General features: G+C 41.2%; 6 protein-coding genes across 6 annotated transcripts in view; 3 read left to right on the forward strand and 3 right to left on the reverse strand.

Annotated features, from left to right (window-relative positions):
* Positions 1-3,161, forward strand: part of ttll9 (tubulin tyrosine ligase-like family, member 9) — a 5,074-nt gene extending 1,913 nt beyond the window's left edge. Inside the window, exons 7-14 of the mRNA XM_080444477.1 lie at positions 362-452; positions 738-778; positions 883-970; positions 1,209-1,267; positions 1,358-1,554; positions 1,917-2,030; positions 2,636-2,760; positions 3,043-3,161. Of these exons, the coding sequence (XP_080300603.1) occupies positions 362-452; positions 738-778; positions 883-970; positions 1,209-1,267; positions 1,358-1,554; positions 1,917-2,030; positions 2,636-2,760; positions 3,043-3,113 (786 nt within the window). The 3' untranslated portion in view covers positions 3,114-3,161. The remainder of the gene's footprint in view (positions 1-361; positions 453-737; positions 779-882; positions 971-1,208; positions 1,268-1,357; positions 1,555-1,916; positions 2,031-2,635; positions 2,761-3,042) is intronic.
* Positions 3,162-3,280: 119 nt separating this feature from the next.
* On the reverse strand, positions 3,281-7,112 carry fam217ba (family with sequence similarity 217 member Ba). Its single transcript, XM_080444476.1, has 4 exons — positions 6,626-7,112; positions 6,430-6,532; positions 6,260-6,324; positions 3,281-6,156 (listed from the first exon to the last, which is right to left on the reverse strand). Exons 1-4 carry the CDS (start codon positions 6,730-6,732, stop codon positions 4,725-4,727), a joined length of 1,707 nt encoding a protein of 568 aa, XP_080300602.1. The 5' UTR covers positions 6,733-7,112; the 3' UTR covers positions 3,281-4,724.
* Positions 7,113-8,343: 1,231 nt separating this feature from the next.
* ppp1r3da (protein phosphatase 1, regulatory subunit 3Da) lies at positions 8,344-10,710 on the forward strand. The gene is made up of 2 exons (XM_080444868.1): positions 8,344-8,430; positions 9,220-10,710. The coding sequence occupies exon 2, from the start codon at positions 9,224-9,226 to the stop codon at positions 10,163-10,165; it is 942 nt and encodes a 313-aa protein (XP_080300994.1). The 5' UTR covers positions 8,344-8,430; positions 9,220-9,223; the 3' UTR covers positions 10,166-10,710.
* Positions 10,711-53,095: 42,385 nt separating this feature from the next.
* phactr3a (phosphatase and actin regulator 3a) lies at positions 53,096-100,140 on the reverse strand (the record flags this gene model as incomplete). Its single annotated transcript, XM_080444306.1, has 12 exons — positions 53,096-53,157; positions 53,641-53,717; positions 54,144-54,284; positions 54,557-54,618; positions 55,439-55,494; positions 65,169-65,322; positions 67,007-67,257; positions 69,207-69,435; positions 70,555-70,770; positions 73,518-73,685; positions 75,903-76,067; positions 100,032-100,140. The coding sequence occupies 12 exons, from the start codon at positions 100,138-100,140 to the stop codon at positions 53,142-53,144; spliced, it is 1,644 nt and encodes a 547-aa protein (XP_080300432.1). The 3' UTR covers positions 53,096-53,141.
* A 1,900-nt stretch (positions 100,141-102,040) lies between these two features.
* On the forward strand, positions 102,041-113,840 carry pigt (phosphatidylinositol glycan anchor biosynthesis, class T). The gene is made up of 11 exons (XM_080445456.1): positions 102,041-102,447; positions 103,442-103,619; positions 103,896-104,029; positions 104,398-104,498; positions 106,360-106,534; positions 106,702-106,799; positions 108,165-108,321; positions 108,908-109,108; positions 110,049-110,214; positions 111,000-111,083; positions 111,682-113,840. Exons 1-11 carry the CDS (start codon positions 102,051-102,053, stop codon positions 111,929-111,931), a joined length of 1,941 nt encoding a protein of 646 aa, XP_080301582.1. The 5' UTR covers positions 102,041-102,050; the 3' UTR covers positions 111,932-113,840.
* An 862-nt stretch (positions 113,841-114,702) lies between these two features.
* On the reverse strand, positions 114,703-116,893 carry wfdc2 (WAP four-disulfide core domain 2). The gene is made up of 4 exons (XM_080444558.1): positions 116,774-116,893; positions 116,323-116,466; positions 115,731-115,868; positions 114,703-115,160 (listed from the first exon to the last, which is right to left on the reverse strand). The coding sequence occupies exons 1-4, from the start codon at positions 116,874-116,876 to the stop codon at positions 115,027-115,029; spliced, it is 519 nt and encodes a 172-aa protein (XP_080300684.1). The 5' UTR covers positions 116,877-116,893; the 3' UTR covers positions 114,703-115,026.
* Between the last annotated feature and the right edge of the window lie 27,286 nt (positions 116,894-144,179).

Below are 144,179 nucleotides of genomic sequence, written 5' to 3' on the forward strand. Positions count from 1 at the left end.
ACATTTACATTTAAGGCCTTTAACGGATGCTCTTATTCAAATTGACAAAATTAAAGATAAATCCCTAGATCAACAGTACATAGCTACTACTGACAGAAAGGGGTGGACGGGTCTGAGAAATGAATTATTTGAGCTCACATGGATACTCACTCATACAAGTACAAGCAACACAATGTTGGTGTGACATGCCCTGCAGACTGTGCTAACAATAAGATATAATACTAGGTATAGAAATAAGAGAGAAAAAAAATCCAGAATGCCTTTTAATCCAACTCTTTCTCTCTTCCTCTTTCTGTCTTCCTTTTACTCCTTCATTTTCTTGTTTTCTTCTCTCACTCTCTCTCAAAATGTGTTGACACAGGATGGCACCCGCTCAGAGGAGCAGAAGGATGAGACCCAAGTGGAAAGCTATGTGGCACAACGCTATATAGAAAACCCCTACCTTATTAATGGTACAGCAATTAACAGCAATTAAAATGAAACTTGACTGGTGTAGCAGGATTCATAACAGAAGTACAAGTGCTTTACTGACAATAACGTTTATAATGTTTATAAATAAAAGCAACGATGTAAATGATAGAGGCAATAGACTAATTTCAAACATTGTTACAGTAGACAAAGACAATGCAGCAGCAAAGAAAATGTGGTATGCCACAATGTGTCTCCACAGATTAATGAAGTAGGCTGTCACCCATGCAGTGTTTTTAAAATGTGTTTATTTTTGTATCTACCCACAGGCAGAAAATTCGATTTGAGAGTCTATGTCCTCGTAACATCAGTAAGGGTGGAACTTTGTAATTTGTGATGACTCATATTCTTATGATACACCACCCCATGGCAAATCATAACCATTATGTGTGTCTGTGTCTTCCCTACTTACAGTATATTCCTTTGAAGGCCTGGTTATATCGGGATGGCTTTGCCCGCTTCTCCAGTACACGATTTTCCCTCAGCAGTATTGATGACCAGTGTATCCTACTTCTTCGTCTAACTCTAGCCCTTAGATAAGGCACCATTAATTTTGAACAGATGATTTATTATTACTTTACAATGTGCATTATTGAGAATTTCAAGTAGTCTTTCAACCAACAGTACCCGTAGCAACAGTTTTGCAGTTTGCAATAGTCCAGATTTCACAGGTGACAGAGTTCCCACCCTTAGTGAAAACTTAAATATGCTGACAAGTTATCCTTAATGCCTCTATTCAGATGTGCACCTGACCAATGTAGCTGTTCAAAAAACAGCACCCGACTATGATCCTGAAAAGGTGTAACACTCAAGAATCCATTTTATAATAACATCACAGCTGCTGTTATGCTTTTGACAGCTTCTCTAATTACTGTTTTTCTCTCCATAGGGATGTAAGTGGCAGATGCACCAGCTTCGTAGGTACCTAACTGCCAAACACGGCACAGAGACAGTGGAGGGTCTGTTCAAGGACATAGACAATATTTTTGTCTGCAGCCTGCAGAGTGTTCAGAAGGTCATTATAAATGACAAGCATTGCTTTGAGCTCTATGGCTATGATATCCTACTGGACCAGGACCTAAAACCGTAAGCACGCATACACACAATAGGCATACAACCTCTATTTCAAACACTTTACCTTTCATCAGGCAAAGCAGTAAATATGCTGGCATTGCACCTATAATTTACCAGTCCACACCCTGTCAATTGTTTATTGGAAAACCTGGCAAGTATACAATGATCATGTCATAAATAACAACAAACGTGTCATTTAATGGACATTTCAATGTCCCCTTGCAAATATCGACTCCCCTGCCACCATAATCTTTACTCAATTGACTACTATACTGCTATCATTGGTGGTGAAGTGTTTTAATGCTGGGAAAAAAATTAAGTAAATGTTGAATGAATCTCATTAATCTTATCTGCCATCATATTATCCTCCATAGGTGGTTAATTGAAGTGAACGCCTCTCCGTCACTCTCAGCCAGCAGTCAGGAGGACTATGAGATGAAGTATAATTTGCTGGAAGACACACTGCACATAGTGGATATGGAGGGAAGGTACTGTAAATAACAAGACAAAGGATGTCCTGTTTCAGTAGAGCCATTGTTTTGTGTCTTTGCCTGTATTCAGGTCATGCAAACTGAATGTGTGAACTCTCAGGCTGATAAGCCAAAGGCGTTCCATCTAATAGAAATCCCTGTGAGACATTACGCTTAATGTATTAACAATTGCCAATCTATTTGAAGTAACCAATGTGGGACATGTTGCTAGCTGCGGTTGTTGTAATTACAATGTCTCCTTCTGGAGACTAAACTCTGTCGCATTTTCTTTGCCCCTTTAATCCCTCTACTGTACTGTCTAAATAAAGCAAGACTGCCTTTAAAATAATCTTTAAAAAAAAAGTGACCAAACCTTTTACAACTGGGACACGGTATATCTGATGAGAAATTTCTCATGGACACGACAGACAGCAAGTTGTAATTATAAATTACACACTACAACCTCCGTCCCCTTTCTGTCACTCAGGACAGTTGGTGAGAGCAATGTAACAGGAAGCTTAGTTGATAGAATCCGAGAGAGAACGAGAGGAAGCAGCCATGAAGGAGAATTGGAACCATGCCTGCCTCTGTCCCTAATTACCTATGGTTCTTTGTCTAAATAGGCTGACTGGCAGAGAGAAGCGGGTGGGTGGGTTTGACCTCATGTGGAACGATGGGCCTGTTTACAGAGAGGATATCAACATGGAAGCACTGGGCTGTTCCAGTTTGACTGCCAACACTCACTTAGGTAACCTGACTGCTGCTAATGCTGAGTGAACAAAAAGAGCCCGTGGGACAACTTGGTAGAAAACCATAGCTATAAAAGATGTGAATTATCGGCTTTGAAATTTGCAGTGTTGCATTTACACCTCTATCCCCAGTGCACTACAGTATGTAATAAGGATGCAAAATATTTGTAAAAAGTATTAAACCAATATGGTGTTTTCCATCATTTGCCGACCATTTAGTGGTGATAAAATGCTATTGTGCTTCTACTACGACACATCTGAGTGGTTGATCTGTCTTCCAGGTTGTGTGAATGACAGGAAGAAGCAGCTCCGACAGTTTCTGAAACCGTTTCCTGGCCAGAAGAAGATGTGATTCTTACAGTTGCAATCAAATGATGCAATTGTTGATTACAATTGTAGCATCGTAATCAAGTCAGTTGTAAACTGTGATCTTTTATGTAAAATGTTTTTAACCATTAGTCAACAGCATTGTTTTCACCTGAGCTACTATTTTTGAATGATAAACTGTTCAATGCCAAATGAGTGCAAAACATATTTATTTCTATGGCCTTACAAATAATCGCATTCAACATTGAGAAAATACATACCACAATCTTTTTGCGTGCTTGTCAACATACTATATACACAATTATAGTAAGACCACAGCTCCTGCCCCGTTCTATGGCTTTGACGCTTTACGTGAATGTCTAGTGAGGAAATGCAGTCTGAATACACATCATTTAAATCAGTGTAGTGTTCCCATGAATCTTGTGCGCATGTTAAATTACAAGAAATTAAGATATTCCAACGTAAACACAATATTACAGAGACTATTCAAGTATGCAGTCAAATACTAAGGTAATATGTAAGATATTGTCCTTATTACAGCTTAACTGCTATGGTGTACTAAACGGTTTGAAATCATGATTGAACAATGATGCAGCACAATAGACATATAAAAAAATATACATTCAGCTATTTTGCTTAATATTTTTCCTCTTGCACATGGAAATGTAAACATAATTGACAATGATGAATTGAAGTTCAACACAAGAACACCCATCATAAATAGAAGTGGTTTACAAAATTTGGAAAAATATGCATTTACATTCGTAGCAAACATTACAACATTCTTTCTTGAACAAAGGAAAGAGCCCAGCTCTAGACAAAATATATTTGTCAAAGACTACAATTCAACTCCATCGAAACATGGAAAGCCCTTAAAAGCAAAAATCCAAAGCAAAGTACATCTACGAAAGAAAATGCATTACAATACAACGCCATTAATCGCACCTCTTTTTGTTCTGCAAGTGATAATCGAACACATCTTGAAACATGAAGCACCAAAGAAGAGGTCTCTTCAGAGGTCAAAGAAGAGAAAAGCTACTTCCAAAGGAAATACTAAGAACATTCAAGAACTAATAGATTCCAACATCAAAAACAACACAATCTTACTTAATGATAACAAATGTTATGATCAACTTCACTAAGGATTACTTAGATTCTTACTCATGAGTTGTATGTTGTCAAAAGATAAATGCTTATTTCATACCTATTTGAACATTAATAGCATACTGACAAAAGACTACACAGTGCAAAGTTCGGTTTACGCAGAAGCCATCCTATGAGTCCTATTATAGTTGTGTGTAAAGGATCACAATGAGTCTTCAAGAGTCGAAATTATGTTACAGTGCAGCATTACAACTCTAGAAGTACTTAACATTTTTACTTGTATATAATTCTGTTCTAAAGAGCCTTACAGTATGATTACTTATCATTTACAGTATGATATCCATTTTATCTCTACCATAATGGTTTATTACTTTATGTTGCCCATTTTAAGGCTGCAAACAACTGACTGATTTAGACTGCTGTGCAACAGTTATAACATGTTAGTAATACACTGATTACACATACTCAAGCATACATTTTAAGCTCCTCTATCAAGTAACTATTAAGTAAAGCACTGTAAGCAAACAGAAGTTCATTTTGCAAGAAAGTGAACATTCTTTGCTTTGCCATTCTGCTTGGTGCCCAGTGTTGCTTTGGAGAGAGAAGATGGCTCTTTAGCAGCTCTTTTTGTGCTGGTTTTAGAAGCCTGACCTCCTCCCTCTGCCCTTTGCCAGTCCTTTTCTGCTCTCTTGACGGTGTTGACCTCTCGCTTACTTCCAGAGCAAACACGTTTCTCCACGCTGGCGGCTTTGGCACCAGCAGACTCCTTTTTCACATCTGTCTCAGAGTTAGCTCTGACACGGCTTTTCCTCACCTGACTTTTGATGTTAGCAGTAGCACATGACTCCTGGGAGGGCTTGCGTACATTTCCCACCGCCTGCATGTGTTTAAGGTGACTTCTTCCTGCTGAAGGGCTAACAGGGGTTTGGGCTCCACTTCCTCCATTTCCTCCTGTGGCCCTGCCCTCTGAGGAGTTGGCCCGACTCTCGCTGCTGCTTCTCTTGGCCGGTGCCCCGGGCCTGTTTTTTTGCTCAAGCAGCGGGCTGAGCCGTGAGTGGCGCTGGTAGGCATAGGCCGAGCAACTCCCATTGCACAGTGGGTAGCGGATGTGACAGTGGGGACACACTGGGAAGCGGGAGTGCTGGGGCTGGGCAGAAGCAGGTGATGGGGGGTTGTTAGCAGCATGAGCAAAGGGAGAGGCTCGCTGGCTGCTGTGCCTGACACCTTTTGGAGAGTTGAGCCGAGTGGGTGGAGCTGTGTGAGGCCTGGGTGGATGGGGGGTTGTAGCAGAGGGGAAGCCCAGCGGCCTTGGGCGGCTACCAGGGGGGCGGCTACACTCTGCCTGTACCGTCTGAATCTGAAGCCACTCCAGCTGCAGCAACCTCTCCAAGTACTTTTCTAGTGGCCCCACAGGCTTGGGCCTAGGAGCACCCCGGCCCTCTGTGTGGAGGAACACGGCAAGCTGACGCAAGCTCCAGCTGTTAAACGGAGGCGGCAGGAAGTCAGGGTAGCTGTAGGAGGGCTTCTCGCTCTCGTCCCCATCGCCCACCGCCCCCTGGGGTCCAGGGAAGTCCGGTGGGAAGTCATTGCTGTCGATGACCTCGGCCCGGAGATTGAGGTGAGGGGGAGTGCAGGGGGTACAGGGGGAGGGAAGAATAGGCAACCTCTCAGAGTCTGATAGGTCACTGGCACTGTCAGTATCATCTTCCCTCTGGTTGTAGTGCTGGTGAAGTAGCTCTGCGGTGAGGACTGGCGACTGTGTTGGAGGTAATGGTGACACATGGCGCAGCCCAGCTATTGGAGAGAGTGGCAGGGAGAGGGCCCGGCGGTTACTTCCCATTCCCCCCCGGTAGGGGTCTAGCTCATTGCATGGTGAGATTTGGTGCGGTTCTCTTTTTTCCTCTTTCCTCTGTGTGGACAAGTGTTTACGGAGTTTAGGTTTCAAAGCTCCTTCTTCTTGAGGACTGAAGGAAGAGAGAGGTATAAACATCAGATTTGAAGATAGTCTTGGGGTTTTAATTACAGTAAATCATATTAGAATTCAAACCACTTTCAAGTAAAATATACCTGGATAATTTGCTTGTATTTCGCGTGGTGCCCGATTTTACTCTCCCCCCTTTGGCTTGGGTACCCTGTAAACAATAATTTGCAATAATATTCATCACTGATTCTTGAGAAGAATAGATATCACTCACAGTCAATGTCTGCAAACAGCAGTCAGCTATTAGGCTACTCACCCTCTGGACTGTTGACACTGTGTCCTTATCCTGACCTGGCCCAGCTGGGAGGCCATTTTTCAGCTGGGCTCCTGTTTTCTTCACCTTGCTACATTTCTTTACGCTAAAGGAAACAGCAATGTGGTTGTTATAGCTAACCTCTTGTCACTGAACCGAAGTAGTCAAAATACAGATGATGAACAAATGAGCACAATACCTGGTCACTGGTCCGGTATTTTCAGCGTTTTTAACGCGAATCTTCTCTCTGGAAACAACACGTTTTAGTGTGGTGGATGCTGTGCGCTCCTGTATGATGGGACCCATGTAGCTGCAGGGGGTGGCAGGACTGTTTGATCAGTCCAGTACAAATAAACACTGCTCTAGCTAAAGAACCCAGCCCACATCTCGAACGACAGACGCTATTCTTAGGATGTTAAATACGTCCATGTTCACCAAAGTGCTGCAGTGCATCATATGCGCAGATGTCGATTTCCTACTTCACGTATGATAAGCCCTGTTCGCTCTCTAGTGTTGTTGTCGTCGATCAATCGCAATGCAAATGTTTTCAATGAAATGGCGAATTCAATCGTGTCTTTTTTTCGAATGTCATCCTCCTCCTCGGCAGAAAAAAATGCAAGACGGTCGACCTGTGCCACACAGCATAGGGTGCTTTTGTTTGACACGATCCCTATCAAATAGGTTTGTTTACCTGCTGCTGACTGGCTCCCTGGCCAGCGTTGCCAGGTTTCTTAATACAAACAAGCAACCAGGTCTAGGAAAACAAGCCCAAAAGAAGCGACTAGGCCACATGAGCACTCAGCACTCTAAACCTATATACATTGGCTATTTTCAAAAACTCTTGCAATAAAATGTGGAATATTTTGAATATTTTTGAAACATTCTAACAACACAAATGCTCCCTGTGGCACAAAACATTTTCATGAAAATATTTGAGAACCACTGGTTTAAATAATAATAAAAACAATTGGAAGCAAGCCTAAATAAGCAAGTACGCTTAGAAACAAGCCCACATTTTTTACAAGCAACTTTGCAGAAACATAAGCCCAAAGTGGCTTATAATAACCAGACATGGCAACACTGCTCCCTGGCTGCTGCCAGCCAGCCTAGTTCAGAGCAGCAACAGAGGTGCATTATGGGGCTTGTAGTGCAGCTGACTGAGATGTATTTACACTCTAAATAGACTAAACACTTTATTTTCACGGTTCATCTGCAGACTGCAGACTGTATCGCTACCACGTGGGAAGAGTTCACTTCGTGTTTGAAAAAGCACAATTACCCAAATAAACTCAACTGTTATGGATTAAATTACTCAATTTCCCATCAACTCCATAGACATTCTGGGTCTGTTAGTAGGTTGGTGGTACCTGCGCGCACATTAAGCTGATCTCCAACAACAGTGTTTGACTGTGTTGAGTTCCCGTTAGCGTGAATATCTTTTTTATATCTGGTATCTGTGCGGAGAGCCTTGGTAGAGACCAGTGTTGCCATGTCCGCTTATTATAAGCGACTTTGGGCTTGTTATTCTGTGAAGTTGCTTGTAAATATTGGTACTTGCGGGTTGCGTTTTTTTTTTGCTTGTTTCTAAAGTGTAGTTGCTTATTTGGGCTTGTTTCCTAATGTTGTTTGAACCAGTGGCTCTCAAACATTTTCATGTCAAGGAAAGGGACCCCCAAATTAATATGTATTTGTGCCAGCAGGGAGTCAGGGACCCCATACAAGATGTGTTGTTGTAAAATGTTTCACATTTTCTTCAAGATTCTTTTTAAAACAGCAGATCTACAAGCTCACAACGCGTCGAGTTGTGGGCTTGTAGATCGGCTATTTTCAATTAGCTTAGAGTTGCTTATTTTGGGCTTGTTTTCATAGACCAGGTTTCTTATGTATCTTGCCAAACCTGGCAACACGGAAGGCAGCCCCAGTGAGTGAAACTTAATGGAGGATCGAGCTTCGGCTTCAGTTCAGCCTACAAAATATCTGACAATAACGACATATCCTTGGATGGTGAGGCGTTGCGATGTTAATTAATAGGCTACCGTACAACACGAATAAAGTCATTTATTTCACATATTAATATTGGTAGATAAAACATAAAGCTATATATGCATTTATGTAACGTGCAGTTAACCCCTGCGTACACGCCCCTCTCTGTTCCCTGTTTAAAGTGAGTGATGATGAGGTTCTTGTCAACTGAACAACCTAATTATAATATTGTGACCAAATGTGTTGCATAATTGTGAAATTACTATTAATTCCAGCTGTTTTTGGTAAGGAAGGATGTGGGGTAGGGTAAGTGATTTTCTTTGGTCAAAATAAGTGTTAAATAGCTCTATATTCTGATAGTACTCATTGCTATAAGTGTTTGTTCTGTAACAGGAGTCTCCATGTTTCTCCAGCTCTATTAAACAGAAAATGCATTTTCAGGTCAGGATTCCAATTTTATCCAATCAGGATAGAGAACTCAGTCAGGATACAGATTAAACAGGTGAAATTGGAAGTGGTGACACAAAGAAATGAGCTGAAAAATGTGGAACTGGAAGCTGATAAATGGGTTCTCTCTCCTTATTGGCTGAAATGTTGTCACCTACCTGAAAATGTATTTTCTGTTTATTAAAGAGCTGGAGAGACGGGGAAACCCCTGTGACTGAACAACACTCTATAGCAATGATTACTATCAGAATATAGTGCTTTTTAATACAAAATGTTTTGTTTTAACCAAAGAATATCACTTACCGTACCTTTAAGAAATCACTGTGAATTGTTACTGATTATGACGCTTAACTTTCTTTGTAGGTTAATGGTACCACTATCATCACTGAGAATGGATAGAGGGTGGTGTATTGGACAGGACCGGATTCCTTCAAGTAAATCTGGCCACCAGTTCTTTAGCCCCTACAATGTCTCAAGGCCCATAAATCTGACAGAAATAATTAAGAATAACAATCAGGATGCAGACAGGAAACCAGTTTTGATTCGTCCACCAACCCCCAGGCCCAGGGTCTCTCCTCAGAAGGAACTGCAGTCCCATAAAGGTCTCTCATGTGAACCCATGCCGAAACCCATCATTCGAAGGCGCTCACTCTCTCTTCCCTCCACCACAGAGAGGAAGAAGCTTTCCAGAGTCGGTGTGCGTTTCATAGACTCTCTGGGGCTTGATCTGGAAAACATCAGGGTCTTCAGAACTGGAGAGGACCCATCTGTGCCACAGCATGTCAGCTTTAGATTGCTGATGGGAGCAGAATTGGCAGATAAAAGGTGCTTGGAGATATCCTTGCCATACCTGAAGCCAGTCTTTGCCGAGCAGCCCGGTGACCAGGCAGAGTTTCTGAACCGTCTCCTCCAACAGAAAGTGTGTTTGGAGAGAGTGTTGTGCTGTGAACTGGGCATCATTGGTATTACTCAGGTCCTCAATCTGGGCTATGAGAAGGAGGTCATTGTTCGCTACTCCTTCACAGAGTGGAAGAGCTGTACTGAAACTAAGGCCTCCTGGTTAACCACCACCACCAAGCCCTGGGACGAAAGAGGAGGCCAGCTCAGCTGTGACAGTTTTCGCTTCCACCTTCCTGTCCCACCGTTCCTCCTGCAGCCGGGAGCAGTGTTGGAGTTTGCAATCCAATACCAAGTCCATGGAACTGACTACTGGGACAACAATGATGGGGAGAACTATAAATTACTCTGTCATAGCTACAAGTTGGCTGTGCCCAAAGAATGTGCGGATAGCATGGTGCATTTCATTTAGGATGATGATGAAAAATTAAAATTGTTTAAAAAAAGGGGGAAAAAGGCACCTTTTGACAAACATGTGTTCAATAACTGTTTTGTTAGTTAGCCTATACGGTGTAATTCACTGTTAACAGGCTTAATTGCACTGATATGGTATTATGGAGGACTCACATTCTAGATAATCCTAGATGGAGTTAGCCAAATCACTGCAATAGAAATAGTGCCAGTGCACTAATATTTGATTGTAACTTTAGTGACCTTTGTCACCAGAACACAAATTATATTTTTGAGCTCTATATTGTTTTGTTTTTTTTAGAAAACTGCACTTTTAATGAAATGTAATTGATTATAGTACATTGTGTGTAGCACTACTGTGCACTTTCTTTTTATTAATGTTATTTAGTCCTACTTTAACATGACCTTCCTAAGCGGATTGATGAAGTATACAGTTATTACAGTATAGTTCCAAGGGGAACTTTATAAAGCCAAACATCCAAACTATGCAATAAGTATATTTTTTCAAATGGCATAATAATTCAAAAATGAACCATGTTTCTTAGATTAAAGCACACTGATTGATAATATCTTATCAGTATATTGTGTATTGTTTTCTTGCTTGGTGAATTGTGCCTGACAAACAAACGTTAAGCTCTATGTTGCCAAGACAACACATTATTATAATGATGGGTGAGCTGAAGTTAGGCAGTATGAGATGAGACACTTCTTGATATAGGAATTCTCTAATATTGTGTGTTGGCAGACAAAATAGTATTAAATAAAGCTAAACAATTATAGCAGCTAGAACAAACAAACATCACCCAATCTGACATGAAACAAAATAAAGGATATAATATACCGTTTTAAAAAAAAAACATAACATAAATATAACACATGACTAGAGTAGCACATGGACACACGTGTGCGCCCCTATGCTGAAGTCCTCAGTCACATTGGCACACAGCTGGGAGTCATGCCACATTATTATTCATTAAAAGTAGGGTAAGTGGTAAAGGTTAAAGCTCTATATGCTGATAGTAATCACTACTATAGAGTGTTTGTTCAGTCTCCCTGTCTTTCCTTTCCAGTTCTTAATAAAAAAGAAAATACATATTCAGGTGGGTTGCCAATTTCAGCCATTCAGGAAAGTACCCATTTTCAGCTTACATTTTATAGTATTCCAGTTCCAACTTTGTTTAATCTGTATCCTGTGTGAGTTCTATTCTCCCTCCCTCCTGATTGGATAAAATTGGTATCTGAAGGTTTTATTTCTGTTTATTAAAGAGCTGGAGAGACAGGGAGACTCCTGTTACTGAACTAACATGATATAGCAATGATTAGGCCACTATCAGAATATAGAGCTATATAACACTTATTTGAACAAAAAATAACTACTTAATAAATCACTTACCCTATCTTTAAGCAGTGGTGTAAAGTAACTAAGTACATGTACTCAAGTACTGTACTGTACTTCAGTACAAATTTGAGGAATTATTACTTTACTGGAGTATTTCAATTTTCTATACTTTTACTCCTACTCCACTACATCTCAGAGGCAAATATTGTACTTTTACTCCACTATCAATTATTTGAAAACTTTAGTTACTAGTTACTTTGTAGATTTTGATTATTATTACAAAACACACATTTACCACTTCAGCCCTATTGAACTTTGGCTATTTGAAAATAGATCTACTTGGAAACTTATTGTCGTCTGGTTGAACATGATGTACAAGTTGCTGTGAAGAAGAAACGTGAATACAAAGTGTTTAATAATTTGTCCAAAGCTGAAAGAGAGTGTCTCACTCAATTAGGTAAGGACACCACCATTATTATCCGCCCTGCGGACAAGGGTGGGAGTGTGATTATTCAAAATACTGTTGATTACAACTGTGAAATTTTTAGACAGCTTAATGACATTGCTTTCTATAGAAAACTATCAATTCAGAGCAACTGTACATGAAAAACATGTTTTTTTTTTGGTTTAACAAGGAACTTGGTAAAGATGAACATCTTTTCATGAAAATTGATCATCCTGTCATTCCAGTTATTTACACTCTTCCCAAAGTGCATAAGTCACAAACTGTTGTTGGTAGACCAATAGTCAGTGGCATTGGGTCCTAGCCTGGTTCCAGACGAATCTGCCTTTGCAAAATTGCATCGCACTTTAGCCCTCGGCAGTGTGTCGTGTGATATTGTCTGGCCACGCGAGGCTTGGGTCCCTGACTAGCAATGTTTCTACTTTTATTGACCATTTACTTAAACCATGGGTTTTCTTATTACACTAGAGACTATCAATTTTATCAATAAGTTGAAATCTATCAGTATACCCCCTGCTTGTTTATTGGTCACGCTTGACGTGGCCAGCCTCTATACCAACATTCCACACAGTGGTGGTATAGAGGCATTTAATCATTTTTTGGGCCAAAGGGATCCCTCAGATAAACCCGGTACCACTTGTGTGAGTGAACTCACTGAACTAGTGCTCACTTCTAACTACTTCAAATGTATGAATGACTATTACCTTCAAACTAAGGGCACAGCCACTCACAACTATATCAATCTTTACATGGGTTTGTTTGAAATGTCCTTTGTGCTCAATGCTGAGACCAACCCTTTTTATTCTAACATTCTTTCTTATCAACGTTATATTGATGACATTTTTATTATTTGGAATGATACGGTTGAAAACCTGAATTTCACCATTATCTAAACTCCTGTAATGATCATCTTAAAGGTTCTATGACATTCATTTTCACTTTTTTAATTTTTTATGTTTTTTTGGGGGTTTTATGACCTCAATTAGACCCAAAAAATCTGAACTTTGAACATTCAGTGGATTTTCTGTGGTCTGGGGTTTTCTGAATAATTAGGCTGAAAAGTAATCTGAGCTTGGCCCTTCGGCAGTGAGGTCACAGCCGATTAATCCCGCCCACTCTCCTCCTCGCCCCTCCCCTCCCCTATCCTTTCCTTTGGGGGGGGGGGGGCGGAGCAGAGGCGATGATTGACAGGCAAAATCCCTCACCAGCGACACCCGCAGGCAAAAATTTCTTTTTTCATTGCAGTTGAAAAGGCTTTAGAAATTGGAGAGAAAAACACCTGCCATGGATCAATGGAGTGGAATTTTTTGTTTAAACTTTCTATACACGTTTGAAGGACCATGACAAAGACTTTTAATGTGTGGTAAAACTGAACGTCATGAAACCTTTAACTTCACACTTGAATTCAGTGATTCTCGTATCAGTTTTCTTGATGTTTTGGTACTTAAAGAAGGGGTTACTCTGCAGACGGATAAACCCACAGATAGGAACACTTTACTTCATGGGGACAGCTTCCACCCTAGACATCTTGTTAAGAGCCTTCCAATCAGTCAGTTCCATAGGACCAGAAGGGTGTGTAGCTCTGATGAGCACTATCAAAAACAAGCAGATGACCTCACCAACAGGTGAGGTCATCACCTGGTCGTATAGACCAGAGTGGATTGACACAGCTTCTCATCGTTTTAAGTCTGTTACACAGGAGGAGTGTCTGATTCCCACTACACGCACTCAACAAAAAAACAATTCTCCCTTTTGTATCACCAGATATTCCCCTATGGGATTTGATTTATGTAAAATTTTGCACAAACATTGGCATATCAATAACACGGATCCCAGATTAAAACATGTTTTCAAAGAGCCCCCCAGGCTGGTGTTCAGACGCCCTCCCAATCTAAGGGACCAACTTGTTCACTCTTATACACCTCCTACTAATTCTTCTTTCCTATCAGACATTCCTCCTGGTAACTACAAGTGTTCCACACAGTGGTAAAGAACTAAGTAACTATACAGGGAGCGATCACATGCTCCACCGCGTATGTCGTTTATCTCATCAAATGCCCATGTGGGCTTGCTTACATAAGCAGCAGAAGTTGAGTCGGGCCGGGCCCAGGCACGCCGGAAGGGGTTAAATAGTGGGGGGACAGCGACGACGTCATGACTCCCCCCTTCCCCCCGCCCCCCTCCCACTGCGTTACGGGCATGTACGCCCGCGAAGCGCGCGCGATTTTTTTTTGCTTAATTAATTCATGAAATGACCATAAAACAGTTAACAACACTCTACCCATCCCAGTGTGTCCCATCCTCAAATGTTTTACTTAAGTAAAAGTATCAAGGGTTAGAAAACTTTTTTTTCACATTTGAAAACTTGTGAAATGGGACCTTCTGCATAATGAGTAGCCTACTTTTACTTTTGGTACTTTAAATACATTTTGATACCAATACTTTTCTACTTTTACTCAAGTACATTTTGAATACCTTACTTTTACTTGTAACAGAGTATTTTTACTTCGCAGAATTTATACTTTTGTTTAAGTAAAACATTTGAGTACTTTTTCCACCACTGGTATTCAGTGCATGCAGTGAGTGACTGTTAGTGCACACAGGACGAGGGAGTTGAGGGACACAGCATAGCGACCCTTCATTTCAATAATGACAATAATGACACCCTCCCCAAAACCTGCAGAACATGTTTAGCACAGCCACAGTGATCAAGACTTGTTTATTAGAGGCAATTAGCATGTCTGGCTGGGGCCGCTTGACAATGCGAACGGTGGGGTGGGCGGAGGCTGCGGAGCTACTGCGCCGGTAGAGAAAAAAAAAGACAGTTTTTTTTTTTTTTTTTTTTTTAAGTTTTTTTTATATATAAAAAAAAGAAGTCGATAGCTGAAAAGTGGGGGGACACAGAGGACCGTGTGACCCCGCCTCCGGCGCCCTATGAGCAGAACCCTTCGCACTCGTATTAGTGAACATAGAAGTAATATCAGATGTGGTGATGAGCGCAACCCAGTTGCAGCACATTTTTAAAAATGTGGACACAGCATTACTTCTCTCCGTTATTGGGGGATAGAAAAAGTAGACAGACCCCCGTGGTGGTGACCAACTGCCTTGTGGGCTTAATGGAGTTTGATGTCAAGCTATTCCTGTGATTCTTCTGTATCATTTAATTCTTCATTTTTTATTATTTGTTCTGTCTCTATCTGACATTTTGCACTGGTTCTGTTTTGTCCTCTTTATTATTAACTTTTTGCATTGCTTCTGCTGCACCCATGCTTTGTTAGTGGTCGTTACTTTTAGGCCTTTTTATTATAGAGGTTCTTTTAATTTTCATGTGTCCATTTAACTGTGAATGGCAATGTACTACACATGAACTTGGCCCTTCAACCTGTCCACCGTGAATGCCCTTACTACCACAGCTGCTTTTGATTGTATAGTTCCTCTCCTCCTGTATTTAACATGCCCTAATGAATCTCTCAAGAACAGATTCTGCTCTGCGTTGGATAGTACAAACAGCAGAGGGCGCTGTTTTCCCTTCTCATTTGGTTCTGGGTTCCCAGATTGAACATGCCCTGACATGTAATGTATCAGACCTGATGAAGACCATATTTGCGGTCGAAACGTTGGTCAATATATGCCTCAGAGATGTAATGGAGTAGTATTGAACATTAGAAGTACTAAAAGTAAAGTAAAAATAACTCAAAACTGTACTGAAGTACTATTACTTGAGTAAATGTACTTAGTTCCTTTCCACCAGCAGGGGCAACCCACTTACTCAGCTGCTCTGCTCATCTAACAATAAATGCATGAAATCTGCATCATTCGTGACTTGCATCGTTCCCGAGTAGTCCCACAAATGCATGTTCCTTACCACCATTTAAAAGGAAAATAAACAGGCTTCCCAACAGTATAAAAGTTATTGCCAAGAATCAATGGCAATACAACAGAGAAATAATCTACCAAACAAATTCCTGAACTTTTTGTTTTGTTTATATGCATGAAAAAAAAAATATATATACAAAACTTTCATAAACAACTTAATATTAACTATTTACATGACATTATATTAACTATTTACATGACATTATATTAACTATTTACATGACATTGCTAAAAACTACAAGCATAATCTCTTTGGAATGGACACTCGTGCATGGTTGTGGGCTGGTTCCGACGCTTCACAGCGCGTGTCTGAGTGCGGCCCTGCACTGTGTTGGAACGTGCTGCTAACGTGCCAGGGTCCCACAGTGTGGCATCATCTGGCCTGGTGTGGATCTCGTTCCTCTGCAGTGCAAGGCATTGTCCAAGATCTCATTGTCCTCTATGAAGTCTAGAAAACACACACACACACATGCACGCACGCACGCACACACACACACACACACACACACACACACACACACACACACACACACACACACACACACACACACACACACACACACACACACACACACACACACAGTGTTTTAGCATCGGGAGGCGGGAGGAAATGCCATTATGACATCCTGTCATAAACTGCTGAGCTAATACAGAAGGCCCATTTGTCCAGAGAATAAATTGTGTTTCATGCAATACCACTTGTCAACCAGTAGTGGCCCTACCAGACAACAGGATATAATGTCTCAAGTCTCAATAGAAAAGCATCTATATTTTGCTGACCTGGGTCCCTCAGGGCTCTAGACTTACTACTCTATAAGCCTTCCTTCATTCACTCTACATCAAATCTCTTAGCCTAAAATAGCCGATTTACAAGCGCACAACGCATTGCATTACGGTGCGTTGTGTGAGCTTGTAAATCGCTGAGTGTTGGCCTCCAGAATAGGGCCGCTAGTGTCCATGTTGTTAAGGTTAAGTCTGCTTCTCACCAGAACTGAAGATGTCAATGCCAAGCTCCTGGCATCCCCAGATCTTGTTCCGTCTGATTTGAGGGTTGCTGCCAGTCCTGTCAAGAGAGAAACATGAGGAAGATTATGAGCTGTATGACACATGTTATGAATACAACTGTACAATTACTGCTGTTGAATTGTTGCTACTGTTAAATGTGTTTTGCCATCATGCAATTTGAGGACCACAATGGAAACAAACCTATGGCATTATTATATTTGCAAAGTCAGATAAAACTATAACAGACATTTGGCAAAACACAAATAAAAGAAAACGTTATCATTACTATTTCAAGGTGCTGTATGTCAGTTGGATAAAGATTTGCAGAGTTAAATTCCACAAACCCAATTCGAACTCCAGAAGTCTTGTGATTGTAGATGTCATTGTCCTCTAGGCTAAAGTGGTTAACCCATTAAGACCTGAAGCCGATTCTACAAATGTCTTCTAAATCCCAGCAGTATTCTGAATACTGTATTTGGCCGCCAACCCCCATCTCAAAATATTTTGTTCCAGGGACCCCCAGAAGTAAAGATTCGAGTTAAAAACAAAAATAGCAGATATACAAGCTCACAATGCCTCGCAGCGCGTGGCATTGTGAGCTTGTAGATCTGCTATTTTAAGCAATGAGGTTTAGATGGGGGGGAAAAAAGCAGACCAAGTAGAGAGTGAAAGGTCAAGTTTACTTAGTGTTTTCGGTTTAAGTGGTTAAATGTCATTTGAATACAATACAAAGTTGTCATGAAAGAGTTAAGAGAATATAAAATAATGACTAAAAAGTCAAAACAAAACAGAAAGAAAATGAGAGTCATAGAGAATGGCTGAGATCATAGGTGGAATATTAGATAATAGGCCCTTGGACATCATTTCAATAACCCCCAGTTTGGTATTTATTTAGTTTTTGCAACCACATTTTTAGTTTTAGTAGTTCTTTTTTACATCAGAGACACCATTTTGTTTGGCTTACAGCAGGGGTTTATTTTACTTTTACCTTTTGCTACTCTTGTTTCTTGTTTGTGAATAATTAACTTAAGTCGAATCTAACATTTCAAAACGTCAAGTGACCTCTTATGATGTAAGCATCCGGTAGCTGCTAATGACAAAAATACATTTGTCTCTCACATCACACATTTGTGTGTTTGACTGAAAGGGACTTATTTTGAGAGAGGACTTGGGCTGTCCTGCTTGGTCCAGGGAAAAAATAAATGGTGCATTTAAATTTGGCAGTATATCCAACAAAAATGTTGTGCTTCTTGCCAAATGATATCCCTGCTCTTTACAGATAATAAAATGCTTTGAAAACTATTTTATTTTGTGCAGCTCCCCCCTCCGACACACAAGTGGAAGCACGCATTGCTGCTTGTCTGGCTGACATCTCGGAGTGGATGTCGACACACCACCTGAAGCTCAACCTGGACAAGACAGAGTTGATGTTCCTCCCGGGGAAGGGCTGTCCGCACCGAGACATGGCCATCACCATTGATAATGCTGTGGTGACGTCAACTCGGACTTCGAGGAATCTGGGTGTGACCTTGGACGACCAACTGTTGTTCTCAGCAAACATCGCATCGGTGACACGGTTCTGCAGATTCCTCCTCATCAGGAGGATTCGCCCCTTCCTCACGGAGAAGGCAGCCCAGGTGCTCATCCAGGCTCTTGTCATCTCCCGCCTGGACTACTGCAACTCCCTCCTTGCTGGTGCCCCGGCGTTTGCCATCAGACCTCTGGAGCTTGTTCAGAAAGCTGCGGCTCGTCTGGTGTTCAACCGCCCCAAGTTCTCCCACACAACTATCCTTCTTCGAAGAAAACCCTGGTGCTAGCCTATAGGGCAGTGAAAGGAACAGCTCCTTCTTACCTCCGGGCTATGGTCGATGCTTACACCCCTACCCGACCACTTCGGTCTGCCGCCAAGGGCCGACTGGTTGCCTCGTCGCTCAGTGGTCCTTCTGGCCGATCTACACGGTCACAGCTTTTTTCTGTTCTGGCCCAGTGGTGGAATGAACTCCCCACTGATGTCAGGACAGCAGAGTCACTGCCCATCTTTCGCCGCAGGCTGAAAACCCACCTCTTCAGGAAACACTATCCTTCCTCTTCGCCTTGCCTACTTGTTGTTAACTAGTTGTACGAACTCTTGTTTTATTTGATTGGATCTTGTTTATTCGATACACTTATTTGTTTTAGCTCTTGCTCATTTGATTTTCCTATTTTGTCTGTTTATGAAAGTAACCAAGCTGATATATGCACTTTTACTTTAGCGTTTAGGTATACTCGTAGTTGCTTGTTTTAGAAGAGAATGCACTTAATACTTCTGGTGATTAGTAGTTTCGTTCCCTACCTATGTTGAATGCACTTATTGTAAGTCGCTTTGGATAAAAGCGTCTGCTAAATGACCGTAATGTAATGTAATGTAATGTAATGTAATGTAATGTAATGTAATGTAGCCTGTGATTAGTCAGTAACAAGTAAGATAAAAGAACCCCCCACCACTATTGTGTGGGATGGGTCTATGATGGACCCACCCCACACAAAGGGAGTGTGGAGGTTTCCACCTAGACACAAGCATTTTCTTTGCAGCAGTAACTCCAGCAAATAATACTTTTTTTAGTGAATGGTAAGGAGAGTGTGGAATCATCATCATTTAAAGGGAAAGACCACTTTGGTAGAGGTTTGGGTTGTGTAGTTACCTTGCCATGGTGTAACTCCAAAAAGTGGACAAGTAATACAAAATAATTGCTTGATTGATTGGAAATTGATCATTAAAAATATGCTCCTCATTGACTTGTATGGTAAAACAGTTCTCAAAGTCACTCTTTTAGCACGTAAACGAACACAAACAAAGCTGATTCAGACAATATAGAACATCACCAAATCCAGTACTGTTTATTTTTTCATAAAAATGTCAACTTCCTGCTGATTTTACTATTTGAAGATCCAGATCCGGGGATCCAGTCCCGGTTTTCTTCTTAATAAAAATAGCAAAATCAACAGGAAGTTAACATTTTTATTTAAAAAAAAAACGGTACTGGGTTTGGTGATGCTCTATATTGTCTGAATCAACTTAGTTCGCGTTTGTTTATGTTTCAGCGTACAATGTAAGTCAATGAGGAGCATATTTTGAATTATTAATTTCTAATCAATGGAGCAATTATTTTTGGTGTTACATCATGGCAAGGTAACTACACAACCCAAACCTATCAAAGTGGTCTTGCCCTTTGATAACAAAATCTGCAAAAAATAGCAAACATGGAACCTCAACCTCAAGCAAATCTGATGCACCTGAGACCAGAACATTTTGACCTGAGACATTCCCCGAACATGTGCATATATGTGCCCAAGGTTTTAAATGAACACAAAGTGCATAAGGGGTATTTGAAGTTGACAATATTTTCTTGGAGTTAAATAAAATCTGTGTATCAATTTATAGTGACCCATCTGATGATCGTAATTGTGGGAAGTTATGGCAATGTTGTTCCACACTCTCTTGTCTCTTCCAATCTTTATGTCCATGGTCTTTCAAATCTATATTCCATATTGTTGTAATCCCCATGTAAGTATTCAACACTTGTCGTAGCTCTCCATAAACATGAGAGACAAAACCATTGGTGATATTGGAAGTAACCATTTAGACTACTGGATGTTTAGCAAGGTTATCCTTCCAGGGCACTCCATATGCATAGGCCTATGCATTGCAGTGCATAACTGTAAATAAAAGAAAAATTACAAACCAGGCAAATTAAACTTGAGTTCTTGAAATGACATTTGTCCATTATTGCTCATAATGTCTGGAAGGATGTTAATGCCACATTTTTGCCATTGATGAAATGTAATGGGGTTATGAACTAAGTAAAAGATTATTTCTGAATATTGGTGTATTCTTGTGCCATGGGTTCTCCCATTTCAATATTTTTGGGCGGTGAAACCGCCCCTATAAGTGAGATTTGGAAAAATGTACATTTTCCTGCGCTGTGATCTGGGCCCAGGAAATTAGTAGAATTATCCTGCGCTGTGATTGGCCAATCACAATCTATTCAGGACTGTGATTGGCCAGTGTCACATGACACATGTGCATAGCCCTATATAAGCAACCATAACTTGAAAAAAACCAAATATTGGTTTTTTTCAAGTTATGGTTTCGTCCATCATAAAGAGTGTTTCAATAAATGTATTTATCTTTTGTACATGATTGGTTGACTCCATTCAGTATTGTGATTAGCTAGCAAGACACCGCCCACTTCACACAGGGTGTGATTTTTTCTGTATGTTTCCATATTCGGACAGCATGAGCAATAATAGGACCAAAACTGTCAATACAGTATTCTTCAGTCAGATTGCAAATCAAGGTATGATCACTCAGGTGAAACGGTGAGACTATTTTGTTCCATCTGAACCCAAGGTGCCCGGCCCTCATCTCAAACCATTGTTGTAAAGGACGGAGTATAAAAGATATATAATACAGTCCAAAATTGGTTACTTTTTGTTACAGCATAACAAGTACAACAAATATTGTACCTTTACTCCACTACAATTATTTGAAAACCTTAGTCACTACTTTACAGTTATATATTATTATATTATAAAACATACATTAACCACTTTAGACCTATTTTATACATAGGCTATTTGAAAACAGCCGATCTACAAGCTCACAACGCCTCGCATGGCGACGTGTTGTGAGCTTGTAGATCTGCTATTTTCAAACATTTTAGTACTTTTACTTTTGGTACTTTAAGTATATTTTGATGCCAATACTTTTGTACTTTTACTGAAGTAACATTTTGAACACAGGCCTTTTACTTAACAGAGTATTTCTACACTGTGGTATTTTACTTTTTACTCAAGTAACATTTTGAACACAGGCCTTTTACTTAACAGAGTATTTCTACACCGGTATTTTACTTAAGTAAATTAAATATCTGAGTACTTCTTCCACCATTGGAATTGGGTCTGAAGTAGTAGGCTAGCTATTGTAAGGGGATTATCTTTTTTGGAGGTTTGGGTAATAATGGGAATGTTTTGGGGATAAGGAGGAACATATATTTTGGTTCGGAAATATAGTGGGACCTTTTAGGAGGTGACACCGGTTATGACGTGTAGACTGAAATGGAGGGAATGCTTTATTGATACTTTTACTTAAGTAAACAACTTGAGTACTTTTTCCACCACTGCCTTTATAAGGTTGTTATTATTACTTCTACTATATTATTATTATTACTATTATAATATTTTTTTCCCCCTTTTTTTCAAATATGTATTTATAATCTCATGAAATACAATACGAACAAACTGTATCTATTAACATCGACGTCATCGTCAGGGTCAGTCAAAAAAGAACTCGCGCCCTTCCACATGCGCATGCGTCAAAACGGTCAAACGTTGAGTTAATTTGTGTGTTGACTAGTTTCTAACGAACCAATAATATGTAGGACTGAGTTACTCATTTGTCATTATTTGTCATAATTTCACTCCTAAACATCGTCATTTAACGTTAACCATCAAAGTTTGGAACTGACTTGATGTATTGAAGCCACAGAAGCTGTCTGCCTGACACACAGGTTTGTAAAGTAGCAGAACGTTACGGTTATGGCCGTTTCATCTGACGTCATACGACGGTGTCGCGCGGCGAAAATAGCAGATTTACATTAAGCTCAACGCCTGTCATCCGCAGCGCACTGTGAGCTTGTAGATCAGCTGTTTTAGGCCTAAGCCGCTACACTGTCATACGGCGAAGTATGAATCCGGCGTAAATTAACGACAACCATCAGACCAACTTTAAACCCAAGCAACAATGTGAGTTATTATTATGGATTTAACGCTATAACTCCTTAATAGTAGATGACTGGGGTTAGTGTTAAAACTTCAGTTGCTTTATTTTCGTCGACAAAAATGTTGAATTAGTGATAATGAAGCCATAATAACGTTACATTTCGATGAATGAAACATCAGCATCCAGATATTGAGGATAAGTTAAGCTAGCTGCTACACTGTGTTTCAACTATTAACGCTAACATAAACAATCTCTACTCGTCTTCTTCAGTGGTGGAAGAGTAAAATATCGATCTACAATGCAGAAATACTCTGTTACAAGATCATTCTCAAAGACAGACATGCCATCCAGTCCAGACCATGATCAGGTATGGAATTCAGTTAGTGGTGGAAAAAGTACAAAATGTTTTTACTTAAGTAAAAGTATCAATACTGCAATGTAGAAATACTCAGATCTCAGATATCTCAGATAGCAGATCGGCTATTTTCTACTGGCCGAAATGTATATAGGGCTGAAGAGGTTAATGTATGTTTTGTAATAATAATCAAAATCTACAAAGTAACTAGTAACTAAAGTTTTCAAATAATTGTAGTGGAGTAAAAGTACAATATTTGCCTCTGAAATGTAGTGGAGTAGAAGAAAAAGTACTGATAATTGGAAATACAGTAAAGTAAGAATACCTCAAAATTGTACAATGTACATTATTTGAGTAAATGTACTTAGATACTTTACACCACTGCAGGTATGGAATTTGGAAAACACATAATATTGCTCACAGAGCCCTCACATAACTTGGCAACGAACAAACTTTGCTAAATATCTAGCTAATGTTATTGTAAATGAATGTCAACAAGGTGCCTTACATCTTTTTCATGTGAAGTTGGAGAAGCTGATAAATCAAGCGCTGATGAGCAATGATTTCCAACCCTTGTATGACTTCTTGCAAGAGGACATTGATGAGGGAACCACGTTCAAATGCTCCAAACAGTTCTTCACCAAATTGGACACACTTGTCAATAAGGTTAGAGTTGCCTCCGCAAATTCATTGTTATGCCTTTGTGCCACATTAAAGAAAAATGTCTCCCCATTATTTATATATTTGTATAGGCTTTAGACCAGAAGGATACCAAGCATGCCAGTTTGGCCCTTAGTGTCCTATCCAAATATGGGAAAAACCTGTCCCCACCTGGAGGTCAAGGGCTGTCAGGCACGGTTGCTCAGAACCTGGTCCAAAAGATAAGTATTTACCACAAGCAACAGCTGTACACATGTTACCTTAATTTAAAGCCTACACAGTGCTTAAATATGTGTATGGAGTATGTACTTTGCAAGCTGTTGATAGAATTGTGTTTTTGTGTGCACATGGTGCAGTGGTTTAAAAAATGCAGGCTGCTCTGGATCCAGGGAGGCCCAAAGAGGGATGGGATGTTGTTGAACGTCGCTGAGGACTTCTTTGATTCATTAATGGTGAGCTAATCTGTATTGCACTAAAGTGCAATATTGTAGGATGAAACTACTTGAGATTGTGGAGAACATACTGTAATTGTAACATTGCACTCTGTTTTCAGTGAAGTAACAGTATGTTTTCCTCCTTTGCAGGTTGTTCACGAGGAAAGCAAAGAGGGTATGGTTGCATTCTTGTAGTATCAGATGTTTTAATTGTGTTTGTTCCTCTGATATTACATGATTGGTACAAATTAGTTAATTTAGTAATCAATTACATAAGCAGCTATAAAACACACAATCTGACATTATGCCTCTTTGTGATATAGTATATGTTTAGTGCATATCTTATTAGGTCTAGTCTGGCCTAATGGATATGAGAAACTCGTTAAGTGCTCTGATTGGTTCCAACCAACTCTAGGATAGCAAGTTGTTTCTTGAAATCCAAGCCAAAGAGCCTTGATACCAACAGAATTAATGTACTTATTTGTCAACTGCCGCAAGTTGACTCCAGTGTTTTTGCCGGACCCAGGGGGTCTGGCTTACATGAGGCTTTGTACCTGTTTCGTCCATACATGGGCATGGTCACTTTGTCCTCAGGCCCCAGCCATAAAAGTCTGTCCCCCTTTCGTCCATACATGGGCATGTTTTGTACCTGTTTTCTCCATAAATGGGCAAAAAACTGGTTTTGGTCACTTTGTCCTTAGGCCCCAGCCAAAAAAGTCTGTCCCCCTTTCGTCCATACATGGGCATAGACACAGGCTGACACGTCATGTGAAGTCTGGGTCTGGCAGAACCAGGTCTCCTGGTCTTGTTATTTTAAGCCAGCTACAGTTAGATTTAGTTGGTGAGCCCTGACAAGTTTGTGTATCATTGTGCACTGTTGAATGCACTCTTTACAGTATTATTTGATCTCATAAAGTGCACTGCAGGAAACAAATACAATATCAGACAAGATACATTACTTACAACTAGCTGAAAACTTGAATGTAAACTAAGATATGTTGATGTCAAAACTGTGCACAGCATTGAGTAAACATGTCTTTTGTCACAGGAACATATGAAATCACCAAGCGCCTTCTGTATCCCATTGGCCAGTTGGCTACAGACCCCAGAATCTACATCCTCATCCAGAAAGAGGTGCTGACCAACAATAACCTATATAATATTTTGCATGGTATAAGGTTACATTATGATTAAATTGCTAACATTGTCCACATAGGCTATTCGCAAGCTCAATATCATTCTGGGAAAAATTCCAGTGGAAGTGAGGAATGAAAAGAAGATCTTGTCATCTCAGGAGGCCTCAGACATCATGTATGTTATGGAGATGTGTTTTTAGACAGTTGTTGATAGATATTTGTGTACACATGATTTATTATTTGTCAGAATTATTTGTATGATCCCAATTCTTCTACTTCCTTATTCCCAATCATAACATCGACAGGGTCAAGCTGGCTGGACACATATTGGATTGTGGGGGTAAGTATAAAAAATGTCTTTATGGAGGGCCACATATTCCCTAATGGTAGTGTTTGTGTCATGCTCTTTTGATTTAGACTGTTCTTATAGTAAGTACTGTCTGTAGCCTGCAGTGAATGATTCTAAAGGTAGCTCTCCACCGCACCGACGTCGTCGGCTCCCAAAACTATGGAATGAACTCCCCATTGCAATTAGAATTGCAGACTCACTCCCAATCTTCTGCCGGAATCTGAAGACTCACCTCTTCATCTCAGCCTGTAGCACTTGCCCTAGCCGTGACGACCTTGCAGGATTATGCAAAGGCTAAAATGTAAATTAGTTTAGCATGTTATGTAGACAGATGCCAGGTCATTTTTGGCCTGGCATCCTATAGTGTGTATAGTGTCAATGTAGGCCGATGATAGGTTCTTGGTTTACGTATGTAATAGTTATTATTAGATTATTGGTATTAGTGGCTCTATTTCATGGAACAATGGATATACAGCCCTTTACATTACATTATAATGTAATGTAATGTAGCTATTTATTATATTATATGGATCATTAGCAAAATGATATCGTCAAGTGCGCATTGCGCTGCCGTTTGCTGTAGGCACGCAGTGTTTATTGTTTTAATTAACATTAAATACAAAATATATACACCAAAATAGTATACAGATAATAACCTTGTGCCCATGCCCTAAGTACCCTGCAGTGCAGCAGTTATGTTTATAATTTCTGAAATGATTTAAGCTGAGCATGTACGTGTTCATGTGTTTGTTGTTGCCATAGCCATAGGCTATTTTTAGCACCATAGTAGCCGTCTGTCGGTGTCGGCTCTCAGGTGCATTCAGAAACTTTTTCTTAACACCTTCCAACCAACTGATCTCCCGACTTCATTCGACTGCCAGTCTGTAGTAGTCTGAAGTAGTCTGTTTGGTGGAGAGCTACCGTAAGACTAAGAATTACCAACATGTTGAAATCAACACACCTGTCTGTGCCAGATTATGACTTGCAGATAGCACTGATAGAGTCACTGTGCAGAATGACCACTCCTGGTCAGAGGAGGGAGCTGGCTGGCCAATGGTTCATCAGCGAGTATGTGGCCAGTGCCTTCATCAATATAAAGGATTCAGAGTTTGAGACGGTAAATGGATGCAGTTCAGCCTAGTGGTAGTTTGTATTTTTTTAATTCTAAAACAATATCAGGAAAAAAAATCTAGTTACTTGGTTAGTTTATTTGTTTGTTTCTTTGTTTTTTCAAATTCAGGACTGCCGCAAGTTTCTGAACCTGGTGAATGGGATGCAGGGAGAAAAAGAAAGGTACATACATTGAGGGTATCCCAATGTACTTTGTAGTCATGTGTTAAATATTAATTGTTTTAAGTTGGATTGTCAGAGCACAACATGCTAAAGCAAATTCCTTGCATGTACATCATACTTTACAACAAAGTCTGTTTCTGATACATACATATATTTTCCTTTTTGCTTTACATTGTTGTCTTTCGGCCTTCAGAGTCTATTCTTATCCTTGTTTGGAGGCGTTTCTGGGCAATGATGAGGTAAGTATCAGCTGGGGTTGTTGTGACGATGTTAAAAGTCAGGGTATTTAAAAACTGTTATAGTCTAGGAAATGTGATTTCATTTGACTTGTCAAAGTGTTCAGCAGCCATCTGTATTTAGATGTATTTCATCATGGGTGTAGTTGAAAGGAGTGTGTTTGTTTTGTCAGCTGCTGATACCGTCTGATGAGAAGCTGGAGAAGTTCTGGATTGACTTCAACTTGGGCAGTCAGAGCATCTCCTTTTACTACTGTTTAGCTGACATGGAAGCAGAGGTACCTCGTTAGATAAACAGTCAATTGATGATAATTTACATCAATTAGAATCAAGTACCAGATACTGTTTGTTACTGTATATACTACTGTAGCTGTTATTTTCTGATGAATACTTGTGATTAATTTCTTTGCTTGTGTTCTTCCATCACATAAAAGGGTGAATGGGACACAATATGCATCACTGAAAATGAAGTTGAAAGCTACACCATTGCAGGTAAAATAAATAATTAAAATGTTACTTGTACTGTATAGCACCTTCCAGACCTCAATGACATTGACCAGAATTTAACCACTTAAACCCTAGATAGATACATCATTGTACATCATTGTACATCAAATAGCGAAAATAGCTCATCTACAAGCTCACAATACATTGCATTGTGATGCGTTTTGAGCTTGTAGATCTGCTATTTTCACAAAATGTTTGCGAAATGTTCACCTGTGACATGCCCAGAATAGTGACTCTTTGTACATCAGAAAGGCATAAATAAAGAGCTGTTCAATACAGTTCGGTCAGACAACTCTTGAATTTAAATAAATAAATATATTTATTGCGGATACATATTTATTGAGCATAATATCTATAAGCATAAGCACATATATTTTGGCGTCAAAAACTCTGTCTCAATTCATTCATTCTTTGTAAGGATGACCCCCCCCTATGGTAATCATAAAGAAACAGAGCCCACAGGTTGCAGGGGTGGTGATGGTGGGAGCACAACAAAAAGAGTTAAGCACGAGGCAGCAGCAGCACAGCAGAGTAGCAAGATGATAGAGCACCATCGCAGAGCAGCAACAAGCAGTATGAGCAGTAAGCAGGGAGGTTTAAATAGCCTGAGTCAAGCAGATGAGGTGTGCATGTGACTGATCACCTACTCAGGTGTTGCTGCTTTGAGTTGTCTGCCTGAACTAGCTCTGCAGGCATTGCATCATTAAACTTAGATATAAAGCAATACTTGTATAGACACTAATAACAGTTTTGAGTTGAGATAATCAATGTCTGGGCAACTTATCTCTTATGTCTCAGTCCTCTTAGATAGGTACAGATAGGCCTTGAACAGGCAATGCAATTATCTAGTCCATTTCAAGACATTGGGTTGCTCATAGTCAATCACAGGACTACTGCCTGGGCTCCTGATGTGCTCCCTTTGACCCTTTCACCCCTACATATCATCCATCTTGACGATTGTCTTCACGTCCCCAAAGATGATTTTGTTCTATTATTCTGTTAACAGGGCACTGGCTCTGATCTTTACTATTCATTCCTTATACTTTTGATGATATAGGAACTGAAGTTTTGAGTCTTTGCTTGCTAAATGCATAAATTGTAAATTGTCAAGAGGCACAGAATTCTAAAGACATTGCTTGGATAAACCTTGTTTTTTTCATCTCTCACAGAAGCAAGGATGATGAAAACAAAAAATCGAATAGCTCATCAACAATATAGCATGCCCTTTTTGGATGTGTGTGAATGTCCTTTGATTAAAAACTATACCAGACAATCTGAATGTTATAAGTTTTTTCTTGTGAGCATGTGTGTGCGAACATATGAGTGGTTGTGAATGTGTAACTGGACGTGGTAAAATAAAACAACTGACTTGTCAATTGTCAATTGTCAATTCTCAGATCAGGGCAGATCGTCTGTCTTGAAGCTTAAGCTTTTGGAGCCGGTGTGCACAAGGGTGTTGGAGGGGACCAGCCTCACCATTCGCTTCAATTCCTTCCTGGACATTTTGAAGGCCGCTTGCAGTGTCTATGGATCCCTCAAGAACAAGGTAGAATTCTGACTTACATGACATGCTATAATTGTCACTATTGCATGCAGTATATGGCAAATTTGTGTTTAGTTTCATTAGTTGTGCAGTTAGTGTTTTTATCTTCATTTGATAGTATGGACAAATAGTTAATGGTAAATGGTAAGTAATGGTAAAGAATGGTTTATTGTCTCACACTGATGCATCATGTGTAAGCTTTGCCGGCTGAAAAATGCAGCATCCTTGCTGCAGTTCCTATCACTCAAGAGCGTCTTCCTTTGTTTTTCATCTAGGTCAGGACATACTGTTTAGTGAGATTTTATTGATTTGCATTAACCTAATTCTTTCCTTGTTAGAGCGTTGTTGGCAAAAGAAACAGTGTTGGGAAGACCACAGTCAAAATTATAATGGATGATTCTTGCTCCCAGGTAAACATTTGCCTTGCTCAACCTTTTTGTATTTGCACTCAATACCCAGCCACCAGAAGTGAAAAGGGCACATTAGAGAAACATTTTAAAATAGTTCAAAGAGCCGATCTACAAGCTCACAACGTGTCGATGTAGATCGGCTAGTTGAACTATTTTAAAATGTTTTTCAAAATACCGTAGTAAAATGTGGCTAATAAGTTAAGTCATAAGGGGTAAGGCAAGATAGGGCTATTTATGTGTTTAAAATCTTTGCATACCACTCCACCTCCAAGCAACACACTGTTCCAGAGAGCCAGGCATCTGCTGGAGGTGATAAAGAAACTGAGAGAAACAGCGCCGCCTGCTGTTTACCACCTCCACCTCCATCCAAGGTAATAGATCACATAATTAACAAAAAAATAACATTTACCTGTACTGTTTAGTGTATCGCAACAGCTAATCCTGCCACACTGTCTGCGTGTCAAGGTCAATTGAAATTCTAACAATACTAAGTAGGCTGTACCTAGCCTTATAATAGTGATGCCACATTTATTAACTAGCAAGGGCAGAGCATATTAAACACTCTCTTAATGGTCAAAGACATCCCATTTCTCCTGCCAGAAGACGTCTGTCAATAAGAGGGTCTCAGAGTCCAGAACTTTCATCACCAGTAGCAGCAGAGGGAGTGTTTCCAGCGTCAGTCCATTTTCAGCCATTTTGCCAGGAAGTAGGTTCTAAAATGTGCCTGTAAAGTTGTTCTCTTCCTCAACTGAGGAACAATTAACATTTCACAAAAAAAAACAATACTGTTCATTCATTCATTAATTGTTTTAATTTTGTATTTATTTCTCATGTTTGTGTTTTATCACTTGTATTCATGCAAATAAAAATAAACCTAATACTTAACTGAACACTTTCCCTTTTTACCCCCACATTTCAGACATTCCAAGCAACTTGAAGGTAAAGGGTACTTTGGAAATGAAGCGTTCCAGTGAGAAGCAGGACCAGTTTAACCCAGGAGTGCTGGGAATGAGGGCTAAGACCTCACGCACGACTCCTAACAGCACAACCACTGAAAGTGTGAGACAGCAGGTAGGACACAGTACAAGACTGCACATCATACATACTAATGAAGCAAGTGATACCCAACCCTATTCGGTTCCTGGTGGTGACATTTATAAAAAACGTAATACATTAGGTGTCAACCAGATGTTTCCATCACTTGTTTATGTTATATTATTGTGCAGACCAGACTAGACTGCACTTTACTATAACGAAAAAACATCACATGGATGCACCTGGGACGTATCATCAGTGTTGTAGCCTGGGGTCATAGGATGTTTCGGGTCTCGCAACATACACCCTCGCCCAGGTGACCCAGCCAGGGTTGATCAAGCCCCGACTTACGTCCCAGGTAGCTGACCCACGGTCAGTCCTAAATAGGGAAAGACAGGGCCACTCAATACGCTTGTCCGAAACTACTCTGCCAGGAATGGGGGAGAGGAGAGGCTCTTACTAAATTAAACTAAACTAAACTAAAACCAAACCCATCAGTAGTACCTCTAACAGTCTCGATTTGACATTCTCTGTCTCAGACTGACACTTCTCTGCATAGCAAAGTCTCCAAACCGACACCGAGAAAAAAGGTAGAAAAATGCCAAAGGGTACACAGTATAGCCAACAAACCATTATTGTAATTACTTTTAAGTGAACCTCAGGGTCCCCACGGTCATGAAATTCCTGGAAATATTTTGAAATAAAAAAAAAAAAAATCCAGTACTGGAAAAGGTTTGAAATTGATCAAAGGTCCTGGAATTTATCAAGGGTCCTGGAAAAATATTTGGCTATGCATTGTTTTTGGCTATTGATTTTGTTAACACAAAACATTTTCATAAACATGTATAACATTACACGAAATATGTAACATAAGTAGTTTTTCGCCGAACGGGCTGTGTGATGGTAGCCTAATGTATGTCTCAATTGTTAGGTTGCACTGCATAGGGTGCCAGGTTGGTGTCACGTGATAAAAAGAACAGAGCTACAAGCTCACAACGTGCTGCAGCGTGATGAGTAGTTAGCTTGTAGAGCTGTTCGTTTGTCACGTGACACCAACCTGGCAACTTGTGCAGGTTGTGTGTTTGCTGTCCCAACAAACAATTGCGAGCAACATGTGAATAGTCCGTGAAGCGTAAACGAACGCAGTTAAAATATATCGTTTGAACTAGTAGTATGATCCACAATGCCAGGGAAATGTTTGTTTAAAGCTAACTCTCCACCAGACCGACTTTGGGCCAACTTGGCGTCGGGAAGCGTTCGATATAGTCGTCCAGTCGGTTAGGGGTCCGTCGGGACCTTTTCGGCCGACCCAGAGCCAACCGAACATGTTCAGTTCTCCGCTGTTCTTAAAATAAATGGCACTTTAAGTTTACCACTCTTGATTTGTTTTACATAATTATGTTCATCCCTCCTCGTGTCTGACAGTATCCTCTTGTTGAAAACTTAATAGGAAAACCTACAACAAAAGTGTAATTTAAAACATCCTTGCATCCTTCATTACTTTTAAATTCATAAATGGGGCAAATACAAGGCAATATTATTAAAAAAAAATAAGTCATACGGATGCCATAATGAGTCTTGTATTCCAGTGAGCTATGCCCTAATTTTGCACGAAATTTGGAATGGAATTGTACCATTCTATATTGTATGCTTTATTTTTGCTACACTGCCTATCTTTGGGCATTGTACATAGGAGTAAGAGACACATTATTGCGCTGAATGATTGTTATATAGGCCTGGAAATTGGGCTAAATATTCTGGAAAAGTTTTGGAAAAGTTTTGGAAATTCATTGCTAAAAATGTGTGGGGACCCTGGAACCTTGTAAGAGATGATATCACCTACATCCATTGTTGTTATGCTGCAGTATTGTTTAATGCCTCTGTTTATTTTCTTTCTGTGCCCTGTCCCACAGCACATTCCAGTTGCGGAAGTAGTGAAGGCGGTGTTGGCTGAGCAGGAGGAGGAACAGGGGCCTCTTGGTACTGACGGGTTTGACTATTGTACCAGTACAATAGTACAATGATGTACTCACACACTGCTGCCAGTTCCTTTCTTTTATTGACTGCCACCTGTGTCTGGGACTCGGGAGTATTGATCAAGCACATAATGGTTGTGTTTGTGAATCAGAGAGCGGTCTGTCTTTTTACAAGCATTGTATGTGCAAACCTGCTTACTGTGTCAGGGGCCCCCAGGGGCAACATTGTACAACCCAGCTTACTTCTGCCAGCGGCTCCTTGAGGGCCAAATGTTGTTAAGGCGCACTGTTTGCTCCAATCCACACCAAACTTGGCACAAACACTGTTCAGGGGTCTGGCATGAGAATAGTCACACCAAATAACCTAATTTGACCATTGCTCTGATCAGTGCAATATAATACCGTAGGACTAGATTTACAGGCCGCATAGCAGCCTGAAAATCTAGTCTAATGTGCGCCACAGGAAATGGGGTTAGGGAATGTCATTGACTTTGTTTCCTTATTAATCTGCCAGTTAATGACCATTTTGTCTTTCCCTATAGATCAGAGCTTTGTGCCCGACTCCCAACCCAACATGAAGCCTGAAAGAAGCATGTAAGTTCTGCAGCAGTATACATAATATATTATAAATCACCTGCTACAGTACCATGTTATGATTGGTCGTTGGTGATTTGTGTGTGTGTGTGTGTGTGTGTGTGTGTGTGTGTGTGTGTGTGTGTGTGTGTGTGTGTGTGTGTGTGTGTACATATGTTAAAGCTTGCCCCACTGGAGCAAACACTCGGTGTCAGAGATGTTGATGATGCAGACGCAAAGAAACATTTCTCTGCAAGGAATTCGTAAGTAAACGATAATCACTACATCAGAGTTGTTGGTATTACTCTCCAGGTTGCCAGATCACGTTATTAAGTTTATATTTTTTATATGTCTCCCCTCCCCCAGAGCCTAGCCCAATTTTGAAGCAACAGGAGCAGCATCCCTCGTCAGCTCAAAGAACATCTCTTCCAGAGTCTGGTCCACTCAGTCACAAGCTGCTTCATAAAGAGCTCACCCAGCGCCTGCAGGCCCTCAGTGAGATGAGCCAATCAACTGAGCCTCAGGAGTTAGCCAAATCCAAGAGAACAACACCACAGACAAGGGAGAAATCCCTCAGTAAAGATCCTACTGACGAGTGTGGCTACACAAGGTGTGCACCTAAAAAGCCCCAGCCACAGCAGGGAGAGAAACAGCATTTGACCAAAAGGTCAAATACTAAATGCCAGGAGGCTCTGGTGTCAGATTTTACCCTCACCAAGGCCGTAGTGAAGCCCACCTCAACCAAAGTGCTGCAGGATGTAAAAACACCCAGCACCAGGGTTAAAGATTCTGGGACCATCTCCAGCAAAGAGAAGGTACAGTATGAGAAAGTGTTTAGGGAAAAAATGCCCCAGAAATGCCCCAGAAATAGAAGAGAAGGGGCAAAAAATGCCCAATCCCCATATACATTAACAAATGAAATATGTTTCTGTCTATTCAGGACCAACTCCTGGTACAAAAAGGAATTTAAATACATTTGGAACATGAATTTATACATGAACTATAATAAATGTCCTCTAAATATTATAGTGACTAGATTTTAAACAAGTGACCCAGCAGCATAGTAATTAGCCCGTAATTGGCTTGTGTGTTGGCTATTGAGAATTGTGATGATGTACTCAACTACTCATTTGGTTGTACTGTATAGATGTTAAAGAAATAATTGTCTAATGCAGAACGATATGTACACGAAGAGCGACTTACAGATTTGCTACATTATATAATGAGCTTTCGTGGTGTCTGTGTGAAAGGTTTTGCTCCTGTTATACGAGTATCAGTTGTGCCTCATATTTTCCCCCTGCCTCCACCCAGAGAGCTGCAGAGGTGGCAGACAGCATGGTGAGGGAGATCTCCAGCCATTATGATAAAACCACCTCCTCCACTGTTGCAGCCGCTACAAAAGCTGGCACCCCACACTGGATTCCGAAACCTGTTAAAAAGTAAGTACTGGGATGATGATGTTAGGATTACATATTGTAATTTTGTAATGACTCTGTATTAAGGGAACAGTGAGCAGCAAGGGTAATGTATATTTTATTCTATAAAAGGTTATGAAACTGAGAAAACAGCCAGCACACAATAAATGTCCCTTTCACATAGTTTTATTTACCTCTCCACGGAACTCAGCGTTTGACAACACATTCTGCTTTGTAGTGCTTTCTCTTCTATAAAAAGTTAACCTAGAGATGTTCATATAGTTGAGCTTTGTACTGCAGCTATGTCTCAAGTTTGTTTTGGCATTTCAGCACCCTCTGGAGAATACATATACGGACACAGTGACATACAGTAGCATACAGATAGCCTCATTACATTCGTATTGCACGTTTCTGACACACGATCCGTCGTCCTTGGTTGGAGGTAAGCTCACATCTACTGATGTGCTCGACTTTCCGCGCGATCCTCTGCATTGCTTTGTAGTTGAGGTCAGTTCAGTTCCCTTACCAAGCAGTGGTGCAGCCAGTCGGGATGCTCTTGTGGACCTTGGGGCCATATCAAACTTCTACAATCGCCTGAGATAGAAGCATTGTCATTTGGTCAGTGTGTATGTCCCAGGTGGATTTCAGTAATCTGGAAGACATGGAATTCTAAGTCGCTGTCTCGCTGACCCTCTCCACTGCCGCGCCACCTATGTAAATGGGGGTGTGCTCTCTGCCTGGCTTCCTGTAGTCCTTGATCAGCTCTTTGGTCTTACTGATGTTGAGGGCCAGGTTGTTCTGGCACCATTGTGTCAGGTTCTCCACCCCTCTCCTCCAGGCTGTCTCATTGTCTTCAATGATCAGGCCTTTAACTGTCGTGAGGTCAGTGAACTTGACCGCTAAGTTGGAGTTGTGCATGGCCATGTGGTCGTGGGTGTACAGGCAGTAGAGCAGGGGGCTCAGGATAATTGGGCGTTTGACGTTTTTCTAAAATAGGGGTTAAAATATTTAATTGGCACTATGTAACTGTCCATTCCAATGTTATGTCCCAATGTAAGCTCTACAAGGCATGGAGCTACACCACTTTATGGGTTATGTTAAATGCATACACTGATGTCATTGTTGGAAGTATGAATAGCTGGCTAGAATGAGCACCCTGCTACTGTGTAATTCCTCTGCTTATTGTTTAACAGGTCAAAGTTTAATAGCTGGTTGCCAACTGCGAACGTAAGTACTTGTAATTTCACCTAAACCTGAATACACATTACCCATCATTCCCTCAGATTTCAGGCAGATCCCAGTGTGTTTTCGTGATGCAGTTCTTTAGACTCTAAACCATTGCATCACTGGTGCGTAACTCTAAACTTGAGTGACACCCCTGAACAGCCCTGATAAGGAAGCGATAAATAAAATCAGTTTGATTTTCTCGCAATTCAAGAGGTGGGCTCTCACATCTGTAAGAGTCAAAAGTGCCACTTTAATTGTATTAGCTGCAGCTGTGTTTACCATGTTATGACCACATCTAGAAAAAGGGTCCATAGTATGGACCCTTTTTCTAGATGTGGTCATAACATGGTAAACACAGCTAGTCAACACCTGAAATTCCTAGGCATGTGTAGTTGCCTAGTTAGCCGCCCTTAAGGACAGAGATTAGGAAACTGCAGTCCTTATATTTGACATTTGAGAAAAATGTATGAGTTTTGTCTTGCTCTGTTGTAGAAAGAAACACCTTGCGCAGTGCTTATGAAATCCTACAGCAACTCCAGAAAAACCTCTAACACACAAAGGTAATGTAGTTCTACAGATGGATATGAGGTCTATTTTTACTTTCAATGAATTTAAGTCTTATTACATACCTTTTCTTTGCTCTTGTACAGAGATTTGATGATGTTTGATGATACAGATGTTTTTGCATTCCACGGTGATACACCGGTAAGTATTTGGGTAAAATTACAAATGTATTACAGTACTGTTCAGTACCCTATAATCCTCCTATAATTCTACAAAGCTCTGTGTGGTGAGCCCAAAATCGTGGTGAGGCCAAAATCTCTTCTGCCCGGTTCTCCTCAGTGGCTGGAGCAATTGCTCTGCATTTGCACACAGACATTGACCATTACCATGTGCACGGAACAGCGAAGCCCATTTTTCGCTTTCCCCAAATGTCAGCTGTTTATTAGCGTTTTTATGTAAAAGAATGTCACCATGGTTACGGCTCCCCAGCTGTGGGATGGCCCCGCGACCTATGGGATGAATGATCAAACTGCGCATGCGTCGAATCCATATCCCCCGACGGGTATGGACTAGTATCTATAACTTTGGCTGTGCCCCCCCGCCCCAAATAATAATTCAATTACACTGGCTGTTATTGGCTGCAGTAGTCATGGCAAAGACCATTTCAATAGGAACATATTTATAATAATTTATACTCTATTGAAACTGCCACAATAATCTTATGTATTGAATTTTTATTATTTCTTTCTTTATTTAATTTAAATGATCTATCTATGTATCTATCTATCTATCTGTATCGATTCAGTTAGATTCCCCCCCCACCCCTCCCCACACACACACACACGCACACGCACACGGACACGCACACACACATACGCAGAAAGTCAGAGCCCTAACTGATTGGAATACATTTGTAGTACTAAAGCTCTGTTTTGTGTGCTTTAGAGACCATCAACAAAGTTCGCTGAATCCTCTGCCAGAGAGTGCAGGTAGGCCTGGAAAGAGCCCATAAGCATTTCGCTGAGATGAATGCCATTGTCAGTTTTAGATCTGCATCAACCTGCATGTATTAAAAAACTGGCACCTCATTTAATAACGATCGTATTGTTCCACAGAGGCTTCCAGAACCCCTTATCACAACCCACAACAGCAAAGAAAGAACGTGCGTTAAAGGTATACATTTACCTTGTTATATGCTGCTACTATTTGCACCCAGGTATTCAAAGCAACACATGCTATATATATGCTCCCAGGTGTACGTAGGAACATTACCTGTTTAAACCCCTGTGTACATACTGTAGTAATGTTGACACTAGCCTGCCTGACCCTAACAACCCTTCACAAATACAGACTCCTAGTAGGTGCAAATAACTGCACTTTGCGAGGCAGGCTATTTTATGACTCTTTATTATATTACTGTCCATTAGTCTATATCTAGTGTATAACACCTGCTTGGAGTCCTGTTGTACTGGTTCTTGAGCTCTCTTTTGTGTGCTTTAGGGAACAGGGAAAAAGTCCACTGAGTCCTCTGCCAAAGAGAGCAGGTAGGCCTGAGAGGAGCCCATAAGCTTTCACTGAGATGAATGCTAATGCAAGTTTTACAACTGGGTCTTTATGTGTATGAAAAATCTAACAAAAAAACTGTTAATTTCATAATGGTCTCATTGTTCAACAGTGGCTTCCAGGACAGTTACTTCCAGAAGTCCAGCACAAAAAAGAAAGGACAGCCTTTAGCAAAGGTATCCATTTATAGTGGCATGGATCAAGATGACTGTGGTTGTGTGTGCATGTGCAGACTTCAGTGGTTCTCAACCTTTAATCCATTAAGACCAGGAACGCATCTGTGTCATTTTAAGATTTCTTTGGCTGTTCAAAAATAGCAGATATACAAGCTCGAAGATCTGCTATTTTTGAAAAAGCAAAAAAAATTGAGCAAATCTTTGAATATATATATATATTTGAAGCGAACATTTGTAACTCAAATCTTTGCTTCTGGCGGGTCCCTGGAACATAACATTTTGTGATGGGGGTCCGCGGCCAAATACATGTCTAAAATGTTTTCTAAATCCTAACAGTATGTTGCTATATCAGTGGTGCTCCAACTTTTCCATGTCAAGGACTCCCAAAATGATATGTATTTGGCCGCGGACCCCCATCTCAAAACATGTTGTTCCAGGGACTCCCAGAAGCAGAGATCGGAGTTAAAAATGTTCGCTTTAAAACATATATATATATATTCAAAGATTTGCACAAAGTTTCCACGATTTTTCAAAAAATTGCATCTTAATGGATTAACTAATTATACCCCTCTTTGATATATTTTAACACCATCTACATCAATTTCATTACCGTTTTATTTAATTTCTTTATTTGTTTGTCATATCACATTGTCATGTCAATCGAATCAAGTAATTATTTATTCATTCCTCAATATTCCGTTTTATACAGAAACATATCAACCAAGAAAGCCATGGGGATTTTTAGCCTACCATTGTAACACATACTTGAACATGTGCCATAAATATCTCTTCCTCCTCCATCGTTCTCTCACTCGTGCACCACAGGAGAAGCGGAATGTGAAGAAGCATCTGTTCAGTGACACCGACACTGACGTCATGACGGAGGTCAGCTGGGTAAAGGACTCCTGCAGGAAGCCCAAACCAAAAGTCATCCAATACACCAGGCATCTGCCATCAACGACCACAGCTCCTGCTCCTGACACTACACGTAGGCTTTACACCAGACACTCACTCTGGACAACATTCCCTCACATTGGATCACATGAGGCAAACGGACAGACATATCTTACACCCATGTCCGTGACAAAGTATGACTAATAGTCTGTTGTCGAATGTATTATCCACTATCTTGATTGTTCTAAATGTGATTATATTGGTGTTTTTGTCACTATTTGTCATTTGCATAATGTTAAATTTGTCCTCTGCATTTACCCATCGTAACGGCAGCATATGTCATTTTATTTGTTTAACACATTCATGCAGGTGCCACACACTTACAGAAAGAATTTAAAACCCCACTCATCCACATCCATAGAGTACAGCATTAATGACGGCTCTCACTGCTCTTTTGCCTCATATCATCGCTGTCAGGTGGAAACCTTGTATGTCCAAAACCGTTCCTTTTTTATTATTATTTTGAAAACAAATTAAAAGAGTAAAAATAGACGATCTACAAGCTCAAAACGCGTCACATCGCAGCACACTCGTAGATCTGCTATGTTCACTACTTTTCTGCAACACTCTTATAAAAACAACGAAGGGCATTGATTAAAAAAACATTTGAAAAATGGAGGTAGGCGGTTTCTGCCAGACACTGACGATATGATTCAGCATTAATGACTCCTAATGTCACTCCTGTACATACTGTATGTCCATGTACCTTTTCAGTGTGATTCACTGATCATTTACTGTAATTCAATTGTAACAGTTATGTATAATTGGCTTGACAAGAAAGGAATTTATCCTTTATTCTGATATCAAGATGATTACAGTGTATATACGGAAATGAATGTTTCTTCACTAAAGGCAAATTTGCTGTCAAACTTGACAGATGAGTCCCCAGATTTTCCTCCTCCATCTCCCAAACCTGTGAGGGAGAAGTTTAAACAGAATGAGGTATTGTGTATTAATTCATATATCTTATGTGTATAAATTGGAATTGGAATCCTGAAAAGTATTTTTTTTTATAATGTAAAATGCAAAGTCAATTTTATGAACTTAAATACAAATACATTGGACATAAAAAAGACAATATAATTTTAATACTAATCATTAAGCTACTAATGTAGACTGAAGTAATTAAAGTGGGTCATGTTTGTATGTATGGAATTGTAACAGCTGAAATCAATAATATATCAGTGTTCCGATATTAACCTGCGGGCTGCATTAAGTGAAGGTGGGGGCCGCATGTGGCCCCCGGGCCGCCAGTTGCCCATGTATGCACTAGATAGAATCTAAGCTACACTTAGTCCTCAGTTAACATTTTAATCAGTGAATCACATTTATTTCGTAATAAACAGCCTCACCCAGTCAGGTTAATCTCAGTGCACTCAAACTTCAGGATCTTGTCGTAGAGCCCGTGACAGTTGGAAGCACACAATGGAATCAGTCTGATCTCATAATTACAGTGCAAGTCAGTTGTAATAGCAATCAGCCACAAGGTGTCACTGTTATGTTGTTACTAGAAGAGACCTTCGATGAAGGGGATGAAGGGGACTGCAGACCATCGGACGGAGAAGCAAGCAGTGACATCCCATAGGCCCCAGAGAGCTGTAGCCACCAACCGCAAGAGCTACAGAGAGCTGGACACTGATGAGAGCCAATCAGATTCAGAGCAGGTAAAAGCCTTTCCCTCCATTTAAGTCACCTAAAACTACCTTTTAACTGAAATGTGACTCCATGTTATCATGAAGTGAAATCTTCATACCGCTACACCTAGTGTCCCTAACCCTCCCAGCTCAGTGGCCTTGTGGTTCAATCCCAGAGTCATACCAGAGACTATAAACAATATAGTGCCCAATGCATCCCTGTTTGGCACTACCCTCGATGCACTCAGCATCGACAGTTGGATTGAGTCCCTGTGACATAATACCGTCCTGTCCAGAGGTGTACTTGTACATCAAGCTGCCTCATGCCAAGGAAACAGCAGATACTAGGCTCCTGCTATTTGGGCCACAGGGCTCAAGAACCGTTGGTTCTCAAGGCTACTTACCTTTCTACATCCCTAGTCAGTGCAGGTGACGTCATTATGTGGCTTTCTCAATCACAAGAGTTGAAGTGTTCCTGACTAACTGCAGATTGGTGCATAGTAAATGTGAAGTTGTAACGATAGTTAGAACAATATTAAATACAGGTGTTATAAAACTGTTGAAGGATTAATGTTGATGTAGTCTGATATAACAACCGAGTCTGATTAATATCACGCTGATATGGGCTAGATCAGTTATGATTAAGATTAGGGTAAGTGGATATGGAATGAATGCATTTATGCAATGTCCCCAAAAGTTGCGAAACCAACAATGTATCTGTGTGAGTAAGAATGCAATGTGTATATTGCATTGACAGCGAAACATGGTAAGTTATGAAAGTAAAGTCCACTTTTGAGTCGCGGAAGAAAAGTTAATTGAAAACCTAAAATTTGTCATTGAAATTTCATGGACATTTTAATTTAGTTTTGTTTAATAGTAATGATTATAGCCAAAAGGTTGCAACATATGAACTCCCATTCCTTTTTCACTTCTCCTCCAATAGAAATGTGTTAGAAAGAAGACTTATGAAGAGGCTGCTGAAGCCAAGATGAGAAATAGCACAGACATCAACAAACCCAAAAAGAATTACTGTGCGCGGGACCAGGACGGCCAGGCACGATCAGAACAGTCAGCTGCTGAAGCTAAGATGAGAAAGGGCACAGCTGTCAACAAACCCACCAAAACTTCCTGGGAGCAGGACCAGGACAGCCAGTCCGAATCAGAACAGCCAGCTGCTGAAGCTAAGATGAGAAAGAGCACAGCCGGCAACAAACCCACCAAAACTTCTTGGGAGCAGGACCAGGACGGCCAGGCACAATCAGAACAGCCAGCTGCTGAAGCTAAGATGAGAAAGAGCACAGCCGTCAACAAACCCACCAAAACTTCCTGGGAGCAGGACCAGGACATCCAGTCCAAATCAGAACAGCCACCCAGGCCCAAGGTAGAGGCCCTACTCCTTTCTCAAGCCCTCTATATTAAGAGTTTGAGCCAACTGATTAAATTATGTTACATCATACTACAGTCTGTATTGTTATGATTATGAACATAATGAATGAGTTCATAGCTTGCTATTGAAAGCCTTGTTCCATTTTTGTTGTTGATGTCGCTTTGGGCCAGCAGGAGAACAGTGAGAAGACTTGGCGGGAAGCTGCAGAGGTGAAGAAGAGGACTAACTCTGCCCCCAGCAAACAATTCAGCACCGCTTATAGGGAGTCAATCACTGACAGACGATCAGAGCAGGCGCCCACTACAAACGTAGGAGCCCACCTTCTTCTTATGTCTTCCTATACTTCATTTTACATTTAAAGGATTAGGTTGTGTTAACCTTCTGTTATACAACTTTATCAGATCATTTCACAACATACTTCTTTTGATAATGTGGGGAGTTTATGCCATATAATGTTCAATGGAATGCAGTCAGGCGTTTGCACTATTTTGTGGGCTGAAAGCATTGTTGTGTAATGAGTGAGCTGTTGTATTTTACTCTATGCTTTCTGCTGTCATGCAGAAGTCTGGGAAGGCTAGCTTCCACATCATCATTTTAATAATAACAGTAGTTATACTCTGTAAACTCTCATTACTTCTTCACTTGCCCTCCAATAGAAATGTGTCATGGAGAAGAGTAAGAAGATGGGTGAAGAGGCTGAAGCAAAGAGGAGAAAGAGTGCAGCCACATTGAAACCCACCAAAAGTTACGGGAAATCAGACCATGACAACCAGTCAGAATCTGAACAGTTGCCGTGTCCCAAGGTCTCTAATTCTCTCTATATTAAATAGTAATGAAACAGGATGTCTGTGTAGAGCAGGGGTAAAGTAATTGCGAACCACTGTGAAGACCGGGGTTTGTTTCTTACGACTGACAGTGTTTTCGGGTTGAAAATGAGGCAAGGGACGTGGAGATGAGAGAGATAAGTGTTCCTCTGCACATGTTACGCCCTCTCTGTAAAACGCCTCACTGTCAGGTGAAAATAAGCGTCTGGCGACTCTACATGTATCGGAGAAGGCATGTGATCGTCTACACATTCCCCAGGCCATTAGTGTGGGTTATCGGCAACAGGAAGCGTGCAGTGCACTGTTCATAGGGAATTGGCAGAATTATTTGAAAATAATAATAATGTAAGACTCGATGTCAGCTGCCTACTTCACACATTTGAAGAACAACCAAAGTGGAGTGGAGGGAGTGGGGGTTATTTGGGAGTGTAACTTTGTGATAGGTTGGCCAGAGGGAGCTTAGTAGCCCCAGTATAGCCAACACTATGGACATAAATAAAAGTCATGTTTTAGGCGGCTGGAGGGTGCACCAGGTTGCAAATTCCACCCTGTAGATGGCAGCACTGACAACACTTCACCATGCTTGTATTTTCGGTTTTCTGATCTTCTTTCTTCTTGGGAAAATAATAATTTTCTAAATAATGACTAGAATTCACAAGTTTTCAAAACATGATTTAGTGTTTCATTTCTCTTTAAGTGTTTGCTTTTTTATTACAATAACATGAAACTCATTGTCTCCCCTATACATAGTAATACAGTCAAGCCCCTGGCAGGGACTCCCCTGAGTCTATACATTTATGGAAGGATGATTGCTATCGCTTAAACATTTTGTGGGACATAATATGTTTAAGCGATATGTATATAGTTGTTAAAAAGTTACACATCATTGTCTTTACCTCTGCACCTACTATAGAAACACGCCATCATGCAGAAGAAAACTGAGAAGACTTCAGAGTTAAAGAAGAAAAAGATCCCATCCACCAAAGAACTACTGACCTCTTTCACGTGTAATGCTTACCAGAAGATGAGAAGTAAGGCCTGCTGTGGAAAAAAAACACACCTTTAGTTAGATAATTGTGACCCCGTTGGCTGTGGCCAATTTGCTGTATTTTATGGATGTTACATGGTTTACATCACAGTGGCCACAGATCAGAGGATTTTAAAGGTCAGAATGCCTGGTCAGAATGCCCGGCATGATTACAGTTTACCGAACATTTGTAATAGAAAATGGCCATAGTAATTTTCAATGCATGTCATGAACGTTCGAGTGCTAAATAACTCATTTGAGCTTGAAATTATATTGCCTAAAAGTAACACATTAACTAACATGTATTAGCATTTTAGCTTATTATAATTCCTTCACTCGACTTTGTACAGAAAAAATACAAATTATAAGAAGAAAAACACAGAAAACGGTTATATAAATTATCTGATGTCTCACTAGTCTCTGTACTGTAAATGGATATGAAGAAATGACATGTACAGTACATATTGACCTCTACTCCATCTCTCCACCTCCTGGGGCTCGCTGTGCTGAACATCTGTGTTTTATTTTGGCTGCTCACAGATGCCGAGGGGTCAACCCCAACCCAGGCCCTGCTTCCTCTCCTCAGCCCTCTGGGCTCCCCTCTCCCTGCCATCGCTACCACTCCCTGCAAGTACTCCCCCTCCCCTCCCCTGAGGTGCTCCCCAGTCAGTAGTAAGGAACACTTCAAACCCTCATCCATCTACAGTACGGGGAAGAAGACTAACACTGCCAAGGCTGCAGCCTACCACTCTCTCCCCTATCGTCCTTCCCTCGCCCCTAAAGGTCAAGCCCCTGCAGCCCGTCCCACCACGAGACTGTATCTTACCGAGGTAAAACAGCACACTTCTAGTTCAAATCCAGCCTTGGTCAGGATACAGGAGAGAAGTTAATGAACACTGCTAAGGCTTAAAGATCAGGGGGGGGGGGGGGTTGTAACTGAAGACCCATAGAGGATAAATACAGTAGCTTACTCTCCCTCTTTATTTCACCAGACTGTAATATAATTATGTATATGATGCTAGAAAATAATTGACAAATTATTTTAGGAAAGTTTTAGTGGCTTGATTGAAGTGACCTATTTAATAGCTGAGGGAGCAGAAAATAGTATCCAAACTGTCCAACTCTCCCTCTTAATGTCCGACTATCTTCATAATTTAACAATCACTAATTAGCGACAGGCATAGTGATTATATCCTCACTAATCGCTCACCACATTTTCTCTGTGTCCGTCATTCTTCCTCCTCTGTTCTCTTTCTCTGTCCTCAGTTGAGCCCAATTCAGCCGACCCTCTCCCCAGCTCCCATGTCTCCTTTCTCCCAGGACTCCCAGCCCCCCTTGGCCTCCACAGCCCTGGACTTGGAAGTCATGCCTTCCCCTCCCCAGGTGGAGCTCTCTCAGAGCCTCCAGGGTGGCCTCTATTACGGCTCCGTTATGGAGTCTGTGTCCCAGGTGTCACTGAGCCAGTCTTCTTTCTCCTCCAACAAAACGTCGGTTCCCATCGGCAGATCAGTGACTGCTGCCATGACTCTGCCGAAGAAAATGGAGGTAGAGATGACCTACTTGACTGTGCTTTTCACTTTTCACTAGTGAGGACAGCAAGCGAGACACCAGGATTAGTCATTTGAATAAAGACTAGTGACCAGGCACTTGACGTGTAGATAAAATAGACTTATTTAGAAGACTTAGATTAATTGGTGTGAAAATGACTAAGAGACCCATGCGTTGCCCACACAGGCCCACACACACACAACAACGAACAAAGGGGGGACTAATACTAGTTTTAACACAATAGCCACAACAAATGTGTGGTGCCAATTAAGCCCACAGTGTCAATTTCATGATTGGTCAGCTGCTGTCATTAAGGGCTGGGTAGAGTTAATCTGTCACCAGATGTGTTCATGGAACATTTATTTCTGGAAAAACTAGTCATTGGTAACTTGAGTAACTCTAAAGCAGTTCAACCCAAATGACTGTCTGATCTCTGTGTGTGTCCTGACAGGAAACACCTTCCTCTGACAAGGAGAACAGAACTGACCAGCAGCAGTATCACATGTCAGGTGAAAGTCTATTTCTGTTCAGATCAATCTATAAGAAAAGGCAGCTTGGCCAGTTAATAGAAAGGCAGATATGTTCAGACAGGACAGGACAACAAGTGATTTATAATTGGTTATGAAGTGATATTATTGATTCTTGCGGTAGGACCTAGCCGCAAGCGCCAAACAGCGCCACATGTATCCAGTAGCTCAGAGGAAGAGGAGAAGGAAGAGGGGAGGAAGGTCAAGAATCGAGGACAGCATTCAGCCAGGATGAAGCCCAAGAAGCTGTTCAAGTCCAGTAATAACTTTTGTTAACAGTATTTATAACTCATGGAATGACATCTGTCAACAACTGTTTAGTACCACCCATTCAGGATGCACCTGTGAACCTGATGAATTCTGTTTCAAACATGGCTTGTAATTTCAATTACTCAGGCCTTATAACTAAACCACTTGTTAGTTGTTTGCTATTATAATCATAAACTGGTGTAACTATCATATAAATACTGCTATAGTTTTAGCATTTTCTTTGTGCAAAACACCATAAATTACCTGGTCATAGTAGGGTTAGTTGAATCAGTGCAAGCGAACAAACAATTCAAATCTCTTTCACCAATTTCAGAACTGACTTCAGACCTGTCATATAAGTCTCCAGTAAATTGTCTTAATACAGAACAAGTAATAATTTAAATCAACAGTTGTTAGAATGACTTGCTAAGTATCTATGTAGCATGATGTGCATACTCCCATTATTTTGGCAACCATGCCCTACGCTCAAGCCCAGATGTGGGCCAGTCCAAGTACTTTTAATGAATAGGAGTTTTTGGGGGTGTTCTCCTATCCATTGTAAAGTATACATTATCATTAAAATGATTGAAAATTGATTTTTTTTTGCACCACAAATATTACAGTACAAAATGTTTTTTCTACAGTAGTACTTGAATTCTGAACTCTTGATTACAATTTTGCATTCTATTCAAGTATATTTGACTACATTCATCCCCATCCCATGCCTCACATCTACTACCCCACTCCCATTCTTACCCCACCTAGACATCGATGAGTCTCCTGAGGGTGAGGTAAGCCAGGAGGTGTCCCACATGGTGAGCTCCAGGCGCTGGGAGACACAGCTGGAAGATGATGACGATGACATTGACATGGATGCAGAGATGCCAGACATCAACCCCAGTGACATGGGAACAATGTGCAGAGAGTTCAGCGCTAACCTAAAGATGAAGTACCAGGTTAGACATGCCACACACACACACACTGATGGTCATACACACAGACAGTCTGTCAGTGTGTATGAGTACAACCCGCCCGTATGCACATTAACCCATTTAGACCTGAGGCCGATTCTAAAAACGCTTTCTAAATCCTGACCTAAGCTTTCTGAAAAACTTCAAATTTGTATACATTTTATTTTATTGTATTCATGTTACTATATACTGTATATAGCAACAACTACACACAAAGGGGTTCCCAGATTGAAAGGTATGACAACGTTCCAGGTCTAAATGGGTTAAGTGACAAGCACACAGACAATTCAGACTCATACTGGCAAACAGGATGTCAGTCACACACAGAAAATGGACAAACAAACACAACTCAAACCACATTAGCAGTACATACAGGAAACATTGGGGCCTAATGTCCGCCGTCGGTGCTAGGCACTAAAACTGATATTAGCGCCTTGCGCCAGCGCTATGATATCTTTCCCACGCGCAATTGCTTTGTGCTCTAGGTTGTGTAGATATCACAGCGGCGTGTGCCAAGTTTGTGTGTGGAGGTGTGTTGATCTTAAGGTCAGGCATGGTATGGGTGCATATTTTGCTGTAATCAGCAACGTGTGGGTGTTAATTCGGTGTATGAAATATGAATTCCTCATCTGCCAATCAAATGCTATTGCTTGGAATATAAGTGTCGGACCTTTCCACACGCACTGTGCGCATTGGACTGCAGAGAAAGAGAGAGAGATAGAGAGACAGACAGAGAGAGAAGCACTTTCCTTCATTTTATTTACCGGTATACTTTTTTCAAACAGCTTACCTGCCTCTTGTCATGTACAGTAAGAATCCATCCTCCTGGTATTCCTTATCGTGCACGTGCACGGCACAGAGCACACTCCCAATACCTCTTGCTTGCATGTGAATATTAAACTGATATCTTAGGATATCACAGATGTCTGTTGGACATGAGACAATTAGGATACAGTAAAGGCCATGCACTTGCGTTTGAATTTCTCCTGTTTCAATGTTTATGTTTCGGTGAGCAGAGACCTTTTGTTTCACCCGCATCTCCTGACTTCATTATATCACATCATTAGTAGATTTTAAACTTCCGTGCTTCACTTCATCCAGGACATTGGTATTTGTCGCTAGGAAAGCAGTCTGTACTCTTTTGAAAGAGCTGTAAATCATGCCAATACTGAACTTGAATTGTGCTATACGGTTTATATTTAGAACCGTTCCAGGCGGATACAGTCATACGCCAAGCAGGCTCTGAAGACGACCCAGCAGCACATGTCTTCCCTCACCATGCAAACCAGTGAATACAGGTCAGTTAACATGCCTTATAAGCAGAGTTGGAAATCTTTCAGTATTTTAGCAGCCAGATAGGGTTTTCTTTTCAAGAATCAAATGAAACCTCTAATTAATGGTTGGTATAGTAGTAGTTGGACATAAAAAAGACTAAGGGTGCGGTCACACCGACCCTTAATTCTGCCTATGAGGGCAGATTCTGCCAATGCTTACAATGGGAACGGAGCGTTTTTTTTTGTTGCAGAAATCCACAAATGGCAACAAACCGCTCCGTTCCCATTGAAAAGCCCTTATGCCTAATCTTATTAGGCATTTAAATTTATTTTGGAAAATAATTTAAATAGTGAAAATAGCCGATCTACATCTACACGTTGTGAGCTTGTAGATCGGCTATTTTCACTATTTTGTGAGACATCTAGTGCGCAAGTAGACATTTTGGCATAAATGTGGTGCTAGAGGAAAGCCATGGGGCCACGGGGCCATGGGGCCACCAAAAACTCGTATTATAACTAGTATTCATCCTCCTGGAGGTATGTGCTCAGCAAGTTCCATGTAAATCAGAACAGTAGTTTTTGAGATGTCTTTCTGGGACCAAAGTGTTGGATGGACCGATGGTTGGACAGAGGGACAAACTGGCTTTCATTGCCATCGATATAGCCCCAACGCTAAAACAAATTACAAGCATTTTCCTGGTGGCTGCTAACACATTTTACGGTTTTATAAGATCTTTTGTCTTTCCTTATCCCTTTATTTTGACTTTTGCCTATCTGTTGATCTATCTATCCACCTGTACAGGACTCGGAGGCTGCAGAATGTGCAGCAGGTTCTCGTTGAGGAGATAAACAACTTGGAGCAGGATGACGTTAAACTGAAGAACATGGAGAAAGAATTCACTGTAGGGCTGTAGTTTAATAATGTACTGTAGGGCTGGGTGACGATTATAAAAAACTGTTGCCTTGATTACGATTAATGAATGATTATTTTAATGAAAATTAAAATAGTGAAAATAGCAGATCTACAAGCTCCCATAGCGACGCGTTGTGAGCTTGTAGATCGTCTATTTTCACAATTTTTGTATGCCACTGTTATACAACAAAGTATATTACAGGTAATCAGAATAATAGATTTAGTCGATTATAAAAAGTCTTAATTTTTAAGAATTATTTTGTGTTGATTCATTGATTTATAAGAATAAGAAATACATACCGGTACATATATAATACATATATAAAACTTCTTCTCAATTATTTGATTAAGCTATATGATTAAGTTGGTTATTAGTATCTAAATATCGATTTCTGATTCTAATCTTATTTTCTCTCCCTCTTCTCTCTCTCTCTCACACACACACACACACACGCACACGCACACACACACACACACACACACACACACACACACACACACACACACACACACACACACAAAACATAATTCAATCGCAGCTCGAGTGAATGTGGACAGCAGCATTATTTAAAACACATTAGTTATTTAAAAATAGAATGAATTAGTCACTCACCATTTTGGCCTAGATTGTGGTTTTACTTTAATCAGCATCTTAATCTTTACTTCAACAGACGTTCTGGAAAAAACAGTCCACGACTTTCCATACTTACCATGAAAGCGGAACTCAGAGGTAAGATATAGGACTCAGTGGTCTCTAGTTTACAGATGTTAAACTGGCACACTTTGGCGATAACTATTGCATGTAGGACTTCCACGCAGGTGCTGACAAAATATCCCATCAGCACAGAGATTCGCAAGTATTGTGAGCTTAAACCATTGCTGTGGATTTAGCGTTCCTTATGTGGATGTGTTAGCAATAGTTTGTCTAATGACTACTTTGAGTAACTGGAAAACTAATATTACGTTCCTCTTCCCATTTATTTGGAGAACCATGTAGCCTGGATAAGGCACACAGATGGAAAACAAAATGGCTTTTTAGTCCATTAGTGCTGGTTGTACCAATTCAAACTGGAGGCCTGTGTTTGTCTGTGCTTGTACTGTATATTTGTATGCAGTTTTGCCATGAAAGTACCTTGCTTTTCCCTATCGCTGCTATCGCCTGCAGCCCATACCCAAATACTGTCTTGCTAGATACATTTCTTTGAATGTACTGAATCTTGCCTATTTAAATCCACCAGGTCACACAGACTTATATTCTCTTATTGTCCTTTAGCGTTTATTTCACTGATTACATTGTTCTTGTTTTTCATTCTAACTAGTATTAAAATGGTCTTAAAATGTCTTAAATGTACATTGCTGAAACATACAGTCACCCATCTATACAGTCATCAGTGAATCATGGTCCTGCTATAATTATTATAGGGGTGCCACTCATCTACTGTACCGTTAAACGCACTGACTCATTCATGATGTCATGGGGAATATCCCTGTGATCAGTTTGTGGTTGATTTTAAAGCAAAAATCATGTGCAAACAGCAGCAATGGTACATTTTCTCATCTTCTTTTCCCTTACCGGTTCCCATCTCTGACACCCATTCTTCTAGGCTTACGACCCTGAAGACCACACTCCAGAGCGATGTGTGTCACAGTGTGGAATACGAGAAGACGACATTCACCACCCAGGTCTGAATGCTCTCCACTCTGTCAATTAGGGTTATGGTCTGTACATTAACAGTTCAGATCGTTTTCTGGGTGAAAGATTGCAGGGCTGCACAATATATCTTATATTATTGTAAATCCTGGTATTAGTTTCCACAATAAATTCATATTCAATTTGCCAAATATTTGAAAGTTCAATTTCATTTACAACAGCCTGGTGTGGTTATCAATGCACTTTCAGTGAGGCTAATCACTGCAGTTCTCCCATGGGGACAATATGCATAGAGCAAACTGCTGGTTTATACCAATAATCTATACCAATAATTGAGTTCACAATCTGCAAATAATACATTTTCCGAAAATATGCTTGTGGCCCCAAGCAATCCATCCACTCTTATTGTGCAGTCCTGAAAGACTGTTAAATGGAGAGTATGTTTGTGTGTGTTTTTTTAATGAGCATTTGACTCACAGGTAACCATAATATTTTGTCATGTGCCTGATGTCTTTAGTGAAGTTGTGTAATAGTTTAGGAGGGAGATAAGCACTGAACGTACAGTATTAAGTTTATGATATGATGATGATGTCCACATCAAGCCATGAAAATCACCATATAAGCACGGCTCAATGCTGAACTCATCTCCTTTTTTAAATAGTGCTGTTCTCCGCTGCCTATCAACCTGTCTGTCCCATCTCTTTGTTTTGAGTGGCCTTCATGACATTATCTATCTACTGTCTCTTGTGTCAACTCTCCCCTCCTGGTTGTCCCGGACTGTCATCTTCTGTATCCCAACCTTCAAAACCTCACCACGTCTCCCTAATATGTTCAGATGTGCCTGATGAGGAAAGACATGAAGTCGGTCCAGGACAAGCTTTTGAAGGATATGGTGAGTTGATGTCACGTCAGTGTCACACACCAAAATAGACGATTTACAAGCTCACGACGCGTGACACATCGTGAGCTTGTATATCTGATATTGTTGGTGCACCACTCACAACCAAGTAAAATCAGGCATTAGGCCATCCTCATTTACTGAGAGCTAAAGAAAAGGCCCTACATAGAGTACAGTATTTAATAGAGTGTATGGTCCTACGAGTTTATTGAATGTTCTCTTATGTGCCATTTTAGCAAGAAGAGGAGCTCCAAAATGTTAAAAGAGGACTGCAAGCCCTGTTCCTGCCTGGTGGAGCCATGTTCTGAGAAGAGCAAAAATAGCAATTTGAAAATCAGTATTTCACTGATGTGTTCTTTTTTTCCCGTTTCACATGAATATAATAGTTCAAATTGGCTGAGATGCCCTTTAATTTCCTCCAAATTTTATGGAGTAGATATGTTATATACTTGCTATTAATTTATTTGTATTTGTTCCATATATCTTTTCTGTCTTGACTGTCTTTTTTAGGTGAATGATGATCCTACATAACGTAGATGATTTCTCTCTAGATGGATTTTATTCATATGAAGTTATAAATAATAAAAGACAAGACATTACGTTGTTTTGTTTGTTTTCTTAAGAAAAAACTTGTATTTTGAAGACAAGTAGTGCTTACAAAGGTATTTTTCTCTTTTCCGTGACACCATTGACTGTCCCATTCAGACTGACTCACTGTATATACAGTTAATATCAAATTCATCCCCAATTCATTGCCCTGTCCCCAGACAGCAATGGTCCCACAGAGTCCAAGTGACACATTATTCATCAAATAAGAAAAGGTGAAAAGCTGGTCACATGCACAACTTCCTCACACTATACAGATTCACGCTGCCTCATCAAAGGAGTCCATGAAATAATAATAATAGTAATAAAAAACAACACTGACTGAATGACAAGACTGTCGTTTTCCCCCGCTCTCATCCTGAGAGTCAGAGGTTTCCTCTACAGTCCTCTTGGTCCAGGCAGCTCCTGTAGGGAGACAGTACTGTACAGCAGCGGTCTCCAGGACAACACTGCCCACAAACACTACGGTCCATCCTCTCGCTCTTCCCCACACACACCGCTGTCCCCATTGTGATGAAGGCCAGGGTTGCTGGAAAAGAATGCCTAAACGACACCCTGAAGACAAGGAAGGCTCTAGGCTCTCTTTGAAACAATCACCATCCACACAGCTTCTAGCAGCTCGTGGGAAAATAAAAAAGTCTGCGTTCAGCATTTCTTCACAGAAGAAACTCCCTGCTTTCACGGCCGGTGGAACCTGTAGAGAGAGAGAGTCGAGGAGAGGTTGGGATTAGAAGAAGTACAAGTCGTGCGAGCTGAAGGTGCCTTTTCATCACACCCACAGTTATATGGCTGCAGCTATTAATCAATCCAGTGGAGCTATTTTTAGCATGGCCATTAAACGGGAGTGTACTGTATAGTTCCCTCCCTCCCTCTGGGTCACTGTTACAATGTGCGGCGAGGGGCCCGTTTCTCCAAACAAGCTTAGCCAAGGATGCCACAGCATTTATCATATGTTCTACCGTGCGATACTGGCTCTGGAGGACATGGTGCCTCCCTTCCCCCTCTCACCCCATTTAACGCACCCATCTATCTTTAGCTTCTTGGTCCTTACTGAGAGAGCTAAAAATAGAATGCCGCAGCCCAGAATAGAAAATCCTACTACATACATTCCCAAGCACACCAGGACACTATTGTGGATGTGCGTGCACTATCGCCTTTGTCACTACAGAATACTGACCTTGTTAGGTGCTTGCTGGAGGCGTGCACTTCCATCTCAGTGCTTTTGAACTCGTTCAGCTCCTTACGGATTGCCGCCTGCAGAGTCAGAATATAAACAGGCATTAAAGCATCACTTAAGTACATGCAGACCCAGCAGTCACCTCAACCTTTGGACTGGCAAGAGATAGCTACAGGGGGAGGAAAACAAGTAAACAGGGCAACATCCCAAACATCAAGAGATAATATATGGATTTGAGGAAGTAGCTGATAACGGTGATATCTTGCGGTGATATACTATTGATGGGCAGAAGTTCGGAGAATGTGTAGAATTCCGTACACTGCATAGTCTAAATAAACAGCCTGTATTTGATTAGCCTAGTTATTTTGTAATAATTACTATTTTGTGGAGAATGACCTGTCCTGAATGATAAGAAATGTTCTGTCAGCAGATGTGTGTTATCTTGAACAATATTGGAAAAAACATGACACCACACAGGTCGTCTCACAAAAACAAAAGCACACCTTGTCTGCTGCCGAGAGCCGGGTCCAGGGCTTGTCTGCTCTCCGGTCATAGTCCTGAGCTTTGGCCACTTCCACATAGTCACTGAAGCGGATCAGAATCTTTCTGTCACGCAGTTCGTCTACCGTGGGTCGCTGGTTCAGCTGAATAATAAAGATAAAGACCGAGATATGAGTTGCAATTGCACCATTTGATGGGTCTGGATGACCTAGAATTCTATGCTCACATGCATGTTGTGAGCATGTGTAGATTGTGTGTCAGAAATAAAACAGGGTTCCCTAAGAAACAATAAAGATAATTCTGAAAATATGTTGAATTCACAATCTTTCAAGTTATGAGCAGCATTACATAAAAAGTATAAAACTTGTATTAAAATATCAATTAAGATAAAACACAACATAACATTAAGTGGTACCTTTCTATTTAGCCGCTGTTTAATCTCCCTCCTCTCCTCTTGTTCCGTCTGATCATTCCTCTCTGAAACAAGAAGAAATAAATATTAGGTAAGTGAAAAATAATAAGTCAATTATTGTAGACCATTCAGTTGCTACTGAGTGGTTGTTAAGTTGAAGACATTAAATATGCTTACATTATATTTGAAAGTCATTTACCCCACGTTTTATACTCTCAGTTAATATGAATAATTAGAAAAGGATCGCATGACAATGCTTTCTTTTTATAATAAGGTTAATCAGTGTAAATGCAGTCCCACCAAGGTTTACTGAGCAAACAATAAATGTGCAAGTTGTGTGTGTGTGTGTGTGTGTGTGTGTGTGTGTGTGTGTGTGTGTGTGTGTGTGTGTGTGTGTGTGTGTGTGTGCGTGCGCGTGCGGTGTCAATCATAATTATGTTTTTATTCGTGTCTTTTGCTATCGGAAATAGTGATCTGTTCAGGTCAGGGGGTGTTAAGTAGCCTAAATCATTGGTTCTCAAAGTGGGGTCCGGGGACCCCCAGGGGTCCTTCCTTGGGGGGGTACCAGGGGGTCCCCAGCTAAATTAGTTGATATAGCGTCACAATTATTGTAACCACTTTAACCATGTTTTATACTTTGGCTATTCAAAAATAGCAGATTTACATGTAGCCCCATTTAGAACCTCTCCCTCCGCTATGTAGCTCCGAGATAGGGAGGGAGAGGTACCGATTGGAGCTCTGCTATTTTTTGAAAAACCATAAAGTCACAAAATATTTTTGAGATGGGGTCCGCAGCCAAATAGTATCATTTTGGGGGTCCTGGACATGAAAAAGTTTGCGAACCACTGGCCAAAATATCAGAGAGTAAAAGTGTCTTCAACTCACGTTTTAAGATATTCCGACACTCCAACTCCTCCACATTCGGTCTCTGGCTCAGTCTCCTGCGAAAGAACACCAACACCACGTTTTGAACCATGATTGTCTGTCTTCAAAGTCCCCAATCCGCCTCCTATGTTAAACCGGTTGCACTTTTTTCACAACACTCGTTCTTGAGAGAAAGCCACCGCTATGTCTCCATCTGGCATCCAAACCCCGACTTCTGTGATGTTTTGGCAGAGGCGCTGATCCCCACATCTGGATTGCTAGAGAATGATCGCACCTTTAAATTGTCTGTTTGCTTCTCCTGTGACAACTCTCTCCCTACACACTGTAAACACACCACTTCTTCCACGTCGTAAAGATAAGGATGATAAAAGGCTGCCTCCCTGCTGCTGATTCCTCTGGGCGTCCAGCTCTTCTCTTCTCTGCTCTACACACACTGCGCTGCAAAACGCTTTAAGAAGAAGCGGGTCGTGATGAATTATACGCTGCCTGGGAAGTGTTGCCAGATCGTGCGAGAGAAACGAGCAAACAGGTCTATGAAAACAAGCCCAAAAGAAGCAACTAATAGGCTTAGGCTACATGAGCACTTTATATATAATGACTTTATTTTATTTTATCATAATACATATAATCGTAATAAAATGTGCATACAGCGGCCATTTGAAAATAGTCGATCTGCAAGCTCACAACGCGTCACGATGCGACACATTGTGAACTTGTAGATTTTCTGCAATTTTCAAAAAGGAAAAAGTGAAAAATTTGAAATATCTTTTGAAACATTCTAACACAAATTTGGTATGGGAGTCCCTGGCACAAAACATTTTCAGATGGGGTTTAGGGACAAAATAAATACATTAATTAATTTGGGGGACCTTGACATGAAACTATTTGAGAACCACTGGTTTAAATACTTTTTTTTTTCTTTTTTGGAAACAAGCCCAAATAAGTGACTACACTTTAGAAACAAGCCCAAAAAACTGCAACCCACAATTAACCAATATTTACAAGCACCTTCACAGAAAAACAAGACCAAAGTCGCTTATAATAAGCGGACATGGCAACACTGCTCTCCTCTCCCCGGCTACTGCATGAATAATGTATGAAGAGGCGGCGCATAAGGGGCTCCCACTCACGCACGGGATCCCCATCCAGACCCCCTCCCTGCTCCCTCCCTTATCTGACTGCAGTGCACTACTAGGCTACTGGCACAGTGAAAAACATTATAAGAATACCCACATTGCACTAATCCATTTGATTTCCACTGGCATTTAGACATGTTACACACACGCTTCCCAGCAATTAAAGGCAATTTCCATCATGTTTCCATCACCATTATGTGGTTTTGTATCATTTGTATCATTGCTTGTCAATAGTCACAGTGCACAGAGCAAAGAAGCACACACACAAATGTGCATGCGCTCTGTATGCATGAACACACTATACTGAAATATAGACAAAATATAGACCCATGAACACAAAATATTTGTGGTGAATATGTGTGGACAGCTGTGTGCACACGCATGCACGTACGTATGCACACGTCACACACACACACACACACACACACACACACACACACACACACACACACACACACACACACACACACACACACACACACACACACACACACACTTGAGAATTAGCCTACATAACATAGCTGAACTCTTGGCATGACATGTTTTATGATCCATGGAATGTGAATAATACATTAAGCTCACTCTCAAATGTATTGTAAAGTGGCCATTATTATGCCCAAACGCTTATATTACATGTATTACACACATTTCCATTTAGATATTATGTCCCTTAACATCACTCACTCAAAATTAAAAAAAGTCTCCACCTGTGCATGTGAGTTGTTCAAAGCCTTATCATTATCAATAAAATATCAGCTGCACAACCAGGTTCACACCCACTGTACAGTACACCTCCAGATTTGGAAAGGCCAGAGACTGCAGCATGCAGCTTCACAGCATGGCTTCTTTTATCCACTTCACTCTCTTCTACACATCCTAGTACTGGGCGCTTTATAGTTGTGAGCTGCAAAGACCAACGTTTAGGTCATACTGTACAGAGCCAGATACCTACCCGTGGACAGTCATGGGGGGCCTAATGTGTGTGTGTGTGTGTGTGTGTGTGTGTGTGTGTGTGTGTGTGTGTGTGTGTGTGTGTGTGTGTGTGTGTGTGTGCGTGTGCGTGTGCGTGTGCGTGTGCGTGTGTGTGTGTGTGTGTGTGTGCGCGCATGCCACTGGACTGTTTGCCAGTATTCAACTTTTTTTTTCCAATTTTACAAATAACACATCCATTTAGTCAATTCATTCTTGAAATTACTATTTACAAACATTGTTATCTTAATGGAAGGCATCATGCGTATTATGTAACAAACGAGCACTGTAAAAGTTAGGGTGAATGAACCACTGATTACAGAAGTAACAGGGTCCCCTGAAGCTTATCTTTATCTGGATCATATTTGTAAGTGTAATTTCTGGGCTTGCCAGAGACCCTATATGAGTATAATGCATTGTCTAATGAAGACAGTCAAGTAATCAGTCTTTGTAATTTACCACATCAGTAAATATGAGTCGCGTGTGGAATAGCTGATTACATTAGCATCCCCAGTAGAACGCTCTCATGAGAAATGCAATTCCACACAGAAAAGAAGTCCAATGTGATGTTTAGCTGTATTTAAAAAAATCTTTTATATTTTTTCTCTCTGCCTTCATTTACGATTTTACCAATTTGATTAACTCTAGACTAGATTGTCTCTCATAAGCTACTGTGTAGCCTTGCTATCCCTAAATCCCATCAATAATTGACCCACCCAACTCTCTTCTTTTCTCAGCAACTCCCAGGCACAATTGCAAATGAAAGTGCTCAGACGGCAGTGACTATTAAAATTTCAACAGTTGAAATGGAGAGTCACTCCCAAAGCCCCAATGGACACGACATCCAGAACATTATTGACCCGTCGCAGAGTTGCCTAGCAACAACAGTTTCTCCTGGAAATCTTGTAGACAACAGTCTCTTCCCTCTGAAGCGCCCCACTTCTCCCTAGCAACCGACTAGTGGGGTTTTCATTAGCTGTACCAGAGAGCTATGCTTCAGAAAAGCCAGTTCTATTTTTAGCAACAAATACCTTTTTTCTTTCAGCGAACCAAAGGAATCAGGAATCATTAAATATTGAATTTCTACAACATAGTGTATCTACTATTACGGTATAGAAGACATTGATGTTTTATTTGAAACACGCAGAGAAATGCTGCATAATGTTTTCAGCTAAACTGATTCCCAATAACCTGGTTAATAATGTGCGATTCACTGCAAACATGAGGACTAAAACGATACTTCTCAGTGCACCACAATGACGCAGAAATTCAGTTGGCATAAGAGGTTCCCTTTGCTACTCACGATGCACTTAAATCTGATTTGCTTGAACAGAAACTCCAGACAATGTGAGCCAAGGGCGGAATGAGAAAACTTTGAGTGGGTGGAAGGATCGCTATTTAGAGACAATATATTATAAATCTGCCACACTGCAAAGCTCTCGTCCCCCGCAAACTACAGTAATGTATGCACTCCCGGTCCCTCCCCCAATGCCAACAACACAGATGTGTTGCTGGGTGGTGGGGGGAGAGAGCACGTCGTGAGAGGTGGAGCGCACGGAAGATGTATTATTCAACAGTCTCAGAGGCTATTAATAGCAACGCTGAAGCGCCATTGCAGCACACAATTCTATAGATAGAAAAAGGTCATCTCACTGTTGATATAATGGATACACAACTTAGGTGTCATCATCTGCCATGAGCCTCCATGGTACATTCTGCTTGCACTGCAGCAATGGCAGCAGTACAGTTCCCCTCCTTTGTGATGATGGGGGAGAGGATAAAGAATACAGGAGATTGAATCTAAAGCTGGGAGTCATCCGGGGAGATCCAGAGGCGTGTGATGGACTGTTTTGTCATTCAGCACCAGTACCCAGGGGAAATAGGCTTTACTCCTCCGCTAAGCTCTCCCTCCTCTTCGCCGTCTTCAGCGCGTCTATATTTAGCCATGGATTTCCCTTGCCCAAAACAGTGCAGTGTGCCTCCAAAACACAGCGTGGCAAGCTGGAGTACACACTATTATTTCTGGCATTTATGTCACAGAGTGCAAGATAGACTGGATGACCTGTCATGCACGGTCTGGAGCAGTGGTTCTCAAAGTGGGGTCCGGGGACCCCCAGGGGTCCTTGAGGGAGTTCCAGGGGGTCCTCAGCTAAATGATAGATAGTTAGGAACCAAATGGACCCTTATGGGTCTGTAACTCAGCGAGAGTACAAATGGAACCACTGGCTTTTCTGAGTTAAATTAACATTGATTTTGAATGAATTGGGGTCCCAGAGATCATTAAATGGGCGTCTGTAGCCTAATGGATGTCAAACTGGGGGTCCTTGAAATTAAAATGGTTGAGAATCACTGCTATAGCCGTAAAAATCGTTTCTTATGGGATCCCCGGCAGCATATTTTTTCAAATGGGGGTCCGCGGGCTAATAAGTGTAAATGTGGGGGTCCTTGACATGAAAACGTTTGAGAATCACTGGTCTAGAGCAGTCATTCTCTTTTTGTGACCTTTTGAATTTCTAGCACCGACAGATTTTTCTATCTCTGGGATCCCAATCTACACTGTAAAATCCTTAATTTAACTATGAGAGTGTAAATGCTGACCATTTGTACACTCTCAGAGTTACAGAACCGTAAGGGTCGGTTTGGACCCCTGGTGGTCCCCAGATCTGACGTTGAGAACCAGTGATTTTTGAGTGATTGATTGAATACTTTATTAGTGAGAAATGTAAAACAGCACGTGGTGCAGTAAGACATTAAAGCTAAAAAGTCCTGGGGACTTGTTTCCACGGTGGTCTTGTGTATTCAATTCATCAACATAGCATACAAAATTCACACAATAATTCATGTCATCAACAAATACAAACACCATTATGTACAATAGAGATGGGAAAATTACATTTACCTCCCTTTTTGGTCTCCTGATAGATGTTTTTTCAGGCCAATTTGGAAAGAAACCAGTGTTACACATCCTTTAAGGCAGTGTCTATCAACCTTTTTTGTGCCAAGGCACACCTGGCAAAAATCCCAGGGCACACCTAGATATACGGTATATATAACAAGTAAGACGCGCGAACGCTGGAGGCGAACGCAGATTCGCCTCGATCTCCAGGCTTTTATTGCTTAGTTTTGCTAAAAAATAAAAGCCTGGCCCAGCGGGTCGGTGTACTCGGTATGAGGAAGAGTTTCATTTCGCAACCAACCAGAGTGCAGTGGGCGTCGCTCGTAATATTGTGTTAACGGGGCGGGGGTTGACGGACAGATCGGTGAACCAATGGGATCAGGCACAATCTCTCGCCGGCGAGCCAATGAGAGAATGAGAGCGTGAACACAGACGGAAAGAGACCATAAATATGGGACACACACACACACACCGCAAGCACGATGATATAGTAAGCTCCACTTGGTCGGAGGCGCGGCAAAGCCGCGCCTCCTCCCGCGTTCGCAATTATATATATATATACGGTATATCTATATACACACACTAGGGGTGTGCCGATTTTCACATTTCACGAAACGATACGATACGATATTGGGCACACAACTTCGATACGATTTCGATACGATACGCACTTTTTTATCATGAAAATATATGGGGGAGAAAAAAAGCAAATGCTAACAAATATTTCTGTTTTTGCATTATTCAGACATGCAAACTTGTAGCTTTTCAGCTTCCACTAGCCGTTTTGAATCCAAATAGGGCAATAGTGTGACACCTGACCCGAAAAAAAACAGCATATTGTCACCCTTTTCACCTCGGGGCTGTTTGCATGCCTGATTATTATTATTGTTTTTTTTTTTTAATTATTTTTTTTCAAAGCTCCTTCAAACGGCACGGCACACCTCAGCAGTAGCCCCGGCCCAAAATTGGGACGTTTGCCAGGGTTGATATACACTGCTTTAAGGGATGGTGTCAGGCTCAGGGCAGTCCACATTCCGGTGGCAGAGCAGCAGAATGAGAACTTTCCCTGGTCTAGAGGTAAATCTAATTAAATCTCGGACGAATTCATACTGTATTTGTAGGCTGCAGTGACAGTGCAGGCCCGGACAAAACAATGACAACGTATGGGAAAAGGACACCTTTCACGGTGACTCTGTTTGCTGCTGTGCCCTCACACATACACACCATCAGCACAATCTCAACATACCCTTGGCCACTGTGAAGGTTTTAGTGTTTGTCCAACAATCACACCATGATCTCCCCAAATGGGAATTATTTGGGACAGAAAGAGTCCTTATGATGTTATTTGATTCAATGCCCAGCATCATGGGGTTACTGTGTTTTATTTTATTGTTTTAAATGTATTCAGTACAACTGCAATGAACAGAGTACAATTAACAATGACCTGCATAGTGAAAAAATAAATAATAAAAAAGCATTTTTGGGAGGCAAAACATTTCACGGTTTTCACATTTCCTCTTTTTTGTTTACCTGTGAACTAATTAATGCCCAGCAACTGTACTTAGCCTTCCAGAGTGTGCTTTTGAGGACTTTACAGCACACAGGCTAACCTTTCCACAGCTGTGGGTCTCACCACTGTGCTTGAAGAGGAACCCCTCTGTGTTCTGAGCACAGACACTCTGACCCTGAACACTCTTGACTTATGCAAGAGTTATGGCACACAGTCTCGCTTTTACATAAGCTGTTTGTTTGCATCTTGCCGTGAATGTCCACTTGTTCCGATTCACAATATTGCATCTTGTGACGTGTTCTCTTCGCAGGCCTGACCGATCTAGGAATAGCCCTCGAAGGCCAAAGCGTCGTTTCAGAGACAGATGATAGAATCTCTTTCCCGGTACGGTGGGTGCGATCCTCACTTGTCTGTGCTTTATTGCACGGCTAGTTGCATAACACTGGGGTGTGCGCCCTGGTTTGACACTGGTGTGATGAAGACATCTAGGTCTGGTGATGGTACTGTACATCTGCGCGCACTGGGTGATCTTAGTCAGGCCGCGGGCGTGGTTCAAAATGTGTCCCTCGGTTATGTTTGCAAGGCACAAAAATGTTCCCAGAATGTACGGACAGGGGGGGACATTACATAAATCAATAGAATTTTTGTACAGACAAGTCTTCCTCAAAGCAAGGTTGATACTTTGTGTACCCAATTGGCCATTGATACAGTAGTTTGCTGTTGTTATAGTATTCAGGAATGCACACAGGTACTGGAAGAAAAGCATTTGGGATTCAACTACAATTTAACCAGTGTGATGATCAGCCATTCCAAACCTCCACCCTTCATTGTGGACAAAGTCAGTGAACAACTTGATTAGCTAAATCGGCTGGTTAAGCCCACAAGGCTGAAATCACATTCCTCCCAAAACACAACACACAGCAGGATCAGGACTGGCCTGGACCCAAATCTTCAAAACAATGTCAGATTATCTAGCATAACTCAAGTTGATGTGAAACAAGGAGATAATCCTTTTAGATCGGATTCTCTTTCTCAACGCCACTCTAAATCCACCGTCTACAGTAGGCTACTAGGCTCAGTGTTGTGTACAGTATGAAGGCCATTAAGCTTAGAGTAGCTTCAACATGCTCATGATCTGATCAGATCCATGTTCTCTGCTGCCCGTGCTCATAAATCAACCAAGTATCATTATTAAAATGCACTTTATGCAAACATAGGTCATTGCAACTGGAGAGATGCATTTGCAGGGACCAGGCAAAGGGTTATTAGTAATTATGATACTGACTGTACATATTTCATATTGCCATTATCAACCAACTTGATATGAGGAAACAAAAAACCTGACACTAATTAATGTCTGTTACTTCAGAACAGAAACCAAGAACAGAGGCTTATTTTGATAATCCACCATTTGTAAAAAACAATATAAGTACAAAATGTCAGTTCAGCAATGTTTTCTTCATTTTGAGAGTGGTCAAGAGCACAATTACTGTGATAAGAGAAAAAAAATTACTTGTTTTCACAGTCCACAAATTGTTTGTCCAATGCAAGGACACACATTTTAAAGTTGAGGAGCGTATAAAAACGCATGAATATCAAATCATCAAATTTAGATTATAATATGTTTTAGAGTAAATACAATGATTGGATCAACCCGTGCCCCAATACAGTGGTTCTCAACCTTTTCAGGCCGTGACCCCCTAAAATAATTATATTTGAACTGGGGACCCCCCCCCACCCTGATAACCACTTGGAATGTAGGAGTTGAGGCATTACATTTAGTTTGACTCGGTTCCACAGATAAAAATTGTGAAAATAGCCGATCGCAACCTTTTTTCCCCTCAAATTATTTGACAATTATTTGACATGTTTGACCAGTTTTTATAGTATAGTTTGTTGATTACTTTGCAGTAATGGTCTTTTACTTTTCTTTATTTCTTCCTTTTTTTAAGGTATACATTTTTTTTACAAGTCCTTAAATTGTCACTTCACTGTCAGCTGGGGACCCCCTCAAAATGATGTGGGGACCCCCTGGGAGCCCCGACCCACAGGTTGAGAATCACTGCCCTAATAGACACTAAAAGGGGACATTGCAAGCACACACTACACAGCTGCTCCCAATGATTGATTGTCATAAAGCCGGCCTGGAGGTGGGCCTGCTCAGCAGCCATTGTTATGTTCTTATCAGTGCCATCTATTAGAGAGTTACGCCAACTCCATTCACTTCTTCGGGCCAGGTCTTCTACATACACATACATTGGCGAATAGTGACAAATCCCTAAACCGGAAGTTCATGGAATGCATTGAAGTCGACAGCTCCTTGTCACTATATCCAGCTACATGAACCACGTGACGGTCGTGACCGACGCTGTTTCTGACCCCTCATTGGCGCAACTCTCTAATAGAAGGCTCTGGTTCTTATCTGTAATAATATATAACATTTTGGGGGGAATTAATTGCATTTCAAGTTTGTTTAGAAAACAGGTAATTGTGTAGATAGCCTTGTTTGAGTTGATGGATGCCAATTACTAATCATTGGGTCTCACCTGGTATATAATGGAGGCTGGAAATAATGAGTGGGACAATGTTTGGCTTTCGGGGCTAACAAGTAAACAACAGCAGGAGTGAGCTGCCAGGGCCTTGGGGAAAAAAAGGCAATTGCCTGCTACAGTTCTTGAGTCCCTGTTTTTTTTTCTTATTTTGGCTGTCAAGTATTTTTCCTTTTCTATTTTTGAAACTTTATTTTTGTCCAGTCTTATTATTTGCTATTGGAGTATTATGTTTTGCCTTCGTCTACACTGTATAAAGTCTTGCATGGGACTTGCTGTTTTTCGGAGGAAAACAAATTAGAAAACCTACTTTCTTGGACATTGTCAAGTCTTTGGAGCCTAACCATCAACTGTTAAAATTACTTTTTGTGGGCTTGAAATACTATTGGTCTATTGATCCCAAAGGAATGTTGCTGCATGAGGCCCAATGTCTACCATTGTTTTATAGCACAACGTTTAAATAGGTTATGAAGGTATATACGTAGGTATGATTTGAAGGACAGGGGGTATAAATTCAATTAATGAGTGAAAAACAGTTCACTCGTTTACAAAGTGGATACTCAATATATTAATTATAATAAAATATTTATATCAAATCATGTTTTCTCAAAATAGATACAAGCCCTTGGAGTGAAACTATGATACTCTGAGGCTCACTGACATCACTTACTTGGCAAGTTTCATCTCAATCTGCTGGCGTATTTCCTGGCGCTCCTGTTCGCTCCTTGCTGGGAAGATATTCTTGTCCTCCAGGTCCTGCTTACTGGGCCGGTTCCGTAGTTTGACAGCCAAGAGCTCCTTCCTTAGCCTGCGAGGAAGTGTGCCTGCAGCAGAACATGGAGACAAAGATAGACAAATATGCACAAAAATAAATATGGGTCATGAGGGGTCCCCTTAAGATAACTATTCAGATGGACCTTAAACTTACAACCACTCAAGTTAAAGGATGTGTGACACAAACATAAGATACCGTTGTAGGAGGTCTGCACTCGAAATGTGCTTGATGATTCCTTCTTTATTATATGTTTAGCACAGCAAGTCAGAGAGGCCAGACTGAGATGGTTTGGACATGTACAGAGGAGGGATAGTGAGTATATCGTTAGAGGGATGCTGAGGTTGGAACTGCCAGGCAGGAGGAGGCCTAGAGGAAGAAGACCTAAGAGGAGATTTATGTATGTAGTGAAAGAGGACACAAAGTGAGTTGGTGTGAGAGAAGAGGAGGCAGAGGACAGGGTGAGATGGAGGCAGATGATTCGCTGTGGCGACCCCTGAAGGGAACAGCCGAAAGGAAAAGAAGAAGGAAAAATGACTGTGTGTGAGATCATGAAGCAGATCTTTTCCCATAGCAGAGGCATATTCGATACCCTACAAATATAATTTAATCACGTGCAGCCTGCCTTCTTTACTTGGGTATGTTATTATAGGCGGGAGACTTTTTTATATTATTGTTTCACGAATAAAAGAATAACGAAAATAGCAGATCTATAATCTCACAACGCAGCACATTTCTACGTGTTGTGAGCTAGTAGGTCGATGATTTTTGCTATGAATACAGGTAGGCCATGACATTTGGTCATCACAAGTTTGAAAACCACACTGCCCTGTGGATTATACCAGTGACAGTTACCTTACGGTATGTGGACTATGCGGTCAAACCTGACACGTGCCTTGCACTTTAATTCCATGTACAACGCACTGATATGTATTATCCTTGACCCCTTAACTGACGTCCATATCATGTTGTACACAGTATATATAGGTACAGTACTTACCGCACCGGATAGATACTATGTGTAATATGTAGATACGTTGTTTATTGATCTTTCTCCCTCTTCCCTTTGCTCCCTCTGCCCGCCCTCTTCTTCTTCCCTTTCTCTTTTTATGGAAATAAAAAAAACGATGGAGCTTGTCCAAAAAAACGACCCATTGTTTTTACACCTGTAAACCTGTGACGTGACAACAAAGGTGATTCTAATTCTGATTCTGCCATATGTCACATGACTCATAAAGCCAGGTGAGCAGGGGCCACCTGGCTTATCCCATTAAGGCCTGAGGTTCCGATTCTACAAAATGTCTTCTAAATCCTAACAGTTTTTTGAAAAAAACGTATGTTGCTATGTCAGTGGTTTTCAAACTTTTTAATGTCAAGGACCCCCAAAATGTATATGTATTTGGCAGCGGACCCCCATCTCAAAATATTTTGTTCCAGGGACCCCCCAGAAGCAAAGATTTGAGTTACAAATGTTCGCTTTAAAAATATATATATTCAAAGATTTGCACAAATTTTCTTGATATTTCAAAAATAGCAGATCTACAAGCTCGTAGCGCGGCACTTAGTGCCGCGCTATGAGCTTGTATATCTGCTATTTTTGAATAGCCAAAGTGTAAAATAAGGCTTCTTAGCTCAAATCTAAAAATGACAGATGCGTCCCAGGTCTCAATGACTTATGGTCATTGGATAGTCGGTGTCATCATGACTCATTATGTGTCTCATTTGTTGGTTCTCACCGGAGATGACGGAGTCGTTCCAGCCGTCCAGGTCGGCGGGAAGGCCCGAGCTGTTGGAGAAGCACAGGTCCAGCCTGACGTTCTCCTTGTTCTCCTCGGCCTCCTTCCTGGGCCAGTCGGCCGGGCCTCTGCAGCCCACCGTCAGCAGGCCGGACGGCTGCTGGTTCTCGGAGCTGCAGGAGCGAGAGAGCCACCCGTCGGAGCACCACGTCCGCGGGGAGGAGACCGGCTCACACCCCCCCTCGTGCACGCTGAGGGGAAGAAGGAGGAGGGCAGGTGGGCAATTAAACGCATTAATAACCCATTAACACATTGATTGCCAAGATCTCATTGATGCGTTCTTTCAAATGCATCACTTGATGGTCAAGATCGCATTGATGCGTTCTTTCATTTTTTGGGGGAAAATTCCACAAGGGGCGACCTAACACAGCTTTGGAATGATCGATCGTCACTCAGAGAAGTAGAATGTGGATGTGACGTCGTTCCAAAAAACCAGGAAGCCATCCGCTTCCTGTTTGGGATTTTCAGAAAAACTCAGTTTCTTTTTTTTGCATTGAAAACCATAGACATATAAAGGTAGACGCCTCATTCGGCTCTGAAGCGTCTGTATCTCGGGCGCGCTTCCTGCTTCCGCAGGGCTGTCGTGTGCGTCACAGAAGCGGAAGTTCGGTAGGCCAATCAGAGGCAGGTGGGGGCGGGTCTTTTTGTAACCCAGCTCTTAACCCTTTGAGAGGCAGCAGCTGTGCGCAGCATCTAGTTAGTTGGAACTTGGCAAACTCCACACTCTATTTGTGAAATTCAAATAAGAGACTGGTCCTTTTTCATATCAAGGTCCATTATTTATTCAGCATTTGAGTCACGGAACACCGTTTGATAAGCTTTAGCCTCTCACACCCAAAACGTAGAATATGTTATCGTTCGATAAGATGTTGTCAAAATAACAATTGTTTACGTTCTCTAATTGAGTACTTGTTTAGTAAGTAATGCAGATGTTTAACAATTTGACTCTTGACAGTGTGAAATGTTATACTCAAGATTTAAAGATCTATAAGGGTCCATTTGGTTATCATCTCTCCATCATTTAGCTGGGTACCACCTGGAACCCCCTCAAGGAACACTGGTGGTTCCCGGACCACTGGTTGAGAACCATTGCACTGACAAGTCCCGGAAAAGACGCACTGTGATTGGCCAGTAGTCAACGCACTGTGAGCGCTGTGATTGGCCAGTAGTCACTTTGAGTGACAGGTTCCCTGCGGAAGACGGAAGAGCCGCCGTGTATTGCGATACAAGTCGCCCCAATGAACTGCAGAGGCCAATGAGGTATCTAGGTTTCTAATATCTATGTTGAAAACCACTAGTTTTCAGTGGGCCGAAGCCCCAAAATGGCCCCCAAAAAAGCGGATCGCGGTTGGAACGTTCCTATGGATACACAGATCCCTCCGCTAACCCACGGGGACTATTTTGTTAGTGTTTTTGGGAAACAATGTCGGTTCCACGGCGTTTCAAATATCATCGGATTGAGGTAATAATACGCTGGCAAGGGGATAGAAAACTATGTTTAATATCTTGGCAATCAATGTGTTAAGACCTGAGGCCGATTCTACACGATGCCTTCTAAATCAGATGTTCTCAAACTTTTCCGTGCCAACGTTCCCCAAATTGCTATATATTTGGCCGCTGCTTTCCTGGTTTTAACGGGTTAAAGAAGTGGTCGATGCACAGTAAGTGTTGAGGGGTTGTATTACAAAGCGAAATATCAACTGTGTGGAGATCTGGAGAACATTACACTTAGTCATTCAAAATGAATCATAACGCAAGCATTCAAACAGAGGTACTGTATGTGCATTTAGGTGAATACAGATGTAGCCATTGTATAAATACTGCTTTTTACAGCATGCTAGCTATGCTACAACTGTGCTTTTGTGCCATCCTTAAGAAAAGGAATATTTTGTTATTTTCCTCCTGTCAGAAGGTCTCAAAACAAGGCCTGTCACAATTAGTCAGTTTACAAAGTCTAAAAGACAAACATTTATATGTTCCAATGTTCAATGCCCAAAACACAATTCAATCGTTAATCGCAATTATTTGTGTGACAATTAATCGTCAGGTAAAATGTCATGATGTCATACTATAACTGTCTGCTTCTGTGTTGTATTGTAATTATCACTGTAGATAGATGAGTCAGGATTGCATTTCTCACCTCTCTTGCCTGTTCTTGGAAGCGAAGGCTCGCTGCAGTTCCTCCATGATGCAGCTAGGGGGCAATAGAGGATGTATCATATTGCCTAGGTGGGGGGACCCTGAGGGGTTGGAGTGGGGGCCCCGGAGTGGCAGGACCATTGGGGCCAGGCTTTCTGGCGGCCTTGGAGGAGGCTCCTTGGGGAGGTAGGAGTTGGGCAGGTGCGTGGGGAGTGATGATGGGCCTGAATCTAAGACAGAAATGACCAGAGAAACACACATTGTAATGAACAAAGAATCTGTGCAGGTGAATAGAATGAGGATCAATTAACATGGCACAAAACAACTGTGGGCACAGTTGCAGTACTTGTTTCATCTTTAACTGCTTTTTATGAGTCTCATCAGGTTTGATTTAATCTCTCAAGACAGATTCTGCTGCACCACTGCCCCTAAACATGTAGTGTAGTTGTTAGTAGTAATAAACACAGAAGCACCCGGGAGGAAGTGGACTAAGAAAGGGGAGGAGCCAAACCGAGTTGCTGTTTCTACACAAAAAAAGGTGGTGGTGCCCCCCCAGGGGCAAAAACAAAAGGAAAAAAATATTGTTTCCCTTTTCTTTTTACCGAATGTGTTCCCAGATTGGGTTTGATTTGATACTGTCTGCATTGAGTATGTGCTGTAGTCTCCCTTCGTACATTGTACACAACCCCTCTTTTTTTTCGTTCACACAGTCAAATCCTCAGTGTTCATTCAACTCAGAGAGAGTACAAATGGAACCAAGTGGACCTGTACAACAGCCGGTGGTGGAAAGTAACTAAGTATATTTACTTAAGTACTGTACTTAAGTAGAATTTTTTGGTATTTGTACTTTACTGGAGTATTTCCAATTTTCAATACTTTTACTTCTACTCCTCTACATCTCAGAGGCAAATATTGTACTTTTACTCCACTACAATTATTTGAAAACTTTAGTTACTACTTTTTATTTTGTATTATTATTACAAAACATACATTAACCACTTCAACCCTATACATTCCGGCCATTTGAAAATAGCCGATCTACAAGCTCACAATGCGTCGCATCGCGACGCATTGTGAGCTTGTAGATCTGCTATTTTTAAATGATTTTTATACATTTTATACATTTGAAAACTTGTGAAATGGGACATTCTGCACAATGAGTACTTTCGACTTTTGTACTTTAAGTATATTTTGATACCAATACTTTTGTACTTTCACTCAAGTAAATTTTGAATTCCGGACTTTCACTTGCAACAGAGTATTTCTACATTGCAGTGTTGATACCTTTACTTAAGTAAAAAAATGTGAGTACTTTTTCCACCACTGTACAACAGCACACCCGCACTCACCCTCACCAGCGCTCAGCGGGGGTTGCGGTTTTGGAGGTACTTGTGGCGGGGATGTTCCTGGAGGTACGCTGTCCTCCGCTCTCTCTTCTGTCAACTCTCCCGCCTCCTGCAGACCCTCGCGGAGCTCCCCTCCAGGGGGAGCCTCCTCCTCTCTCTCCTCCTCTGACTTCTGCATGCTCTCCTCCAGCCGCTCACAGTCCTGGGGAGGGGCAGCGGCTGGAGAAAAGATGTGTGTCAATTGTGAATGTGGGTTAAAAAATGTCTTGTGTACGACACAAACATTTACCTAAGGTTCAGTGTTGACATTGGCCACTTAAACCCTAAATACTCCATTGACCGCCCACATTTAGAACAAACAGCTACTCTGCCACCAAAAATGTGGAAGGCCCTGACACCATCCATTAAATGAGTGGTTTTCAACCCTTTTCATATCAAGGCCCATTATTTATTGGGCATTTGAGGCACGGACCACCATTTGATGAGATTTTAGACTCTCAGACCCAACTCTGGATCAAAATAAAAAAATTTCTACATTCTCTAATTGTGTAGACTTCTTGTAAATGAAGTTATGCAGATGTTTAAAGACGGGGTGCCGTGATTTTCAGTGATCCCCCCCCCCCCCTAAAACATAATCATCAGGTATTATGGTTATACTAGGAGGAAGATTTTTTTCAAAAAAGTGTACAGAAATTGTAAAAATTATGTTTTCATGTGGACACGCCTCCAGTTCATTAAGTATACCTGGTTCTCACCTTAGCACCTCCTCCACCACCTTAGCACCACCCACCTGTCCTAGTCCCTCCTCCTGCTCATGCCCACACCTGTTGTGTTATGATAATGAGGGGGAGGGTATATGTTTACTCTGTCACTAAAGCGCTGTTTCTCTATTGGCACGTTTGACCCTCAAGGTTTCAGCCTCCAGGTAGAAACTCAAAGTAGTCAGAGCAGACATAAAACACCATAAAAACACCACCAGGGGGCTTAATGAAGTTCTATCAACCTCATAGACACATGAAAAACAGAAAAAAGTGCAAAACCATGGCACCACCTCTTTAACATTTGGTTTTATTTTACGCTCTCAAGAGTTAAAGATCTCTAAGGGTCCATTTGGTTACCAACTCGCCATCATTTAGCTGGGGACCACCTGGAACCCCCTCAAGGACCACTGGTGGTCCCCGGACCACTGGTTGAGAACCACTGCGAAAGGATCTACTGTACATCTATCAGGAGACCACAAGTGGAGGTAAATGTACTTTTCGGTTGCACTTGCTATGCATTCCATGTGTATAACGCATTATAAACCCTGTATAACCCTGTATAATCGGAGTTATAGGAGCTCATAAATACTCATAATGCTTTTAACCGTAATTATAAAGCATTTTATAAAGACTTATAAGCATCAAGTGTTATAATACTTCAAGATTGTTACCAATTTGTTTTTGTACATATAGTGTATTTATTGATGACAGGTATTATTGTGTAAATGTTTATGCTATGTTGATGAACTGAATACATAGGATCATAATTGGCCTTTTTTGTGTTATCCTTTTAGCCTTAATGTCTTACTGTACCATGTGCTGTTTACATTTCTGACTAATAAGCTCACAGTGTTTCACAACGTGACACAAATGTGTAGATTGTTGTAGATCAGTTATTTTAACTATCATTGATTTTTATTTTTATTCTGGGAAATCTTTGAATGTTTCGGGGAATTTGTCTACATTTTATGCATTAACAATGCACTGGTATTGAAAACAAAATGTACTTTGTAATTTGGGCCTTTGAATGCTTATTTTTAAAAGCCAGGAGTACTTTGTCCAGCACCACTTTGTGTGGTGGACTGTGTCATTGAGATGACTCTAGTGCCCTCTAGTGGTACATACTTAGAACATTTGATTCTCAACCTTTTTCATTTCAAGGACTCCATTATGCATTAGTCCAAGGACACCCGTTTGATACAATTCATTTTTTTTTTAAATCTCTGGGACCCCAATCTACACTGTAAAATCCAAACTCTGTTTGCACACTCTCCCAGTTACAGACCCCTGGGGGTCCCCAGACCCCACATTGAGAACCAGTGGCCTACATAGAACATGTGATTCAAACACTACTAACTTCTCTGTATAATTGTATCTACCAAAGCAACATCTTCTTGTGTAGATTGCTTGTATTACTATTGACTGACAAATGGTTGCATGGATTCCTACCTTTACATTATGCAGTAGATAGAAGCTGTATTGCCTATACACTAGTGGTTCTCAAAGTGGGGTCCGGGGACCCCCAGGGGTCTTTGAGGTGGTTCCAGAGGGTCCCCAGCAAAATTTTAACCAATTCATCCATATTTTATACGTTGGCTATTCAAAAAATAGCAGATACACAAGCTCACAGCTCGTCACTTCGATATTTGAAAAATATGGAAAATGTTTTTATTTTTATTTAAGATTTATTTTGGGGATTTTATGCCTTTATTGATAGGACAGTAGGCTGACAGGAAATGGGGAGAAAGAGATGGGGAGTGACATGCAGCAAAGGCCGTCGGGATCGTGACCCGAACCCGCGACGCCAGGCTACATCGGTCCGGGCCATGTTGAATCATTTTGATAATCTTTTAACACAAGTCTTCTCTTCTGGGGGTCCCTGACACAAAACATTTTCAGATGGGGGGGGGGGGGGGGTCTGTGGCCAAATATATATAAATTTGGGGGTCCTTGATATGAAAAGGTTTGAGAACCACTGGCCGACGCTATATGCGCAACTCTGCATCACACATCAGTATAACAGTATATCGTTTTGTCGTTGTTATAGTTAACTCTGCCATCCACTTGACTTAGAAGAACAGTTTTTCAAAATGATATATCTTTATAGTTATACGGTAGTTATAGTTATATACATATATTAGGTATAGTGCTTAGTGTGTGAACGGCCCTTTACAGTAGCTGTATGAGAATGTTGGGATGTCCTACCTTGAGGGGGGTGGTCCTCATCAGGGCCCAGGTATTCCACGCTGGTGACCTGTCGGACGGGAGTCAGTGGTCCCCGGAACCCCCCCAGTAGGACCGTACCATCTGAACAGCAGCCGTGGGAGGGAGAGCCGTGGTCGTGGCACAGGAGAGCACTGGACAATGCTACATCTGTGGGGGTGGAGGGGAGGAAATACGTGGTGGGTTTAATCGCTGCATACAGTGCAAAAGAAAGCTCAAGTACTGTACTTTTAAGTACAATTTTGAGGTACATTTACTTGAGTGTTTAATTTTTTTGATGCTTCAAACTTCGAGTCATCTACAATTTTACAATTTAGGCATTTAGTAGACGCTCTTTATGCAGAGCGATTTACAGTAAGCAAGCTAAACACATAATTGTACATCAAATGCATAGAGACAGTGTAGTGCCTCAGTAATCTAGGATCACATGGTAAACCAAGAACCTAGCATTAGTCATCATCTAGTTTAGTTACAAGTTACTTGGCAGATTTTGATTATTAATACAAAACATATGCATTAACCGCTTAAGCCCTTTTTTATACTTCGGCTATTTGAAAATACCAGATTTACAAGCGATGCATGCAACACGATTGTAGATCTGCTACAGTATTTTTTTTTTTAGATTTGATTTTGAGTTTGACACATTTTATTACTTATTTTGATGCCACTACTTTTAATCAAGTAACATTTTTAATACAGGCCTTTTACTTGTAGCAGAGCATTTTTATATTGTGGTATTGCTACTTTTACTCAAGTAAAACTATGTACTTGTTCCACCCCACTGCTCTTGAGGCCCAAATCAAAAGTCTGTACTATAGAATGTACAGGCATAAAACACTATACAATTTCATATGCAAATGGAGCAATCCAATTGCAGTATAAGGATAAATGCAACCATTATCTTTTATGCAGTCTAAAGAGACCTCCAGAGGCCATCACCTCAAACTGCAATTCCATCACTATGCTAATATATACCTGCATATGTAATGCCAAAACAGCATTAAATGGCACTCATACAACTCATCTCCACAATCACCTTTACAGTTCGAGTTAGATGGGTCTCCAGCTATTTTGCTGTACAGTGAAGTAGGTGACCAATTCCCTAAGGTGTTATGTCCTCATGCACCGGGTCATTGGACTTTTTTTTTAAGTCACCTCGACTGACTCAGTGGCAATTACTGTAAAAGGTTCTCATTTATCCTACAGCGTTCTTCCCATGGAGATCTAGCTGTCTGTTAAGCCATTAGATCCAGGAACGCATCTCTGTCATTTTAGATTTCTTTGGCTATTCAAAAGTAACAGATATGCAAGCTCGTATAGCTATTAGCTTGTAGATCTGCCATTTTTGTGAAAATATATATTTTTTAAAGGGAACATTTGTAAAATATTATGTTCCAGGGACCTCCAGAAGCAAAGATTTGAGTTTCAAATGTTTGCTTTAAAAATATATATATTGAAAGATTTGCACACATTTTCACGATTTTTCCAAAAATAGCAGATTTACAAGCTCATAGCGCGGCACTCTGTGCCGTGCTATGAGCTTGTATATCTGCTATTTTTGAATAGCCAAAGAAATCTTAAAATGACAGACGCGTTCCCGGTCTTAATGGGTTAAAGGCTAGGAAATAGCCTGAATGTTGGCAACAGCTCACCAGGGTCATAATAAATTGATGGGAACGAACATAATTCAAAGACTGGGAGCATGAGCAGCCATTTATTTTTTATCATAACCACTGATTATACCTGACCTGAATTGCGAAAGGGGAATACATGTAGCCTACTGTATTTGAGAGTGTGTATGCACATGCTTGCACATGCACTTTGGATTGCATTTGCTTGCTGACGAGTTCAGTGGACAGGCATCCATCTACCTGCATGAGGAGGTTTGTAGGGCTGCAACTATCAATTATTTCTTAGTGATTATTCTATCAATAACTTTTCAAATTAATCGAATAATTGAGAAGGACGTTTTTTGATCATTTGTTTTATTTTTTATACATCAACGAATCAACGCCAAGCAATTCAAATTGATCTTTTATAATTGACTATAACTAACTAGGTGTATTTAATGCTTCGTCGTACATTAGTGTTGCTAATCTACAAGCTCACAACATGTCCTGTCGCAAAACGTTGTGAGTTTGTAGATCTGTTCATTTCCAAAATTCCGTTATTTTAAGGAAAAAAATTGATAATTTTTATTACAATCAATTATTGATAATTTTTTTGTAATTGAAGTCTGCAACTTGCCTCCACATCCACAGGCACTCATGATGACCACACGCACCTAGCAGCTTTCTGAAGGTATGCACCCCCCCCCCCCACCACCACCACCACGCCTACCCATCCCAGTACAGTCTCCCACAGTACCTGTGGCACTCTGCTTGAGTTTATCATTTTTCTTTTTCCTCCATTTCCAGGGCTTGAAGAGACGCCCCAGGGTGGACAGCTTGCTGTTGCGTCGGATGGGTGGAGTGTGGACCCCCGACACTAGGCAGCCAGTCCTCAGCACCCTCTGCTGGTCCATCGCCTCCACTGCAACCAGGAGACAGATGGAGGAGAGAGCCAGACACAGGGGTAGGATTGGGTGGAGAGAGAGAGAGAGAGAGAGAGAGAGAGAGAGGAGGGTGTTGAGGAAGGGGAAAATGGAGGAAATGAAAGAAAGGAGAGGTGTCAGATTAAGATGGAGCAGGGGGAGGGGGGGAGGCAGAGGGGGTCGGGGTAAAAAAGAAAAAAAAAGGAGTACGATGGGAAGGCGGGGTGGGGGTAGAAAGAGGGTTGGGGGTTACGATAGGTTGAAAACAGAGAATCAGGGGAAAAGGGGAGAGGATGTGGAGATGGGCGAAAGTATAGGTGAGAGAAAGAGAGAAAAAAGAACATCATTACAAAGTCCACCTCACTGAATAAACCATGATGGAATCTGTGCGCACTGATTCAATTACAAAGAGATGTGATTGAATCACGGCGGACTCCCTTGAGAATGTTATGTCCCTATGCATCCTATTAGCTATGCAACCATGCTGTATGCGACACACCAAAACAAACACTGTTGGTATAACGTCCCTGATTTATGCGTCCTGTAAGAATTCACAGAGCCTCGTAAAGTACAAAAGCCCACCTTTCCCATGTGGCCAACAGGCAGTGGTGGAAAAAGTACTCAAATGTTTTACTTAAGTAAAAGTAGCAATACCACAATGTAAAAATACTCTGTTACAAGTAAAAGGCCTGTGTTCAAAATGTTACTTGAGAAAAAGTACAAAAGTATTGGCATCAAAACAAACTTAAAGTACCAAAAGTAAAAGTACTAAAATGTTTGAAAATAGCAGATCTACAAGCTCACAACGTGTCGCGATGTGACGCGTTGTGAGCTTGTAAATCGTCTATTTTCAAATAGCCTATGTATAAAATAGGGCTACGTGGTTAAAGGTAGGGTAAGTGATTTGCAATTATTCAAATAATTGCAAAATGGGTCTATGTTCTGATAGTGCTCGTTACTATAGAATGTCCTGTCCATATAAGGAGTCTCCATGTCTCTCCAGCTCTTTATAAAACAGAAAATGCATTTTCGTTTCAGTTTCAGTTTCATTTCCAATTTTATCCAATCAGGATAGAGAACTCAATCAGGATATAGATTAAACAAGTGAAATTTGAAGTGATGACACTAAGAAATGAGCAGGCAAAATTTGAACAGGAACACTATAAAAAATGAAGCTTAAAAATGGGTACTTTCTCCTGATTGGCTGAGATTTTGACACCTACCAGAAAATGTATTTTCTGTTTATTAAAGAGCTGGAGAGACGGGGAGACTCCTGTTACTGAACAAACACTCTATAGCAATGATTACTATCAGAATATAGTGCTTTAACCTTTTAACAAAATACTTTTTGTTTTAACCCAAAAATATCACTTACCCTACCTTTAATGTATGTTTTATAATATAATAATGTATATCTGCAAAGTAACTAGTAACTAAAGTTTTAGTAGAAGTAAAAGTATTGAATATTGGAAATACTCCAGTAAATTAAAAAAAACATCCTCAAAATTGTACTTAAGTACAGTACTTGAGTAAATGTACTTAGTTACTTGACACCACTGCCAACAGGTGTGCCAATCTCTCTGCGTCCCCCAGTAAGAAGTGTTAGCATAACAGGCAGCCTGGTGAAATGAAGGCCGCTCTGATCATTTCATTGTCGTGTCCACTTCACTTCTCTAAGCAACGCCACACCTCAGCGAGGTGCAAGTACGTCCTTTGACCCCAGCACTTAACCACTTATTGTACAATGAATAGCAAAAAATAGCCGGTCCTCACAACTCACAACACATCACGTTGTGAGCACCTTTTGAACATTTTCATCTTATAATGAAATGCCCAAAATAGGGATGTCAATCATGTTGAAAGTGGTTAAGTCATTAAACCTGGATGGGAAACAATAAACAAGCCTAGTAAACAAAGGGGTTGGATTTGGGTTTGAAAAGTGACTCGAGACAGAATAGTTCTGCAGTCAGTGGTACTGCAACAAGTATCATAATGCTATAATAAGTAATATAATAATAATAAGTTACACAGTAAAATCCAGAACGTTAATTTGGCTCTGAGAGTATAAAGATTGACCCGCAAGGAGCCCATTTTAAATGAAGTTAAATTAACACTCTGGATATTGCTGTGTACGGTTGCATGTCAATCATGTTCCTTTGTTCAATCCCCTGTCAACGATGGTGGTGGTTGCTATGATGTGGTTGAGTCTGTCTGACAGGCTTTTTCTCTCGTCTCGTGTTTGTGCACGTGTTTCTCGACGTTCTGGCCCGAGAGAGAGAGCGAGTAAACAAAGGAAAGGCTCTGTACACAATCTATGCAATGCTTAGGAGCACAGTGCATGTTATTTCAACTGGCTGAGATATCTGCAAACCCTTACCACTTAATCCCTACGGCCACAAGAAGACAACACTCTTCTCCCTGCAAAAGGAACCTGGGGTTTCGGTGGATGATGAAGGCTGTGTGACTCATAATGTAGCAGACAGGCGAGAGTGTGGGCCTATATACAGCTCAATCAACGTGCATAACTGGCCCCTGTGCGGCCGCGGCTAATCAAGAAGGACACGTACGATAAATAGACAGTGTTTAAGAGCTGCATACGTCAGTGTGAGACGTCAAGTGCCTCCACGGCGCTGGAAATCTTTGTTCACAAATTGAGCTGAGGAGGAGGAGGCGAGCTGGTTTTCTAGAGGAGAGGGAGGGGGCTGGGGAGGGATGTGCAGTCTGGTTCCGGGTGTGTTGCTGAGTGCAGTGAGGGAGGAGAGAGGGTGGGGTTCAGACTACTCCTTTTCATGTAGGGGTGCAGCGGACTTAATCGGACTAATCTTTTTTTTTTGTTCAAAAATAGTGAATATAGCCAAAGCATTGAGGGCTTGTAGATCGGCTATTTTTGCACAACCCCGGTGTACTGTACGACAAATTATAAAATAAGGCTTAAGCTGTTGATCAGAATAAATTAGTCAATTATAAAAAATCTATTAGAATGTCTTGTTGATCTGTTTAAAAAAAAAAACATGTTTTATTCTGTCAATAATTGACAGTTGCAGGCCTATTTTCATGCACGTGTCTTCCCACTTCTCTTCTTCTTCTTCATCTTCTTCCTCTTCTTCTTCTTCCCCCAAGCACATAGGCAGACAGCAGTAAGAGGCAGATGGAAGGGATGAAAGAGGGAGAGAAATAAAACTAAAACTGCCTGGAAACGGGTCAGTTGACCACATGGCAGTCTACCTGAGTCTCCACCTGTAGTGTGTGTGTGTGTGTGTGTGTGTGTGTGTGTGTGTGGAACACACACACACACACACACACACACACACACACACACACACACACACACACACACACACACACACACACACACACACACACAACATGGTGGACGTACAGTAGAGCACTAGAATCCAGGTCAAGCCTTAAGGAAACCAGCCCAGTCACAGAGAAATACATAGCGGAGGGGAAAGAAGAAAAAAGCTTAAGAGAGACTATGGCATGGAGGATGGGTGGAGGGGAGTGTGTGTGTGTGTGTGTGTGTGTGTGTGTGTGTGTGTGTGTGTGTGTGTGTGTGTGTGTGTGTGTGTGTGTGTGTGTGTGTGTGTGTGTGTGTGTGTGTGTGTGTGTGTGTGTGTGTGTGTGTAGTAGTGTGTGCATATGGAGGGAGAGCAAGAGGGAAGAGAGGAGGGGTCAGGCCCACCACTGTTGCTATGGCGACTACATCCAGATGCTGCGGCAGCAGTGAGAGCCAGCAGGAGCAGAGAGGCAGTGTGTGTGCAGCTAAAGCCTCATTTATGCCTCGTCGCACGGTGGTGTGGCACGCTGAACACGGCCGATCTACAAGCACACGCGTTGTGGGCTTGTACATCGGCTATATGTTCACGCGTGCGACACCGTCGTACCACGAAGCCTACATCTGGCATAAGAGGAGAGAGGAAGCAGAGAAGCCCCCTTCACGGCCACCACACCGGCCACGGTGCATTGTGGGTAGGGGGTGAGGCAGCAAGGAGGACGTGGACTGTCTGCGATTTGAAAGAGGGGAGAGGGAGGGGAGAGAGGGAAAAAAAGGGGGGATTCCGGGGAGAAGAGGAAGAGGGGGAGGAGGAGGAGGAGAGATGTGGGAGGGGGCTGTTGCTATACGGAAGAGCTTGCCGGAGAACCTGTGCTCGTCCAATCAGGGCGCAGCTATTTATAATGTATATCAAATAACTCTCCATTTTTCAAAGAAGGGGAGGTGGTTCAGAGAAAATGACAGGAGTCTGGGTGAGGGACGCGATTTGGGTGAAGCACATGGTGATGTTTTTTGTAACCACAAAATGAGGGCGTAGTGAAATGTGTGTCAGATAACCATGAATGGAAACCATGAGGCGGTGCTGTGCTATTCTAATTAATATGCTAATACAAATTGGATTTATTAAATCCATGTGTCATGTTGATGCAGAGCACCATTAGTCTGTTTGCTGTAATGCCCTCAGTCCCCACCAACACAAGTCTACGCGCACTGTACTGTAATGCTGTAAGCTTTTTGATGTATTTAAAGGCTTCATGCAAGATTAAAGCTGATATTCCCAGCAGAAAAAGAACTGAGGTATTTAATGTACCTTGTGCATGAATGCATGAACGAACGTATACATGTAAATACACTCTACAAAGAGCAAACAAGTTAATTGCACTCTGTAGACTAGTAAAGCATGGCTTGGTGGGGAAAACTGTGTACTGTGGTAATGTTATTCAGTAAGTATGTAGGCTACTGTTGCCTCCAACTGAGCTCTGTAGCATGTCTGTGTGTCACCAGGGACCCCACCCCGTTTAACCACGCTGTCAGCACATTCGACAACAGAATACCGTCGCTCGCATGTACTGTAGCCTACAGTATACCGTGAACAAAGGTCTGCTATGTTGACACTCTTTCTAGCTACCTGAGCTGCGCTCAGCTGAGCTTATCGGTGGGAAATTACTGTCATCACAAGAAACATTAATTTAAGTAAATATATAACTTGCATTTAATTATCTTCCAGGAGACTTCTTGAACTAATGAATGAGACAAAAATGAAATGCAAAAACAACGTGCTTTACAAACGGCAGGGAGTTATATTTTGAGATAATCTTTAGCCATGCACAAGTAGAAGTACAGCATAAAGGCCACACTTTGACAACAATGAAAATCACATAGAATTGGTGTATAATCTGACTTATATCATTATGCGATTATTCAGATCATGCCATGAATGCAGGGTGGCACAAATGCAATAGTTTTGTGAGTTTAACTGGGTAATTTTTTTCTCCACATATTATTTGACCTTCACCATTTAAACTTTAACAATACAGTCTATTGGGTAGCACTTTATTTGACAAGACTTAAATGTGTCCAGTATCAGTTCTTAGAATAGACTATATGCAGCCAAGCCTCTGGCATACAGTGGGCACACTCTCTGTAAGTAAGTAGGAACTTTGTATGCTCAAATAAGCCAAATGCTCCTACCCCCTCCAACAGGTACACAATTGTGACAAAAACATGAAAGAAAACTAAAAAAAAACAGTAAAAGTAAGCTAAACATAGGTATATGCCATCATGAATGCTTTTACTGCTTTATACCATTTATACTATGAATAAGCTAAAACTGGATATGAATTTAAAACAAAGTAGGGGTAGTACTTAAATGCCTACCTGTCACTCGGCTGAAATTTCACTTAGCTGCACTTAGAATAATAAATCTTAGAACACTTAGAATTAGCTGCACTTAGAATGTAGCAATTTATGATGGATTCAGCAGGCCCCGTTTAAAAACAATAACTTAATTGTTTTTTATTTAGATTTCAGCTGCACTTACATGTAATGGTCATTACAGCAGTTTTCATAAGGCTAATATGTTTGCACAATGCCACTTAGGGCACCAAAATAGCCAGGACCGCCACTGTCTGTCTCTTCACTCTAAGTGCTGCATGTCATCATGCCTTCAAAAAAATCAACCATCGCAGCAAAACAACATTGCTGTCATTGCTGTTTTAACAAACATATCTCCACTAGCATTATCTGTGTGTCCCAATGGCCTCATCATCATCATAGCTATAAATAACACCAGAACAGCCCTCTCTCTTTCTATATCCCACAGAGCCTAAAGTTCAGCGCGCCGCTCACCCCACTGTCCACCGCATGAGAGAAGAAGAGGGCGTCTGTCTGACAACATGCCCTTGAACGAGACACCTTCTCTTACCCGCTGCCATGCCAGCTAACCTCCTCTCTTTACCCCCCTGGCACTGCAACTGCGCTGCCATCTGTGCAAGAGCCACTGCCTGAGGGGGGCCCTCTCCCTTCCACAGTCAGGACACACGACTAACTAGCAAGAGAGAAGAGAAGAACAAAGTGGAAGGAGAAGCAGAAGGGACAGGCCCAGAAGGCGAGGGAAGGGGGAGGCAGAAGAAGATGGCGAGATAAAGTGTGTAAAAGAGTAAGATACTACACCAGCAATGAATGGGAACTAGACTGGCAGAAGAGCGCTAATGAGAAACTTGTTCCTTCAGTGTCCAGTAGTGAAGAGCCACAGAGTGAAACTTGGACTATAAGGATTGAGAGTAAACGGATGCCTTATTCAGACTTTGTCGTACTACCATGCCACTCGATGAAAAGAACAACAAGTATATATGTGGTTTAAGGGCTATCTGTACCTTCTTCTGGTGAAGAAGAGACCAGATAATTGGAAGTCTTCACAGTCAACTTGTCTCTGAACAACTTATCTAGTTTGTCTTACTGTTCAGATCAGATGCACACATTCACATTTTTCTTGAGTCTGAACATTCTTTTGTCCTTAGGCATGGTTTTGATATGATATGATATGATAACTGCTGATCAATATAGCTTGATTATATGATTATAAAGACATTGTTGTACATTTGCATCCAGTTAATTTCATTGCCGTCAGTTCACAATAAAAAAAAATAAGTTGCGGAGCTGTACAATAAATAGTTTGGTACAAAAGTACCCTTTTTAACAAAAGGTTAAAAAGTTAAAGCTTAGGGCTGTTGGTTAGGGTGCATACCATAATACAGTAGGCTCTGATAGCTGACAGCGAGTCTCCGCTTTGACTCCTGTGCCGGACAGACCATTTTCTGCATGTCACTCCCCTAATCTATCTCCTTGTTTCCGTTCTTTTCACTGTACTATAAATAAAGGCAATAAAGCCTGAAAAAAAAATAAAGAAAAAAAGTTGAAGCTCTATTCTGCACCAAGAATTTCAATCATATGGAGTCTTGTCATAAAGATTGCTCCACCAACATATAAACACCAAAACAACCACTGATAAAACATCTTGCTTATCCAGGGCCATTCAATGCTTTTCAGGAAAGTCAAGAGTACTGTGGTGTAAAGCTGCAAGGCCCTAAAAAGGTCAAGCCACAAAGTCATCAGAGTGATTACAGACAACTGTTAAGAACTAATGTGGGGGCTACTGGCACCAAGAGAGTGAAATGATGTCAGCGAGGCCAGCAGCCAATCGGAAACACCCGAGGGCCTTGTTTGTTACCATATGTTGGTGTTGAGAATGAGGACTAGTGGGTGGCTTCCCAGATAGACCACCAAAGCCACACTAGTTTAAATAGGGAGACTGTCACATGTAATCCCTTCCCAGCAATTAAAGGCAATTTCCATCATGTTTCCATCACCATTATGTGGTTTTGTATCTAGACCACAATAGTCCATTATCATTGCTTGTCGATAGTCACAGTGCACAGAGCAAAGAAGCACACACACACATGCATGATGAGCACATACTGTATGCATGAACACACAAACGTAGTGTATACTCAAATATAGACATACCCGTGAACAGAACATTTTTGTGGTGTATATGTGTGGACAGCTGCACACGCACGCACACACGCTTCCGTGTGTCCTTCTGTGGAGCTAATCTCCGGCACCATTGGACCGATCGGCGCGAAACTGTGCACGCACACTCCTTGGAGGCCAAAGTAAAAACCTCTGTCCCAAAATTCTCACATCGGCCTGTTATAGCACCACCAGGTGGCCGATTAAAAAAAAAATTATATAAAAATGTTGTCCAAACATCACATAAATCGGTTATCTGTATAGTCATGTGATCAAGACGGATCTGTCAGATTTTTCATATTTCATCCTGATTGGCTAAGATTGGCTTCTTAAGTTTGCAGGAGTGGCCCGTTTTGAACAAAATGCCTCAAATCATCATTGCCATGAAACTTGGCACGCACATTCCCACTAGGCCAAGTTCAAATCGGACCCATGGTGGCGCTATAATAGGCCTATAACTCTTGAACCATAGGTCATCGTACAATCAAAATAATTGTTATCCTTGGATCACTACGCAACTCCTTAAATAGGCCACGCCCATTTCCACCTGACAATATTAATGCCATTTTGCTACTACTCGTACCGATTTTGTCCAAACCAAATTGGTACACCTTATCTCTGTAGTCATGTGATCAAGATCTGTCACATTTTTTGGAATCTATTCCGGTTGACTACGATTGGCTTTCAAAGTTTTCTGGAAGCACCGCTGCACGCACACTCCCAGTAGCCCAAGGAAGAATCTCCACACAATTGTTTTGCAAATCGGCCTATTATAGGGCCACCATGAGACAGATTTTTGCAAAGCATTTGTGTGATTTTTTCCAAACATCACGTAAGTCAATACACATTATCTCTGTAGTCATGTCATCAAGACAGATTTCTTATATTCCGTTCAGATTGGCTACGATTGGCTTCCAAAGTTTGCAGGGGTGGCCTATTTGTACAACATGCCACGATGTGTTATTTTCCACACATATTATAAAACTTTGCACGCACATTCTCACTAGGCCAAGGAAGAAACTACAATTCTTCTCATTGTGGTGCCACACAACCCACTTCACGTATTGCCCTAACTCATACACAAAACTACACACAGTCCATGCCTGACTACAATGTCCTATAAATACCATCTTCTACTAAACAAATTTTTTGCAACTGCTCATACACATTTTCTACACTCCCACAAATCAACATTGATCCCTCAACATTTTCAGATTCCACTAACCTGCATGATGACTGAATTTCAAACAATTGCTGGCCCACAATACAATACCTGGCCTTTCTGTGAACCTGCTGGAGACATCAGATCACAATCACATTATCAATAAAAATCTTTGTGTTTTGGCAATTATTTTGGGATCCACTTGCTTATATCTTCACGGCCCACTAGTGGGCCCCGGCCCACAGGTTGAGAATCATTGTTTCAGACAAAGTGCTAAGTTCCTGCCGCATAAAGTCAGGCTAGAAAAGCTCTCTAATCAAGTAATGGAAGTCTTGCTTTGCCCTGTCTGTCGCATGTGTTTTTCTTTTTTTTGCAATCCATCACATTAGTCTTACAATTGGCAGCTTCGGCTTCTTACTGACAAATGCTGCAATAAAAGCGATTCAATCCTACTAGCTTTAACCTCTTAAGCACTATTTTCAAAGTTTTCAAGATTACATTTTAAAAACCAGATGCTTGCCGCCTGAGTAGGACACATACTGGTTGACATTAACAAGTAGCCCTGCTTGAAGATCCTAACCCCAACATCTCCTCTGGTCAAGGGCTCACCTCTTGGATGTGCTGTATTTATTTGGTTTCCGATGCAGGAGAACAGGGTTCAAATCCTAGTTGTTACACTTGCAAAACGTATGGATTGTAGCTTAAACAGTCATGCGTTGTGGAACCATTTGAACCATTTACAAATGGAACCATTTGTCCATTTGTACCCTCTCAGAATTATGGAGGTCATTGAAATTTAAAAAGTTTGAGAACCACCGGTATTGTAATTGTATAGCATATGTGAAGTCCACAGCCCTGACAGTGTGATAAAGTGGTTCCAGAAACGGTTCCAAATGTGATGAAAACCGATTCCTCAAAGTTGGATCCGGTTCCTCCGGTTCCGGATCTCAACCCTAGTTTTCAGTTAGTTGCTGACTCCATTAACTACTATAGGATCAGGTGGGTGTAGGGTGTGGGGTGTAATTTATTCCTGTTATTTCCACTGATTTAGGTCAATGGCTGACAGCCTTATACGAAACATACTTACTGTGTGCATGACCGAGAGAGTGTTAGACAGAGAAAGAGAAGGAGAGTATGAGACAGTGCACCCACCATGTGTGCACCTATGATGTGTGTTTGTATGTGCATGTATGTGCGCACGTGTGCATGCGTGTGTGTGTGTGTGTGTGTGTGTGTGTGTGTGTGTGTGTGTGTGTGTGTGTGTGTGTGTGTGTGTGTGTGTGTGTGTGTGTGTGTGTGTGTGTGTGTGTGTGTGTGTGTGTGTGTGTGTGTGTGTGCGTGTGTGCGCGCGTGTGTGTGTGTGTGTACTGTACATGTTAGTGAATGTCTACACTGGATTGCAGGCAATTCCCTTTCATTGGGTCCCTCTCCACTCTACTGGGAGGGGAGAGCATGCTGGTCTCTAGGCAGGAACGACAGAGGGAGGTGCACAGGGGGAAAAAAGTACTAATCACTGTTCTGTTGGCACACTACACGAGTGGTCAAGGACCCCCTGATTAATATGTATTTGGCTGCGGTGGGGAATTAAAGGCCCTAACATCTAGGATCTGCATGGCTTTTGTAACTCAAAGGATATCGGTACAAAATGCTTACTCTTTTAACATGTTTGATTCTATTATATTCAAAAAATGATCAGTATACAAATATGAAGCAACAGTACATAGCACCTGTGCTGGACTTAACATTGATGTGCAACAATGCCAAACGGCCACACTGTAAAAATCCTTACCATGTGAGGGTAGGAAATTGAGCCATATGTCTGTGTGCCTGTGACATCATTGTCCCTTGCCTCTACAGTATGCGGACAATTTTACAAAATGTGAAATGCGTGATCATGGTTGACATAATAGCCGTGTGAATAACCATGTCATGTAGGACATAAGAGACAATGAGCACAAATCATATCACAGGCTATCTCAAACAAGGTACACACTACAGTAAAACCCAGAGTATTAATTGAACTCTCAGAGTTTACAAAAGTAACCAATTGGATCCATTTGTGCACTCTTTGAGTTACAAATGGATAAATTAAAAGTATTTTACAGTGTGCCACAACCAGTCATAAAGAAATGTTTAGCATTCATTTTGAGCTTAACTCTCTCAGTGCCACGCCCCGAGATATCCAGAGTTTTTCCCGAGTACCCTCAGTGCCAGCGCGAGAAATCCCGAGTTTTTACTTTTGACTGTGGTCGCGCTATTCTGTTTATTTTTCATGATCACTTTCGCTTCCTGACTCCTTCAGACTCATTGGGTTCCGGTTTCATGACGCAGATTCCGTTTCCGGTTCTCATTTTTTTCCCGCAGTCATTTTCGGCCAGAATAGGGAAAGTCACGGTTTTTCACACGGTATAAAAAACAAACGGAGAGGTCCACGTCTACTCTCTTTGGTCTGGGTGACGATCAGTCATCGTAGTCGTGTATCACATCGTAATTTAGCCCGATCAACGATTGTCAAAAATGTCAACATCCGGTTATGACCGGATGTGACGTGAGCCTGTTTGGGAGGGGGCGAGTGAGCCAGCGAGATCATCAATGTGTCGATTTGTTGCTCTCTACTGGTAGAACTGTATTATGGGTTTAAAAACCCAATCAGATCATTTATTTGAATGAAAAATTAAAAAATTAAAAAAAAAGCAAATTTCTGGCACTGGGGGAGTACTTTATGAAAATACTCTTGGCACTGAGAGAGTTAAGTTTGTCTTAATTTAAATATGGCTTTAAATGCGTCTACGTTAATAATAGTTAATAATAGTAGATCTAGGCAATTATAAGAACCACCATATTAAACATTGCTTACTAAATGTAAAGGAAGAAAAAGTTAAATAAAATAATGTGAAAAACATGTGGGCTGGGAGTGACTGTAGTTGAAGCTTAGTCCCCAGAAACACTGTCTGCAATGAGCTGTGCGTCAACACACAAGCACCACCTCTGACTGGAGTCCTTCTGTCCACAGACTTCCATGCAGGCAGCAGCTTTGTGCCGCTGGGACTTTGAGGTAATGAAAACGATACTGTCTAATGGTAGAGTTACAGGTCTAAGCAAAGTAGTAGTAGGAGAAGAATAGTAGGATAAGCGCTGCTGAAGAAGAAGATGTTTGCTGCACATCATCATAAACCACGTACCACAGGCTATGGCGCCTGGAGCCTGCGCTGTCCAATCGGGGCACAAAGGGGTCAAACTGCAATAACATTTTTAATGGAGCTTGTGGATTTCATGAACGTGCAGTTTGGGCAGCTGTATCTGAAGGTGCTGCTTTCCTGACAAAATACTGTGCTATCTCTCAGGGTCAAAAAAGGAAAAGAACAAAGGCCTAACATCATCGCTGACTGGTCAAAACCCCAGCTGAGCCAAGGCATTTGTAGTCCAGGCAAGACTTATCTGTACCCGACACACTGCTGCCTTTGAGTTCAGCAGGCCCACTGCATTGTGAGCAAGGGCGCTGTCCACGGTGCTGAAATCCGTTCCGCTCACTCTCTACACCTTCACAGACACTCCTAGATTCTCTGCTCTCTACTCTCCCTCTCAGTTTCTCTTCCCCTCACTATAAAAAGAGAAGTACAAACAGGTGCTCCGACTCCCACACCGCCGTCCAGCGAGACAATGAATAGGCCTGATTCATTTCCTTTTCACTATACTGTATTCCTTCTTGTCCTGTCATACGATCTATGTATTTAATTTACCCATCTCTGGAGAGGGCCTCGTGGAGACGTTCAATAAAGTGTAAGTGCCCATCAGCCAGGCAGTCACTCCAAGGAGGGCCTCCACTCACCACTCTCTCACTCTCACTGCAGTGATTCAATGTTGGCAACCAACTCTGGAGTGGTGTGTGCACACAGGCTACCTCCGGCACATTGCTGTTTTCCCTGCCTCCCCTTCCCCAACTCTGTCACCCTCTGACCCTGCTCTAAAGTGTTCTTTTCTCTATTCCCTTATGTTCATTCCAAACCAGGCGTAAGCATTTAGAGGGGGTGGGGCCCAGAAGGCTACCCTCTGCCTGCTGCATCTATCACTGACAGAATCTCACAGGTCAGCTGAGAGGGAGGGACAATGGACTTGTATAGAGCAGGTGTGGTGTGTAAGTGCGTGCGTGCGTGCGTGCGTGCGTGCGTGCGTGCGTGCGTGCGTGCGTGCGTGCGTGCGTGCATGCTTGCATGCGTGCGTGTGTGCGTGCGTGTGTGCGCGCGTGTGTGTGTGTGTGTGTGTGTGCGTGTGTGTGCACGTTCAGCTTTGTGTGTGCATGCTTATTTACCTTCCAGCAGCCTAAATTCGAATTGCTAATAGAAAAGGGACGAAATCAGTGAAATGACTGAAGAGAACATTGATGGAAATACAGCCTTCTTTGTTAACACCTTTACCGCCGGGCCCGTAGTTCTACGGGCCGTTAAATCCAACGGTTAAGCGCCGAGCCCGTAGTCCTACGGGCTGCGGTCTTTTCGCGCATGCGCGGTCCGGGTGCACTTTCGGAATTTTTTTGATCCACTTCCGTTTCCGGTTTGATGACAGGAAATAGAATTATTTGGGATCCGGTTTCGACGATCACGCCCGCTCCCATTCTACAGACGAAACTGAAACTCAATTCTCTTCCTGTAGTTTTTTCTCCTCGCATTTCACTGTTTAACGTAATCCGCTCTAACTACAGTCATGGAAGTCCGTTTGACATGCGGTCTTCACTGGGAGATACAGGGAGATCTCGCGGATGTAAACAGACCGTTCACGGCTCAATCTTAAGGATTTTAACAAGATCTATGGCGACATGAAAAAAACAAAAAAACAACAAAAACACCTTGGCACTGGTGAGTACATTATGAGATTAACCTCTGGCGGTGGATGTGTTAAATTGCATCATTTTGAACTCCTGTAACAGAATCAACAGGAAATGTAGGTGAATTTTGCTGCTCATTCATAGGCTGTCCAAAGCACAGGCCACACTTCACTGTTCACCCATTAAAACCGAGAAAGCATCTGTGTCATTTTAGATTTTAGCGTTGGCTATTCAAAAACAGCAGATGAACATTTAGAAGGCATTTGTAGAATCGGCCTCAGGTCTTAATGGGTTAATGGTCTGCCACCAAGACAATCCATCATCTTACCACGGCCAGTTAGGAATTAGGACAACTTCTTGGCAAACAAAACATGCCACCTCCTCTCCTCTATCTGCTCTGCTTACTGTGCCTTTCCTCCTTCTACTCTCAACTTCAATCGCCTCTCCTTTCATCTTCTTTCTCCTAGTACCTATGCTATCTTCTTTCTCCTCTCTTTTTCCTACAGGTCTTCTCTATTTTTCCAGTTTCAATGCCCCAAGGAGCATGCAGCATGTGAGTTCCTGAGCTCCATTTAACCTGAACTAAAGGCTAAATAGCTCCATTACCTGGTGCCTTAATGCTGAAGCATCTGACAGGTGTTCAAAATTGCTCGGGTCCTAGTTCTCTGGTCTCCAAGGGCTGTCTGCTCAACTGCCTGACTGCTTCTTCTCCTCATTCCACTACAGTCCAACAGGTGCTTTGCTAGTGGGTGAACATGTGCAGACGTACATGTAGGCTACTGGTTCTGTAGCATGTCCATATACACATACAAACCAAAGGTGCATGAGTGCATATGCACACCGTCAGGTACAGGGCAGGGCAGGGCACACTTGTGCACACAGACACACGCACCAGCGCAAACACACGCACGCCCGCACGCACGAACGCACGCATGCACGCACGCACACACACAGCGGCTTACAGGCTGTCAAATGCCTAATCTGCTCTAACATGCACCAGGGACCAGAGATGATGTAGGCCTCTAGATGTTGCTGACACCGTTGTGTTCATTTTTTTTCATGGCCAGCTGAACAACAGTGTGAACTGGGTTCCCACAGTGAACTAGGTTCGGTGAACCATCCAGAAGCAGATTATCTTCATATATTCATATTCATATAGCATTTCCAGGATTCCATTTGTGTCTGTTAGGATCAAATCAGAGAAAGTAGTGGGAGGAACAGACATGGTGAGTCAGTGAGTGTACTGTATATGAAGACTTTTTATTGCCCACTTTGAAGAAAGGCACTTAATGTACAAAATGATAGCTTTTTACCTCTGACAATGAGGTAAATTACTTTGTCTGTCTGTCTGTCTGTCTGTCTGTCTGTCTGTCTGTCTGTCTGTCTGTCTGTCTGTCTGTCTGTCTGTCTGTCTGTCTGTCTGTCTGTCTGTCTGTCTGTCTGTCTGTCTGTCTGTCTGTCTGGGGCAAGGCCGAACAGATTACAGTTAATTCAAAGTCTTTTGCACACCTTAATAGAATCGCTGCGATAGGTGTGTTGTTGGGGTATATACTGTACGCATACAAATCAAAGAATAAAAAACACCTGCACTGTCTTCACTTACTCACACGCTACATTTCGGTCAAAGACCTTCTTCAGGCATCAGAGCCATGCAGCCTTTGTTCAAATTTGAACAACCTAACGATAAAGAGAGGAATTGAACCCCCATGTGCTGATTTCAAGCCAGATTTCAAGCCACCCCATCGTAGTAAAGCCATTACTCTGCCTTGTCAAGGCAGTCATGGGTTAGACTTCCACGTTTCTTAAACCTAACAAATAACGGTTGCTCCTCCCAACTAGGATTCCAAGACTCAGCTTCACCCATTAAAGAAGAACTCCTCTAGTTCCACGACCATGCCTTGATGGTTGCTATCCTTATCAGCAACCTTGATTATTATTGTAGCAATATTTACCACCAAACTCATGAAGAGGTGTATCTGCCTCGAAACATTACATGTGATTAAACATTAAATGACAGTGTGCTGTGTGCAGAACAGATTATAGTAAAGGCAGAATACTTATGCAAAAAAAGGTTAAGCATGGGCCTAGGAACAACTGATTAACCGATTAGCCCTGTATCACAAAGCATTTCCTAAAGGGCTGTACAAAACAAAACAACAAGTAACATGAGCAAAATACATACAAATGCACAAAAGCTAATAAACCGCATATAAAACATTCCAAACTAAATATAAAAACACATATATAAAGGTGAGGTCAAAAGCAAGATGCCCATGTACCTGTACACATGATAGTACATCGATTAATACAAAAAAAAGAAATACGAAGAATCATTCATATTGTTGACAGCAAGATATGTTGTTATAAAACCAAGATACCTTTTCCAGGGAAGTGTGCTTGCCTTGCCATATTTGTTCAGGACTAAAGGAGGAAATGAAGCCCTCCTGTAGCCACTGCTAACAGGTGGCCCTGCCGACTCTCATTGGTCCTTCAGACTGGCCATGACAGATGGGTCATGATCTGACAGAGGTGTGAATCACAACAGAGAGGTAAAGGTTTAACCACTTAAACCCTGTTCAAAAAAACAATAAGTTGTGAACTTGAACATGTCCGAATATGTATTTATTTATTTAGCCTATAATGATGACATGCCCAAATTAGGAATGCCAGGTTGAAAGTGGTACATTTAGACAAGGGCTGAGTGATTGCAGCCAGGCGACTAGACAAGAGTGAAGCTCATATACATTGATATCCTGCTTATGCACCCTATACAATGTGATTCTTGTAAATCTCAATCAAATCCAAGTTTCAAGCAACCTTCAACTATTCATCCATCCAAATGTCCATGTATCCATCCCATTCATCATCCCTATTCCTCCAGGTTGTTTGTACAGTATAAATGTTACTCCACACATAAAACACATCACCTTACAGTAAACAGGTAGAAAGAGCAAGGGGTTTGGAGCAGCACTGGCTCTTTCCCTCCCTCTGTTCAGCGCCCATGCTCTTTTCATTTAGCCAAGCTAGTGATGAGTCACATCCTGCCCGTGGCTCATCAATTACCCTGCCATGGCATACAGTGCCAGTGTGGTGCGGGTCGCCCCTCCTGAGTTAGCTGCTGCCGTTGTGAGAGGCACAGCAGAGCCAGGGAGACACGCTGATATCACAAAGGGAGGGTGAAGGAACCCATGAGAGTGGGAATGGACCACTGGGAAAATTAATGCATAACAGATAAGTTGATGGAGATGGAGAGGTGGTACATGATACATGAAGGACCTAGATTAGAGGCTGAATGAGTGTGAGAAGGGAAAACTCTAGGTAGGTAGTAGGTATTCACGCACAGTGTGTGTGTGTGTGTGTGTGTGTGTGTGTGTGTGTGTGTGTGTGTGCGTGCGTGCGTGCGTGCGTGCGTGCGTGCGTGCGTGCGTGCGTGCGTGCGTGCGTGCGTGCGTGCGTGCGTGCGTGCGTGCGTGCGTGCGCGTATGTATGTATGTATGTATGTATGTATGTATGTATGTATGTATGTATGTATGTATGTATGTATGTATGTATGTATGTATGTATGTATGTATGTATGTATGTATGTATGTATGTATGTATGTATGTATGTATGTATGTATGTATGTATGTATGCATAGATAGATAGATAGATAGATAGATAGATAGATAGATAGATAGATAGATAGATAGATAGATAGATAGATAGATAGATAGATAGATAGATAGATCCTACATGATGGAGACACACATTAGATCAGTGCAACTGTCAACTCAGTGGGCCACAGGGAAGGTGTGACTTCACGTCAGCAGGCAGGGATATATTTGAGTTTATTAACAGCAGTGACCGTGCAGCTTATTTGGCAGCCAGCTGGAGTGTGAAAGAGACAGAGTACAGTGAATGCATTTCCCTCACTGGATATCAACACTGCTTGCAAGTAAGATCCGCAAAGCCACAGGTTCTCTTTCATGAAATTGTAATGAGATACTAGTCAGATCGCGTACTCTAGCAATGTGCACATCAACCATCTCTTCACATCCTTGGACGAGTGTTATGCCAAGGGGGATCATTTTGACGCTTGATATACAGTATCAATGTGTATGAAGGTTTTGGAAGATGATCACGTGTTTACGCAAGGAGGGGGACAATACATACATGCATAATACAAGATAGGGATGCAAATCCTCTATTAAATCCCTAATCGATAGTTGATTCACCTTATCGATCGATCATCTATTAACTGATAAGTAGCACCTGAGAGAGACAATTTTGAAACATTTTGTCCTGAAAATACTGGTGTTTAAATTACCCTTACACAATTCGACTTATTGTCCCTATAAACAAAATGATACGTGAATAAAATAATGTATATTCCATGACAACACAGTGGAAAGCGGTAGCGGTTAAACAATTAGTGGATAAGAACATTTTGAGCTGCTCAGATAATATGTTCGCTTTGTTTGCGATAATGAATGCTGGGAAATCAGAACCGTGGAATGTTCAATTAATTGTTTAATTGATTAATTTGAGTAAATTCTTAACAGTTGATTAATATATAGTTGGTTTGTAACATCCCTAATACAAGATCATCTGCACATACATCCATTTGTTCAGTTTTTATGTAGAGCCACAGTAGGCTCTCTTAAAACAGAGATCAAATGTGGTGTGCACGTCAGCTCCATATGCATTTATTTTATTTTATTTAATGACGTTTATTCAAGATCTTGAAGAAGACATTAAAATAAAGAGAAAAATGCATATGGAGCAGGAGCGCCCAACATGTTTTTTGTTTGTTTTATAATTGTATTTTCTGTGATCGGCACCTAATGAAAGTGTCTGGTGTGTGTTACGTTTTTATTGGATTGGATTGGAATAAGCTTCTTATCATCTTAATTTGCCTTCGTCACAGAAATGAACAAGGGGACAGCCTGAAATATTCCGTTCAGCTGGCTACCCCTACATCTAGATTTACGACCAAAGGTGATTGGGCCTATGCTGAACCCTTGAGCAGCTTATCGCTCATTTATACTTGGCTTAACGACCGTGTAACAAAAACAGTGTTAGCCTACCTACAGTATCATGTGTCTTAAAACACATCATAGCTTTTATGGTGTTCTTTTTTTTAAACCAGATATTGTTAAAGCCTTTTATGACTCAGACCTTGTTTATTTAGTTTTAATGATAGCGACTCCTACAGGTTAGTAAGTCAGAGCACCTGTTCAGTGAAGAGCTGAACTGGAAGAATAGTATGCACCACTGTGACTGCACTCATTACTTCCTTCTGGAGAAGCTTCTCAAAGTCAGGTGAAAACAAGTTGCTGGCAACTTCATGTGTATCAGAGGTGGCACGAGCTCGTCTACACCCTCCTTAATGAACCAACCAGAAGGGGTCAGCAGACAGCACAGCAGTGACAAGGGACTATGGTACAAGGAGAGGTGGGAATTGGCAGAACGACTACTTCGGGAGAAAGTTCAAAAGAAATGGGGGGAAAAGATTGACAGGAAGCACGTAATACAAGACAGACACTGAGTCAGATTTCCACCACTTTATTCATCAATGACTCAGAAGAAGGGGAAAGGCATTGCCCAGAATACTTTATTCTGGTAAGGCTGAGTCATCATCAAGGGCCCATGGGACGGTTTAAAGAATTTGATAACTCCTTTTTCATTAGGGAGCTCCACTGATATCTGTACAGTAAAATCCATGTGTGCTCTTCTCCGAGCATGTGTTCTGTGCTGACGGTGCTGGTGTCAGATCTGAGAGGATTATAAGCTATCATCAAGATGGGTGGAGGGAGGATGACAATGAAACCTTAAGAGACGATGCTGAGCGAGTAAAATAACAGATTTTTAACTGCAACACGTCATTGTTTGTTATTGTTGTTTTTATCTATGGTAGTTAGTAATTAGCCTTGGGAACCAGCGGTTCCTGAGCCATGTGGCCCAGAGGTCAGGACACTATCTCCTGTTTCTGTAGCATGAGGCAGCTAGATATACAAGTACACCCCCTGGACATGACGCTATAGCATGTCACAGGAACTTACCCCTAATCCAATATTTGATGCTGATTGCCAAGCAGGGAGGCCTTGTGTACCATTGTTATAGTCTTTGGTATGACTCGGCTGGGGATTGAACCCCGGACATACTTAAAAAAAAAGAAAGAAAGAAGCTAAAAGATTGTTCTACAATCAATCTACAAGCTGTAAATTACTAGAGGTTTGGGCCGCTGCGCGGCCCTTCCGTCTAGCCACTGCGCGGGCCTCCCGTCTAGTAGCCTGGGCCGCACATCGGACACAGAGACAGCAGAGCGTGTTGTTGACGTTCATTGCAACACGGGTGTTTGTGTCGACACGCAAATCGAAAGCGAAAGCAAACTGCAACATGCAAACCGAAAGTGAAGCGAGACCTAACTTGTTGGAGACCCAAACACACAAACAGCTTGGAGACGCAGACAGCCACGCATGCGCAGACCTAACTTGTTGGAGACGCAGACACACAAACAGGCTGGCGAGGCAGACAGCCACGCATGCGCGCCACTCTCTATTGTATTAATATACAATAGATCGGCTATTTAAACGAGTGTGGACAACGATGTGGAAATGCGATCCTTTCCTACTTTTCCCAAATTAAAAGTGGATATTGGTTGGCAGAGTTTGCAATGAAATAACCATTATATCACACACAAACACCAGTTGCTGAGGCCAGCTCAACACTATTGCTCATCACAGTTGCAAAATATTAAAGTATTTATACAGGCCTAAATATTTAATTTAATGTAATTACATAATTAAAACATATTGGAACAGATAATTGAATTAACATTGTGTGTTCAGCACATCAGTGATACGTCACTTTAGTTCAACAGCATGCAACCATTTCCAACTCTATATAAACACCAGTTTCTCCTGAGCTGTGTATAAAGGCTGTGGTGATACTAAAGATACAGGAATCTCTCTGGAATAAAGCCACAGGAACAGCCCCGCCTTGGCACTGACTCTGTCCCCTAGGTTTCAAGGTGTCCTCACCGCACCATTACCTTACTCGACACTTTGTGTTGACTAACGGCCACTTTGAGCTCAAGTGACGTTTTATTAGCACGAGTATCTAAGAAGGCCCTTGCCTGAACAAACCTATCAAACAGTGGGGAGCTTTAATACCGTATTTACTGCTGTCAGACTTAGTATTTATCACATAATTTACCAATAATCACACACACTGTTCTACTGAACGTAAACAGCGCTATTCAAGACAAATCCTTTGAACGACAAATTCTCAACCTTTAACGTCAACAAGACAAAATGCAGGCCAGATACACAGCAATAGTTCCCACTGCTGTGTCTTTGTGTTCCTATTGACTCCTCTCACACCAGTGTTGAGTAAGTGGATGAATACAGTGTCAGCCACTGCAGCTGCAAAAGGCCACTGTGCTGAAGGGAGGGAAAAAAAGGCTTAGTAATCCTTTGGCAAAGACTAGCACCCCACACACAAGCACAGTGATGATCCATACAGAAGGGGGTGGACAATGTGTACTTTGGGTCACCAGACACTGACACTGTCCTTGTCAATGACAACTGTATTTACCGTATCTGTCATTATAAAGCCATAGTGGTATTTTGCATGTGTGGTAGGTGGCATATTGATGGTCCTAGGTGCTGATACCGGGCACAATCAAGAGTGTGAGTCGCGACATGTTGCTTTTCGATGGTCGTACCTCCCGGATGGGTTCAGCCGCAGCGTCCATTGACGGGGACGTGTGGTCAGTCCTGTCAGGGTTACTGTGCTGTTTAATCAGGTGCGACAGCGGCCCGGCGTGACATTATCACATCCAGTGCACGTGTGAATTAAATCAGCCATAGGAGGCCTAAGAACAGCAAGGGCCCAACATTAGGAATGTGCTATGGACAGTTGATGAGTGCAGAGTGCAGACAGGTGTTATTTCAAAGACGGGGAAAACACGACAGGCTCATTAGAGAACGATAGAGAAATGAATAAAAAAAATCTATGTTTCTGAATCATTCACTCTAGCGCCCTTCATGTGTGTAGAACTTTTCAAGTGTAGGTGTAAAGCAGTGAATGGTGCTAACACCCACACAGTTTGAGTATAAATAGCCCTAAAGTACAGTACTACAGGGCAGCTAGGCTGACATAGTGCTTATTATTATCAACAAAATAACCACCTATCATAATGGACAGTAATTTGGGTGAGAAACATTATTTATGTATATTAGACCGAAACGTGTAAGATGAATTCTTTATGTCTTAATGCATAATATGGATGACAAGTGGACCAGTGAGACATTACAGGCTACTGTAAACAAGGGCTTGTGTTGGTCCAGCACACCTGCATGTTCCACCATGCCTCCATGCTATGCTGAATCGATTCCCTGGTATGTGTGTGTGGCTGTATGGAATTGGAGGTCTTTGCACCTATACATCACGTGGAAGGCAGGGACATTGATCATGGCACTGTGTGCTCTCTCTTCGGCATGACATGGGGGACAGCTAAACGCTGTCAATGCGCAGTGACCATGCAAGGCATTAGGCCTATAGCAGTGGTTCCCAAACTTTTTAGCCCGAGACCCAAAAGATAAATTTGATGTCTCCCCGTGACCCAAACTAGTGAAAATAGCAGATCTACAAGCTCACAATGCGACACGTTGTGGCTATTTTCACTACTTCTTAAACATCTGTTTTCTAATTTATGGAATTTCTTAGATTTTTGGCATTTATTTATGAAATTATTTTAGAAAAATGTCTGAATTTGTTTTAAATTCATTAACATTTTAGATTAAAAAAAATAAAAAAATAAAAAATGTAGGTAACAAATAAAATAAAGGGGATATTTTCTCGCGACCCATAAAAATGGACCGGCGACCCACAAAGGGGTCTCGACCCACTGTTTGGGAACCACTGGGCTATAGGATGATGAGATACGCGAGGGCAAGAGTAAAAAGCCCTAAAAACCGAAATCACGGTGACTCCTGAGTCCTGGATGATGAAGGCTGGCTGTGCACAGTGTGCAGCCTGTGCGTGTAGTGTACCCAGTACCCACGGTGAATGTTCTGATCCGATAACAGAGCAGATAGCACTGGTACGTCTAGACATTCACCCTGAGAATGATGGACCACGCCACATGGTCAAATAATAAGGGGAATCGCACAATCCGGTGTTATATGCATTAATAATGATAATTATAACGGCCTAAATGCTGATTGAAAAACTGCACTTGCAGCCATAACAACCCAATGGGCTATATAGCCCATTGGGTTGTTATGGCTGCAAGTGCAGTTTTGCTTGCAGGCTATATAGCCTACACAGGCGTCTTATTTAACGCTGAATTCTGGAGGGGCATGCATTCATTCATGGAAACAGATGCTATAACACAATACTTTTCAATTTGCGTCTCAGTATTCCAATCTCCCATGTAAGGAAAGCTAGCCTATTTTCCTTCAAACGGTGTGAAGCATATGCGCTGATTATCCATTGGTGTCCATCCCATTTGGTAGCGAAGAAGGGTGCCTTTTGGTAACCCGTAGCCATGGATCACACGATGGTCGTCTGTCATGACAGTCATGGACAAATTTCAACCTGGTGTTTGCACCTTTTCCCTTTTTGGCCCGTACATCTACATAAACGTTCAAATTTCAAATATGAAGTTCTTACCCCATGGCCACGGATGTTACAATTATATACCGGCCTTTAGAAGTACCGGTCTATTCCGTAATGTTCAATAAAAAGCATTATAATCCGAACGGTGGCCATTTTCTCATAGAATTATAACGTATCACAGTGCAGTACACCTTCCAAACAATAGGGTCGCGTAGTTGAAAGCACATGGAGAAAATATGAAGAAAATGGCCACCAATCGGATTAAAATGCTTTTTATTGAACAATACGGAAGATAAGGGTACTTTTTAGGGCCCGTAAATAATTGAAACATCCGTGGTCATGGTGTACGCACTTTATATTTGAAATCTGAACGTTTATGTAGATGTACAGGCCAAAAAGGGAAAAAGTGAAAACACCAGGTTGAAGTTCATCCATGTCATGTTTCAGAGCAGCGAAGGATGCCTTTTGGTAACCGTTGCATCCATCACCAAACGAGCGACAATGGTGAAACATTGCATGATATAGCATCCCCAAAACATATCGGGAAGATAAATATTTCTCTTACCTGTGGTGTGCACCAAATCGATGCCAGCCTCGGTGATGTTCGGGTCACTTTGAGATCTGCCTCGTTGCAGAGTACAGCAGCCATCTAGTCCATCTGATGATGTAGCCATGGGGATGGATGGATGGATGAGGAGCACAGGAATTCTCCTGGATCAAATATTGAAAACCCTTAGCAGAGGCAAACAGGGTCAGAAGGAAGCTGATTTAATTCGACCTGACAACAGCCGCTTGGAGGAGCATCTACCAGGCAGCCATGGTTGAAGCTGAGATTCCTAGTATGTTTCGGTGTGTGTGTGTGTGTGTGTGTGTGTGTGTGTGTGTGTGTGTGTGTGCGCGCGCGCGCGCGCGCGCGCGCGCTGAATGTGTGGATGGATGCGGGAGGGAGGGGCAGTGGTGAAAAGTAACTAAGTACATTTACTCAAGTACTGTACAATTTTGGGGTATTTTTACGTTACTGGATTATTTCCAATTTCCAATACTTTTACTTCTACTCCTCTACATCTCAGAGGCAAATATTATACTTTTACTCCACTACAATTATTTGAAATCTTTAGTTTATACTAGTTACTTTGCAGATATAAATTATTATATAAACATACATTAACCACTTTTATTATATTTTATTATACATAGGCTATTTGAAAATAGCCGATCTACAAGCTCACAACGCCTTGCATCGCGATGCATTGTGAGCTTGTAGATCTGCTATTTTCAAACATTTTAGTACTTTTACTTTTGATACTTTAAGTACATTTTGAACACAGGCCTTTTATTTGTAAAAGAGTATTTTTATATTGTGGTATTGCTACTTTTACTTAAGTAAAATATGGGAGTACTTCTTCCACCACTGGGGAGGGGTGATGTGTGCCCCTGATGATGCCCGTCCAACAAGGTGCCCTCAACAACCACTCCTACACAAACTAGTGCGCTGGACACATTTGTGGGACCTGTGGTGTAATTATGATGTGTCCAGTGTTCATATGGGGAGAGATTTGTCTCAAAATTATTTGTGAATCCAATACCATAATGCACAAATATTCCATGATTTTCTAATGTGTTTCCATGATTTACAAATGTATTTTGCAATCTGCAAACACAATTTATTTATTTGTGACCTTTGTAAAAATGCATTTGTAAATCTAAATTTGTAATTTACAAAACAATATTTTGTGGGTGCATTTATCATAAAATATCATTTGTATAATCATCAATTCTGCGTGTGAATTGTTGAATCTGCATTTGTGAGTAGACCAACACACACAGTCAAAGAACCAGCGTCACTCCAATATTGCACAGAGCTACTATAAATTGACTGTCTGACTGCATCTGTGCATCATCTATCATGTTGTCAAATTGACAGGCTTGAATCCATAGGGGAAGGTAGGTAGTAGCTCTATGAAATGCCAGATTGAAATGATTATCACGACACACGATTGTGATAAATGAATCGAGAAATTATTATAGCCTAATTGGTTAATTTAGTAATGCATGCTATGCATCATTAGGGCCAACAGGCGAGTCTATCTCATATGTGTCTAGCCTATTCAGCGAGACACACACACACACACACACACACACACACACACACACACACACACACACACACACACACACACACACACACACACACACACACACACACACACACACACACACACACACACTTACAGTATTACTATTTATTATTGCGTGTGGTATTGTGGTTAGATATGTGGTAGATATCATTGTATGTAGTCTAGCATCTAGATAGGCAGATTATGACGAGACGTAATGAATAAGATAAAATGCTGCAAATGCATAATTATTATTATATTATTTTTCTATCTGTTGTTTTTGTGTTACTATGAAAATATTTGGGGTCCAGTCATTATGCACACTGTAGACTGGTGACGCGAGGTTATGCACACTGTAGTACAACCAACGCTGTCTCCGTACGTAAGAAGCAAGCAGCAGCCATTGGTTGACTGAACGTGTGACGTTTCAATAAGGAAGTAAGTCAGTTGCTGATATTAAGTTAAAAATGGCTGCGTACAGGTGCAGCTTCCCGGCTCTACTGTTCATTGTTTGTCATGTATCAGTGCTTATTGTCGCAGACACTCAAAACACGACCCCCGTCAGTGAGACCCACAGCGTTGTGGAGAACAATCATAACAACCCACAAAGAGAGCTTGCAGACGAAACAAGTCAGCCGACCACCGAATGGATAGCAACCCAGGTTGAGGAAGCGACTCCCGACGATGATGCTGCTGCTCCAAGCGACAACAATAAGGCCACTTCTGGACCCGAAGTCACCCACATGCCCACTAAAGATGACTTCCAGGAGGAGTTGGTCATCAGGCCGCTTCATTCGGGGGATGTTTATGCCAGCTTCCAGTTCCGCACCCTGTGGGACACAGACTTCATGGGAGGAAACAAAGGTGAGTAGCTTTAGCTGATACAGTGACTACAGTTACTGTTGGTTCAAACTTTAAAGCAACATTTTGCCTCAGAATTGCTTAACTGTCTGCAACCCTTTTATTTTAATTCGGTGCAGTTATAACTGCACCAAATATACCAACGTATAAATACATACATGCACTATTGCAATTGCGACTGGCTGCAGCTAGGTTTTTTATTCGGGCATTAGCACATAACCCATTCAGTGAAAGCCAGCTGTTAGACAGAGCGCCCACTCAAAACCTCTGCAAGTTGCAACCATTGTTGCACAGTGCACTTTCCTATCCCAGACAAAAACATTGGTAAAGAAAGAATAGCCTAGGACTACTGCTAGCCGCAAGCAACTCTTAGATTCCTTTTTTAATACCTGTAAGCTAGAGTTGCAACACCAACCCTTGACAGCCCATACGTCCAAACAGAAAAGTCCTATCTGATTGTATTAAACGACGTTAAACTGACCAACATTGCAGCTGTACGGAAAGCTTGAATTATCCTCTTTCTGTCTGCAAAGTTTTTGTCTCATAAAAATCCACCATAGACATGTTATGAGCTACTTTCTGTCAAGAAATAATTATTCTGTGCAGGTGATTTTCAGGTCTTTTTCTAAGTGTTGGAGTTTGGAAGCGCTCGTGGGAAATCTCAACGGTCCTGCTGCCTCCTGTTTCGAAATTGCACATAATAAATGCAGGAGGCAGCAAGATGTTGCGTTTTTGAAAACGAGCGCTTCCAACACTTAATCACCTGCACGGAATTTATTGACAAAGTATTTCATATCATGTCTATGGTGTGCTACACAAATACGAACTTGACATCAGTCACACACCCAGCAGCTTTTATGAATGTTAACCACATCACTCCTGAATTCCCTGTTATCAAATCATCTTTGATCATCTGGTCCCTTTTATCTAATCATCCATCACACAATAATGGTCACCTCTGAATTCCTCATCAGTGGTGTGATTTTATTTCTTGCAGTCTCCCACTACCGCCTGTTCCCCAAGTCACTGGGCCAGGTGATCTCCAAGTTTTCAATTAGAGAGCTCCACATCTCCTTCACCCAGGGCTACTGGAGGACTATGCAGTGGGGGCAGCCCTTCCTACCCTCCCCGCCTGGGGCTGAACTCTGGGTCTGGTTCCAGGACACTGTCACTGAGTGAGTATGGTGTATCCAATGACTAGAAAAAACCTGTAGGGCTGAACAATTAACCACTTAAACCCTATATACTTTGTACCCTATATAATTGTGTCTTGACTACAATTAATACTTTACATTACTGTAGACAATTTTCCAAAGCATACCATGTTTTGGTAAGTTTTCCCCAGAATCCAGGAAGGCATTCGTTCATTCATTTCACCAGATGATATTGTCTTGTCAAAGATGTTGGTACATCATGGCTATTTCTGAACATTGCACTGTTCTTACCTGTAGTGTGGATGGTGCATGGAAGGAGCTGACCAATGTTCTCTCAGGGATCTTCTGTGCCTCACTCAACTTCATTGACTCCACGAACACCGTTCAGCCTAGCGCCTCCTTCAAACCACTCGGTTTAGACATTGGCAATGGTAAGCTCCAAGGTCACATTCATCTGACACATTACAAACCTCACCCCCTACCCCTCTCCTTAACACATACATGTGTAGTTTGTGTACACACACATACATGCACGTGTGAGCATATGAAAATGTGGTACACTTCTGTAAATCACCTCCTACTCATTTGCTGTTTGCTCTAAATGTCTAAAAACATGTATCTAAATATTGTAAAGTGTTTTACCCTTACAGATAAAAGATGCTTTTAAAATAAACATTATTATTATTAATAAAAATATCAAGGCTATAGAAAGCTCCCTGCTGGAGCTTTTGCAAAGCACTCATTGCATGATGTTTATACAGTACAGATATTCATATATTTTGTGGGGTTCTCCATTCAGTCACAGATCACAGCTTCCTTCGCTATGCCACCCTGCCACGTGAGATTGTCTGCACTGAAAATCTGACCCCTTGGAAGAAACTCTTGCCATGTGGCTCCAAGGTATGCGTTTGTTGTGTGTCATCCAATCAGGAGAGCGAACCCATTTATCAGCTTCAATTTGATAGTGTTACAATTTGAGTCCTGCATGGGTCCAATTTTGCAAACCTGCACCCACCCCACCTGTTAATAATGAGACCTGTGCACTGACCTCAAAATCCAATCCAGACCTGACCTGTTGCCCGCCCTGTTACCCGTGATTTCATAGCCTACAGACAATTAAAAACTGCTTTATTTTTACTTCCCTGCATTTTTTGAACACAAGATGTAACATTCTGCTGCAGCAGTGCCTCACATTATGGCAGAAAGAAATTACAATCACGACCTTCGGTGTAGCTGGCTACTGAGTACTGACACATTGCTTATGTTACGGTTAATGTGCAGAAAACCATAATGTTACAACCGTCCACAACTAACAGACTTTGGCTACTTTGCAGAGGTAGAAAACAAACAGTTTAACGATAATATCTACATGTAAGTAAGCGACTAAAAACCTGAGCAGCCTATTTTGCAGAATCAATCACAACTACTTTACAGTATTCAGCCATTTACACCAGAGAGTGAGACACCATTCAGATTACCGAGCGGTTCATTCAGTAATCAGGACAGCAAGCAAGACAGTCAACTCAACAGAACTGCATACAAAACACTTACGGTTTAACCTTCAAAATAAAAAAGTAAAGTACTTTTTTAATCCGTTTTACCTGTCAAACACGTGTACCCGCCCTGTTGCAGGACTCTAGTTCCAATACCCCCTTATTTTAATCCTGTATGAGTTCTCTCTCATAATTGGATGAAATTGGTAGATTTAAATGTATTTTCTGTTAGCTTAGAGATGACCTCTGTTACTGAACAAGTAAGGCACCGCGCGTGGAGGATTCAAAACCCATTCTCCACCGTGGTGTGCCACCTGCAGGCCCTGCAGTTAAAATTTGTTGATTCCCCTTAAAGGGCAAGACCACTTTGGTAGAGGTTTGGGTTGTGTATTTACCTTGTCATGATGTAACTCCAAAGGTGGACAAGAAATCAAAAATAATTGCTCCATTGATTAGAAATTGGTAAAACAGCTCTCAAAGTCACTCTTTTAGCACATAAACGAACACAAACAAAGCTGATTCAGACAATATAGAACATCACCAAACCCAGTACTGTTTTTTTTTTAAATAAAAATGTTAACTTCCTGTTGATTTAGCTATTTTTATTAAGAAGAAAACCCGGACTGGATCCGGATCCGGATCTTCAAATAGTAAAATCAGCAGGAAGTTGACATTTTTATTAAAAAAATAAACAGTACTGGGTTTGGTGATGTTCTATATTGTCTGAATTAGCTTATGTGTTCATTTACGTGCTAAAATAGTGACTTTGAGAGCTGTTTCAGTGTACAATGTAAGTCAATGAGGAGCATATTTTGAATTATCAATTTCTAATCAATGGAGCAATTATTTTTGATTTCTTGTCCACCTTTGGAGTTACATCATGGCAAGGTAAATACACAACCCAAACCTCTGGTCTTGCCCTTTAAGGCAATTTTTCCACCTGAGCGTTTTTTTCCTTCTTTACAACGATCTTCTAAAACATTAATGTGGGAGCACTTGAGGGTGGAGTGATTCTTCAGTGATGAGCATAGGGTTCTATCCAAAGTTGAACATTTTAAACACTCAGCGGACAGTTTAAAAACAGCAAGTGCGCATTGCTTAGCGCAGAATAGACGATCAGCGTCTCGTTGCAATGCTGCTGTTTGTAGCATGGTGTAAATAAGCGTCTTGGTGGACAGAAGCCTGTGAAAGACTTTAAAGCCATCAGTACCACTTGGCGTTCAAACCATCTATTAAAAATGCACCGTTCATTCTTCTCCCTCATCCAGGCTGGTCTGGCTGTCCTGATGAAGTCAGAGAAACTCTTCCATAGTAGCTTCCACTCCCAAGCCGTGCACATCAGACCCGTATGTCAGGACTGGCAGTGCAAATCCACATCCTGGGAGCTCCGGCAGACACTGAACGTGGTCTTTGATCTGCACACCTCCGGACAGGGCAAGCGAGGTGAGAGAAGGCACTGGGAGAACTCTTCTGGTGTAATCTTTCATGAATGTAGTATTGCCCTGTCCACATTCAGCAGTATTGATTCGATAGTCGAATTTGACGTGTGGGTTATACACATGTTTTACTTCTTTGACTTTAAATGTATGTATGTCTGTCCGTTTTCTCAGAATGGTCTCTGTTCAAGATGTTCTCTCGGACCTTGACAGACGCCTGCCCACTGGCCTCCTCTAGTAAAGTCTACATCGACATCACAGACAACCCACAGGTTAGTATCCTTCTGATACTGTGCTGTCATCCTCTCAATGTGAAAGGCTCTGTACCGTAGCTTTTTACCCAAAATGTATTTCACTCCTTCGCAAACTTCAGAGTAATGATGGAAATTGAATAAAATTAGGGGCACTTGGTAGTGAGTTAAAAGGAGAATTCCAGACTACGTGTTTCTTACCTTTTTATATGATATTACTATATCCTAGGACGAGTCCACCGCAGCTAAAAACCAGAGCGGATTGTCCATGCTCTAGATCGTGTATTGTTATCGTGATTTTATATATATTTTTTAGTTCATATCTGAATTTCCTAATGACTAACTGTCCACGGTGTTTTTGTCCCAAATGGGCCGTCGTAGTGTTTACACTCTGATCACGGGCAAAAATATAATAAAATCGCGATAAAAATATTTGATCTAGAGCATGGACCATCCGCTCGGGTTTTTAGCTGCGGTGGACTCTGGATGGAGTTATGAAAATGTTCTACTGTACCACTCGTCCTAGGATATAGTAATATCATATAAAAGGTAAGAAAAACGTAGTTCAGAAATTCTCCTTTTTAAAGGGATATTTCCGTTTTTGGGGAGTTGTACTTTTTTTTCCTATTTACACAGATTCAGACAAACTCATGGATGCCTTTTTTGAAGGTATGTTGAATAGTGAACATATTCTAGTTCAGCTCAATTCTGGAATGACAATGGAATCACGTTGCAGCTCCTCTCAAAAGTAAGGAAGTACTGTAGAGCTCAGAAGCTCATGATTGAAAACTTCGTACGAGCATAGTGTTTTTTTTTTATACGATCTGATTTCTTTGCTAATACTGAAATTAGAAAAATAAATATGTAGAAAAATAAATATGTTAATTTAATTACAATGTGTCATTGTGTCTGTCCATTTAAATTAAAGTTGAAAGTGTATTTCCCTACGATTGTGAGGACGTGCAAATATTCAAGAACTGAGCTGATTCTAGACTAGGCTCACTGTTCACTAGATCTTCTAACTGTGTGCAGACATCAAAAAGGCTTCATGAATTTGTCTGATTTGAATAAGTAACAATTAATAATATTTCCCCAAAACCATCACTTTAAGAGAAGTACTCACTCTGCTATGGATTTGAGTCTATAATATAATTTGACATTGTATAATCAATTTCACTTTATTGTCATTGTACAATAAGTATGGGTACAAATAAAACAAATTTCCCATTACGACAGTAGATGCTGTCCAAAAGAACAGTTATATATATATATATATAATGGATATCTGACAATTCTCTGGAAAAATAGAGATTTTAGAATCACAACAATCTGCAAGAGCTTTGGTATGAACGTGTCCTTAATTGTAATGCTGTGTATGGGCTGCAGGGGGAGCAGTTTGATCTGACTCCGGCCACTCCCCTGCTGAGCCAGGCTATAGTGCTGGGTGACAGGAGGACCTACGCTGTCTACGACCTGACCCAGGCGTCCACCTTTGGCTCCCTGCGCTCACTCAACATGCTGCTGCGTTGGAAATTCACTGCAGGTGAGTAACATTATGGCAGGCAGAGCATGCCGTGTTTTCAAATATGGCCAGTATTTCTGTATTTGAAATGCATATTTCAATGACTTTAGAGTTATGTGTATTTCACAGGCCTGGATAGAAGATGTCCATCTTGCTAGCCTAATATGTAACAAGATGCTTCTTAGAACAGTATAGTATTTTCAAAATGCACACAATTCTTAGGGTAGCAATTAAATATAAGACTACTATACAGTAAATCAACATTCTCCCATCTTATTCTTTAGCAAGCCTACAGCATAACTCCAGCTTTAAATAATCAAAAGTAATTTAAGAAATATTCATGTACAATAGATATTTATACACATACTGAACAGTGCGCACAAACACAGATGGATATGGATCATAATTTGACGAGGGAACCATGCACACAGCACCTTCAATGTACCAATTGTACATTATATCTACAAATGTGCATACTTTGCCATTTTTCTTGCTATTGTTGCTATTTTTCATAATTTCTTTGTTGTTGTTGTGTGTTCGTCTCGTGTATATGTAACAATTTGAATCTTGAATCTTGACCGTCTCTCGTCTGCCCCACACCGTGCAGGTGACATGCTGCGCCCCCTCCTCCATGCTGAACGTTATGTGGCCGGCTATGGGCTGCAGACGGGAGAGATCCACACTCTGATGTACAACTACCACCCTTACAGGGCGTTCCCCGTGCTACTGCTGGACACCGTGCCCTGGTACCTCCGCCTCTACATCCACACGCTGACCGTCACCAGCAAGGGCAAAGACAACAAGCCCAGTGAGTGTTCCAGGAAACCCAACATAACTCGCACAAACATGCTCACATACACTGTGAAATACCCAGTGTTAATCTAAACTCTGAGATTGTGCAAAATGTAACCAAATGGACCCGTAAGGTTACATTTGTACAATCTTGAAGTTACAAGTGGATAAATTAACAGAGGATTTTCTATACACACACTCACACACACAAATGAATGTGTATGAGGGTTGTATATTTTTGAAAATGAGGGTTGGGGGGGATCAAATGATTGATATTTTTTACATGCACAAGCAAGCCTGTATGTGCACTTAGTGTAGGGTGCAGGGTTGCATTGCTCATGGGACGGCCTTGCACGCCGTGCAGGAACCTATTTGACCAGGAGCACGCGCAGGCACACGCATAGATTTAAAACAACTTTAAATTCACACCTCAACAAAGTTTACAAAGGCTCCAGACTCACACCAGGTGGATTAACATAGGAATGAGCCTAGATGCATATCAATTGTCCATTGTGTGACCTGTAGTGTAGGTGTTAAGCGACGTGAGCGTCACGTCATTAAAATAGAGTGCAACCACGTTCCAATTCAGCATTGCAACACTGGTAGGGTGTGTTTATCAGTGATGTACATCTTGCTATTTGTGTGCACCTGCTAATTCTAACCACAAGGAGGAGTACATGAACAGTGTTTTCAGTGTAAAGCTTTGTTTCCTTTGCCTAGTGAAACAGCAGAAACACCATGTCTTTTTTTCAGTCTCTCTCTCTCTTCTGTTAATCCATTTTAAAACGAATAATGATGATGATGGTACATAACAACAATAATCATGACTATGAGATGGTGGTTATTCCTTTGGCATGGCAGTATGGACTGAAATCATCATTGTATAGCACTTCTTCAAAAACGGTTACAAAGTACTGCCTAACGTAGTATAAAATGGACATGAAATTGTATACCAGGCTACATCCATTACCAACCGTCTAAGGACCGTCTGAGACCACACCTCCTGGAGATGCTGATCCAGCTGCCTCCGAACTCTGTCACAGAGGTCACTGTGGAGTTTGAAAGGGCTCTGCTGAAATGGACTGAATACACCCCTGACCCCAACCACGGATTCTATGTCGGGTGTGTGCCTACATTTTATACATACAGTATACATTTTGGTCAGCTGTTCTGCTAAAATCTAGGCCTGTCACAATTATTGCATAATCGTCTAATCGCAATTATTTGAGATAATCGCAATTATTTTTTCATAATCGTCACACATTTTCAAATATAAAAAAAAGTAGAAATAGCAGATCTACAAGCTTACAACGCTGTGACGCGTTGTAAGCTTGTTGATCTGCTATTTCTGCTATTACTAAATATCTCAATAATTTCATTGTATATTTCAGTTATTTGTCATATCTGCCCTGTGCAATTTTTGATTACGAAGCCTAAAAGGCTTCATGTGTTCCAATGTTCAATGCCAAACACACAATTAAATCGTTAATCGCAATTTATTCGAGTGACAATTAATCGTCAACTTAAATTTGTAATCGTGACAGCCCTACTAAAATCGTGAAAATGGATGAAGTACAGTAAGATGTATTGTGTCCCATGGATACATCTGGGCTAATATTGACTATTGAAATGGGTAAAAATCTGTTTCGGCCTGGCATGTTTGTTATGCATTAGGGCCGTCTACAACTGAATAGTATTGAACAGCTTTAGAAATGAGATGGAAAAACATACATTGAGTCTTTAAATCTGAATGTCTCATGTTCAACACGTAGTCATTTTAGGTGCCATTTTTAAATGACAAGAATGATGGACTTATTTATTAGAGAAAACACATTTTGGTCCTCAGGCCTGATTTGACTTGAAGAAGGTAGAATTAAGTGACTGAAAGCTGTCCATTTCTCACTCAGGTCCTCTGTCGTCAGCGCTCTTGTGCCCAGCGTTGTTGCTATGGATACAAACGCCACTCAGGAACGCCCGCTCTTCAGCAGCTTGTAAGTATAGCTGTTCATTGTTGACACACTGTTGTCGCTGTCTACACATTCCAAATGTTTTGTGATTCACTATCGAGAATGTTTCAACCAGTGGTGGAAGACGTTTTTTTTTTGCTTAAATAAGATGTACAATACTTAATTGAAAAGATACTCGGTTACAGGTAAAAGTGCTGTATTCAAAATGTTACTTGAGTCAAAGTACAAAAGTATTGGCATCATAATATACTTTATTATTATTATTTTCAAAAAGGCTCAATCTTTCAAAAAAAGCCGTTCAACTATTTATTGCGAGTATAAAACAGAGCTTAATTGGTTAATGTATTTATAATAATCTAAATCGCCAAAGTAACTAGTAACTAAAGTTTTCCAATAATTTGTAGTAGAGTAGTAGAGTAGAAATATAAAGTTTTAAAATACGGACATACTCAAGTTAAGTAAAAGTACTTAAATACTTGAGTAAATGTACCTAGTTACTTACCACCAGTGTCTACACATTCCAATGTTGTGTGAATCACTAGTATTAAGAATGTTTCAACAGCTTGTTGAACCCTAGCTGCTCCCTCACTCTGCTTCTCCTCCATCATGTTCCTCCCCTCAGTTTCCCCTGTAAAGAAGAGTCCAGCTACTTCATGCGTGTCTACACGGAGCCTCTGTTGGTCAACCTTCCCACTCCAGACTTTAGCATGCCTTACAACGTCATCTGCCTCACCTGCACTGTGGTGGCCGTAGGATACGGCTCCCTTTACAACTTGCTCACTCGTACGTTCCAGGTAGAGGAGCCCAGTCCAGGTCTGGCCAAACGAATAGCCAACTTCATCCGCAGGATGAGGGGCGTGCCACCAATCTGAAAAACTCATGCAAACTAGACCCCGACCCCCATTTTCTAAGGAGGTTAGCCATTTGGGCTAATGCACTGGTCAATTCTAACATTCAGGGAAGAACTGTTTTGTGCACTGGGAAGTTTTTAAGAAAAAACTTTTAACCTGAACTTTCTGTTTTCTTTTTAAAAGAAGACACAGGAATTTATTTTGAACTGGATGGAAATGGATTTAGCACATTTTCCCTGCCTCTTAGTGGGGAAGAAGTATCGATACTGCTGAGTATGTGGGCTGGAGGATAAGGGCTCTACTGTTGTCATGTGGATGGACCCAAAGCTTTGTTCACTAAACCTCAATGCTGGTTGAATGTTATTTTTTGTTTGTTTTGTTTGTTTGTTTGTGTCATCGATATTGTTCAGTATCTGCTAATGAAGCCATAACTCTACTATAGCTATAATTTCCTTGATGCCATTTCTTTGCTGGTTATTGGTAGTAGTAATAATAAAACGTTGTTTAAAAAAAACAACAACCTCATAATTTGTATGTTTTATTTGTAAAGCACTTTGGGTAATTGAAACGGGAACAATAAATAAGTCAATAAGGAAATGAAAATGCTAGACATGAAATAAAAACAGCGTTTCAGGAATTGACCTGAAATTGTATTAATTGAAAATTGAAAACTTTGGTAGAGGTCTCTACATCTTGAATACATAACTGTAATCCTTGTTTTTGCGCTGTGCTTGTCATGGTGTAACTAGTCCAATTGGCGAGATCTCTACAGTAGCGCCGTTGATTAGAAATGAATGGTCCAAAAATAGTATCCTTTTTGACTTGCATAACATTGCATGGTGAAACAGCTCTCAAAGTCACTCTTTTAGCACACATACAAACACAAACAAAGCAGATTCTGCCACTATATCACAACTCAGTATGGCACCGTTTTAAAAGAACAATGTCATACTGGGTTTGGTGTTCTGTATTGGCGTAATCAGCTTTGTTTGCATTTACATGCTAAAAGAGTGACTTACTGTACAATGTAAGTCAATGAGGACACTATTTTTGGATTATTAATTCATAATCAACGTTGCAAAGGAGCGATAGGCCTTTATCTCACCATTTGGACTAGTTAACATCATGACAAGGTAACTGCACAATTCGTCCCAAACCAATACCAAAGTGTCCTTGTGCTTTAAGCACTTTAGGCAGGTTGTCCCAAATCGTAGACAGCAAGGGCTTGAACATGTTTGACATCTTGTGTTACAGGATAGTCAGGAGTACCTTTTCATAATCGCACTAGAGCGTGACCTCAAGGGAATTATAGCTTCACTGTACAATGGTCCCTGACAAATGTTAAATGTCACAGTATATAAGAATAAAATACCATATAAGAGAGGAATTTAATCAATTTATTGCTAAATAACTATGGTTTTCAAAAGAGCATACACCTCAGCAACCTGTGCATTATGGGAGGTATTTGTGGGGTTTGGATTGCTTTGTCGAAGATTCCTAGTGCATAAAAAAAATTCTCTAATTAACCACAAAATTATTATTAAAACATTGACACTTGAACCTATTTAATGAATGCATGATTGAATGTTGAATGTGGCCATTGGCAAAATGTCTCCTTAACAAACTGCCTTTCATTGTTTTGCTTGCATCTGGTGGTTTACTGATTTGCTCATTGTCAGTTTGATGCAGTTTCAGCATGTGCTGTGGCCACTTCTCACTCACCTAGTTCTACTGTTAAAGCATCACAAGCTGTGTGTGAAGATTGCCATGTATTCTTATTCTGTTAACCAAAACTCCATAAAACTTTGTTTCAGTTGCTATTAAATTATTAACCACTCTGAGAATGTGTTAAGAGATGTGGGGAAACTGGGGTTTTAATGATTGTATTTTCAATACACTGTTTTATTTGAAATAAACTGACGAAAAGCTTGATTGTTGTAGTTTTGTTATAGAATTGGACAAAACATGTATTCTTCATATATTGTATGTGAGACTAGGGTCGTTGTTGACAAACAGTCACATTGGCAAAGCCAGAATTGGTACACATCATGCTAAATATCCCAAAAATTCAAATCCAGTTTAGAAGTTAAAATGATTGGATCATGTCTGGGCATATTAAATGGATAACATGTAGGAACTAAATGATAAAACATTATTTCTCTGCACTATTTCTGAAATGCAGAAGAGTTGAAAGCTGTATTACTTGTCCCTGAGTGTGCACTTTATGTAAATAAACTTGGCCCCACTTCTGGCAGACCTAGAGGGGACAAACACAGAAGTCTCTGTCTTTGGCTAGTCAGCAATTTCTCCTTTTGCACATGTTCAGCGCTACCGTGGAACGGAAAAATAAAGTTTTGGGGGGGAAAACCTTCTGCATTCCACATCAATGATGGTCACGTCTGGTTAGCTGCAAACTATGTTTTTGCTACAGGCAAGTAGGTACTATGCCCAGACAGGAAACGTAACAAAAGTTTTTAACATATTCAAATTTGTCGCTGAAAAGGAATGCGAGCTATAGTGAATAGCTACCTATAATTACGTATTCTTTTAGTAGAGGACATTTATAGATGTGAGGAAATGGTGCAAAAATGTTGAAACTTGTGGACAGCACAATTTCTTGGCCACATCTAAAAACAGCCTGGTTTGCTTCCAATTTGCACTTTGCATTCTTGGCCCATTTCATCATTTGTTTTTGCAGCAAAGCTCCTGCCCAAAAATGCCCATATAAGAGGCAGCTGTGAAGCTGAAAACCTCTTACCAACAAGGTCATAAATGCACAAGGAAGTATCTGCAGGTCCTACAAACAATTTTATTACTTGAAGTACAAACAGGAAATACAAAAAGCCCAGCACCAAAACGGCACACAGTACATTTCCGATCAAAGTTCAAGATGCTGTCACTGTTTGGCCGTGCAGCTCACTGTTTCTGTGCCACAGCGTTCACTCTTACCCATTGGACTTTTTTAAGTGTTGTATTGATATGTTAGTAAGATACGTGATGTGTCTTTGTTCCCCACTTGTCCTATCCTCCGTAAATGCAACCAACACAAGTGCTCACTTATGATCAGTGGAGGACAGAATATAGCAGATCTATGTCGGTCAGTGCTGGTTGTCCGATCAGCAAGGCTCGCTGCAGGCATGGCCACAGGTTGTCCGGCAGCACTTCTGTTCCTCAGGACATTGACCATCATGGTAGCAGTACTCGGCACACATGGGCGTCCCCTGGGGTTGCCCACACTTACCTCGCTTCACTAAAGACAAGCGAGAGGCACAGTGTCTGTTACAAGATCTAAAGATTTTTGCGTCGCTGTTGGTCAGAAACCTCCATATTTTACAATGTTTTCATAAATTAACTCTTTGACTGCCATGGACGTGTTAACGCGTCAAATTTTAAACTTGGTCGTATGACAGTGTCATGTAATAGTAGCAAAAACAACCAATCTACAAGCTCACAATGTGTCGTGATGCAACTGCGCTGTGTGCTTGCAGATCTGCTATTTTAGAAAAATGATCACCTATAACGATAATGCCCAAAATAGGGACTCCAGTTTGGAAGTAGTTAAGTCTGTCTGTGGGTTTTATAAAGTATTAACAAACAAGTAATAACCGCATTGAATCCATTGGAACACGGGTCATCTTTTCTATTTCCTGAAAAGTAACAGTTTTGGACAAAGGTACAAGGTTTCCGCCCATCAGCGACAATAGTCATTTCTCTAGTTAACCAACAGCACATTTGTTTTGCATAGAAACAAAAGGTCTCTCATAGCAGCAGATATTAGAGACGTGCAACATTCTTGCTGTCAATTTGGCCTAAATCCAACCTTTGTATGGTGCGATGCACTGATGTCCACATCCATTGTGACAGCATTTCTCATCACTGGGGCAGTCACTGTCATCAGAGCAGTACTCAGCACACATCCCAGATCCCCACTGTCTGCGAGGACACACTCCTGGCTTTGCTTGAGAGGAAAAGGGTTCAGGAATGCCAAAATCAACATAAGCGTGTGCATTTGAAACAGAAGCAGAAGCAGATGTAGACCGGACAAATAGCTTGACTGAATCATTGCAACCTTTTCTGTTGCCCTTCAAAGCACAGCCAAGGCGAAGCACATTTGACAAGCCTTATGAGCTTAAAGGGATACTTCACTTTCGGGCCGGGGACACATTTAAAAAAAATATTAAAAATAAATGAAAAAAGTTATGGAAAATTCATGGCCCCCTCACACATTAGTAGGACACTCTAATGCGTGAGGGGGCCATGAATTTTCCATAACTTTTTTCATTTATTTTTAATATTTTTTTTAAATGTGTCGGCGGCCCGGAAGTGAAGTATCCCTTTAACTTCTATGACTCACTGGCCCAGAGATTTTGAGTCAAACACCTGACTGTGATAAAACAGCTTACAGAACTTACAGAAAGCAGGAGGCACACAGACCCCTCCGCAGTCAAAGGTACAACACTTGTGGTCCTCAGGACAGTCCTCATCACAGTCACACCCCTTCTTTGATGGGATCACATTCAGACGTCTAGGGCAATGACCTGGTTTGGGGAGAATCACTGGTACAGAGACAGAAAGAGAGAAAATGAGAGAGCAGCACAACAAGCAAGGCTATACTTGGATCATGTTCAGTTGTACATTAATGTCGAACATTGTTAAGCTGCAGAAGTACATTTAATTGGAATAAAAAAATATGTAATGTTTGGGCAATGCAATACTATGCTCTCCTGTTTTGTTGGAAGACAACAAAATAGCAAAATAAATCGCCAAACAAAAAAAAATAAACAGTAGACTCACCATATCAATGCAACCGTTTTTAAGTTTATATTTTCATTAGGAGTTATGCATACTACTAACAAAACGTACCTGTTGAATTGCCATCAGCTTCTGCAGTGAAAACTATATTCAAACATGCAAAACCACATAGTGCAAAAATCAATGCACAAACTGCAGAGGAATGCATCTCCATTGCAGGCTTTACTTCCAACTGAAGAATGTACTTGAGTTTGGACAAATGCTCCAATACAACATGCAGAGTGTGAGCAATGCACAAAATACTGGGTCCCTGTGCCTGTCAAGTTGCATTCAACTACTGTTGGTTGTGTAAATGTGATCAGCAAATGCCCAGGAAATGTGCTGCTTGGAATTGTGAACCCTTTGTGTTTTTACTTTCCAAACATTTATCTAAAGAAATTTATATTTTTCTTCCTATCAACATTGCTATTTTGAAAGCAAAGCTCTCACTAAATATCACAGGAACCATTTAGTAATTTGCATTGTAACACCAGCAATTAATTTTGTCAAAGGTTGAAGTGAAATGTTATTTTTAATGAAACTCATTTGATACTGGATTCTGGATCCCCAGATAGCTACTTGGACAATTCTTCAGTAGAAGTGTAACATACTGTATCTGAAAACTCAAGTAACTCTTTGTAAAAGAGATATGTTCAGAGAAATTCAAAACATCCACTCATTGTATACTTGCATTTCAAGATGCTCTGCACAGCGATTTAATGATGGAGGAATGGTTTATTTTCACATGAATTTGTATAGTTATCATTATTGACAAAATAGACAGGACATGGATAGTTGTCAAATGTTAATATTTAAGTTGAAATGGTGGAATTATATTCAGAAAGCACATATTCCATCTACAAGTAGATGGAAGTAGATTATTGACAGTAGTCAATAATTGCCATAACAAGCTTATGAAATCAGGCCTTGATACCTCCACACAAAAATAAGGTGTTAGCAACTTATATAAAATACTGTGATGTGTTATACTGTAGGTATAGACTGTTGCATCCTTTTTTATTGCCTTCCCGATATTGCCATCTAGTGTTCTCTTCAAGTGGTACAGTAGCTATCTGAGTTTTATACATCTGTCATGCATTTCAGCCTATTGTCTCACTGTTGTTCACCACACAACTGATAGGGCTGCTGGAAAGACAACTCTATAAATGCTTTTAAAATGCAGATTTATTGCAGGAAGATGTCTCTAAAAGGGAGATGGATACAGTATATTGCTGAATAAAGACCCCTTCCTTCAATTTCCGTTTCAAAATCAGTGCGGTGGGGTCTCCATTCTCATGGAGAGTCTCCATCCACTACCATTGAAAAAACTAGTTTTAGTTGTCTCGTATAAGTATTGGTATTCAATTCTTATTTTAAAACTTGGCCTCACTAAAAAGGAACATCTCGGGTTGAGTATAGTGACCGCGGGCATAACGTTGTTGTTTCTTCCAATTTTTTAAAATATGTTTCTAATTTTTAGAAGGCGGAACAATGTGGAAGGAGCATGCTGGTTGGTCGTTCAGTTCAGGGACCAATCAGAAGGTGAGAAACGTGTTTACAGCAGAGCCTTTGAAGAACTCAAATTAACACTAAAACTAATAAAAACATATTTAAAAATGTAATTAAGTCTTAAAATAATAATAAATACTAATATTCCAAACCCAGGTAAATAATTAGGCCTAAAACTTAACTTGACATTGAAAACATAAAGTCCAAACGAAATAAAAATGTCTGATGAAAAACTGATGAGGAGCTTACGTGTTTACCAGCGATGGGAACAAGGTGGAAGGAGCATGCTGATTGGTGGTTGAGTTCAGGGACCAATCAGAAGAGGTGAAGAACGTGTTTACCAGAGTGTAGAAGATAGAGTAACTTCACGTGTTGATCTCGCCGCAAAGCGGGCCTCTATGGGCACATTGGAACTATCTCATTGAGATAGACAGAGCACTTCCGCATTCCATTCTTACCATGGGAGTCAACGCTAGTGTCATAGCTCTCTTTATGGCTCTGGTGTTTACGGATGAAGCAAGCAGCTGACCAATGGCGTTGCAGGAAGCTCTCATGCGGCAGGTGTTTACGGAGGTCCAGTCTGCAACAGACGTTAAATGTTGTTCAGACACTCTTCGGGTTAGACATGCTGCGCCTGCACATCAGTTCCGAGGAAAACAACGTAACACCAGTGGTGTAAAGTAACTATGTACATTTACTTAAGTACTGTTTTAACAGTACTTAAAGGGATATTTCACTTTCAAAAAAACTTTGGGTCATTTTATCGCCTACTCAGGCTTTTGTGAGCCTCCAAGACCGTTTTTAAGTTGCTTGATTTAGTATTTAGATATTTGATAATCATTTTATCAGACGCCCCCTTCCTATACAAACCCATTATAACTTCAAACTCAATTTTTTACCTGTTAGATTCATCAAAAACACCCGTCCTTGTTTCTGCTGACTCACCCTACCCTCCTAATACGTGAGGGGGCCGTGTTTTTTCGATTACTTTTTTCATTTATTTTATTTAATTTTTTTATTGTATTTAATTTTTTCATTTTCCCCAAAAAAATATTAAAAATAAATGAAAAAAGTTATCGAAAAAACACGGCCCCCTCGCGTATTAGGAGGGCAGGGTGAGTCACCAGAACCAAGGACGGATGTTTTTGATGAATCTAACATGTTAAAAATTGAGTTTGAAGTTATAATGGGTTTGTATAGGAAGGGGGCGTGTCTGATAAAATGAATATCAAATATCTAAATACTGAATCAAGCAACTTAAAAACGGTCTGGGGGGCTCACAAAAGCGTAGAGTAGACGATAAAATGACCAAAAGTTTTTTTGAAAGTGAAATATCCCTTTAAGTAAGTACAATTTTGAGGTATTTCTTTTTACTTTAGTGGAGTATTTTCAATGTTCTATACTTTTACTTCTACACCACTACATCTCATTTTCCACCACTGCACAACACAGAGGACGTTAAATCTTTTCATCCAAACAAATTCATTTTGTCATTTCATTTTCACTGGCTTGAAGACAGAAATAAATAGTTGTTGGTTCCACATGGCTCTTTGCTGCTACTACCCCGGTCTAACCTCCATAATGGCCAACAGGGGGTGCCCTGTTCTTTGTGCACATCATCAACCTGAGGAAGGTAGGGTTGGCTGGCTGAACATAATAATGGGAGTTTTAATCGCGTGTGTGTGTGTGTGTGTGTGTGTGTGTGTGTGTGTGTGCGTGCGTGCGTGCGTGTGTGTGTGTGTGTGTGTGTGTGTGTGTGTGTGTGTGTGTGTGTGTGTGTGTGTGTGTGTGTGTGTGTGTGTGTGTGTGTGTGTGTGTGTGTGTGTGTGTGTGTGTGTGTGTGTGTGTGTGTGCGCGCGTGCGTGCGTGCCTGAGTGCCTGCGTGAGTGCGTGCATGCGTGCGTGAGTGAGTTTACTTGTACAAGTGCTGTAGACTTTGAGAAATACAGTACACATTGTGAGGACAATTTTCCTGGTCCTCAAGAGAAACGATTGTTTTAAAGCTAGGTTTACAATTTGGAAAAGACTGAAGTTGGGGTTAGGGTTAGGGTTAGGATGAAACATTTAGAGGTTAGGTTTAGGGGTTAAGGTTGGAGTTATGCTTGATTTATACTTAGTTGCATGCCGATGTCTTGCGCCGAAAATAGCTGATCTGTATCACATCAAGAGGTTTCATCAGTCCTATACAGACGGAAGAGGAGGTCAGGATCACTGCACTGAGGGAGGAAGAGCAGCAGACGAGTCATATGATGAAGAAGATTGAGGGTTTGAACAGAGACATCAACAGTTTCAAATACTGTCAGCCGAGACCTGAACACATCACGGAAGCTTTCATCCAATCGCAACAGTAAATCCATTTTCGATTTTTAGCTTTTACCCCCTTTTCTCCCCAATTTAGTCCTTATGCTAATTATTTCCTCCCCACACACATTTCTGTGTGTTGTCACTGCTGTTGTATCCTACTGACTCACCTGTCAGTGAGGCGCCCCCACCGGGAGGATGTAGCGCCTCCCTCTGTCCTACTCCTGCCGCCCAACACTCCCTGCTGACAGGTGCCGCCCCAGCCCGTAGGAGTACATGCAGTAACAGTTATCACCCTCCCCACCCGGCTTCCTTCCCCTGAACACGGGTCAATTGTGTTTGTTTAGACACTCTGCAATTTGGGTAGATTGTGTTGCATTGTTTTCACCCTTTGCCTTTCCAACACACACACACACACACGCACACACACACACACACACACACACACACACACACACACACACACACACACACACACACACACACACACACACACACACACACACACACACTTCCTTCCTGTTATTCTCTTTGTCCTTTGTGCTCCAATCTCCAGGCTCCTGAGCCTCTCAGTTCTCTCAAGGTGATGGCAGAGAGAGCAGCGTTAGGATCTGTTTTGGATGGTGAGATCCCAAACCTACACCTAGCAGACAGAGGTCAGCATCTTCATCATCACACACTGACTACACACTGTTTGTGTACATTCTGTACTGTCCCACTAGCAGACATAGGCCGCCGTCATCATCACACACTGACTACACACTGTGTGTGTGTGTACATTCTGTACAGTCACAGCAGACAGGTCATCTTATCTACCCTGCATAGCATAAGTACTGCATACAAAGTGAACATGAGAAACATGACCTCGGATTTTATCTCCCATCTCCCAAGTACGTTTGGGAGGGAATTGACCAGTGTATTGTTTAGCAGGTGTATGAGTGTAATCTTTTGTCAATAAGAAATCCTGAATCCTAGTTGTGACCTGTGACCTTTAAGCCCTATACAATTTGTTGTACTGCAAAATATCCAATCTACAGGGTCACAACGCGTCACATCGCAAAGTGTTGTGATCCTGTAGTTTGGATTGTTTTGCTATTTCTCGTACAACGAGTTATATATTACTATTTTAGCTATTTTGGAAAATGTTGACATGTCCAAAGGGACGTCAGGTTGAAAGTGATGAGCAGAATCATGGAGTAGTTACTGTTGTTTGCCTTGTACTGATGATGTTTTACAGTGAGTAATTTAATAATTAACAATCACTTTGCAATGTTACAAGCAGTCGAACAATATTCCTGCCCTCCAGAAATAGGACTAATGAGCTTAGAAGAGAGATCTAAAGCTCCTAAAACTATGTAAAGATCAATATATCAAGCTAAACCCACATGTTTAAGAAACAGAACAGCTTTTGCATCCAAGAGTCCAGTTGAATAAAGGATGTATTACCTTGGTATTACAAGCCCAGCCTGTTTTTACATTTTCTTTTTAATTTAGCCTATTAGCCATATATATAATGACATGCCCAAAATAGGGATGCCAGGTTGAAAGTGGTTGATGACCTCAAGACAAAAGATGCCAAACATGTTACAAAATCTGTTTACGGTTGTAATCCTAGGGTTTGTTTGAAGAGACAGCCACGTGATCAGTTTGATTGATTGATTGAATACTTTATTAGTCAGAATGTAAACAGCACGATGTACAGTCAGACATTAGGCTAAAAGTATAACACAAAAAGGTCCTTTACATATGTATTAAATTCATCAACATAGCATAACAAATAACACAATAATACATGGCATCAACAACTACAAAATACTATACTGTATGTACAAAGGAGAAAAGGGAAAAACGTTGTAGTGATTTAAATATTTTAATGGACAGTGTCAGGGCAGAGTAGTAGTATGAGAATTTTCCCATGATTATTCTATATTTGGGTAGTACCAGATCGTTGTCACTCACTCTAGTATTGTGGCTGTGGGTGCCACTCACTTTGGAGAAGTACTGTAGTTATGAGGGTATTGAGGTCGCTGGCCCTTTGACTATCTTAAATACCAATCCCATTTTTATTTGATTAACCCTGTCTTCTACCCTGAGCCATCCCAGACTAGCAAAGTGTGTTGGAATTAGGTGGGTCATGGGCTTTAAGCCGAGAAGTAGTCGAATCAGTTTGTTTTGGGAGGTCTGAAGCTTAGTTAGGTTAATGCAACAGTGCAGAAAACCTACAGTCAAACATGGTGGTGCCAACATTCAGGTTTGGGTCTGTTTCGCTTGCTCCGTAGTCAGTGACTTGCACAGGTTAAAAGAGAAGTTCCACTCTGTCCGTTTTCCAGCCAGACAGTGATCTGTGAAACGGATAAAAGCTTTGCCAAAACTATTTCAAGTCCAACGAAGAGAAAGCAGTATTGACTTCAACTTGTTTGGCTTTCCCTCCACAGTTACCAGAACATAACCACATTCAACATCTGTAGGAACATTTGAAAATGGATGGGGTCCCATAACGACATGGCTCCTATGTGAATGTCTGACATCATATTGGTGATGAAGTTAGTCTTGCTCAAATGTGGAGAGACGGTGGGACGTTCTGCATCTTCTGCACTTTGCATGATCCGATTTGTAGTGACTCGAGGGATACTGTTGCCGGCAAAACTACCTCTTACAGAGGTGTGCTGTAATGACAATAAAGGTACATGCACTTAGCTTTTTCTGCCGTATCGATGATGTTGTTGATGATGATGACGACGTCAGTCAAATCTGGGCAAGGTTTTGGACCAATCCGAGCCCCTTTGACTTAAAAATGGGTGGCAGTACTAAGTTGGCCTACTGGCAGTGTGCACAATAAATTTGGCGCTGATCGTCCAGCTATTTGCAAGATTAGACACACACAGACAGACCCTTTTATAGATGGCTTGCCTCCTTCAGAGCAACCCGTAATAAATAGACATAGAAACATAGAAAGATTACATTGTCAGTATTGGCAGTAGTAGTATTGTTGCTTAGTGTTGTTACCTCTGCCAACCGAGTTAGACGGGGTAATGTTTGTCGTGCCATTCCATGATTTGTCTCAGATTTTCATGAAACTTGATGGGAATGAGCAGAAGGCTGCCGTGAAGATATGATTAACTTTTGTGTTGAACGGGTCAAGGTCAAAGTCAAAATGAATGTCCAGGTCAAAATGACATAATCAGACATATACCTGTAAAAATTGCACATCCTGACAAACCTGCACCCGTTTTTATTCTCTGGTTCATGACATCTGCAGCCCCCAGGATTCCAGCCGCCCCCCAGCGAACCTTGTCAGAAATCAGCATCCCCTCCTTGCTGGGGCTCTATCTAAAGACCAGCTTTACCAGCAGGCCATGCAGGAGACACACATGCCTCACCCACACTGAGAGGATCAGGTAAAATCATCATAGTTGGTTATGCTGTCATGCATGTTCTCTGTGAGATTGAGACATTTATACTCTCAATCTATACTTCGTTTTACGATGCTGTCACGCAATGAAAATAGCTGATCTACAAGCTCAGAACACGTTGCAGTGCAATGCGTTGTGAGCTTGCAGGTCTGCTATTTCCGCAAGCAACACCGTCGTACAACGGAGTATAACATTTCCATTAACTAGGCTATGTAACGATTTCTCATAACTGGTATTATGTGGTTTTATACATTTTAAATGGAGGAAAACCCATGGATTTTAGCTTCCAAGAGTTAATGACTATACAACACTGATGTATTAGCAATATGGAAAAATCTAATTTAGAAGAGTCACGGTTTATAAGCAAAACGTTAAATACATTTAAAGGATTGGTAATGAAAATGGTGGTTAGTATTTGCAAACATAGTATTTAAAGATATATATAAACATATTATCATTTCAGTCTTAATTTTACAGCACACTATGTCTATATGACGTATTTGTTTGCCATCTATTTGTGACTCTCTGTAAATGTGCCTTTTGGCCATTTCTGTAAGATTGTATTATGTTGTTGAAGCTCCATTACATTCTTGTGTCTTGTGGTGTTTGCATTTGATTTGTTTTTAATATTCCACTCATGTGGAAACTAAAGGTGTTTGATTGTCTATTCTATTTGATGGTGTTACAGGGAGTACTTGATGAGGAAACTCTGTCCCACGCTGCCCTTCTATCACCAGAATCCCCCTCACCATTCAGACTCTACAGAGTTCTACTAGAGACTGGCAACAGAAACACTCTTCCTCATCTTCTCCTGAAGGTAAGGAACAAATACACACGCATGTATTCAGAGATGTTGGTAGCTGTGCGTCCTGATTGTCTGATGCATATTATTCCAGAAGATCAAATTAAACACACTATCTATGCGTCCAGGGGACACACAGTGGTTTTATTTTTTACTCAACACAAACATCTACCGGAGAATCGACCTTTTGTTTTGCCATCCCCGCATTTGCGGGTCTGAGTCTGAAGTGATTTACAAGCTGTAATGATTTACAAGTTGTAATTCACTTTTATAACCACTAACCTCTCCAATTCAAAACAAATTCTCTGTCAGTCCCATTCTGATCCCGTGTGTGTGTGTGTGTGTGTGTGTGTGTGTGTGTGTGAGCGTGCGTGCGGCCGTGCGCATGCTCAGCTAAGAGGTTGAACTGAGAGCGCAGAGCCGTTTTACGCTGTTGTACTGGATGACAGAGCATATATTAAGCATAAGAAGTGTGTGTGTGTGTGTGTGTGTGTGTGTGAGAGAGAGAAGACGAAACAGACATTTTGTTTCGTCTTCCACACCCCTGTCTTCTGGAGTCGCTCAAGGCTCGATCCTTGGGCCTATTCTTTTCTCCCTATATCTTCTCCCCCTGGGACTCATTTTAAAGAAACATGGCATCTCCTATCACGATTCGCAAAACTACATGCCCCTGAAAAAGGAAAGCAACAGCTCCCTGACACCTCTTTTTGATTGTCTCAAGTAAAACAGAGGTCATAGTGTTTGGGCCTAGTGGTCCTGGTGTTGTAGTACCCACTGACCTGGGTTCCCTGCAACCTTACGTTAAACCTGTGGTCTTCAATCTTGCCATCAAATTGGACAATGCGCTTAAACTTGACAAACAGATAAATGTTGTGGTCAGATCCAGCTTTTATCATCTGAGGCTCCTTGCTCGAATCAAGTCTGTGCTATCTTTTAATGATTTTGAGCAAGTGATTAATGCTTTTATTTCCACACGTTTGGACTACAGTAATGCACTCTATGCTGGCTGAAACCAAGCCTCCATTGCACGTTTACAGTTAGTCCAAAATGCTGCGGCACGTCTCTTAACTAGAACCCGCAAGCGTGACCACATTCATTACACCGATTCTGGCTTCACTTCACTGGCTCCCTGTTCGCTTCAGAATTGATTTTAAGATTTTATTGTTTGGCACCTCAGTATCTCTCTGAACTTCTAGAAGACTATACTCCCCCAAGGTCATTGCGGTCTGCGAACCAGTTGAAACTTTTCAGTAGTAGCCCCCAAATTATGGAATGAACTCCCCTGTCCCCTCCCATTTGAAACTGGCCCCCGCCATCGAGACTTTTAAATCTCGCCTTAAGTCCCACTTTTATACCTTGGCTTTTGATCCCGTTTGAGACTTCTGTGGTCTTTGCTTTGTTTCACTGTCTGCTGACGCTGCTGCGTCTTGTATGCTAGTGATGTGTCTCCTTTTGTTGTTGTTTATTCTTTCTTATTTTACTGTGTGTTTTTGCTGTTGCTTTTCTTATGTAGTGTATTTACCTTTTTTTCCTTTTCTGTGCAGCACTTTGGTAACCTTGCGTTGTAAAATGTTCTATATAAGTAATGTGGATTGGATTGGGTTGGATAACAGTAAATATACAATGTTATGAGCAGATTATGATACATGTATACTTAACCTTATAAGCCATTATAAAGTGCTTTATAATTTGTTATGATTATTGTTATAAACTATTATAAAAAGCACTATGAAATTCATGACAGCTTATAACTGTAATTATACAATGTTCTAAGCATATTATAATGCATTAAACGTATGTTTATAAGGCATTATAGCCATGGGCTTCATAGAAAGTGTTACCGCCTATTGGACACAATGTTTTTGTATTTTTCAATTGACCTATTCCAAGCCCCTCTCCTGCATCACACTTGTCTCCTTAACAGCACTCATCTTGTCACCACATTCAAATGACCTCCTAGTATAAAACTGTAGGCTGTGCTACTTGAGATAATCTGCGTTGTAGAGAAAAACATCAGAACGAATGCAGAGTCGTTTTTTTAAAACCACTAACATCACAAGATACAGACAGGAGATAGATACACACTTTGCTTCCGTGTCTATATGAGATATTACAGCAGGGTTTGCATGCTATTAGGTTTCAGATGTAAGTCTGGTCCTCTTCTCTTAGCTGTGAGATTGTCCTGTCTCTCTGATTCAGCCCCCTGATCTTGATAAGACAGTGCCTACGCAAGCAATCTTCTGCACTCTGTCATAGTGTATCAGCTGAAAACACAATAAGTTAGCATTATTTGTGTGGTTTATGGTATAAGCAGGAAACAATGGATTTATTATATCAACAGCAAGGTCCAAGACAAACGCGCATGGATGGCAAATGATGATGATGATGATGATGATGATGATGATAATTCTTGAAAAATAAATCATCAAATCCTTTGTTGTGAAATATTACAAAGGCTACACGGTCAGTAACTGTGCAGCTGTTATTTATTAGGTTTGTCTTATACACAGCCGTATTTGGTTGTAATCATGTGACTGTAAATGCCGTGCCAAGCCCATTCTTGTCAGCTTATCAGGGGCCTCACAAATAGTATTTCCATTTAGATTGGTAGATATTAATATAATACATGGGAGGTGTGTTACGTGTGTGTTACCATCTAAGTCCACTGGGTGGCAGTCTCTATTTGGAATAGAAGTGGTGCCTGGTTGCTAGTCTTGCCCATAGGCTATGCGTTACTCCTATAATATTCTCATAATCCTTTAAAAACATGTGTTTACCAGATAATAACATCAACCAATATCTAATCTTTTACCTTGCTATTCTTCTACTTTTCATACATTTTCTATCTTTATAAAATATGAATCTGAACTGGTTTTAATATGGAGCTGTGCAGTGTTACTATGTAAATGTATGCTGTCTTGCTCCAACTTGATTGACAGGTACCCTCAAAACCCTGAAACAGAGAGAATCCAGAGGGTTATTATACAGGGGGCAGTGAGGAGTAATTTTACCCCCAGGAATGGAAGGGCCATGCAATTTACATGTCCAAGAAGAACATGTTGTACAGCATGGCTTATGGGCAGCATTGCAGCCAATGGAATCCTAGCTGTCGGCTGATTTAGTCCAAGGAATGAGTGGCATGCTCTCTCATTTACTTTCATGTGTTATGCTATCTGACACCTGCATGTATGTACTTTACGTACGTACGTACGCACACACACACACACACACACACACACACACACACACACACACACACACACACACACACACACACACACACACACACACACACACACACACACACAGAGTAAAATCCTGAGTGTTCATTTTACTCTAGGAGTATCGAATGGATAAATCAACACTTTACTGTGTGCACACTGCACAGTAGGCCTGTCCCCGACTAAGGATTCCTATAGTCGAATCTGATTGGCCAAATGTTGCCTATAGTCGACTAATGCAACACCAAAACAATTAAAAATAATATATATTTTTTTGGCATGATTTGGCAGAGATTGGCAGTCGAATCAGTTTGATTCGACTGCCAATCTCTCAGTCGAATCATGCAAAAAGGATGCAATAGAGGAACATTCCATTTGAGCTGTAGGGGTGCTTAATGTCTGATTTAACATATACTTGTTTGGTTTCTCCCAATAAATCATGATTTATATACTATTTTTGGCAAACTATTAGTTAATTAATATAACAAATTGGGCCAATCTCTCAGTAAAAAAACACGTATTTCCCCCCCTTTTTTTAAATAATTCGACTAAGAGATTGGCAGTCGACTCAGACTCCCCTCGACTTATTAGTCGACTATTCGAATGATCGAGGTCAGGCCTAGTGCACAGTAATCAATGTCAATTGTCATGCCTCATGTAATGTTCTAAATTAACGTTTTCCTTGACGTAACTTGCAGTGAGCGGCGCCCTGCAACAGTGGCTTATGTACTGTACATACATACACAGGCCTCTTCCATGACACTGTATTGTGTTCTCAAGTACAGTTGGTCTTGTATTCTCATCACACCTTGCAAACTCCCTGTTCCTTCTGCCAGCTCACTCACCCCACCCACCCAGCCCAATCATTCTTTCCTCATTTTCCAGTGTATTATTTTTTCTTATTTTTTTTCATTTTTTCTGTCCTTGGGAATTCAATCATGGCATAGTCGAATATCCTTCCTCTACTGTATGTAACAAAGCATGGCTAGGTTTTACTGTATGTCCTTGAGATAATGATGATGGTATCGCTTTCACCGCTGGTTCTGTATGTACACGTGTAATGCAAGCAAGGGACAAAAAAATACTGATTGTTTAGTATGAGGACTGACCAATATGTTTATGTTTTCATCCCTTTCTTGGTCAGCTAGATGAAAGTTAAATACTTTCAACTTGGCGTCCATATTTTTGGCAGAAATCTTCAAACAATGTCAAAACAATAAATAGAAATGAGAAAAACTGTGAGAATAGCAGATCTACAAGCTCACAACATTGTAGATCCACTCTACACCATCATACAACAGACTATTTTTGACTTCCAGGTGCCTTCCCTATTGTTACTGAGAACAGATAGCCAGATGGGAGATGAACAATAGCAGATTGATACTGTATGCTGGCTTAATAAAATAGGACAATAAGCAAGAAATGAAATTAAGAAATGTCATGCAAGTGAACTTCGTCATTCAGGAATTGAAGTTTAATTCCAAAATTAAACATCTGCCATTTAAAAAGACACACCTGCTCACACAATACTTACAGACCAGATCATTTATATTTCAGCTATATTGAATGACCAACTCCAAAATTATTATTATCATTCGTTTTTTCTGTACAAAAATGCACACATTGTTTGAATATGAAACATTCATTTGAATACAATTAGATTTTGTGTGTATGATTCTCACGCAATGATGAGAAGCTATGACAGAATTCTCATATCTCATCTAGCAAACATGATAAATAACCATAATTTTTGCCTCTTGCTCATAATGTCTCCAGACCCACCCAAAACAAGTCAGAATTCTGACCTTGTGACCTGAGCGTGCCCAACCCCCTCCTCCAGGCACCCATAGTCAATCATGTATTACACTTGTGCATTAGCCTGCTTTTGACCTCTCTATGCTAAACCCAATTGCCATATTATCTCCACCTTAATGCTCTAGTCGTAGTTATCTTCCTGGAACTGAATCTGATTTTGTGCTCCACTTTACCCCCAGGCATCCTCAAATGACTGTTAGGCACTAGAGGGCCGCCTCATCTAAATCACCAAGAGTGGGAATTGGGGATATAGGGCATGCACGGGGCTGCACTACTAAGGAACCAGCCTATGTGGAGGGGACATTATTCCTGGTGCTGAAAATGAAAGATTCAGGTTGGGTATAAGAATGGGTTGTTTTGGAATCGGTTGCTCCTACTGTCCTATGATTAGAAATTCTTCCCCCACTCCCCAATTGGTTGAAATTGTGATTGTACTGTAATTTGTTATGAAAGGTCACTCCTACTACCTGCCTTTTTTAACGTCTACGATTACACAATTATCACTTAGCTACCATAGAGATTATTACTAATGCGCTTGACCGCCACTTCCACCAATACATTTACTTACGCCGCTAATACCAAGAGTAATGACGATCCTACGATAATATTCCGAAGTCAAAAACAATCTTGACGCCACTAATGATGAAGCATGCTCAGAAATCTCTCCCGTCATCCCCACTGTCTCCTACCCTGGGCTGAGGGAGCTGGCCAGGCCCCACGGCCCCATGGGAAATCTCTAATGTATTCAGCCCGGCCTTGGGAAGTAAAATGAAAACAAATGTGGTGTAATAAAGGAGAGAAGATGAAGCGATTCTGTGATGATGCTCTCCACCGGCCCTATAAATCAAAATAAAACTGGAGCAGGTCATATGTGCCCCACTCGCCAACCCCCACCCTCCTACCCCATCCACCTACACCCCCTCTCCCGCCCCCATGCATACAGATAATGGTGGTTAGAGGGATGTGGGGGTAAGGTATATGGAGAAGATCCTATCTATCTCCACCACTACAACTGAGACGCACGTTTGTGTGCCCTCATATGATATAATGTTTGCAAAAGAGATGCAAGGAAAATATAGCTCTGGCTGACCTAGATTGGATAATTTGGCAATACTACGAGCAGTTCATGATTGTATAACTACAAGTGGATTAATTATAGTAGAACAAACGACGGTACTTAATTATCATAAATATATATCATTATAATGTGCCAAACATTATATGCTGTATATCCAAAATGTAGCTGCGATTCCGTAATTTGCACTGACCTTGTCCTGACTTAACTTTTATGTTCTGCTCGCTTTTACTTTCCTCCTAACCTGATGCTGCCTTGGGAGAAGGGCCCAATCTAGGTTGTTGCTCCTAACCATTTCCTGATCATTAGTTTGGAAATGACGCTGCCAACACTGTCAGTAGTACCATTGTATACCTCTAGGGGCTGCTGTGGTGTTAATATACTTATGAAACCAAAATGGTCCCAAACAGAGAGACCAGTGATGTCAGCGGCTGTTCTCATTATATAGAAAAATCACTTAAACTTGCAAACAGCTGGTTATCTTGGTTTAGATTTGGGGAAAGCAATTGAGTGAGTTCCTTCAATCAAAAACAAAGATCATAGTTTGGGGGATTAGAGTTGAACTGAAAAATGTCAACCTGAGGTGGGCAGAGCGACATTACTATTTCAGCTTGTAGTATATTGGACTTAAAGGTCAGTAAGTATTTGAGGTTTTATACTTCCAGGATACTTTTACGTGTGTGTGCACGTGCGTGCGTGCACGCGTGCGTGCGTGTGTGGTACTCTTCAAATCCCTTTCAAACCAGCTGACTTTGAAGATGGATAGGAGACTCACTCTGACAAGGTACCTACTTATTACACAGATAAAGAATCGTAAACAGAGAGCACAATAAATAATTGATACCTAATAAGTCGGAGAGAGAGCACACCACGGCTCCTTTTTATTTTCGGGCCAAGAGAGGAGAGAGAGAGCGAAAGCCTCCTGAGTTGTTTATTTGCTCCCTCCCCTTCTTTCTTTTCATGTCCTTCTCATTTTACGAGCCATGAGTCAACACAGCACACGTAAATGATATTTTGACACAGAGAGCCATGAATAATGCATTTGAATTTACTTTTATGCCAGAGTTAGACCCCTCTATGCACCCTTTCTCCTTCCCCCTCCTTTCCTCCTCTCTCCTCATTCCCCCTTCAACTCCCTCTCCTCCCCTCCTCTCCTCCCACGGTACCTCCTTTCTTTCTCCTCATCCCTTCCTCTGTTCTCCACACATCAATGTGATCCCTCAACCTCCTTGTCTTCTTCCGAGTTAGACCCCGTTCTCTGCTCCCCATCCCAGACCTTTATACGTTTCTCCCCGCCTCCTCCTCTACCTCCTCTCCCTGCAAGCCTGGGAGGCAGTAGAAGTCATTGGTGGTGGAGGAATCGCAGAGATGAACAGCGATCTCTAATTTCACAATCCATCAGCATTTCCTATCCAGCCCTCGCTCCTCCTCAGACACACCTGCTCACCATCACATGTCCACCGTTATCATGTGGTCAGTCAGCAGTCATTGAGGGGGGGCCATTGAGTCCCTGAGAGATATTATCTTTTCAGAAGTTACCAAGACAACAATGAGGGAATTATCATTTGAGCGTAGTAGCGAGACCATGATTGAAGCTCAGTTTAAAGGTCGGCGGTTGAATTATATTCAAAATGTGAATATTTAGACAGATGCCAGGTTCATTGTTTACCTGGTGTCCTATAGTTGCAATGTGCAGATTGTTATTTAGATAGCATATTGTTTAGACAGATGCTAGGTTCATTGTTTACCTGGTATCATATAGTTTCAATGTACAGATTGTTATTTAGATAGCATATTGTTTACACAGATGCTAGGTTCATGGTTTGCCTGGCGTAATAGTTTCTTGAGGCACTACACTGTTCACTATGCATTCTTTGTTTGTGATCAGTTACCATGCTTATTGTAAGTGGCTCTGGACAAGAGCCTCTGCTAAATACCTCAATTGTAAATTGTAAAATGCAGTTGTGCATATCTAAATATCCAGTCCGAGAGAGTTATGACCAACAAGCAGACTGTAAAATCAGCTAGTCGCTCTGTTAACTTGCTGTAGCACTGTTGTTTGCTTGGGGCTGGCCCCTGAAGTCACCAGACACATTCTGCTTTTAAATTTGAATTCATAATGCCGTTATGGTGCAGAATAACTTGCTTGTTTCACAACAAACTGTTAAAGTGACAGCGGAGGAAGTGATGCTGACTTTCCTGACAATGAGTCACGGGGCTCTGCCTTCACCACCATCATCCTCATTGTCACTGTCAATATAATTGTCATCTTCATTGCCTATACACATTCGCCATCGCCTTCATGACCTTTAACCATGACGTCATCCTCATCCTATAACATCCCTCAGGATCATCATCCTATTCCTTCTCGTAACACATCATGCCTATCACCATCTAGAACAGGGGTTCCCAAACTGCCATAGAACTCTCAAATAGCCATAGCCTCTGGCTGCAGCCCCCCTTATGGCTTAAAAACAACAACGGAAATAGCCGATCTACAAACTCTCAACCCGTCGCAAAGCTATTTTTGCAATTTTTGAAAACATTTGACAATAATGACATGCCCAAAAAGGGATGCCATGTTGAAAGTTGTCCTGCCCATGATCTACTTATTTACAACTTGGGAGTTATTCTGCCCCTCATCCTCTTGTCTGTCCCTCCCTGCCTGGAGAGGCGGTATAGTGGGGATGAATAATCTTCGTCATCCTCGGAGTGGTTCTTCATTCATAATTTACCACCTCCACCCCATTACGTTTGATTAAAGCCAGTGACCTGAAAATACAGAAGGAATCGGCTCCCTCAAGTATGGCGTCAACACTGTGAGCGCTCGCTGCGCACATGTCGCCCAAGAAAACATCAATAGCTCTGTCCAATATCAATATCTGGCCTCTCGCTCCTATTATATTCAACATGGGAATATGGCTGTCACAAAGGTTCCAACCAGAGATCTTGTTTTTTATTAGTGGGGGGCAGTGTTGGGAGTAATGATCCATTTAATATGCTGTATATTTATGAGATATATAGGGAGTAATTGGATGTTTCATCAGAACAATTTAAGAAAGAAACATGATCAGCAATTGAGAAATCTGATCAAATGTTTTTATAATGTGGTAAGCACATTAAAGAGCATATATGGGGTTGATTTGCAATTAAAATGACATTAGGAACATCAAAGAGTGCTTTCCATTCAAATGGCAGTCTAACCACACAAGTCTGTTTTTACATCATTAGGTATCCTACAGTATGTGTATAGCCTACACTTTATATTGGAAAGTCAAAGGCATAACTTATTTCTCAAAAGCTATGCATTTCCCCCCTCTATGACCCAGAAAATACATTTTCCCAAAGGCATTTCAAAAGTGTGCATGCATGTACACGCACACGTACATGTACACGCACACGTACACGTACACGTACACGCACACACACACACACACACACACACACACACACACACACACACACCCCCCCCACACACACACACACACACACACACACACACACACACACACACACACACACACACACACACACACACACACACACACCACAGTATGTGCTCTCACATGTTATTTAAAGTAAGATGTGTATGTGAGTAGGCTACTGAATACAGTCTGTGTTTTTGGCATGCATGTGTGTGGGCATGCAAGGGTATTTGTGTTTGCATGTATGTCTGTGTGTATTTGTGTGTGTATGTTGGAGCAGGTCGCACAACAATTGAAAGTGCAGCACACATTAACATTGTGTTTCCTTGTGGCCATACATTTTCCTGAGCTCAAACCCTTTTCAATAGGCATGCCTTTGTTCTATAATTGGGTTCTGGGGAACAATAGAAAACGCTTACCATAACAAGTAATCAGAACATCAGTACACCATTCCTTTCCCACAATGCACTGCCCTGTAATAGAAGAAGAGAGGCCAAGTGTTCTTTAAATGGCATGAGCTATTCAGTAAACTTTAAGATTGTTCTTTGCTTTCTTTCACTTTTTCCTCCTTTTTTTTTTTTGCTGCTGTCCCCCCCCCAAAAAAACAGGCTTGATGCTATTTTTATATATTGCCCAAAGCACTTTACAATGTGCATTGCATTCACCCATTCACACACTTTCACAACCCAGGCGGAACCGGGGATTGAACCAGGTACCTTCCATCTCCCAAAGTGGCTGCTCTACCTCTTGAGCCACTGCCGCCCCCATTACCAGTTTTCTGGCGGACCCTGTAGATCGACAGATTAACAAGCTCTACAAGCTCACAACACATCGCATTGCGACGCATTGTGAGCTTATAGATCAGCTATGTTTGCTATTCGTCGTACAATGAAGTGTATAGGAGGCTTGGTTAAGGAAGTGGGGTTTTTCCTTAACTCCTTGATGGACATCCATAATTGGATGTCCCAAAATACTTCTGCATCTTAATGCCAATAAGACCTTTTAATTGACCTGGATAATCAGAAACTCCTCCTCTTAATCACTGTACATCACTGCTCACTGTAAAAGTTATTTTTGATAATAATCCCACATTGGATATTCATGTTAAATCAGTTGTGCAATCATGCTTCTTTCACCTTAGGCAAATATACCACATCAAATCTGCCTTCTCTGGCCTGGGACGGCTGGCGTAGCGTTCTAGGCTCAATATAGCCTGACAGCGCATTGCGGGTTCGAGTCCCGAGCCCGACGGCCTTTGCTGCATGTCACTCCCCATCTCTCTCCCCATTTCCTGTCAGCCTACTGTCCGATTAATAAAGGCATAAAAGCCCCCAAAAAAACTAAACAAAATATCTGCCTTCTCTACTGCACATTTGGCAGCAGTCCTTCACACATTCACAACATCGCAGTCTAGATTACTGTAATTCCTTCTACTCATTAGCAAAAAAAAGAGGCCTGCAATGCCCTTCAGATGATCCAAAATGACGTTGCTGTCGGGCGGAGACCTTGTATGTCCAAAACAGTTCCTCTTTAATTATTATTTTGAAAACATTTTAAAATTGTGAAAATAGCTGATCTACAAGCTCACAACGCACCGCGACGCGTTGTGTATGATTGATGAAGCAGGTAATGCATTTATGAAAAAACACATAATATGTTATAATATGGAGAAGGAGGTTTCTGCCTGACTGCAGCAATGAGGCAGCTGGTGTTTTAACTGGCACTAAAACATGAAAATATCACACTGATCCTGGCTTCCTGTGCGTTTTGGAATTGATTAAAAATGTTATTGATTACTTTTAAAGCACAGATGGGTATGGCTCCTAGGTACATAACTAAGTCTAACCACCTGAACCCTAGAATCCCTCTTCTGGGGGGCGTGCATTCAGCGAAAATAGCAGATCTACAAACTCACAGTGAACTTGTAGACTATTTTCCATTTTTAGGCTATTTTCCATGAAGAGATTTGGTGTGGTGTGAAAAAAACAGCGGATCAAGTAGAGTGCCGACCCAAGTCAACTAAGTATTAGTTTACTAAGTATAAAGGGTTTAAGTGACTAACCTGATTCTGTATTACATCCTGCTCTATCTACTTGAGGAGATTAAGTTATTGTGGCATTTAGCAAGTTGTTTTCTACTTCTTACACTATAGACTTTCCATGAAATATAGTTACTGCCTGTTTTATTTCATATATATTTCACTCTTATCATTCTACTTGCTTTATTGTTCTTAATTTTGCATTGTTGTTTTGTTACTATGCTAGTTTCTGTACAGACCATAGACTGTAAAAAGAATGGACAAGGCGAAGCCATTGGTTTCTACAGACCGATTTGAAGCCACTTTTTCTGCGAATTGAAAACCGGCATCTTTGAACTTCCGGTCCCGAAATGCTACCGGAAAACGACTGCTATTGGCTGCAACCGCAGCGAGGGCGGGTCTTCACTCGGTAGAACCATTAGAAACCCTAGAAACATACCCTACTTTATGCCCCTGTGGCAGTTTTTTATATTTTATCATTACGTTTTCACCTAGCGCATGGTAATACATTTTAGTGTATGAAATATGCATATACACATTTTGATTGATTGATTGATTGAAATAGAAGGACCTTAACTTCAAAAACTCAACGATCAAAATTGGGGCAAGAGCGTTAGGTAAAACTTCTCCAACACTGAACTGATTCAGTATCAGCATGGGGATCGGGGTACATCGAGAACCTCACGATGGCTTCAACACGCCACATGAGTCATATGGGATTATGAGTCATTTTGTAACCTTATTCAACATGAGCCACATTTTACCACACACCTACAGACCGGGAAACTTTTCACCAACTGAAAGCTACTGCCTCAGCAGGTCTGCAGTAACAATACAGTAAAAGTAGGACACCTTCTTTTTTTGTTATGCAAAAAGTTAAGTTTAAACCTGATGTGACGAGATCAGATTTAAAAAAGACTGAGTGAGGGCGGTCCGGGTGGCATAGAGGCCAAGCTGTCCACCACCATTGATGCCCGGGTTTGCTTCCCGGCGGTGGTGCCTTCGGCTTGGCCAGGAGCACAATTGGCAGCGCCCTACTAGTTGGTCAGGGCGTCCATTCAGCTGTTAGCTGAACTTGGAACGGTAGCATGAACCTCTGTGTGTGTTAAGCTCTCCATGGCTCTGTCAGGTGAAAGGAAGCGGCAAAGTTATTATCTTCAGTTTGTGAACAAAGTTGAACAAATCAAATGCAGCGTTCTGTAGCGAAGCTACTTGTGTGCATGTCGTTAGTGTGGTGACGCCCTCATTTGGCCAAATGGAAACGGTGATCTTTATAAATACTTCAATGAAAAGGCTTCACAAGAACAATGTTAAAATAATTCAAATAAAATGTTTTTCATGAATAGGTTTTCAACTATGATCCAAGTTTCACTTGACTTCACCAGGCATTTCAAGCTTCCATAGCTGGCTTGTGCGTAGTGACATCAGCTGTGATTGGTCTATTTTGAGGGGACACATAGACAAACCCTGTGCTAGACAACATGGCTTGAATGCTCGGGTAAAAGCAATCTTGACAATTATGTTGAGATATTGTAGTTCATGTTGTAAAACCTTTTGGCTGGGCTGACTTATTGTCCTGCTCAGTTGTTCTGATTGTTCTGAACATTTTACGGCTTATTTCAAGACACAGTTTGCTTCATGTTGGCATGCTAGACTTTTCAAACTTGCATAAGCTGGAGCCCAGCCCAATATCATTGGGCACAGACCCTCTGGCTGTACTGCAGTGTGGAATCGAAACTGATTGGGCTTTTGCCAGCAAGCCCCCTGCTCTGCGAAGCATTGTTATAATCAGTAGTAGATGTAGTAGCTGTTGTAGTATGATCATCATGTAAGAGTACATAGATTCAGCATAATTGCCGTTGACATTTCATTACAAAATAATAAAAACATTCACACTTAAATAAAAGTACAGTACGCTCGCAAACTCCCACATTAAGATAATGGCTCATTTCAACACAAATTTGTGGACACATGAACGCATGTACACACACACATGCACACGCACACGCACACGCACACGCACACGCACACGCACACACACACACACACACACACACACACACACACACACACACACACACACACACACACACACACACAAAGACACTCAACTCAAGCTTAATCAAGTAAACTTGCAGCCTCTCTTTGAAATGGATGCATCTGTGCCATTATAGGGAAATAATTGTGGCCACTTTCATCCCCAGCGCAATTAGTCTCTCTTCTGTGAAGTCTTTCGTCAGATAATGGACAAGAGCAGACAGAACCTTTGTCAATTTAATCTTTTCTCCTTTATTTATTTTTTTCGAGATAGGAGGTACTGAGTATCGAATAGTTGAATGTCAACAACTCAACATGTCCTTCAGGCCTGTTTTTGTAATAATTATACTACTCTGTGTATTTTGTGTATTCGCCATGGCAGCTCAGTGCTGTATTGGTAGTCCGTGACACTGCCAAGTCTAGCAGGCGCTGCATTCTCTCCTAAAAAGAATGTATAGTTTTGGGACAATTCACATTTGTGTCACATTTTTAGCTCCACTAGCTTTAAGGATGGCAATGTTGGTCGGTCCATCCAGCACTTCCCAAATAAGTCGTCCCAAAGAAGATATGTTGAAAACTCCTGGCTGGATTGTCATGGAATTTGCTGGGCACCTTCATGCTCATTGGAGGACGAACCCTTCTGATTTTGGAAACTGCCGGGCCTTTTCTCTAGCACCACTGTGGGCCAAACTTTCCATACATATCAAAATCTAATGGGCTGTTGGGATAGGGCATAGCAGTGGCGGCCATTTTGTGGTTCCACTAAAATTCACTACCCATAGAGATTTCCAAAAATATTTATATCAATTATTTCAAACCTAGAATTAAGCCATCCAGGGTCCTGGTGACTTATGACCATAAAACATTTGATTGTGTAAAAAAATAAAAAAATAATAATAATTATATGATATATTATATTTAATAAATACCCTTTGTTTTGGCCTATATGGAGAGTTGCGTCATGAACCAAAGAATCCAGGAGGAAATTTGAGTCTATGACCTATGGTTCTTAGAGACTGGGCAGGTATAGAGCGATTATAGCGCAGGTAAAGTGATTTAAAAAATGTGCAGAGATTGACTTTGTTGGCCTACTGGCAGTTGAGCTTACACAAGAAAGTTGGCACTGATCACACACACACACACACGCACACACACACACACACACACACACACACACACACACACACACACACACACACACACACACACACACACACACACACACACACACACACACACACACACACACACAGACAGACACAGACGGGCGAAAACATAATCTCCATTGCTGGCCTTCGGCCTAGCAGAAATAACAATTACTCCTTATTTTAGTTTGTACAGTACATGACAAAATTTGAGTAGTTATATACATTAGCCTACTGTAGTTACATACTGTAAAGTCACATAGAATGAGAGAATGAAAGGACTGGTCAGATAATAAGGCTATGAGGTCTTTTTCTCCAGCTGTGTTGCACTTTATTGATATATAGTGGGTTCGAAAAACGATAAAGTGTAAGTCAATGCTATGTTTAATTGGCAATGGAAAGTTCAGGACACTTGAATTAGATAATAATGAGATGATTAGATAAGAGTAACACAGCATATCACTCATAATGTATGTTGTAATGTTTTTTTTGTTTGTTTAAGATTTGACTGCATCTTTTCCAGATTACAGCATACTGCTTTGATACATGATAGGGGGGTTTAAATGTAACCAAAGTTAATCTATTCCCAGCCTTTGCTATAACTGTTTCACCAGTAATCGCAAAGGAAAGTGATGATGGCCATTTTGCTTTTACTGTACGTCATACTCTGGGACTGGGACGTGGTCCAATTGGGGTCCAACTTAGTGATTGTCATCCATGCACAGTCACCCTCTTTGCCATCCCAGTACAGCCTAGTGAATCAGGGCAGTGGTTTGCCCCCCCCCCCCCCCCACCTCCTTTTATGAAAAGTGATTTGCTCTGGCATGTATTGTTTTGGAAAATAAATCAGTGGGCCCCTTCCACTTCATGCACTCGTGACATCATTTGTTTCCCCTCTTAACTCAATTATTGTCACTTAGTTCATCTGTGGGGCAATAATGACCTGTAGCTATAGTATGTAAGACCCTCCCCAGTCTATGTTGTACAATAATATAAAAAATGGGCTTGGGAATGATTACACCTTGAGCCTGTACGTTTGTCAAATTCAAATAAAAGAGAGCGTATTATACCACATCCTTTTTCTGTCACACCATCCCCTTTTCTCTACTCCTTATAAATATTATAATCCATTAAGTTGTATTCAATTATCTCTGTTGTTTTTGTATCACCTTTCATCCTGAAAGATTGGTGAGTAATAGCATCAAATGGTAGGCTATAGCCAATCTATAACACTGAAGCCTGGCGAATTGAAAGACTGACGGTTTCAACCTGACAACAATAAAAACAGCCAAAATATCTACTGTATAACACATACAGTATGAACCTCCACTCTGTTCACTGGATATTGTTTAATTTACTGTATTTCAGTTTGATGTTATGAAAATGTGGTTATATTATGTATCTTTTATTTATAGTTTGTTTGATTCAGTTTGGTTCTGTTCACTTAATTTCAGTTTAGTTTAATGGAGTTGAGTTGTGGTGTGTCCAGTTTAGATTACTGTATACATACTTTAGCTTATCTTTTTTTTCCAGCTTACACAGTTAACCACCATGGATAGCATTACCATGAAGTTGACTGTTGATGACCTTTAACCTTTGCCTCTTGAAGGCTTTCTCAATATCCAATTATCAGCTGTCCATAATGTTACGTTACAGCTAGTTTGCTTGTAAAAAAAAAGAAGTTACCGCTGTGAATAATTTAGCATTAAACATGAGATAGCCAGATGTTATTGAAGGCACACATTAGAAAAGGTCTTTGTTGTGTCAATTAGTTGATTAAGTATCATCTACTCCCCCCCCGTTGTCACCGGAAACTTGATCTGTTTTTAAATGGATTCGAATTACAGGGGCCGCGGAGAGTAAGAGAAAGACATTTTCAGTTGCACGTCAACGTATTTGACTGACAGTCAGGGACAATTTGATCAGGCTTTTACTTTAATTGCCTGCATTTCATTAAGCATAATAATTTATCATGGAATTTATTCAGCAAGGATTCTACAACACACTACGGAGGTTCAGGGCAACAGTCATTTGAATATGTGCAATTATTGTATGAGAGGTTTCATTTAGAATGTGTAGAGAGGAACCCTTGGAGCCTGGCTTCATTACTCAAAGCTGTAGGAAAGTCTAACTGAACAATAGGGCTCTTGTCAAAGTGAAACATGTGCAAAACCTCTGTTTCTAAAAGTAACAATTGTCACATTTAAATGAAACCTAAAAGGTGCAGCAGGAACACATTTTTCTTCGCCACACAACTTCTTATATTCTATAAAAAAATCTTCAGATGCTTAGAGATAATTTGCACATGAGAGAATTCAACTGCAGTGCATCAGAGGAATGTGCAGGACAGAGAAAGCATCACTCTATGTACAGTACTGTTGTGCGTGCGTGCGTGCGTGCGTGTGTTGGGGTGGTGGTGGTAAAGAGATAAAAAAGACAAGCAGACAGATACTGAGATGTAGCCCTAAGCCTCAGCCCAGCAGGAAGTCTTCATCCTTCTAAATATTTAGCTAGCACCTGATTGTCAGCTGATGACCCACCCTGTCCTGACCATGTTAGGTCAGAAACATCACAAGACCTCATGTTCCACTACCACGCGGCCAACATGACTACCACAGCAGTCTGTCGTTGGTTTCTTTCTGGTTAGAATGAAGATGTTTTGCACTGAATCATATCGTTGCTCTCTGGCAGAAACCTTGTATGTCTACCCTGCGTTCCGTAAACCTGTGAAAAAAGAACCTGTGCTCTAATGGATCCAATGTAGTTATTATTTAGTCACAATTTCTTGTTAATACTTTTCATTGGTTAAATGTTTATAAAACCCACAGACAGACTTAACTACTTTAACTTTCAAAATGTTTCCGAAATAGCGAATCGTGACCAAGGGGCCAGCCTGAGATTTTTACATTGACGCCAATACGGAAGAGACAGTTCATATGAATGGCCTGTAGTTTCGATGTTTTACCCCTGCTGGTGTCAGAAAGAATTTATCTCAATGAAAGCGGGTGGGTTTTTGACAAACTTTAGACTAGATTTTCTTACCTTACAAAAAATTGTCATAAATACTATATGCTTCCAGTCGCTAGTTTAAAGTCTCCTTTCAATCATCATGATATGCGTTTTGGTAAACTATGGTCCCATTTATTTAAAAATTGATGATAAAGTAGGTTATGCTCTAAGAGGGGCGGGATGATTTGATTGACAAGCTACACAGCCAATAGCATTCATTCCCCGCCCCCGCTCTTGATTGACAAGCTACCCAACCAATAGCATTCATTTCCGGTTGCAAAGGATATGACGCGATATTGAAAGATGGCGGATTGCACACAGCTGAACAATCTGCTTCATTTACGGTCTGTAGAGTCTAGGAGCGTAACGCTGTCCATTCATTTTATACAGTCTATGATCGTGACGTGTTGTGAGCTTGTAGATCAGCTAGATCGTACTCTTGTACGACAAAGCAGGGCATGAATTTACAAAAATATAAAACAACAACATAAAAAGATGAAATATGGACATACAAGGTTTCTGCCTGACAGCAATAATATAATGATGACGATGATGATGATTAGATGTAGTGATTGTAGTAGTCATTTTAAACCTTAATTTTCTTTCAGGGATGGTTGACCTGTTCTATTTTAGTAGTGTTTTGCATACATTCATACAGTTACACTTGTACTTGTGTAACTGTCGGGATATTATTCATGCCTGTGAGCTTAAGATAAGATAGATAAGATAAACCTTTATTTAACCCCATAGGAAATTCAGGTGTCTATGGAAAGTTAAATACCTTGCTCAAATGCACCTTCGGTGGTAGCTGTTGTGCGATGGGAGATGGCATCTCCCAGTGTTAGCATCTTTCTCAGCAAAGCTTTACTTCTCTTACTTCCATGATGCCTCCTGCTGTAGTACATTGTACATGCTATGCTGCAGAAACCAGTGTTGAAGAACACAAAACAAAACTAGTGTCATTGCTCAACTTCAAGGAAAGAGTTACTATACAACATTTATTTGTGGATCAAATGAAACATAAAAAAAAAACCTCTTTAATCTACGTAGTGTACAGTAGAAAAGTAGAAAACCATTATGGATATGGAGAATCGTTTTCTTCCATTAAAGCAGGCTTGTACTCAGACTTGATGAACGTTAGTCCTATTCCAATTCAAAATGACCATACAACTATACAGTACAGTACCATTTTAGGAGCCATCAGCGGGGTAAAGCTGAAACTGGATTTCCCCATGGGATTAATATCCTTTTTCCTTGACACAGTCCTCATTGGATTTTGGTTATTTGAGATTACATATATGTCATACATACAACTGACACAGCCCGATACTTTATCTATTGTGTTAACAAGATCATATCCCTTGTTATCTTCTGTGACATTCTGAATCGGGGTCTTTTCCGTCAAACACCCTGATTCACCATCAAAACCAGAATGGCTGTGGACTTGTTATGGGGGTCTGTTCTGGGACAATATTTCACAGGCCCGCCTCGTTTTCACCCGGTGTCTTCTCCCTGCAAATCCTTTTCATTTTGGGGAAGAAACGGCACAAATGAACACAAATAGATGGCATAACTGCCAGAGACAGGCATGCACAAAAAAAAACCTTTTTTGACCGCGTCCCCTGATATTGTTTCTCGGTGAGATGTCTGGGAAAAACGATGAGGCAGCCTCATTCCTCCTATATGCT

This window comes from Gymnoscopelus braueri (assembly GCF_963280865.1).
Source record: "Gymnoscopelus braueri genome assembly, chromosome: 12".
Classification (NCBI taxonomy): domain Eukaryota; kingdom Metazoa; phylum Chordata; class Actinopteri; order Myctophiformes; family Myctophidae; genus Gymnoscopelus; species Gymnoscopelus braueri.

What these genes read in the sequence shown, in the direction of transcription:
- wfdc2 (XM_080444558.1), bottom strand. Translation starts at nt 116,876, where the DNA reads ATGGAGATGCATTCCTCTGCAGTTTGTGCATTGATTTTTGCACTATGT. An exon ending in CTGTGTGCCTCCTGCTTTCT is followed by an intron (nt 115,869 to 116,322) that starts GTAAGTTCTGTA and finishes TTTCCTCTCAAG; the next exon opens with CAAAGCCAGGAGTGTGTCCT. An exon ending in GTGCATCGCACCATACAAAG is followed by an intron (nt 115,161 to 115,730) that starts GTTGGATTTAGG and finishes GCTTGTCTTTAG; the next exon opens with TGAAGCGAGGTAAGTGTGGG.
- ppp1r3da (XM_080444868.1), top strand. Translation starts at nt 9,224, where the DNA reads ATGGTACCACTATCATCACTGAGAATGGATAGAGGGTGGTGTATTGGA.
- fam217ba (XM_080444476.1), bottom strand. Translation starts at nt 6,732, where the DNA reads ATGGGTCCCATCATACAGGAGCGCACAGCATCCACCACACTAAAACGT. An exon ending in CAGTGTCAACAGTCCAGAGG is followed by an intron (nt 6,325 to 6,429) that starts GTGAGTAGCCTA and finishes TATTGTTTACAG; the next exon opens with GGTACCCAAGCCAAAGGGGG. An exon ending in AATACAAGCAAATTATCCAG is followed by an intron (nt 6,157 to 6,259) that starts GTATATTTTACT and finishes CTCTTCCTTCAG; the next exon opens with TCCTCAAGAAGAAGGAGCTT.
- pigt (XM_080445456.1), top strand. Translation starts at nt 102,051, where the DNA reads ATGGCTGCGTACAGGTGCAGCTTCCCGGCTCTACTGTTCATTGTTTGT. An exon ending in CGGTTTAGACATTGGCAATG is followed by an intron (nt 104,030 to 104,397) that starts GTAAGCTCCAAG and finishes TTCTCCATTCAG; the next exon opens with TCACAGATCACAGCTTCCTT. An exon ending in ACATCACAGACAACCCACAG is followed by an intron (nt 106,800 to 108,164) that starts GTTAGTATCCTT and finishes TATGGGCTGCAG; the next exon opens with GGGGAGCAGTTTGATCTGAC.